The sequence below is a fragment of the Nicotiana sylvestris genome, chromosome 5 (genome assembly GCF_000393655.2).
Source record: "Nicotiana sylvestris chromosome 5, ASM39365v2, whole genome shotgun sequence".
Classification (NCBI taxonomy): domain Eukaryota; kingdom Viridiplantae; phylum Streptophyta; class Magnoliopsida; order Solanales; family Solanaceae; genus Nicotiana; species Nicotiana sylvestris.
The window spans coordinates 141,978,588-142,122,766 of record NC_091061.1 but is presented as its reverse complement, the minus strand read 5'-3'; the positions used below and the strand labels follow the sequence as shown (position 1 = coordinate 142,122,766).

General features: G+C 39.5%; 4 protein-coding genes and 1 pseudogene across 10 annotated transcripts in view; 4 read left to right on the top strand and 1 right to left on the bottom strand.

Moving 5' to 3' along the window:
- The first annotated feature begins 61,128 nt into the window (after positions 1-61,128).
- Positions 61,129-113,503, top strand: LOC104239178 (uncharacterized). 2 transcript variants are annotated; one of them, XM_009793738.2, is made up of 27 exons: positions 62,545-63,942; positions 64,418-64,595; positions 65,959-66,140; positions 66,219-68,399; positions 70,178-70,253; positions 72,177-72,299; positions 73,429-73,642; positions 73,728-74,207; positions 74,279-74,464; positions 74,560-74,850; positions 77,130-77,777; positions 79,455-79,848; positions 80,006-80,148; positions 80,372-80,521; positions 100,004-100,216; positions 101,902-102,462; positions 102,542-102,601; positions 102,742-103,070; positions 103,178-103,601; positions 105,090-105,554; positions 109,261-109,377; positions 109,605-109,726; positions 109,807-110,539; positions 111,073-111,327; positions 111,558-111,740; positions 111,940-112,281; positions 112,437-113,503. In XM_009793738.2, exons 3-27 carry the CDS (start codon positions 65,966-65,968, stop codon positions 113,184-113,186), a joined length of 9,615 nt encoding a protein of 3,204 aa, XP_009792040.1. In that variant the 5' UTR covers positions 62,545-63,942; positions 64,418-64,595; positions 65,959-65,965; the 3' UTR covers positions 113,187-113,503. The 2 variants fall into 2 exon arrangements, with proteins under 2 accessions (XP_009792039.1, XP_009792040.1); XM_009793737.2 differs by lacking the exons at positions 62,545-63,942; positions 64,418-64,595 and adding an exon at positions 61,129-61,261.
- LOC138891288 (DNA (cytosine-5)-methyltransferase CMT3-like) lies at positions 94,628-97,171 on the top strand (annotated as a pseudogene).
- Positions 113,504-114,506: 1,003 nt separating the features above from the next.
- On the bottom strand, positions 114,507-122,205 carry LOC104239179 (S-adenosylmethionine carrier 1, chloroplastic/mitochondrial). Of its 2 annotated transcripts, none has more exons than XM_070174663.1 (13): positions 122,051-122,205; positions 121,834-121,907; positions 120,181-120,288; positions 119,156-119,242; positions 118,573-118,645; positions 118,283-118,373; positions 117,621-117,674; positions 117,388-117,483; positions 117,109-117,198; positions 116,623-116,674; positions 115,798-115,859; positions 115,563-115,643; positions 114,507-114,959 (listed from the first exon to the last, which is right to left on the bottom strand). In XM_070174663.1, the coding sequence occupies exons 2-13, from the start codon at positions 121,883-121,885 to the stop codon at positions 114,837-114,839; spliced, it is 969 nt and encodes a 322-aa protein (XP_070030764.1). In that variant the 5' UTR covers positions 121,886-121,907; positions 122,051-122,205; the 3' UTR covers positions 114,507-114,836. The 2 variants fall into 2 exon arrangements, with proteins under 2 accessions (XP_070030764.1, XP_070030765.1); XM_070174664.1 differs by having other exon boundaries at positions 120,193-120,288.
- Positions 122,206-122,973: 768 nt separating this feature from the next.
- On the top strand, positions 122,974-126,140 carry LOC104239180 (glucan endo-1,3-beta-glucosidase 8-like). The gene is made up of 3 exons (XM_009793743.2): positions 122,974-123,458; positions 124,067-124,857; positions 125,626-126,140. The coding sequence occupies exons 1-3, from the start codon at positions 123,127-123,129 to the stop codon at positions 125,934-125,936; spliced, it is 1,434 nt and encodes a 477-aa protein (XP_009792045.1). The 5' UTR covers positions 122,974-123,126; the 3' UTR covers positions 125,937-126,140.
- A 14,590-nt stretch (positions 126,141-140,730) lies between these two features.
- Positions 140,731-144,179, top strand: part of LOC104239181 (tRNA(His) guanylyltransferase 1-like) — a 12,179-nt gene continuing 8,730 nt past the window's right edge. Inside the window, exons 1-4 of one of the 5 annotated variants that reach the window (XM_009793748.2) lie at positions 140,731-140,922; positions 141,840-141,955; positions 142,248-142,379; positions 142,468-142,512. In XM_009793748.2, the coding sequence (XP_009792050.1) occupies positions 141,852-141,955; positions 142,248-142,379; positions 142,468-142,512 (281 nt within the window). In that variant the 5' untranslated portion in view covers positions 140,731-140,922; positions 141,840-141,851. The other 4 variants (XM_009793744.2, XM_009793746.2, XM_009793747.2 and 1 more) reach the window with 4 other exon arrangements.

The window sequence follows — 144,179 nt, the reverse complement described above, 5'->3', positions numbered from 1 at the left end:
GAGGCCTTTGGACGGCCTAGAGATAAATGATGCTTTTTTGGATGAACAACTCCTCTCGGTCTCAATGCTAGACATGCCATGGTTTGCCGACATTGCCAATTATCTTGTTACCGGTGTGATTCCGTATGAGCTCTCTTCTAACCAAAGGAAGAAGCTCAAGCGGGATTGTTTGGACTACTATTGGGATGAGCCGTATCTTTTCAAAATTTGCACCGATGGTGTAATTCGCCGGTGTGTTCCCGAAGAAGAGCAATTGAGTATTGTGGAAGCTTGTCACTCTTCGCCCTATGGTGGCCATCATGGCGGGGCGAGGACGGCGTCTAAAGTGTTGAGTTGTGGTTTCTATTGGCCTTCTTTGTTCAAGGATGCCGGTGACTTTGTGAAAAGATGTGATGAATGCCAACGTGCCGAAGGGATTTCGAAGAAAGATGAGATGCCCCTTAACACGATTCTAGAGGTTGACATTTTTTATGTTTGGGGGATAGACTTTATGGGACCATTCGTAAGTTCTTGTGGCAACACCTACATCTTGGTAGCGGTTGATTATGTGTTGAAATGGGTTGAGGCCATAGCTTTTCCAAATAATGAAGCTCGAAGTGTGGTGGCGTTCTTGAAAAGGAGTATCTTCACGAGGTTTGGCACTCCACGTGCCATCATCAGTGATGGGGGTTCTCATTTTTGCAACCGGGCTTTTGACTCTTTGCTAGCCAAGTATGGGGTAAATCACAAGGTGACCACTCCTTATCATCCTCAAGCGAGTGGTCAAGTTGAGGTGTCCAACCGTGAGATCAAGAGTATTTTGTCCAAGACTGTCAATGCAAATAGGACCGACTGGTCGAAGAAATTGGATGATGCTCTTTGGGCTTATCATACAGCTTTCAAGACTCCGATTGGTATGCCACCGTATCGGTTGGTGTTTGGGAAGGCTTGTCATCTTCCGGTAGAATTGGAACATAAGGCTATGTGGGCCCTGAAAAAGTTGAACTTAGAATGGGATGTCGCGGCAAATCTCCGGGTTGAGCAATTGAATGAACTTGATGAATTTAGGTTTCATGCTTACTACAGCTCATCCTTGTATAAGGACAAGATGAAGTACCTTCATGACAAGTATGCCCGAGGGAAGGAATTCAAAGTTGGTGACATAGTTCTTCTTTTCAACTCCCGGTTGAGGTTATTTCCGGGCAAGCTGAAGTCTAAGTGGAGCGGCCCATTTGAAGTGGTTGGTGTTACTCCCTTTGGTGCCATTGATCTCAAAAATAAGAATGGTGAAGTTTTCCGGGTCAATGGGCATCGTGTCAAGCACTATTTAGGAAAGATTGATGACAACCACGTGGTGGCACTCATTCATTTGAAATGACTGTGATGGTAACACGCGTTGTGCCGCGACGTTAAATCAGGCGCTTCTTGGGAGGCAACCCGTGTCTTTTTTCTTTTTCTTTGTTTTTCTGTTGAAGAGTAGGATTTTTGAGCTGATAATTTGTGAAGTGTTGCAGGGATAATGTTGAACCAGTGCAGGGCAAATTTGCAAAAAAATGGTCAGTCTCTGAATATGGCCTACGCGGCCGCGCAGCAAAACAGTGCGGTCCGCGTAGGTGTGAGCAGCTGAAAGGCTGAGACCTAGAAGACCCAGCGCGGCCGCGTGACATTTCTGTGCGGTCCGCGCTGGAGGACCAAGAAGTACCAAGTCTCTGACAAAGTCCCACGCGGCCGCACACCAAAACAGTGCGGTCCGCGTGGATTGAACAACTAAAGTGAAAGATGCAAAATCCAGCGCGGTCCGCGTCCATCTCTGTGCGGCCACGCTGGTAGGTGGGTACTGGGTCCCAGGGTTTTTCTATAAATAGAGGCCTTGGGCCTCATTTTAACCTTTTCGCCAATTTTACACCTGAGATATAATTTTCATTGTTCATCAACATTAAGTGTGCACATCGTTGAAATCTCGTTAATCCCCGGTAACAACTCTCATTCATTTTAATCATAGTCTAATTTTTGTCTTGTTTAATTGTTATCCACTAGTGTAACTTCTTACTTTCGTCTTTTTCTTCTTAGTTTAACTGTTAGATTAGATTTTTGTGTGTTTTTTTTAATCATGGGCATGAAATCTTGTTAAATAACTGAGTAGGGACATTTAGGACCCAAGAAGGTGAACAAAAATTGGATTTATTTGAACAAACACCCGGCTCAGTTAAATTAGCCCTACGCGGCCGCGCAGCATTTGTGCGCGGTCCGCGTGACTCTGGTAAAGAGATGATGAACCTCTCTGAGCGGACCGCGTACCATTTTTGTGCGGTCCGCGTGAGCCCAGCGTGGCCGCGGTCCAAAACAGTGCGGTCCGCGTGTGTAGAGTTCAGAGAGGTTAACATTTTGGTATTTCACCTGCGCAGACCGCGTACCATTTTTGTGCGGTCCGCACTGAACCAACGCAACCGCGTACCATTTCTGTGCGGACCGCGTCAGTTTATTTAGAGAGGTATGTGTTGGTGTCAGTATACTGCGCAGACCGCGTGCCTTTTGGTGTGGTCCGCACCCCTCTGCCTGTGTAACTGTGTTTGCACTCTTTTCATTTAACTGAACTGTCCACTTAACCTTATGTGCTTCTACTAACAATGTTAGACATGTATTCCTTGCAGACAATGGTTCAAAAACGAGTGGCTAAAAAAACAAGCGGGCAAATAAATACAACCCGGGAGAGGTGGTTCCTCCCGAGGAGGGAAAGCAGGCGAATTGTGAAACTCACTCCTCAAACCAGGGAACTGATAAAGAAAACCCGGAAGATAATCCGGGAAGCTGATAGAGCTGCATCTCATTCCACAGGGAGTGAGTATGCACCTTCACGGAGCATTACCTCGGAGTCTTCCCCCACCCACATGTCCACTTCATTTCAACTCCGTGATTCTCCTTCCCCGGATCATGATAATGTAGCCTCCTCCAAGAAGCTGGTTAATGTCATCTCGGACTCGTCTGATGAGTCTGTAGCAAGAGAAGAAGATCAATACTCCACATCTCCCACAACTTCATTATTAGGGGAGAGTGGAGGATATGCTGAGGGAGGTGAGCCACAGGTCGGGGGATTGAGCGTACTAGAAAACCGGAGGCATGGGCAGACAGGTTTGTTAGTGAGGTTGCTTTCCACAGATTCCGGGAGTGGTGGCCAAAAAGGAAACTGATTCCGGAGAGGAAGTTCATAGATGCCGATCTTGTCCCTCTCAACCCTCATGTGCAAGCACAATTCCACACTAGAGAGGGTTGGGGCTTCTTCAAAGAACGTGTTGAAATGGCGAATGAGCATATGGTGAAAGAGTTCTACAGCAATGTTCACCATATAGTTCGGGACTCAAAAGTAACTAAAGTGAGGGACAAGATATTGGTGTTTGATGGCAAATCGTTGAATGAATTCCTGGGGTTCGGAGAAGAGGATGAATCGCAATATTTAGAAAAGCTAGCAATGAAAGAGGAGGTTCGTCCTTGGTTGGCCGAGCACTTGGCAGCCCCGGGTACAGTCCCAGTCTGGTTGAAAGCACAAGAAAAGATCTTTCGGAACACCCTAAACTTTGAAGCCAAAGGGTGGTTGACTTTCGTGTGTAGTCGACTTGACCCGTTTACACATGATCACTCCATTCCCCTCCCTCATGCTGTCTTGGTAGCATCTATCATGGCGGGCTTCCCTCTGAATGTGGGTAATATTACATCGAGAGTGATTTCTACAGTGGGTAATGAGACCCAAACAAACTACCCCTTCCCGAATACACTCTCTTTGTACTTCGGAGAATTGAAGGTGAAGTAAAAGAAATATGATGTCAAGGTACCTCCGGTGGCCCCGTACTCATGGTATAGTCAGTTGGGTCCGGACAACCCAAAGAGAGGCAAGAAAAATGTGGCATCCACTTCCACCGCACCTGACCAGTCTGAGGAGCCAGCGGTCATTGAGCAGCCTAGTGAGCCTTCCACCATTCCTGCTACGGATGAGGCATTACCTCCAGGTCTGTCGTCAGCCGCTAGTCCTTCTATTGCAGCTGACCCGGTAGTTCCTTCATCAAAGACTCACCGGTTCACCGCAAACCAGCTCACCCATTACCTTGCCAGTTTGAACAACTGGATGTCAGTTGCGACATCCAAGTTGTCTACATTGACCACTGTTGTACAGGCACAGGGAGCGCCAGCTACTGTTGAGATTCCTTCCTCCATTGAGGATGCAGGGAAGAAGATCCTGCCTAATCAGGAAAAGATGATGGCGACGCAGGATGCCTTGACTAAGGCGGTTGGGGCACATGGCAAAGCATTGGAGAAATTGGCTAGAGAGCACAAGAAGCTGAGGAAGCAGAAGGCTTCCAAGGAGTCAGTGACACAATTGAGAGGGGATGTGGACAAGCTCATGGCAGATCAGTTGCCACTTGATTTACTATTTGGGGACCCGGCTATAGAGCCAGCAGCTGCACAGGTACAGGAGGAGGAGCAGAGGCCGAGGAAGAAGAGGAAACTCCCTAGCACTAAGGGAGTTGTGATTGAGGTAGCACCAGTTCAGGAGAGTCCCTCCACTGCCCCACTAGTTGATAAATCTGTTCTTGAGCAGGCATCTGTCCCAGCAGCACAGCAGCAGTAGCCCGGAGACCAGTCTGAGGTCCCCGCCAGTACAGAGGACTTAGGAGCCACTGACCAACACAGGGTGACGGATGAGGCTTGAGGGGCCTTTCTATATCCTTTCTTTCATTTTTGTGCTTATCTTGATAGTTAGCATTGGGGACAATGCTAGCTTTTATTCGTGGGGGTGTGGCCCTACTATTTGGATTGACTGTTGGATTACTGTATATATTCTTTTACTTTATGCACATTCGTAGTTGTAGTTGGCTTGTATATAACTGTTCATTCCAGATGCTCTCAAACTCTATGTATATATTCATTCCCCCTGGTTGTATATTCTACTCCCCTTTTGTACATATTCATTTGGTTTTCATTTTGGTTTTCTATTTTTTGTTAAAATTTTTTGTTTTAGTTGCAAAGTTAGGCTCGTAGCCTTTTTGTTTTGTTTTGGCATTTGTAATAAGCCCTTGGTTTTCTTAATGCCACGGTTCTTTCCAAGGGTAGAGTGTTGTGCGAACCGTGTGGCTCTTCCCAATGATAGATGGCATGACAACCTTCTTAAGGGTTTGAGTCCATTTTTTATTTTTCTTTTTGATTTTCAAGTTTTTGTAGTTAAGGGTACCTCATGCAAAGCTTCACTTGGGCCTAGCACATTTGCCTTTGATCCTATGGTCAAAGACATTATATTGTGTGTAGGATGGTGAAAGTTGTGGCCTTGAGACTCTTGTGTTGACCAAACAATCATCATGTGGTCATTTTGGGCCATTGTGCTCTTGAATCATATCTAAGGTCGTTGTGGGCCCTCGACTCCGTCTTAGGCAATCCTTGAGTGTGTGTAGTGAGAATTTGAATCGTGAGCCCAAGTACCGAGCCGATGGTCTAGAACTTGCCCTGAATGTTTGTTGAGGCGAAATCATAGGTGGAACTTGCCTTGAGACGTGATTATAGGCTCTCCTTGATCCAAAATGCAAAATTTGAACAATTTCCATGACCTACCAATGAAATAATCCCTAGTTCAACCCTTTTGAGCCTTAAACCTTTTTCGTTCATGAACCAAGCTACAAGCCTATACCCGTTCTTAACGAAACCCTCTCTTGGCACCCAAATCTTCCCTTGAGTAAATGGCAAATGTCTAAGTTTGGGGGGAGAGACAAGAAAGACATCAATATGGTAAAAAGGCGCAAAAGCAAAAAGAAAAGGAAGGCAATGAAAAAAAAGACAAAAAGACAAAAAGAAAGACAAAAATGAATAAGAACCAAAAAGGGAATCCAAGGACAACAAAAAAGTGAAAAAGGTGTGGAAAAGTGATAAAAAGGAGAAAGGGTTTGAATTGCAAAAGAAAGAGTGACAACGTGTCTCTCTAACCCCTTGAAGGAAGTGAATTACTCAATTGAGTCAAGAAAGTGTGCCAAAATAAATCAAAAGAAGTGTTTGAGGGAAGATCGAACCCATTTGAACAAAAATACGTCCTACCTTTACCCAAAGCCTTCACAATAACTCCTCAAAATCCCTATATGATCTTGAGTTGAGGGAAGTCTACATTAGTGGATACTTACATAAGGGGCAAGCATATGGTACTTAGAGCCAGACTTAGGGCATTTTCTTTGTGAGAGATGAGAGAGAAGTCCATTCACCTCAATTTGTGTGCAAATACTCTAAAAGGTGAGGTTTACTCAGGGAAAGTCGAGGATGTGTGAGTTTGGGTTCCACAATGACCAAAGAAATTGAGAAAGGTTCCTTGATGAAATGTTTCAACTCTTGATGCTCTTGTGTCGCACTTGATCCACAAATTTTCAAAGTTTAAATGTGTTAATGATGCATTCGCATTGAGGGCAATTGTTAGTCCCAATTGATGCTTGTTGAGGTTACTTTAGGATAAACATGAATTACTTGGGTGTTATCCATTGAGGGGTAGGTCTTATTTCATTTGTGCGCGGTCCGTGTCAGACCCTCAGGGGTATTTTTGTCCGGTTTTTCCTGTGTAGTATAAATAGAACATTTTACTTTTTAGGAGCAGTTTTTTTTAGTTCTGTTTTTGGGTGGATTGCAGCTGAGCTCGTGAGACTCATATTTTAGCCTATCTTGGGCATTTTTAGCTTAGTTTTCATCATAGATTATTGTAGTTTAACATTAGCAATTAATTAATATGGTTGTTTCATCTTCTATTTCTTCAATTTCTGTTTCTATTATGGCTAGCTAAACCCATTAGCTAGAGTTGTGGCTCAACCCTACTGTGGGTAATTAATGGTTGTGATTGTTTAGTGCATGAATGATGTTGGGCATTTGTTATTTGGATTAATCTTATGTTTTCATTAAGATTTGGTGGTTGCAAACACTAAGTCTAGCTTACTGAGTCTTGACTCTTCTTGGGAAAGAGAGTCTATGACCTCAAGATTAATTCCAACAAGGAATTGGGATGGACCCATGAGAATGGTAGCCCCAATTAACGGGTTAAACCTCGAGAGAGTAATTACCCAACTTGAACCATGAGTTGCTTGGGCAAATTGGCCTACCCAATTGGTCTCGAGAGAGTCGATTGGGCAAAATCACTCTCTCTACCGAGAGGTGTGAGAGTGGGTGCAAAAGTGCAACAGTTATAGCATAAGTCCCATATTCATCATTCTTGCATTAGGAATCTCTACCCGTTAGTTGACCACCTAGATGTATGCCACGACCCTAGTGCCTTTCTCTATATTGCATACAACTTAGAATCAATATCTTAGCCTAACTTAGCTTTAAATTTGTAGTTGCTATATTGTAGTTGATAATTAAAAGAAAACTAAAAATGTAGAAGATCAATTAGGAGCTAAAACATAGTCCTAGACCATACAAACACTCCACTTCAAATTGAAGCTCTCTGTGGAAAATTGACCCTGATACCGCTATTGGGTAAAAGTATTAGCGCCCACTCTTCCTTAGGTTGAGTCCGCTGCGGTCAAGGAGCACAGACTCCTGCTACCCACACTCTAGAGTAGATAGCTCCCCACTTTCAGACACCAGCAGCCTGGCTAGATGGGGTAGTTCAACCGATTGTTGTGGCACAGGCCGGTGACAGGCCCGCCATATCTTCTAAGGGCTTATTGAGATTGGACAAGTTCACCAAGCTCTTCCCAATTCACTTCAGTGGTGCACCTTCTGAGGACCCACATGATTATCTTGACCGATGCCATGAGGTATTGTGGAACATGGGGATAGTTGAGACCAATAGGGTTGATTTTGCTGTGTTTCAGATGACGGGTTTCGCCGAGAGATGGTGGAGAGATTATACGTTGACCAGACCAGCTAGATTTCCTGCTATTACTTAGGACCAGTTCTCTCAACTCTTCCTATAGAAGGTCCTCCCTATCACATTGAGAGAGGACTATTGCCGGCAGTTCGAGCATCTCAAACGGGAGTATGATCATTACTCAGTACGAGACTCATTTTATGGATCTAGCCCGTTATGCCCTTCTTTTGCTTCCTACATAGAGAAAGTGGGTAAGGAGGTTTATTGATGGACTCACTTACCCTATCGGGCTTCAGATGTCCAAGGAGACTGGGGGTGAGATTTCTTTTCAAGCGGTTGCTAATGTCACCAGGTGGATCGAGGTGGTTCTTGCACAGGAGAGGGGGCAGGGGATTGATAAGAGGCCTCGCCATTCCGGTAGTTTCAGTGGCGCCTCGTCTGGAGGCAGGGGTAGTTTTGGTAGAGGCCATCCTCCCAGGCTATTTCATTCAGCACTACAGGCATCCCTTGGTGCTTCATGTGGTCGTGACCCTCATATGTCTTACTCCTACCATCTAGCCTACAATGCACCACCAGCTCCTATTAGTGCACCTCCGCTCCAGAGTTATCAAAGTGGTTACTCATGGCGACAGGGTCAGTTTCAGGGCCAGCAGTCACAGTTGCCGAGGCCTTGTTATACTTATGGGTGACCCAAGGCACATTGCTAGATTTTACCTTCGGGCATCGGGCGACTCTTAGCAGTAGGGTTCTCGCACCATGGTCCTGGCACTGTGTGCTTCACCGCCCGCTCAGCCAACTAGAGGTAGGAGTCAGGCAACAAGAGGTGGAGGTCAGGCCGCTAGAGGTGGAGGCCAGGCCATTAGAGGCGGAGGTCAGCCAGTTATAGGCCGTCCCAATGACGTGGTTCAGAGTGGTAGGGCCCAGCCCCGATGTTATTCTTTCCCAGCCAGGCCTGAGGCTGAGTCATCTAACACTGTTATCACATGTATTGTTTTAGTTTTCCATAAAGATGCTTCAGATCTATTTGATTCGAGCTTTACTTATTCCTATGTATCATCATATTTTGCTTCATATCTGGTTATGTCTCATTATTCCTTGAGTGCTCCTGTGCATGTGTCCATACCTGTGGGAGATTCTATTGTTTTAGATCGTGTGTGGTTACTATTGGGAGTCTCGAGACTAGCATAGATCTCCTACTGCTCGATATTGTTGATTTTGATGTCATCTTAGGTATGAATTGGATGTCACCTTATAATTCTATATTTGATTGTCACGCCAAAACGGTGACCTTAGCCTTGTCGGTGTTGCCTCGATTAGAGTGGAGAGGGTCTCCTGGCCATTCTACCAGCAGAGTTATCTCTTATGTGAAGGCTCAGCATATGGTCAAGAAGGGGTGTCTAGCTTATTTGGCTTATGTTCGCGATTCTAGTGCAGAGGTTACTTCTATGAATTCAGTACCAGTTGTTCGTGAGTTTCTATAGGTGTTTCCTGCAGATCTGCCGGGGATGCCACCCGACAGAGATATTGATTTCTGTATTGATTTGGCTCAGGGCACGTAGCCCATTTCTATTCCGCCATACCATATGGCCCCGCCAGAGTTGAAAGAATTGAAGGAGCAACAACAAGATTTGCTTGATAAGGGCTTCATTAGACCTAGTATCTCGCCATAGGGTGCGCCTGTGTTGTTTGAGAATAAAAGGATGGATTAATGAGGATGTGCATAGATTACCGACAGTTGAACAAAGTCACCATCAAGAACAAGTATCTATTGCCGATGATTGATGACTTATTTGATCATCTTCAAGGTGCCAAGGTGTTTTCGAAGATTGATTTGAGGTCTGCCTACCATCAGTTGAAGATTAGGGCATCAGATTTCCCTAAGACAACTTTTTAGACTCGGTACGGGCATTATGAGTTCCTAGTGATGTCATTTGGGTTGACAAATGCCCCAACGACATTTATGGACTTGTTGAACCGGGTGTTCAAACCCTACCTGGATTATTTTGTGATTGTATTTATTAATGATATCTTGATCTACTCCCGCATTCAAGAGGAGCATAAGTAGCATCTTCGGATTGTACTTCAGACTCTGAGAGATAGCCATCTATATGCTAAGTTTTTAAAGTGCGAGTTTTGGTTGGACGCAATCGCTTTCTAGGGGCACGTCTTATCGGCAGAGGGCATTCAGGTATCCTAAGAAGATTAAGGCAGTTCAGAACTGGCCTAGACCCACTTCAGCCACAGAGATCCGAAGTTTCTTGGGTTTAGCCGGTTACTACCATCGGTTTGTAGAGAGGTTCTCATCTATAGCAGCCCCATTGACCAGGTTGACCCAAAAGGGTACCCATTCAGATGGTCAGACGAGTACAAGGCGAGCTTTCAGAAGCTCAAGACTGACTTGACTATGGTGTCGGTGTTGGTATTGCCCACAGTTTCAGGATCTTATACGGTGTATTATGATGCATCTCGTGTTGAGCTCAGAGCAGTATTGATGCAGGATGGCAGGGTGATCGCATATGTGTTGCGGCAGTTGAAGGTCCATGAGAAAAACTACCCTATTCACGATCTAGAGTTGGCAGCCATTATTCATACGCTGAAGATCTGGAGGCATTATCTTTACGGCGTGTCATGCGAGGTCTTCACGGATCATAGGATTCTTCAGTATTTGTTCAAACAAAAGGATCTCAATTTGAGGCAGAGGAGGTGGTTGGAGTTGTTGAAACATTATGATATCACCATCTTTCATCATCCCGCGAAGGCCAATGTGGTGGTTGATGCCTTGAGTAGAAAGTCAGCGAGTATTGCTAGCCTTGCGTACATTCCTGTCGGTGAGAGACCGCTTGCAACAGATGTTCAAACTTTGGCCAATCAGTTCGTGGGGTTGGATTTTTCATAGCCCAGTCGTGTTCTAGCTTGTACAATCGCTCGGTCTTCTTTGTTTGAGTGCATCAAGGAGCAGCAGTATGATGACTCTCATTTGTTTGTCCTTAGAGACAAAGAACGACACGGTGGTGCCAAACAAATTACTGTTGGAGATGATGGGGTTTTGAGGATGTAGGGTCGTGTTTATGTGCCCAATATGGATGGACTTCGTGAGTTGATTCTTGGGGAGTTCCACAGTTCCTGGTATTCTACTTATCTGGGTGCCGCCAAGATGTATCAGGACTTGCGACACCATTACTGATGGAGAAGTATAAAGAAGGATATAGTTGCATATGTGGCTCGATGTCTAATTTGTTAACAAGTAAAGTGTGAGTATCAGAGACCTGGTGGTTTGCTTTAGAAGTTAGAGATTCCTGAGTGGAAGTGAGAGCGTATCACTATGGATTTTAATGTTAGACTCCCACAGACTCAGAGGAAGTTCGATGCGGTTTGGGTAATTGTGGACAGGCTGACCAAGTTAGTGCATTTCATTCCTGTGGGTGTTACCTATTATTCAGAGCGATTAGCTGAGATATACATCCGCGAGGTCATCCGTCTTCACGGTGTACTCGTGTATATCATTTTTGATCGAGCTACGCAGTTTACCTTGCACTTTTGGAGAGCAGTACAACGTGAGTTAGGCACGCATGTTAAGTTGAGCACAACATTTCATCCTCAGACTAACGGTTAGTTCGAGCGTACGATTCAGATATTAGAGGATATGCTCTGTGCTTTTGTTATAGATTTCGGAGGTTCGTGGGATTTGTGAGCACGTGATTTTTGCTTCACGAAAACTACTCCAAAATAAATCGAAAAATAAAACAAATTGCCTTTGGGTACAATTTTGAGAATTTTGGCGTGACATTTTGGATAATTATTTTTGTCTGTGAATGTTTACCTTGTTTTAATTAATTGAAAAATACCAAAATACATGTTGCATGCATATTTAGAATTTAATTATGCATTTTGGAATTAACTAAACCATGTCCTATTTTAAAGAATGAAAATCACAAAATATGAATTTTGGTAGCTTTGTCATTTTTATTGTTTAATTATGTGATTTTTATTTTAATCAATATTTGATCTTGTGTGTTAATTATTGTTAAGGGTTAATTAATATCTTTTTTAAATAATCTTGGTTTTACTATTTAATTTAGGAATTTTGGTTTTTAGGAATTAAAAAGAAAATAGAAGAAAAAGAAGAAAACAAGAGAAGAAAATCGGAATGGGCAAATTTTAAAAGAAAGTTTAGGCCCAGTCCAAATACCCTTTTACCCGGTCCAATCCAACCAGTCTTGGAGACAGGTGGAACGACGCCGTTCGGGCATGAAGAATCTGGGTCGTTGATACGACTTGATCCAACGGTCCAGATCACCCCATCCTTACCCATCCCCTGGCCCGACCCGTTACCCGGTTCAAACCGACCCCTACTTAAACCAAACGACGTCGTATGGGTTAATCTCCTTGATCCTGGCCGTTGATCGTAATTGATCTAACGGTCGGGATTAAATTCCCCACATGGTATATATTCCTAATCCTACCCCGCCCCCCTAAACCAAACCCCCCCTCACCTCTTCGTCTCTGACCTTCAGAGATCAAACAAACCCTCCGCCTTCAACCACCGTACTCCGCCCACCGGAAATCGCCTCACGGCGGTTCCGGTGGTCCAAACGACCCCATCTTTTCACCACTGATTCCCCTTGACCTCCCTATTTCGAATCCCTAACTCTTATCCCTTGAATCCTGGTTGTGTGCTTCGAATGTTAGATCGAAAATCAGGCCGGAACCCTATTTCGTCCAATAGCCTCCAAATTCACACCACAGCTTCACCAAGACTTCCTCGTTCCAGTCCCACGCTCAGTTTTCTTCGAATCACCCCCGAGCTCCTCGAATCTTAGATCAAAGGAATCGACCCAAACCCTAATCCGTTCAAATGCCACCAAACTCACACCATGTGATCTCCTGGACCCCCTCACCATGAATCCCTGATCGACTATTTTCAAATCATCGTGGGGTAGCTAGGATTCCAGATCGAAGTTAGGCAGGCCAGGTTCCATGAATTTTGAGCCAGAGACTGACTTTAGCCATGCTGTTTTCCTTCGAAAACACATGGTTAAAGTCCGTCTCGGCTTGAAAATGGGAAGAGCCTCGAGTTTTTTTTATCGAGTTGTGATTCGGGTAAGTCTTTTACATCCAGTTTGATTGTTCACTCTTGCAATTCCGTTTGTTTACTTTGTCCTTTCCCCTTCTATAAATTGGCATGAATTTCCCGTTTGAATTATGATCAGTAGTCTAAGGTCCAAACTTGGGCCAGTTTGCGAGTTTGTGTCTGTTTAGTTTCATTAGTCTAAGGTCCAAACTGGTTGAATTTGTGTCTGTTTAGTTTGTTCAAGTTTAGGTTACCAATTATGTTGTCATGGTGATCCCTTAATCAACAATGTTAGCATGTACAATAGACATAATGCTTAGGAAATGGTTCATGATTGTCTGAGCCTAGACTCGTGTTATTAATCAGGTTTCATTTCATGACACTTGCTTTGCCTCATCTCTAATTGCAGTCACATGTTGATAGTAGTTGGGTTTAGCCAAATTGTTGTGAATTAAAACTTATTCTATAGTGTGTGATTCCCTTTGCTTGCATTTCATGCTGTTGATTACTTGTCTAGTTGGTTATCAGGGAGTCTATTGGTTTTTCAAATCTGATGTTTTGTAATCTGTCCAGTTGAGTTAGGAGTCAGTTGTTAGGAATTTGATAGTTTGAATTGGTTATAGCTATTTGGGGTTGTTACCAATTGAAGGGATTGGGTAGGACAGTAATTTCAGGGGCTTTAGGAGGGTAATTTGGGAATTGAAAAGTTTAAAAATGGCTAGTGTAAGTGGGCTGTCAGTAAAACACTTAATTAACATTAAACTAATGCATTTGTTTAGTGCTAATGGGGAACAAAACATGATAGTGTGGAAGGTCTAAAGGAAATGGATTAAGAAATAGGTGCTCATACCTGTTTGAACAATTAAATAAGGAAAAGACAAGGGTAGTGGGGAACAAGTGAATTAAAAAGAGAACAAAACATGTAGTAGTGGTGGAGGAATATCATGGGCAGAAAATCTGATAAGGCAAAGGGGGCAGGTCTGTTTTGGTGATAAATAGGTTCACTTAAGACCAGAAAAAGTGTTGGGTTTTTTTTGGAGCAGAAAATCAGTTCTCTTTGGATTTTTTTTGAGTCTGGGCTTGGATCTCTCTGGGTCTGGTCTGGCTTTTCTTTTAGGCAGACTTTAGAAGAGAAAGTAATCTGAAAAGGGAGAGAAAGGAGTTCAAAGTTTAAATAGGTTTTGAGATGGTTTAAGATGAGTTTGGGTGTAGTGTTGCAGTAGTGTGTTTTTTCTGATTTCCTTTCTGAGGTCGTTTGAGCTGTTGAAGTTTGAGTGTTCTGGTTTTTACTGGTTTCAAATCCACTTGGGTCTGCTGCATATGCCACTAGCTGTTGGTACCTGCTGTTTGGTATTTGCAGTGGTTGTTTGTTGTTCTGTTGTATTGTATTGGAACTGCTGCTGCTGATCCTCTTCTTCCTCTTCTTGTATTGTCAATACCATGTACACATTTGTATATCCTTGGCTATTGGAATGAAATGAAGCATGATCCGAGTCTCTGTGATGCCTAGTTACTGCCTAGTCGTTATTTCTGATGGTTTTGAGTTGTATTGGATAGGGATTTGTTTAGTTAGAATTATCTTCAGTTAATGTAAACTGTTGCCTGAAAATTGAACTGATAAACCCTACGCCTAGTTTGTTCATGTGCTTGTTAGTTGAGTGTTAGTGTATTTATATTCCTGTGCGTGATGGAAACGGTGAACTATTAGTTGGATATAAAAGCTGGGCCATTATACGCATATAATTAATTATGACTTTTCTTTATCTTTAGAAAAAAAATAGAAAAATCATAGTCACCTTAGGATCGTCCTTTTAAAATAAATGAGATGAGCCTCGCCAAATAAAACGCACAGATTGCGGGGCCCTCGATAATTGTATATTTTAAAATGCTCGGATTTCGGGACGGGCCTTTTAGCGAATTGCACAGCCACTTCCCAAAATAACCCCGCGTTAGTCTCCTTAGGCGCGTACTTTAAATAACATTACCTCCTTAAACCCGGGTGCACATTTATGTGACCCAAATCCAAATCCCAACGGAGTCGAAATGTGTCGCTAATCACGGGTACATTGATTGTGACATGGTTCGAGATGCATTTCCATGATGTTGCAATTCTTTTTTTTTTTAAATAATGAATGAGACGAGCCTCGACAAACAAAAATACATAAGTTGCGGGGCCTTCTATAAGTGTTTTTAAAATCCCTTAGACTTCGGGATGGGCCGTTTAGCAAAAGTTCACGGCCCTCCCCAAAATGATAATACGCTAGTCGCTTTAATAATTTACTTTCTTAAACTCGGGTGCACATTTATGTGACCCAAATCCAAATCTCAACGGAGTCGAAATGTGTCGATAACCACGGGTACATTGGTGTGACGTGGTTCGAAATACGTTTTCACAACGTTGCAATTCTCTGTTAAAATAATAATGATAATAATAAAAGCGGTTAAAAGTTAAAATTTGCACATAGGTTCATAATTGTATAAAATCAGATAATTAAGTCGAATATGACAGTTGAGCGACCGTGCTAGAACCACAGAACTCGGGAATGCCTAACACCTTCTCACGGGTTAACAAAATTCCTTATCCGAATTTCTGGTTCGCAGACTGTAATACAGAGTCATTCTTTTCCTCGATTCGGGATTAAATCGGTAACTTGGGACACCACAAATCTCCCAAGTGGCGACTCTGATCCTTTAATAATAAATCCCGTTTCGATTGTGCTTTAATTGGAAAAACTCCTCTGCGCCCCTGCGTGTGCGGATGAAAAAGGAGGTGCGACAGCTCTGGCTACTCTGCTGGGGAGATAACCCAGAATCTCTGGTTCAGGGTTCGAGAATTTGAGCTTGGAATAATTGTTATAATTGGCTTTGTTTATTATCTGATTTTTACATGTTTGGGCCTAATGTGCTAAATGCTGCTTTTACCGCTTTGATATTATCTTAACTGTATATAAACTATGCCGAAACCCTTCTCTTCTTACCTCCGGGAATGTGCTTGCTGGGAGAGACTCCCTATTCTGTTAGTGTCATACCTTGGAATAAGAAAGAGGTCGGACAACTTACAAAACCGGACGATCCCGCGGGTCCCCGGTATGTAGCCCCCTCCTCGACTCGAGTTGTCCGCTCGGGTACACAGTCTAGAACAAATACCCAGGTTACGAACCTAGAATAACTCAGCTTCATGCCGGATCCCTAGTAGGAACGTTTGTTTGCATCATGTGCATTTGACTTTGGAGGCTCAACACAGGGGTTGGGTCTGTCTAGGACAGGTGTACCAAAACGACAAAAGACCATCCTGATGCATCCAACTTGCTACCTGTGCATTTGTTTGCTTCGGACTTGCATGCTGACCGGCTTTTGAATACTTTGAGGAAAGAGAGATAGAGGTAGTTAATCGCCTGTTTTGAAAAAAAATCAATGTCCAAATAGCATCGAAACTCTGTCAAATTTTTGAGAAAATGAAAAAAAAAGGGTTTTGTTTATGAAAAATGGTTTTTATTTGCCATTAAAAAGAGTCTTGTTTTCAAAAGAAGTTCGTTTTATCTACCCGAACTACGCCGGTTTGATTCTCACAGGGTGCGGGATACGTAGGCAACCCTCATCGGGTCCAACCTCCCCTTTTACAAAAATAGCCAAAAAATGTCAAATTTTAATTGTCAACATAAATAAGTCGGGTGATGCCATTTTTGGCGCCGAATGTTACCGAAAGGGACGCCGGAAGGCTGACTTTGCATAAACGGCCACCTTTAGTCATTTTTGGATTTTTGACCTGTTGACTCACCCAGCTTTAAAATCTTCGTTCCCGAAGTGCTGAAAAGCCGTATGCAGAGCCGGATTTTTATTTTAGTCTGTGAAAAATTTAAAAATAGCCAATTGGTTGAGTCAAATAAATTTTATTTTTTGCTCAAATCACCTTAATAAATGTGCAGGATGAGCACGATGCAAAATGAACCTTTTTCAATAAGGACTAAAATCCCTTTCAAGTTGCGACTATGGTGGGATGATTTAGGTGGTGAATGACAAGATGAGGTCAAGAAATATCTACAAGATCTTACGGGTGTATTGGAAATCCAGCCTCAGGGGGATATCATAAGAGCTTTGGTCACCTGCTGGGATCCGGCACACAATGTCTTCCACTTCTTCGATTTTGAACTCACCCTGACTTTGGAGGAAATAGTCGGGTACATCGTAAATGCTGAAGTTCCGTTGAGGCAAAAATACCTGGTTGCTCAGAGAGCAGTCACTGTGCATCAATTTTTAGATTCGTTAAAGATACCCAGGATGGTCCATAACCCAGATCTAACCGCAGGGTTTTGTAATTCGCGCTTCATATACGACAGATACGGTCATGTCGGAGGATTCAATAACCTGGGTAACAAGTTATGCAGCAAAAGTAACCATCAGAAATGGGACGAGCATAGACGAGTGGATTTTATGATAACCTTTTTGGGCCTTTTGGTATTTCCAAGGAGAGACAGAAACATTGATCTGAAAATAGTCGGGGTCGTCAGTACCTTGCTCATTCAAGATAAAAGCACTCGTGCGCCTATGATAGTATCTGATATCTTCCGAGCTCTCACAGCCTGCAAAGCCAGAGGGAACGTTTTCGAGGGGTGTAACTTGTTGTTACAAATATGGATAACTGAGCATCTCTGCCACCGTTCCCAGCTTTTGAGGTATGGTTCCTCGAAGAAAACTTGCATAGAAGAGTTCTACACAAGAATCAAGGGGTCAGTCTACCCGAGGGAGTTACGGCGTGGACATCATTCTTTCGGACCCTCATCGCCAGCCAAATACAGTGGACAGTAGGATGGTTGCCCGTTGACGAGGTCATCCATATGCCGGCAGCTAGGACCTACTTTCTATTGATGGGGCTCAAGAGCATTCAGCCTTACGCGCCATATCAGGTTTTGAGACAACTCGGAAGATGCCAAACAGTGCCATAGGAGGAAGATCTTATGCTCAAGTAATTGAGATTAGCCCTGACAGACAGTTCCTTGAAGCAAGAGTCCGTCAGATCTGGAGTGAATGCCAATATTTAAAAGCATATACTTGCGTGCAGGATCAGGCCAAAGGCGAAGTGGTGCCAAGATACCTTGCATGGTACTTGAGAGAACTTGAGCACGAAAGGCCGGCTAAAAGACCCCATCTCCAGGAATTCGTCAAGGCATCGTAAGAATAGTGGGATTGGTTAGCTAAAGAGCACGAGTACAGGGTTGCAATAGGCAAGTTGGAGAAGCAAGTTATAGATTTGAAATTTGAGAAAGATTTGCATATCGCTGCAGATGAGGGAGAAAAGAGAAAACTAGCTCGGAAAACGAGGTCCTCAAAGCTCAAATCCAGGAAATGAAAATAGCTACCAGAAACCCAAAGAGAAGTCGGGCCGATGAAAGGCTCGTAAACGGTCTAAAGAGGAAAGTCCTCGAGTATCAAGAAGATCTAGAAAAATCCAAAGCTGGTCTAGCGGGAATCCAGGTGAAATGGATAAAGAAGGCAGAAGAGCGAGCACGGTCTATGCAACAAATGAAGGGGGACTACGAAAGGAACATCGCTACATTGAGAGAAACAATATCCACTCTCAAAGAGCGGATCTTCAGACAAGCCCGAGATGCCAGAGCAGATAGGAAGCGCTACTATGATCTAATGGCCCGAATGGAGAAACAGATGAATGAGTTTCAGGATCAACTCCTTTACAACGCGCAAATGCTGGGGACGCGGAATCAACAAATAGAGCGATTGCTTATGGAAAGGGACAGAATCAAGGGAAGAATCGACGATATCGGGCACTACATCACCATAAAGTGCCTAGCTTGTGAGGATATGTCCCGTACCACCTTCTTTGCTTCAATAATGATTTATGTCCACCAGATCATGGAAGATTTGAAAGATCTGCAAAGGGGCCTTGCACCAAAGCCCGCGGCGAGGCCGAACGACGCCCCGCGTGCGCCAAAATTCAAAACTCTGAAACATTCATAGTTTGAGTCTGTATTTTCCTTGTCTTCAGAGTCTGTTGTTCGTCGGAGTTTGTATTTCCCTTTTTGGCATAAAGTTTGTAGTCTGTATCAAGTCTGTCAATTTCCTTTCAAAAATGTTTTGCCTTGTAATAAAACGTTTTGCTAGTAAAGGTTGAAAACTCCAAAAATGGTGTCTTTATTTTCCGCACTTGTGGCAGAACTACGCCCGGTCTGATTCATGCGGGGACATGATACGTAGACAATCCACATAAGATTCGACCACCACTAAAAAGAAAAAGAGAAAAGGCAAAGTGAATAAAAGAAAGGAAAAGAAAGAAAAAAAGAGAGATAAAGAAAGTTTCGGAAACACTTAAACAAGGCACAAAGAAAGTAAGCCGGAATGATGCATGCGGTCGAAGCAAAGACATGTTAGAAATGGTTAAACTGCCTAGGAACATTGCATCCCCCAACGTGAAATTGCAATATGTGTTAAACTTTAACGCTAACAAGTTTGTTGTATTACTAGAGATTTCGAACCAGTTAGTTTGTTAGAACGTTCTGGCAGATTACCATTACCAAACAAGATCCAAAGGGCCCGTACTAAAAAAAGCATTACTAGTTCAGAACAAAGTGTCGAGGATGAAAGGACGGAGAATCAAATGTTGAAGGAGGAAATGGATAAGATGAGACAGGAGATGAAAGAAATGCAGTTGGCCTTAGCTAGGGTACAAAAAGTGCCTGGCCCTCCCGTTATTCCCACTCTCCCACCAGGACACACACCGGAATACCCTCCCCCGGCCCTTCGACAAGCTTCCCCAGTCACCAATACTATCAGGGAAGAAATGCCTATGATCCCCAAGCTTCACAACCCAATCAGAACCCTCATCCACCAAATGTTCCTATTTTCGTGGCACCCCCACCAGCCACGCTGCAAAGATCATCTAGCGAGCCGTTGTTTCAGGCTCACGATAACCAATATTACCCTCTGAACCAACCTTCAAAGCACCCGAGCCTCATACTTATAATACTCACTTCGAGATCCCGGTAGAGACTGAAAAGCCGGCTAAGAGCCCAGAGCAAGACGAAGTGCTTCGAAAGTTTAAAAGCCTGGAGCAGTCCTTCAGGAATATCCATGGGTTAGGCAACCAAGTTAGTGTGGCCTACAAAGATCTGTGCCCATTCCCAGACATTCAATTGTCGGCAGGGTTCAAGATGCTAAAGTTTGATCTATATGAGGGGCACGGTGATCCAATAGCACATCTGCGAGGGTTTTGCAGTAAGATGAGAGGGGCCAGAGAAAAAGACGAGCTGCTGATAACTTACTTTGGTCAGAGTCTGAGCGGTTCTGCACTGGAATGGTACACAAGACAGGATCCGAGCAGGTGGTACACCTGGGACGATTTAGCACAAGCATTTGCAGGTCACTTTCAGTATAACCTTGAGATCGTCCCTGACCGTCTCACACTGCTGAAACTTGAGAAGAAGCCTGGGGAAAGCTTCCGAGAATTTGGGTTCCGCTGGAGAGATCAGGCGGCAAGAGTTGATCCTCCGACGAGAGATGGGGAGATGGTGGACTTCTTTCTGCAGACTCTGGAGCCAACTTACTTCGGTCACCTGGTGACGTCAGTTGGCAAATCGTTCAACGAAGTAGTGAAAATGGGTGGTATGATTGAAGAGGGACTTAAGTCCAACAAAATCCTGAGCTATTCGGCGATTAAAGCAACCACTCAGGCCATCCAGAGCGGCACGGGAGGTGCGCTCGGAAAGAAGAAAAGGGAAGATGTCGCAACAGTCGAGACAGGTACTTGGTCCAGATCCGGAGGTCCCCTCCTCACTACCAACTTAGACCCTATCACTCAAATTACCCACACATTCCATACGGCCCTCCACAGCCCTACTACCCACCACAAGAGCCACATTTCTCTGTCCATCATGCCCAAACTTACACCCAGCCTCCGGCTCACCCGCAATGGCGTGCGCTGGCTCCCCAAAATACATATCCACCTCCACAAAATACATATCCACCTCCACAAAACATATATCCACCTCCACAAAACACATATCCACCACCAAGGGCCTACAGGAATCCTTCGGGACCAGGTTTCCGTGGGAATCAGACTTTCAGGAATGAAAGGGTGCAGAGGCAGAGAACATTCACTCCGCTGGGAGAAACCTATACTACTCTGTTCCACAAATTGAAGCAGTTAGGCCTATTGAGTCCTGTGGGGCCCAAATTGCCAAATCCCCTTCCCAAAAATCTGGACCACTCGGTAAGCTGTGAATATTGTTCGGGGGCTCCCGGGCATGATACTGAGAAGTGTTGGAAGTTGAAGACTGTTGTACAAGATATTATTGACACAAATAGGATCGAAGTTCAGGAGCCAGAGGCACCCAACATCAATCAGAACCCGTTGCCGGCACACCATGAAGCCCACATGATCGAACTAGTGCACAAAGGAGGGAAGCTCAAGAAGCCCTCACAAATGGTAATGATGATCCGTGCGAGTCCGAAAGAAAAGTCGATCAATGGAGAAGCGGTAGTACAGTCGGAAAGGGTAGAAGACAAGCCAGTGGTGGCGATGGGGAAGAGTTCGTCTGATGTTGCCAAGAATCAAGAGCCGGTCAAAGTAATGGTGCAAGGGATATCAAGCAAGCCAGTAGCCGTGAAGGGGGCATGCATAGGACCAGTTGTTATCAGGCCAGTAATGCAGTTGCCGATAATCAGCGAGAAAGCTGTGCCGTGGAGCTACAGTTAAGTAATGGTAATGCATAAGGGGAAGGAGGTTGTGGAAGAAATATGTGAGGCATATGGGTTAACTCGTTCCGGAAGATGTTTTGCTCCCGCAGAGTTAAGAAGGGCCAATCCAGTAGCAACAAAGAATCCAGTTACCGAGGAAGAGGCGGAAGAATTTTTAAAGAAAATGAAGGCGTAAGATTACTCCATTGTGGAGCAGTTGAGGAAGACCCGGCACAGATCTCATTGTTATCGTTGTTGATTCATTCAGATGAGCATCGCCAGGTATTGATGAAAATTTTGAACGAAGCCCATATTCCGGATAAGATCTCTGTGAACCATCTGGAGAAAATAGCAAACAAGATTTTCGAGGTCAACAGGGTCACTTTTTCAGACGACGAGTTGCCCGTGGAGGGTACAGAACATAATAGAGCCCTTTATTTGACCGTGAAGTGCGAAGACTCGGTAGTCACTCGAGTACTGATTGATAATGGGTCCAGTGCCAATATCTGTCCTTTGGCCACATTGAACAAACTGAAGGTCGATGGTGATAGGATTCACAAGAATAGCATCTATGTTCGAGGGTTTGACGGTGGTGGTACAGACGCAGTAGGTGATATCATACTGGGATTGACCATTGGTCCAGTCGAGTTCACCATGGAGTTTCAAGTGTTAGACGTGGCAGTGTCATATAATCTTCTATTGGGGCGACCCTAGATCCACGCCGCCAAATCAGTGCCTTCTACACTACATCAGATGGTCAAATTCGAGTGGGATAGGCAAGAGATCGTAGTACATGGGGAAGACAATTCAAGCGCCGTAAGTAATGCCATCGTACCCTTCATAGAGACTGATGATGATAAGGGGTCGTGGGTTTACCAAGTTTTCGATACGGTTTCAGTGGACAAAGTTCCCGAAGGTGAAAGCATCCTACTTCCCAAAATAGCGACTGCAACTGTCATGGTAGCTTCGGAGATGTTGAAGAATGGGTTTGTGCCAGGCAAAGGTTTAGGGGCTGATCTTCAGGGTATTGTTCAGCCGGTTTCTTTGCCCAAAAATCTGGATACCTTTGGGTTGGGGTTCAAGCCTACAATGGCAGATGTAAGACGGGCCCGCAAGTTGAAAAAAAGAGTCTGGGTCTTTTCCAAGCCAATCTCGCGCCTATCCAGATCATTTGTCAGAGCAGGTATCAGAAAGTTGTCGGTCCCGAAAGTTCTCGGACCACTGATTGGGCCAGATGGAGATTTGAATGAGATCTTTGAAAGGTTGTTCACCGATGTCAACATGATAGAAGCTGGAGAAGGGTCCAGAAGATTAGATGTACAGTTTGTGGGGCCTAGGGCAAATATCAACAATTGGATGGCTACTCCCCTTTTTACCCGGAGGGAGTCTTGGTAGTGGGCTCTGATTTTTCTTTCTTGTCTTTTTGGATTATTCCAGGGTTGTAATCCAGTTTTGTTTTGTATTCGGCAAAGTGTGAAGAGAAATCCAAGCCCAACTTAAATGACACAGAAGCAATCAACTTAGGGGATGTAGTTGATATCAGGGAAACTAAAATAAGCATCCACATTGCACCGAATATCAGGGAAGAACTAATCAAAGCACTTATTGAGTTCAAAGACGTTTTTGCATGGTCGTATGATGACATGCCGGGGTTAAGCACGGATTTAGTGGTTCACAAATTGCCCATTAACCCGGCATGCCCTCCCGTCAAGCAGAAATTGAGGAAGTTCAAAACAGACATGAGTGTGAAGATTAAAGAGGAAGTAACCAAGTAGCTGCAAGCAAAGGTTATTCGGGTCACTCGATATCCTGATTGGTTGGCTAATGTGGTGCCAGTGCCGAAGAAAGATGGGAAGATCAGGGTGTGTGTCGATTACCGCAAACTAAACAGGGCAAACCCAAAGGATAACTTTCCATTACCCAACATCCATATCTTGATCGATAATTGTACCGGACGTGAGATCGGGTCTTTTGTGGATTGCTATGCTGGGTATCATCAGATTCTGATGGATGAAGAAGATGCGGAAAAGACGGCTTTCATTACGCCGTGGGGGACTTATTGCTACCGGGTAATGCCATTTGGTTTGAAGAATGTTGGGGAAACGTACATGAGAGCAATGACTATTGTGTTTCATGACATGATACACAAATAGATTGAGGTATACGTGGACGATGTGATCATAAAATCCAAGCATTAGGAAGACCACGTAGCAGACCTAAGGAAGTTTTTCCAGAGACTTCGAAGGTACGATATTAAGCTCAACCCGGCCAAATGTGCATTTGGTGTTCCATCTGGAAAGCTGTTGGGATTCATCGTCAGTCGGTGAGGTATTGAGTTGGACTCGTCAAAGATCAAATCCATCCAAGATTTTCCACCGCCGAAGAACAAGACAGAAGTAATGAGTCTGTTAGGAAGGTTGAATTATATCAGCAAGTTTATTGCTCAATTCACAGCAACTTGTGAACCCATTTTTCGGCTACTGAAGAAAGATGTTGTGGTAGAATGGACGGCAGAATGTCAGGAAGAATTTGACCAAATCAAAGGATATTTATCAAATCCACCTTTGTTGGTTCCACCTGAGCCGGGAAGGCCATTAATTCTTTATCTAACGGTCATGGAGAATTCGTTTGGCTGCGTACTGGGGCAGCACGACATTACGGGAAGGAAGGAGCAAGCCATCTATTATCTCAGCAAGAAGTTTACAGGCTGTGAGGTTAAGTACACTCAACTCGAGAAGACATGTTGCGCCCTAACATGGGTGGCCCAGAAATTGAAGCATTATCTGTCATCATATACTACTTATCTCATTTCACGCTTGGATCCACTGAAGTATATTTTCCAGAAGCCTATGCCCACAGGGAGATTGGCGAAATGGCAGATATTACTCACAGAATTCGACATCGTCTATGTGACAAGGCCATGAAGGCCCAAGCATTGGCTGATCTCTTGGCCGAGAATCCTGTTGATGAAGAATACGAGCCCTTGAGGACGTATTTTCCTGATGAAGAAGTGATGCATATAGATGAGTTGGAAATGACCAAGGAACCAGGATGGAAGCTTTTTTCGATGGAGCCGCAAATGCGAAGGGAGTTGGAATAGGAGCGGTACTTATTTCTAATACAGGACATCATTATCCTGTTATGGCACAGCTACGTTTCTATTGTACCAATAACATGGCTGAATATGAGGCATGCATTTTGGGCTTACGGTTAGCTGCAGACATGGATGTCCAGGACGTCTTGGTCTTGGGAGACTCGGACCTCCTGGTGCATCAGATTCAGGGTGAATGGGAAATGAGGGATTTGAAGCTCATACCATATAGACAATGTTTGCACGATCTGAGCAAGAGATTTCGATCAGTGGAGTTCAGACACATCCCAAGAGTTCATAATGAGATTGCCGATGCTTTGGCCACCTTAGCATCAATATTGCACCACCCAGATAAAATTCATGTTGACCCATTGCATATCTAGGTTCGTGATCAGCATGCTTATTGCAACATAATAGAGGAAGAAATGGATGGCGAGCCATGGTTTTATGATGTCAAGAAATACCTCAGAATGGGGATATACCCGGAGCAGGCCACCAGATATCAAAAGAGAGCCATTCGGCGATGTCAAATGGATTTTTCCTCAGTGGAGGAGTGTTGTACAAAAGAACACCAGATTTGGGATTGTTGAGATGTATAGATGCTGGTCAAGCTGCGACAGTTATGACAGAGGTATATGCTGGAGTTTGTGGGCCACATATGAGTGGATATGTATTGGCAAAAAAGATTCTTCGACTAGGGTACTATTGGCTCACTATGGAGCGTGATTGTATCAGTTTCGTGCGGAAATGCCATCAGTGTCAGATACACGGAGATCTGATTCATTCTCCGCCGACAGAATTGCATACAATGTCAGCACCATGGCCATTTGTTGCCTGGGGCATGGATGTCATTGGACCTATTGAGCCGGCAGCTACCAACGGTCATAGGTTCATTCTGGTGACCATCGATTATTTCACTAAGTGGGTTGAAGCTAAAACTTTCAAGTCGGTAACCAAGAAGGCAGTGGTAGATTTTGTTCATTCCCATATCATCTGTAGATTTGGGATCCCAAAAGTGATCATCACAGACAATGGTGCTAATCTTAACAGCGGTTTGATGAAAGAAGTATGTCAACAGTTCAAGATTACACACCGCAATTCCACCCCATATCGTCCCAAGGCGAATGGAGCGGTTGAGGCAGCCAACAAGAACATAAAGAAGATATTGAGGAAGATGGTAGAAGGGTCCAGGCAATGGCACGAAAAGTTGCCATTTGCATTGTTGGGATATCGCACTACTGTCCGCACATCAGTAGGTGCAACTCCTTATTTATTGGTATACAGAACTGAAGCAGTAATACCGGCGGAAGTTGAAATTCCATCCCTTCGGATTGTCGCTGAAGCTGAGATTGATGATGACGAGTGGGTCAAAGCCCGATTGGAGCAGTTGAACTTGATTGATGAAAAGAGATTGACAGTAGTATGCCATGGCCAATTGTATCAAAGGAGAATGGCACGAGCCAATAAGAAGGTGCACCCCAGAAAATTTGAAGTGGGGCAGCAGGTGTTGAAACGAATCCTGCCACATCAGGCCGAAGCAAAAGGCAAGTTCGCCCCAAATTGGCAAGGGTCATTCATTGTAACCAGAGTGTTGTCCAATGGCGCTCTGTGTTTAACAGATATCGAAGGGAAATGCGTCGACATGGCTATCAATTCTGACGCAGTTAAGAGATATTATGTATGATTTCTTTTGATTGTAATTGTTGTTTGTTTGCACTTGGCATGGTTTCAGAGAATGAAATGACGGAGGCGATTTGTTCTTCCATCCAAACACTTCAACCTTTGCTTCCCCTTTTGAGCCTTATTTATTTTTTCATACCCCTCTTTTAGAATCAGTAATGAAAATGAGAGGAAAAGAGAGGAGAAAAATAATGATAATAAAGACAAAAGAAAGTCACAAGAATAACAAAGAAATTGGGAACTACGTTTGACCTGATTCCTCAAAGAAGGATACGTAGGCGCCTCACGGCTCGGTCATAGTGTAACAAAAAAATAAAAATCCCCAAGCAAGAAAAACTGGGGCAGAAGTTTGTGTTTGTAATATTGGGAAGAAAGTTCGATTCCAAGCGTTGTAATGTTTTACCCATCAAAATGATTTTGAACCCTTTTGATACCCCTTTTCTTTTAGCCATACACAAAAACCCATATTGATGTCCAAAAAAGACCTCCCGATCAGTATTCAAACGGAAGTCGGGAATAACACTCTGATCCCCAGTAGAGAAGAGGATCATAAGCTGGAAATGAATTGATAGCCGAAAGAATCCCCAGCAGAGAGAGTCATATTGGTAACACTCCAATCCCCAGATGGAAAAAATAAAATAAAATGAGAGAGTCTTATCGGTGAAAACCTCCACAGGCACCACAAGGCGACATAAGTTGAGAGAAATAAAACGAGAGAGTCTTATCGGTGAAAACCTTCACAGGCACCATAAGGCGATGAGAGTTGAGAGAAATGAGAGAGTCTTATTAGTGAAAACCCCTCGGAGGGCACAAGGAGGTGACAAGACAAGATTGGCGGAAAGGATCCGCATTTGGCAAAAAGTGAAGTGCCTGTTTATCCCCGGCAGGATGAGGCCGCCCGAAAGATTGATTGATACAAATAGACTGTGTTGATTAATCCGGAATGCACGACATGATCGTTGGGATCGGTTATATCATTCAGATAAGATCTTTTCTTTCTTTTTCCCCAGCATTTGTTCAGAAAGACTTCTTCTTTTTCTATCTTTTAAAATCATCATTTTTTTTCATTTCTTGGTCTAAAGATTTTATCTCCCCAACAGTTTGTTTTTGAAAAGGATTTTCAAAGCTTATTACCAGTTGCCAAGATGGGGCAAAAACATAATATGGATAGGACGGGCCAAATATAAGGCGACAAAGCTAAAAGAAGTTTGTCGCAAGACCAAATGATGAATGGGTCTAGATTCCAAGAGGACCGAATTTCCAGGGGAAGTTGGAGAAAAATAGAAAAAACAACAGTTGAAAAGTTATGGATCAAATTCCAAGAGGATCCCCAGCAGATTTGCGAGATGCAGGAACAACTCTAACAGATTATCGACCAAGTTCCGCGATGGTCGGACAACACAGAGCGGGGAAGGAAGAGAAAAGAAAACCATCCCCAGCAAGAATATCATCCCCAACAAATAATATCATCCCCTGCAAGTTTTGTAATAAAACGCAAAGCCGGGAAAGGAGAAAGAGAAAACCATCCCCAGCAGGAGTGGCACGACCATTCGCCACATTTTAAACTAACAAAATTTTTCTTTGATTTGAATCAGGGACAGGAAATGTTATAGATGATGAAAAGACATCATGATACAAGAAAGATTGTCAAACTGGGGCAGAAAATTTTCTTTCATTTTGAAAATTTTCCGGAAGTCCGATACCTACTTGGGGAAGAAGCAAGATAACACGAGTTTGGGGAAAAATGGTATCCCCAGTAGTGTTCGGAAGAAGGCCAAACAAGTCTTAAGGGAAGTAGTTCCAGTGGAAGGAAAGCACCAGCTTTAAGGGAAGTAGTCTTTGAAGGAGGAAAATAACATATTTTTGAATAAAACATTGGTGTTATCCCCAGCAGTTTTAAGAGGAATGAAACACCAGTTTTGAGGGAAACAGTTCTGAAAGAAGATAATTTCAAGTTAGAAGGAAAATGGTCCAGGAGGCAGGAAGGAGCAACAACAATAGAACGCATTTTTTTAAGAAGTTGTTGAAGTCAGGAGCCCGCCTGGAGAATGGAGGTATTATCTTTGAGTTGTTTACTGAAGTCAGGAGCCCGCCCAGAAAAATGGAGGTGTTATATTATTGAGGAAGTTGAAGTCTGGAGCCCGCCTGGAGAATGGAAGTATTCTATTTTTAAGAAGAAGTCGAAGTTAGGATCCCGCCTGGCGAATGGAGGTACTATATTATTAAAGAAGTTGTTGAAGTCAGGAGCCCGCCTGGAGAACGGGGGTATTATATTTTTAAGAAATAGTTGAAATCAGGAGCCCGCCTGGAGAATGGAGGTATTACATTGTAAAAAGTAGTTGAAATCAGGATCCCCCTTGAAAAATAGAGGTATTATATTTTTAAGAAGTTGTTGAAGTCAGGAGCCCGCCTGGAGAATGGAGGTATTCTATTTTTAAGAAAAAGTCGAAGTCAGGAGCCCGCCTGGAGAATGGAGGTACTATATTATTAAGAAGTTGTTGAAGTCAGGAGCCCGCCTGGAGAATGGAGGTATTCTATTTTTAAGAAGTAGTTGAAATCAGGAGCCCGCCTAGAGAATGGAGGTATTACATTATAAAAAGTTGTTGAAATCAGTAGCCCGCTTGAAAAATAGAGGTGTTATATGTTTAAGAAGCTGTTGAAGTCAGGATCCCGCCTGAAAAATAGAGGTGTTATATTTTAAGAAGTTATTACAGTCAGGAGCCCGCCTGTAGAACGAAGTTTGTTATTTTAAGTTGAAGAAGTCAGGAGCCCGCCTGCAGAACGGAGTTTGTTATTTTAAGTTGAAGAAATCAGGAGCCCGCCTGTAGAACGGAGGTTGTTATATTTTAAGTTGAAGAAGTCAGGAGCCCGCCTGATAGAACGGAGGTTGTTATATTTGAAGTTGATGAAGTCAGGAGCCCGCCTGGAGAATGGAGGTGTTATATTCTAAGGTTTATTGAAGTCAGGAGTCCGCCTGGAGAATGGAGGTATTATATTTTACGAAATAGTTGAAGTCAGGAGCCCGCCTGGAGAATGGAGGTTGTTGTCATTTCACGTTGAAGTTGAAGTCAGGAACCCGCCTGGAGAATGGAGGTATTACATTTTGAGTTGTAGTTGAAGTCAGGAGCCCGCCTGGAGAATGAAGGTTGTTATATTTAAAGTTGATGAAGTCAGGAGCCCGCCTGCAGAACAGAGGAATACATTTCAAGATGAAGTCAGAAGTCAGTAATGCGGAGGGTCACAACAAAAATACCCCCCAGCATGAATCCTATCACAGAAATCAGAAGGAAGACTACAAGAGCAAGTTGAAAATAGATAAGATGTTGTAATCCCCAGTTTAGTCTAGCTTCTTGTTTTCTTTTGGCCCGGTGTAATAAGGAGGTCGGAAAGCAGTAGTAACAGCATGCAACAGCAGTAACAACAACATTGCAGTCTCATGGTAGTCCCAGCTACAAAAACTTTCCGAACTACATTAACATGATTCCCTTCTAGCCAGGGATATGTAGAAAACCTTTGAATCAAAGGTTCGGTTAAATCTTTTCAAAAATGCTTCACACGGAGTATTCCAACGGGCAAAAATCGCTCGTATCCACTCACTTTATCTTTGCACGAAAACTCTTTGTGTTTTCGGACAAAGAGGGGCAGCTGTGAGCACGTGATTTTTGCTTCACGAAAACTACTCTAAAAGAAATTGAAAAATAAAACAAATTGCCTTAGGGTACAATTTTGAGAATTTTGGCGTGACATTTTGGATAATTATTTTTGTCTGTGAATGTTTACCTTATTTTAATTAAGTGAAAAATACCAAAATACATGTTGCATGCATATTTAGAATTTAATTATGCATTTTGGAATTAATTAAACTATGTCCTATTTTAAAGAATGAAGATCACAAAATATGAATTTTGGTAGCTTTGTCATTTTTATTGTTTAATTGTGTGATTTTTATTTTAATCAATATTTGATCTTGTGTGTTAATTATTGTTAAGGGTTAATTAATATCTTTTTAAAATAATCTTGGTTTTACCATTTAATTTAGGAATTTTGGTTTTTAGGAATTAAAAAGAAAATAGAAGAAAAAGAAGAAAACAAGAGAAGAAAATCGGACTGGGCCAATTTTAAAAGAAAGTTCAGGCCCAGTCCAAATACCCTTTTACCCGATCCAATCCAACCAGTCTTGGAGACAGGTGGAACGACGCCATTCGGGCATGAAGAATCTGGGCCGTTGATACGACTTGATCCAACGGTCCAGATCACCCCATCCTTTCCCATCCCCTGGCCCGACCCGTTACCCGGTTCAAACCGACCCCCTACTTAAACCAAACGATGTTGTATGGGTTAATCTCCTTGATCCTGGCCGTTAATCTTAATTGATCTAACGGCCGGGATTAAATTCCCCACATGGTATATATTCCTAAATCCTACCCCGCCCCCTAAACCAAACCCCCCTCACCTCTTCGTCTCTGAGCTTCAGAGATCAAACAAACCCTCCGCCTTCAACCACCATGCTCCGCCTACTGGAAATCGCCTCACGGTGGTTCCGGTGGTCCAAACGACCCCATCTTTTCACCACTAATTCCCCTCGACCTCCCTATTCCGAATCACTAACTCTTATCCCTCGAATTCCGGTTGTGTGCTTCGAATGTTAGATCGAAAATCAGGCCGGAACCCTATCTCGTCCAATAGCCTCCAAATTCACAACACAGCTTCGCCAAGACTTCCTCGTTCCAGTCCCACGCTCAGTTTTCTTCGAATCACCCCCGAGCTCCTTGAATCTTAGATCAAAGGAATCGACCCAAATCCTAATCCGTTCAAATGCCACCAAACTCACACCCTGTGATCTCCTGGACCCCCTCACCATGAATCCCTAATCGACTCTTTTCAAATCATCGTGGGGTAGCTCGGATTCCAGATCGAAGTTAGGCAGGTCAGGTTCTATGAATTTTGAGCCAGAGACTGACTTTAGCCATGTTGTTTTCCTTCGAAAACACATGGTTAAAGTCCGTCTCGGCTTGAAAATGGGAAGAGCCTCGAGTTTTTTTTATCGAGTTGTGATTCGGGTAAGTCTTTTACATCCAGTTTGATTGTTCACTCTTGCAGTTCCGTTTGTTTACTTTGTCCCTTCCCCTTCTATAAATTGGCATGAATTTCCCGTTTGAATTATGATCAGTAGTCTGAGGTCCAAACTTGGGCCAGTTTGCGAGTTTGTGTCTGTTTAGTTTCATTAGTCTAAGGTCCAAATTGGTTGAATTTGTGTCTGTTTAGTTTGTTCAAGTTTAGGTTACCAATTATGTTGTCATGGTGATCCCTTAATCAACAATGTTAGCCTGTACAATAGACCTAATGCTTAGGAAATGGTTCATGATTGTCTGAGCCTAGACTCGTGTTATTTATCAGGTTTCATTTCATGACACTTGCTTTGCCTCATCTCTAATTGCAGTCACATGTTGATAGTAGTTGGGTTTAGCCAAATTGTTGTGAATTAAAACTTATTCTATAGTGTGTGATTCCCTTTGCTTGCAATTCATGTTGTTGATTACTTGTCTAGTTGGTTATCAGGGAGTCTATTGGTTTTTCAAATCTGAAGTTTTGTAATCTGTCCAGTTGAGTTAGGAGTCATTTGTTAGGAATTTGATAGTTTGAATTGGTTATAGCTGTTTGGGGTTATTACCAATTGAAGGGATTGGGTAGGACAGTAATTTTAGGGGATTTAGGAGGGTAATTTGGGAATTGAAAAGTTTAAAAATGGCAAGTTTAAGTGGGCTGTCAGTAAAACACTTAATTAACATTAAACTAATACGTTTGTTTAGTGCTAATGGGGAACAAAACATGATGGTGTGGAAGGTCTAAAGGAAATGGATTAAGAAATAGGTGCTCATACCTGTTTGAACAATTAAATAAGGAAAAGACAAGGGTAGTGGGGAACAAGTGAATTAAAAAGAAAACAAAACATGTAGTAGTGGTGGAGGAATATCATGGGCAGAAAATCTGATAAGGCAGAGGGGGCAGGTCTGTTTTGGTGATAAATAGGGTCACTCAAGACCAGAAAAGGGACTGTTTTTTTTTTGGAGCAGAAAATAAGTTCTCTTTGGATTTATTTTCGAGTCTGGGCTTGGATCTCTCTGGGTCTGGTCTGACTTTTCTTTTAGGCAGACTTTAGAAGAGAAAGTAATCTGAAAAGGGAGAGAAAGGAGTTCAAAGTTTAAATAGGTTTTGAGATGGTTTAAGATGAGTTTGGGTGTAGTGTTGCAGTAGTGTGTTTTTTCTGATTTCCTTTCTGAGGTCGTTTGAGCTGTTGAAGTTTGAGTGTTCTGGTTTTAACTGGTTTCAAATCCACTTGGGTCTGCTGCATATGACACTAGCTGTTGGTACCTGTTGTTTGGTATTTGCAGTGGCTGTTTGCTGTTCTGCTGTATTGTATTGCTACTGCTGCTGCTGATCCTCTTCTTCCTCTTCTTGTATTGTCATTACCAGGTACATATTTGTATATCCTTGGCTATTGGAATGAAATGAAGCATGATCTGAGTCTCTGTGCTGCTTAGTTACTGCCTAGTCATTATTTCTGATGGTTTTGAGTTGTATTGGATAGGGATTTGTTTAGTTAGAATTATCTTCAGTTAATGTAAACTGTTGCCTGAAAATTGAATTGATAAACCTTATGCCTAGTTTGTTCATGTGCTTATTAGTTGAGTGTTAGTGTATTTATATTCCTGTGCGTGATGGAAACGGTGAACTATTAGTTGGATATTTGCCCTTTAGCCAGGCTATAGTATAATCTCAATTGACATAGTTTATTTTTTGAAAAATAGAATTGAAGTAGAATAGGGAAGTAGATTTAGAGTACTGGAAATATCTGATAAATGTTAGAGCCTTGAGCTGTTAGTTGTCAACTTAATTTCTCATGTATATCAATCCGAATCAACTTCAATTTACTGCAGTTTACTTCAGTCTACCATACACGCCTAAGTTTGCATTTAGTAGAATTGAACAACTTGAATGGAATTCAATTGAATAGTATCTTCTCGTTTGGTATAGCCGCGGAAATTGCTAAGTTGTTGGAGCAAATAATAAAAGCTGGGCCGTTATACGCATATAATTAATTATGACTTTTCTTTATCTTTAGAAAAAAAATAGAAAAATCTTAGTCACCTTAGGATCGTCCTTTTAAAATAAACGAGATGAGCCTCGCCAAATAAAACGCACAGATTATGGGGCCCTCGATAAATGTATATATTAAAATGCTCGGATTTCGGGACGGACCTTCTGGCGAATTGCACAGCCACTTTCCAAAATAACCCCGCGTTAGTCTCTTTAGGCGCGTACTTTAAATAACATTACCTCCTTAAACCCGGGTGCACATTTATGTGACCCAAATTCAAATCCCAACGGAGTCGAAATGTGTCGCTAATCACGGGTACATTGATTGTGACGTGGTTCGAGATGCATTTCCATGATGTAGCAATTCTTCTTTCTTTTTAAATAATGAATGAGACGAGCCTCGACAAACAAAAATACATAAGCTGTGGGGCCTTCTATAAGTGTTTGTAAAATCCCTTAGACTTCGGGATGGGCCGTTTAGCAAAAGTTCACGGCCTTCCCCAAAATGATAATATGCTAGTCGCTTTAGGCGCGCCATTAATAATTTACTTTGTTAAACTCGGGTGCACATTTATGTGACCCAAATCCAAATCTCAACGGAGTCGAAATGTGTCGATAACCACGGGTACATTGATATCATGTGATTCGAGATACGTTTTCACAACGTTGCAATTCTCTGTTAAAATAATAATGATAATAATAAAAGCGGTTAAAAGTTAAAATTTGCACATAGGTTCATAATTGTATAAAATTAGATAATTAAGCCGAATATGACAGTTGATCGACCGTGCTAGAACCACGGAACTCGGGAATGCCTAACACCTTCTCACGGGTTAACAGAATTCCTTATCCGGATTTCTGGTTCGCAGATTGTAATACAGAGTCATTCTTTTCCTCGATCGGGATTAAATCGGTGACTTGGGACACCACAAATCTCCCAAGTGGCGACTTTGATCCTTTAATAATAAATCCCGTTTCGATTATCATTTAATTGGAAAAACTCCTCTGCGCCCCTACGTGTGCAGATGAAAAAGGAGGTGTGACAGCTCTGGCGACTCTGCTGGGGAGATAACCCAGAATCTCTGGTTCAGGGTTCGAGAATTTGAGTTTGGAATAATGGTTATAATTGGCTTTGTTTATTATCTGATTTTTACATGTTTGGGCCTAATGTGCTAAATGCTGCTTTTACCGCTTTGATATTATCTGAACTGTATATAAACTATGCCGAAACCCTTCTCTTCTTACCTCCGGGGATGTGCTTGCTGTGCGAGACTCCCTATTCTGTTAGTGTCATACCTTGGAATAAGAAAAAGGCCGGACAAGTTACAAAGCCGGATGATCCCGCGGGTCCCCGTTACGTTGCCCCCTCCTCGACTCGAGTTGTCCGCTCGGGTACACAGTCTAGAAAAAATACCCAGGTTACGAACCTAGAATAACTCAGCTTCATGCCGAATCCCTAGTAGGAACGTTTGTTTTGCATCATGTGCATTTGACTTTGGAGGCTCAACACAAGGGGTGGGTCTGTCTAGGACAGGTGTACCAAAATGACAAAAGAACATCCTGATGCATCCAACTTGCTACCTGTGCATTTGTTTGCTTCGGACTTGCATGCTGACCGACTTTTGAATACTTTGAGGAAAGAGAGATAGAGGTAGTTAATCGCCTGTTTTGAAAAAAATCAATGTCCAAATAGTATCGAAACTCTGTCAAATTTTTGAGAAAATGAAAAAAAAAGGGTTTTGTTTATGAAAAATGATTTTTATTTGCCATTGAAAAGAGTCTTGTTTTCAAAAGAAATTCGTTTTATCTACCTGAACTACGCCGGTTTGATTCTCACAGGGTGCGGGATACGTAGGCAACCCTCATCGGGTCCAACCTCCCCTTTTACAAAAATAGCCAAAAAATGTCAAATTTTAATTGTCAACATAAATAAGTCAGGTGATGCCATTTTTGGCAAGAATAGCCGAATGTTTCCGAAAGGGATGCCGGAAGGCTGACTTTGCATAAACGACCACTTTTAATCATTTTTGGATTTTTGACCGGTTGACTCACCCAACTTTAAAATCTTCGTTCCCGAAGTGATGAAAAGTCGTGTGCAGAGCCGGATCTTTCTTTTAATCTGTGAAAAATTACAAAATAGGCAATTGGTTGAGTCAAATAAATTTTATTTTTTGCTCAAATCACCTTAATAAATGTGCAGGATGAGCACGATGCAAAATGAACTTTTTTCAATAATGACTAAAATACCTTTCAAGTTGCGACTATGGTGGGATGATTTAGGTGGTGAATGGCAAGATGAGGTCAAGAAATATCTAAAAGATCTTACGAGTTTATTGGAAATCCAGCCTCGGGGGGATATCATAAGAGCTTTGGTCACCTGCTGGGACCCGACACACAATGTCTTCCACTTCTCTGATTTTGAACTCACCCCGACTTTGGAGGAAATAGCCGGGTACATCGGAAATGCTGAAGTTCCGTTGAGGCAAATAAACCTGGTTGCTCCAAGAGTTGTCACTGTGCATCGGTTTTTAGATTCGTTAAAGATACCCAGGACGGACCATAACCCATATCTGACCGCATGGTTTTGTAATTCGCTCTTCATATACGATAGATACGGTCATTTTGGAGGATTCAATAACCCGGGTAACAAGTTATGCAACAAAAGTAACCGTCAGAAATGGGACGAGTATAGACGAGTGGATTTTATGATAACCTTTTTGGGCCTTTTGGTATTTCCAAGGAGAGACAGAAACATTGATCTGAAAAATAGTCGGGGTCGTCAGTACCTTGCTCATTCAAGATAAAAGCACTCTTGCACCTATGATAGTTTCTGATATCTTCCGAGCTCTCACATCCTGCAAAGCCAGAGGGAACTTTTTCGAGGGGTGTAACTTGTTGTTACAAATATGGATGACTGAGCATCTCTGCCACCGTTCCCAGCTCTTGAGGTATGGTTCCTCGAAGAAAACTTGTATAGAAGAGTTCTACACAAGAATCAAGGGGGTCAGTCTACCCGAGGGAGTTACGGTGTGGACATCATTCTTTCGGACCCTCACAGCCAGCCAAATACAATGGACCCTAGGATGGTTGCCCGTTGACGAGGTCATCCATATGCCGGCAGCTAGGACCCACTTTCTATTTATGGGGCTCAAGAGCATTCAGCCTTACGCGCCATATCGGGTTTTGAGACAACTCGGGAGATGCCAAACAGTGCCACATGAGGAAGATCTTAGTGCTCAAGTAATTGAGATTAGCCCTGACGGACAGTTCCCTGAAGCAAGAGTCCGTCAGATCTGGAGTGAATACCAATATTTAAAAGCAGATACTTGCGTGCAGGATCAGGCCAAAGGCGAAGTGGCGCCAAGATACCTTGCATGGTACATGAGAGAACTTGAACACGAAAGGCCGGCTAAAAGACCCCATCTCAAGGAATTCGTCAAGGCGTCGCAAGAACAGTGGGATTGGTTAGCTAAAGAGCACGAGTACAGGGTTGCAATAGGCAAGTTGGAGAATCAAGTTATAGATTTGAAATTTCAGAAACATTTGCATATCGCTGCAGATGAGGGAGAAAAGAGAAAACTAGCTCAGGAAAACGAGATCCTCAAAGCTCAAATCCAGGAAATGAAAATAGCTACTAGAAACCCGAAGAGAAGCTGGGCCGATGAAAGGCTCGTAAACGGTCTAAAGAGGAAAGTCCTCGAGTATCAAGAAATCTAGAAAAATCCAAAGCTGGTCTAGCGAGAATCCAGGTGAAATGGATAAAGAAGTCAGAAGAGCGAGCACGGTCTATGCAACAAATGAAGGGGGACTACGAAAGGAACATCGCTACATTGAGAGACAATATCCACTCTCAAAGAGCGGATCTTCAGACAAGCCCGAGATGCCAGAGCAGATAGGAAGCGCTACTATGATCTAATGGCCCGAATGGAGAAACAGATGAATGAGTTTCAGGATCAACTCCTTTACAACGCGCAAATACTGGGGACGCGAAATCAACAAATAGAGCGATTGCTTATGGAAAGGGACAGAATCAAGGGAAGAATCGACGATATCGGGCACTACATCACCATAAAGTGCCTAGCTTGTGAGGATATGTCCCGTACCACCTTCTTTGCTTCAATAATGATTTATGTCCACCAGATCATGGAAGATTTGAAAGATCTGCAAAGGGGCCTTGCACCAAAACCTGCGACGAGGTCGAACAAACGACGCCCCGCGGGCGCCAAAATTCAAAACTCTGAAACATTCATAGTTTGAGTCTGTATTTTCATTGTCTTCAGAGTCTGTTGTCCGTCAGAGTTTGTATTTCCCTTTTTTGGCATAAAGTCTGTAGTCTGTATCAAGTTTGTCAATTTCCTTTCAAAAATGTTTTGCCTTGTAATAAAACGTTTTGGTAGTAAAGGTTGAAAACTCCAAAAATGGTGTCTTTATTTTCCGCACTTGTGGCAGAACTACGCCCGGTCTGATTCATGTGGGGACATGATACGTAGGAAATCCACATAAGATTCGACCACCACTAAAAAGAAAAAGAGAAAAGGCAAGTGAATAAAAGAAAGGAAAAGAAAGAAAAAAAGAGAGATAAAGAAAGTTTCGGAAATACTTAAACAAGGCACAAAGAAAGTAAGCCGGAATGACGCATGCGGTCGAAGCAAAGACATGTTAGAAATGGTTAAACTGCCTAGGAACATTGCATCCCCCAACGTGAAATTGCAATATGTGTTAAACTCTAATGCTAACAAGTTTGTTGTATTACCAGAGATTTCGAACTAGTTAGTTTGTGAGAACGTTCTGGCAGATTACCATTACCAAACAAGATCCAACGGGCCCGTACTAAAAAGCATGACTAGTTCAGACCAAAGTGTCGAGGATGAAAGGACGGAGAATCAAATGCTGAAGGAGGAAATGGATAAGATGAGACAGGAGATGAAAGAAATGCAGTTGGCCTTAGCTAGGGTACAAAAAGTGCCTGGCCCTCCCGTTATTCCCACTCTCCCACCAGGACACACACCGGAATACCCTCCCCCGGCCCTTCGACAAGCTTCCCCAGTCACCAATACTATCAGGGAAGAAATGCCTATGATCCCCAAGCTTCACAACCCAATCAGAACCCTCCTCCACCAAATGTTCCTGTTTTCGTGGCACCCCCACCAGCCACGCTGCAAAGATCATCTAGCGAGCCGTTGTTTCAGGCTCACGATAACCAATATTACCCCCTGAACCAACCTTCAAAGCACCCGAGCCTCATACTTATAATACTCACTTCGAGATCCCGGTAGAGACTGAAAAGCCGGCTAAGAGCCCAGAGCAAGACGAAGTGCTTTGAAAGTTTAAAAGCCTGGAGCAGTCCTTCAGGAATATCCATGGGTTAGGCAACCAAGTTAGTGTGGCCTACAAAGATCTGTGCCCATTCCCAGACATTTAATTGTCGGCAGGGTTCAAGATGATAAAGTTTGATCTATATGGGGGGCACGGTGATCCAATGGCACATCTGCGAGGGTTTTGCAGTAAGATGAGAGGGGTCGGGGGAAAAGACGAGCTGCTGATAGCTTACTTTGGTCAGAGTCTGAGCGGTTCTACACTGGAATGGTACACAAGACAGGATCCGATAGGTGGTACACCTGGGACGATTTAGCACAAGCATTTGCAGGTCACTTTCAGTACAACCTTGAGATCGTCCCTGACCGTCTCACATTGCTAAAACTTGAGAAGAAGCCTGGGGAAAGCTTCCGAGAATTTGGGTTCCGCTGGAGAGAGCAGGCGGCAAAAGTTGATCCTCCGATGAGAGAGTGGGAGATAGTGGACTACTTTCTGCAGACTCTGGAGCCAACTTACTTTGGTCACCTGGTGACGTCAGTTGGCAAATCTTTCAACGAAGTAGTGAAAATGGGCGGTATGATTGAAGAGGGACTTAATTCCAACAAAATCCTGAGCTATTCGGCGATTCAGGCCATCTAGAGCGGCACGGGAGGTGCGCTCAGAAAGAAGAAAGGGGAAGATGTCGCAATAGTCGAGACAGGTACTTGGTCCAGATCTAGAGGTCCCCCACACTACCAACCTAGACCCCATCACTCAAATTACCCACACATTCCATACGACCCTCCACAGCCCTACTACCCACCACAAGAGCCACATTTATCTGTCCATCTCGCCCAAACTTACACCCAGCCTCCGGCTCACCCGCAATGGCGTGTGCTGGCTCCCCATAATACATATCCACCTCCACAAAATACATATCCACCTCCACAAAATACATATCCACCACCAAGGGCCTACAGGAATCTTTCGGGACCAGGTTTCCGTAGGAATCAAACTTTCAGGAATAAAAGGGTGCAGAGGCAGAGAACATTCACTCCGCTAGGAGAAACCTATACTACTCTGTTCCACAAATTGAGGCAGTTAGGCCTATTGAATCCTGTGGAGCCCAAATTGCCAAATCCCCTTCCCAAAAATCTGGACCACTCGGTAAGCTGTGAATATTGTTTAGGGGCTCCCGGGCATGATACTGAGAAGTGTTGGAAGTTGAAGACTATCGTACAAGATCTTATTGACAAAAATAGGATCGAGGTCTAGGAGCCAGAGGCACCCAACATCAATCAGAACCCGTTGTCGGCACACCATGAAGCCCCATGATCGAACTAGTGCACGAAGGAGGGAAGCTTAAGAAGCCCTCACAAATGGTAATGATGATCCGTGCCAGTCCGAAAGAAAAGTCGATTAGTGGAGAAGCGGTAGTACAGTCGGAAAGGGTAGAAGACAAGCCAATGGTGGCGATGGGGAAGAGTTCGTCTGATGTTGCCAAGAATCCAGAGCCGGTCAAAGTAACGGTGCAAGGGATATCAAGCAAGCCAGTAGCCGTGAAGGGGGCATGCATAGGACCAGTTGTTATCAGGCCAGTAATGCAGTTGCCGATAATCAGCGAGAAAGTCGTGTCGTGGAGCTACAGTCAAGTAATGGTAATGCATAAGGGGAAGGAGGTTGTGGAAGAAATATGTGAGGGACAGGGGTTAACTCATTCCGGAAGGTGTTTTGCTCCCGCAGAGTTAAGAAGGGCCAATCCAGTAGCGACAAAGAATCCAGTTACCAAGGAAGAGGCGGAAGAATTTTTAAAGAAAATGAAGGCGCAAGATTACTCCATTATGGAGCAGCTGAGGAAGACCCCGACACAGATCTCATTGTTATCGTTGTTGATTCATTCAGATGATCATCGCCAGGTATTGATGAAAATTCTGAACGAAGCCCATGTTTCGGATAAGATCTCTGTGAACCATCTGGAGAAAATAGCAAACAAGATTTTCGAGGTCAACAGGGTCACTTTTTCAGACGACGAGTTGCCCATGGAGGGTACAGAACATAATAGAGCCCTTTATTTGACCGTGAAGTGCGAAGACTCGGTAGTCACTCGAGTACTGATTGATAATGGGTCCAGTGCCAATATCTGTCCTTTGACCACATTGAACAAACTGAAGGTTGATGGTGATAAGATTCACAAGAATAGCATCTATGTTCGAGGGTTTGACGGTGTTGGTACAGACACGGTGGGTGATATCATACTGGGATTGACCATTGGTCCAGTCGAGTTCACCATGGAGTTTCAAGTGTTGACGTGGCAGTGTCATATAATCTTCTGTTGGGGCGACCCTGGATCCACGCCGCCAAAGCAGTGCCTTCTACACTACATCAGATGGTCAAATTCAAGTGGGATAGGCAAGAGATCGTAGTACATGGGGAAGACAATGCAAGCGCCGTAAGTAATGCCATCATACCCTTCATAAAGACTGATGATGATAAGGGGCCGTGGGTTTACCAGGTTTTTGATACGGTTTCAGTGGACAAAGTTCCCGAAGGTGAAAGCATCCCACTTCTTAAAATAGCGACTGCAACTGTCATGGTAGCTTCGGAAATGTTGAAGAACGGGTTTGTGCCAGGCAAAGGTTTAGGGGCTGATCTTCAGGGTATTGTTCATCCGGTTTCTTTGCCCAAAAATTTGGATACCTTTGGGTTGGGTTTCAAGCCTACAACGGCGGATGTGAGACGGGCCCGCAAGTTGAAGAAAAGAGTCTGGGTCCTTCCCAAGCCAATCCCGCGCCTATCCATATCATTTGTCAGAGCAGGTATCAGAAAGTTGTCTGTCCCGAAAGTTCTCGGACCACTGATTGGGCCAGATGGAGATTTGAATGAGGGCTTTGAAAGGTTGTTCGCCGATGTCAACATGATAGAAGCTGGAGAGGGGTCCAGTAGATTAGATGTACAGTTTGTGGGGCCTAGGGCAAATATCAACAATTGAATGGCTACTCCCCTTCCTACCCGGAGGGGGTCTTGGTAGTGGGCTTTGATTTTTCTTTCTTGTCTTTTTGGATTATTCCAGGGTTGTAATCCGGTTTTGTTTTGATTTCGGCAAAGTGTGAAACTCTGTTATCCCGTATTTTAATAAAGTGAAAGCTTTTGTTCTTCTTATTTTGTTTTAACTTTGTTTTCTTCTTTTCTCTTTCTGAACAGTTCTCTTTATATTGGTTCTAATGACATGGCATGCACAACGGATCTTCAACCCGGTCTAAAAAATCAATCTGATTCCGAACTAATTATACAAGAGGTCGATTATGATGATGAATCAGAATACGATGAGGATGAAGCTTTAGAAAAGATAAACAGAGAGTTAAGCTAGTTTGAAGAGAAATCCAAGCCCAACTTAAATGACACAGAAGTCATCAACTTAGGGGATGTAGTTGATATCAGGGAAACTAAAATAAGCATCCACATTGCACCGAATATCAGGGAAGAACTAATCAAAGCACTTATTGAGTTCAAAGACGTTTTTGCATGGTCGTATGATGACATGCCGGGGTTAAGCACGGATTTAGTGGTTCACAAATTGCCCATTAACCCGGCATGCCCTCCCGTCAAGCAGAAATTGAGGAAGTTCAAAATAGACATGAGTGTGAAGATTAAAGAGGAAGTAACCAAGTAGCTGCAAACAAAGGTTATTCGGGTCACTCGATATCCTGATTGGTTGGCTAATGTGGTGCCAGTGCCGAAGAAAGATGGGAAGATCAGGGTGTGTGTCGATTACCGCAAACTAAACAGGGCAAACCCAAAGGATAACTTTCCATTACCCAACATCCATATCTTGATCGATAATTGTACCGGACGTGAGATCGGGTCTTTTGTGGATTGTTATGCTGGGTATCATCAGATTCTGATGGATGAAGAAGATGCGGAAAAGACGGCTTTCATTACGCCGTGGGGGACTTATTGCTACCGGGTAATGCTATTTGGTTTGAAGAATGTTGGGGAAACGTACATGAGAGCAATGACTACTGTGTTTCATGACATGATACACAAATAGATTGAGGTATACGTGGACTATGTGATCATAAAATCCAAGCATTAGGAAGACCACATAGCAGACCTAAGGAAGTTTTTCCAGAGACTTCGAAGGTACGATATTAAGCTCAACCCGGCCAAATGTGCATTTGGTGTTCCATCTGGAAAGCTGTTGGGATTCATCGTCAGTCGGTGAGGTATTGAGTTGGACTCGTCAAAGATCAAATCCATCCAAGATTTGCCACCGCCGAAGAACAAGACAGAAGTAATGAGTCTGTTAGGAAGGTTGAATTATATCAGCAAGTTTATTGCTCAATTCACAGCAACTTGTGAACCCATTTTTCGGCTACTGAAGAAAGATGTTGCGGTAGAATGGACGGCAGAATGTCAGGAAGAATTTGACCAAATCAAAGGATATTTATCAAATCCACCTTTGTTGGTTCCACCTGAGCTGGGAAGGCCATTAATTCTTTATCTAACGGTCATGGAGAATTCGTTTGGCTGCGTACTGGGGCAGCACGACATTACAGGAAGGAAGGAGCAAGCCATCTATTATCTCAGCAAGAAGTTTACAGGCTGTGAGGTTAAGTACACTCAACTCGAGAAGACATGTTGCGCCCTAACATGGGTGGCCCAGAAATTGAAGCATTATCTGTCATCATATACTACTTATCTCATTTCACGCTTGGATCCACTGAAGTATATTTTCCAGAAGCCTATGCCCACAGGGAGATTGGCGAAATGGCAGATATTACTCACAGAATTCGACATCGTCTATGTGACAAGGCCATGAAGGCCCAAGCATTGGCTGATCTCTTGGCCGAGAATCCTGTTGATGAAGAATACGAGCCCTTGAGGACGTATTTTCCTGATGAAGAAGTGATGCATATAGATGAGTTGGAAATGACCAAGGAACCAGGATGGAAGCTTTTTTCGATGGAGCCGCAAATGCGAAGGGAGTTGGAATAGGAGCGGTACTTATTTCTGAAACAGGATATCATAATCCTGTTACGACACAGCTACATTTCTATTGTACCAATAATATGGCTAAATATGAGGCATGCATTTTGGGCTTACGGTTAGCTGCAGACATGGATGTCCAGGACGTCTTGGTCTTGGGAGACTCGGACCTCCTGGTGCATCAGATTTAGGGTGAATGGGAAACGAGGGATTTGAAGCTCATACCATATCGACAATGTTTGCACGATCTGAGCAAGCGATTTCGATAAGTGGAGTTCAGACACATCCCAAGAGTTCATAATGAGATTGCCGATGCTTTGGCCACCTTAGCATCAATGTTGCACCACCTAGATAAAATTCATGTTGACCCATTGCATATCCAGGTTCGTGATCAGCATGCTTATTGCAACATGATAGAGGAAGAAATGGATGGTGAGCCATGGTTTTATGATGTCAAGGAATACCTCATAATAGGGATATACCCGGAGCAGGCCACCGGAGATCAAAAGAGAGCCATTCGACGATTGGAAAATGGATTTTTCCTTAGTGGAGGAGTGTTGTACAATCGAACACCAGATTTGGGATTGCTGAGATGTATAGATGTTGGTCAAGCCGTGATAGTTATGACAGAGGTACATGCTGGAGTTTGTGGGCCACATATGAGCGGATATGTATTGGCGAAAAAGATTCTTCGAGCAGGGTACTATTGGCTCACTATGGAGCATGATTGTATCAGTTTCGTGCGGAAATGCCATCAGTGTCAGATACACGGAGATCTGATTCATTCTCCACCGACAGAATTGCATACAATATCAGCACCATGGCCATTTGTCGCCTGGGGCATGGATGTCATTGGACCTATTGAGCCGGCAGCTACCAAACACTTCAACCTTTGCTTCCCCTTTTGAGCCTTATTTATTCTTTCATACCCCTCTTTTGGAATCGGTAATGAAAATGAAAGGAAAAAAGAGGAGAAAAATATTGATAATAAAGACAAAAGAAAGTCACAAGAAAAACAAAGAAATTGGGAACTACGTTTGACCTGATTCCTCAAAGAAGGATACGTAGGCGCCTCACGGCTCGGTCATAGTGTAACAAAAAATAAAAATCCCCAAGCAAGAAAAACTGGGGCAGAAGTTTGTGTTTGTAATATTGGAAAGAAAGTTCGATTCCAAGAGTTGTAATGTTTTACCCATCAAAATGATTTTGAACCCTTTTGATACCCCTTTTATTTTAGCCATACACAAAAACCCATATTGATGTCCAAAAAAGACCTCCCGATCAGTATCCAAACGGAAGTCGGGAATAACATTCTGATCCCCAGCAGAGAAGAGAATCATAAGCTGGAAATGAATTGATAGCCGAAAGAATCCCCAGCAGAGAGAGTCATATCGGTAACACTCCAATCCCTAGCTGAAAAAAATAAAATAAAATGAGAGAGTCTTATCGGTGAAAACCTCCACAGGCACCATAAGGTGACGTAAGTTGAGAGAAATAAAACGAGAGAGTCTTATCGGTGAAAACCTTCACAGGCACCATAAGGCAATGGGAGTTGAGAGAAATGAGAGAGTCTTATTAGTGAAAACCCCTCAGAGGGCACTAGGAGGTGACAAGACAAGATTGGCGGAAAGGATCCGCATTTGGCAAAAAGTGGAGTGCTTGTTTATCCCCGGCAGAATGAGGCCGCCCGAAAGATTGATTGATACAAATAGACTGGGTTGATTAATCCGGAATGCACGACATGATCGTTGGGATCGGTTATATCATTCAGATAAGTTCTTTTCTTTCTTTTTCCCCAGCATTTGTTCAGAAAGACTTCTTCTTTTTCTATCTTTTGAAATCATCATTTTTTTCATTTCTTGGTCTAAAGACTTTATCTCCCCAGCAGTTTGTTTTTGAAAAGGATTTTCAGAGCTTATTACCAGTTGCCAAGATGGTGCAAAAAAGACAATGTGGATAGGACGGGCCAAAGATAAGGCGACAAAGCGAAAAGAAGTTTGTCGCAAGACCAAATGATGAATGGGTCTAGATTCCAAGAGGTCCGAATTTCCAGGGGAAGTTGGAGAAAAACAGAAAAAACAACAGTTGAAAAGTTATGGATCAAATTCTAAGAGGATCCCCAGCAGATTTGCGAGATGCAGGAACAACTCCAACAGATTATTGACCAAGTTCCGCGATGGTCGGACAACACAGAGCGGGGAAGGAAGAGAAAAGAAAACCATCCCCAGCAGGAATATCATCCCCAGCAAATAATATCATCCCCGACAAGTTTTGTAATAAAACGCAAAGCCGGGAAAAGAGAAAGAGAAAACCATCCCCAGTAGGAGTGGCACGACCATTCGCCACGTTTTAAACTAACAAAATGTTTCTTTGATTTGAATCAGGGACAGGAAATGTTATAGATGATGAAAAGACATCATGATACAAGAAAGATTGTCAAACTGGGGCAGAAAATTTTCTTTCATTTTGAAAATTTTCCAGAAGTCCAATACCTACTTGGGGATGAAGCAAGATAACACATGTTTGGGGGAAAATGGTATCCCCAGCAGTGTTCGGAAGAAGTCCAAACAAGTCTTAAGGGAAGTAGTTCCAGTGGAAAGAAAGCACCAGCTTTAAGGGAAGTAGTCTTTGAAGGAGGAAAATAACATATTTTTGAATAAAACATCGATGTTATCCCCAACAATTTTTAGAGGAATGAAACACCAGTAAAGAAGATAATTTCAAGTTAGAAGGAAAATGGTCCAAGAGGCAGGAAGGAGCAACAGCAATAAAACGCATTTTTTTAAGAAGTTGTTGAAGTCAGGAGCCCGCCTGGAGAATGGAGGTATTATCTTTGAGTTGTTTACTGAAGTCAGGATCCCGCCCGGAAAAATGGAGGTGTTATATTCTTGAGGAAGTTGAAGTCAGGAGCCCGCCTGGAGAATGGAGGTATTCTATTTTTAAGAAGAAGCCGAAGTCAGGAGCCCGCCTGGAGAATAGAGGTACTATATTATTAAGAAGTTGTTGAAGTCAGGAGTCTGCCTGGAGAATGGGGGTATTCTATTTTTAAGAAGTAGTTAAAATCAGTAGCCCGCCTGGAGAATGGAGGTATTACATTGTAAAAAGTAGTTGAAATCAGGAGCCCGCCTGAAAAATAGAGGTATTATATTTTTAAGAAGTTGTTGAAGTCAGGAGCCCACCTGGAGAATGGAGGTATTCTATTTTTAAGAAGAAGTCGAAGTCAGGAGCCCGCCTGGAGAATGGAGGTACTATATTATTAAGAAGTTGTTGAAGTCAGGAGCCCGCCTAGAGAATGGAGGTATTCTATTTTTAAGAAGTAGTTGAAATCAGGAGCCCGCCTAGAGAATGGAGGTATTACATTGTAAAAAGTAGTTGAAATCAGGAGCCCGTCTGAAAAATAGAGGTGTTATATGTTTAAGAAGTTGTTGAAGTCTGGAGCCCGCCTGAAAAATAGAGGTGTTATATTTTAAGAAGTTATTGCAGTCAGGAGCCCTCTTGTAGAACGGAGTTTGTTATTTTAAGTTGAAGAAGTCAGGAGCCCGCCTGTAGAACGGAAGTTGTTATATTTTAAGTTGAAGAAGTCAGGAGCCCGCCTGATCGAACGGAGGTTGTTATATTTGAAGTTGATGAAGTCAGGAGCCCGCCTGGAGAATGGAGGTGTTATATTCTAAGGCTTATTGAAGTCAGGAGCCCGCCTGGAGAATGGAGGTATTATATTTTACGAAATAGTTGAAGCCAGGAGCCTGCCTGGAGAATGGAGGTTGTTGTCATATCACGTTGAAGGTGAAGTCAGGAACCAGCCTGGAGAATGGAGGTATTACATTTTGAGTTGTAGTTGAAGTCAGGAGCCCGCCTGGAGAATGAAGGTTGTTATATTTGAAGTTGATGAAGTCAGGAACCCGCCTGCAGAACAAAGGAATACAATTCAAGATGAAGTCAGAAGTCAGTAATGCGGAGGGTCACAACAAAAATACCCCCAACATGAATCCCATCACAAAAATCAGAAGGAAGACTACAAGAGCAAGTTAAAAATAGATAAGATGTTGTAATCCCCAGTTTAGTCTAGCTTCTTGTTTTCTTTTGGCCCGGTGTAATAAGGAGGTCGGAAAGCAGTAGTAACAGCATGCAACAGCATTAACAGCAACATTGCAGTCCCATGGTAGTCCCAACTACCAAAACTTCCCGAACTACATTAACCTGATTCCCTTCTAGCCAAGGATATGTAGGAAACCTTTGAAGCAAAGGTTTGGTTAAATCTTTTCAAAAATGCTTCACACGGAGTATTCCAACGGGCAAAAATAGCTCGTATCCGCTCACTTTATCTTTGCACGAAAACTCTTTGTGTTTTCAGACAAAGAGGGGCAGCTGTGAGCGCGTGATTTTTGCTTCACGAAAACTACTCCAAAAGAAATCGAAAAATAAAACAAATTGTCTTTGGGTACAATTTTGAGAATTTTGGCGTGACATTTTGGATAATTATTTTTGTCTGTGAATGTTTACCTTGTTTTAATTAATTGAAAAATACCAAAATACATGTTGCATGCATATTTAGAATTTAATTATGCATTTTGGAATTAATTAAACTATGTCCTATTTTAAAGAATGAAGATCACAAAATATGAATTTTGGTAGCTTTGTCATTTTTATTGTTTAATTGTGTGATTTTTATTTTAATCAATATTTGATCTTGTGTGTTAATTATTGTTAAGGGTTAATTAATATCTTTTTAAAATAATCTTGGTTTTACCATTTAATTTAGGAATTTTGGTTTTTAGGAATTAAAAAGAAAATAGAAGAAAAAGAAGAAAACAAGAGAAGAAAATCGGACTGGGCCAATTTTAAAAGAAAGTTCAGGCCCAGTACAAATACCCTTTTACCCGGTCCAATCCAACCAGTCTTGGAGACGGGTGGAACGACGTTGTTCGGGCATGAAGAATCTGGGCCGTTGATACGACTTGATCCAACGGTCCACCATCCTTACCCATCCCCTGTCCTGACCCGTTACCCGGTTCAAAACGACCCTCTACTTAAACCAAACGAAGCCGTATGGGTTAATCTCCTTGATCCTGGCCGTTGATCTTAATTGATCTAACGACCGGGATTAAATTCCCCACATGGTATATATTCCTAAATCCTACCCCGCCCCCTAAACCAACCCCTCCCCCTCACCTCTTCGTCTCTGAGCTTCAGAGATCAAACAAACCCTCCGCCTTCAACCACCGTGCTTCGCCCACCGGAAATCGCCTCACGGCGGTTTCGGTGGTCCAAACGACCCCATCTTTTCACCACTGATTCCCCTCGACCTCCCTATTCCGAATCCCTAACTCTTATCCCTCGAATCCCGGCTGTGTGCTTCGAATGTTTGATCGAAAATCAGGCCGGAACCCTATCTCGTCCAATAGCCTCCAAATTCACACCACAACTTCGCCAAGACTTCTTCGTTCCAGTCCCACGCTCAGTTTTCTTCAAATCACCCCCGAGCTCCTTGAATCTTAAATCAAAGGAATCGACCCAAACCCTAATCCGTTCAAATGCCACCAAACTCACACCCTATGATCTCCTGGACCCCCTCACCATGAATCCCTGATCGACTCTTTTCAAATCATTGTGGGGTAGCTCGGATTCCAGATCGAAGTTAGGCAGGCCAGGTTCCATGAATTTTGAGCCAGAGACTGACTTTAGCTATGCTGTTTTCCTTCGAAAACACATGGTTAAAGTCCGTCTCGGCTTGAAAATGGGAAGAGCCTCGAGTTTTTTTTATCGAGTTGTGATTTGGGTAAGTCTTTTACATCCAGTTTGATTGTTCACTCTTGCAGTTCCGTTTGTTTACTTTGTCCCTTCCCCTTCTATAAATTGGCATGAATTTCCGGTTTGAATTATGATCAGTAGCCTAAGGTCCAAACTTGGGCCAGTTTGTGAGTTTGTGTCTGTTTAGTTTCATTAGTCTAAGGTCCAAACTGGTTGAATTTGTGTTTGTTTAGTTTGTTCAAGTTCAGGTTACCAATTATGTTGTCATGGTGATCCCTTAATCAGCAATGTTAGCCTGTACAATAGACCTAATGCTTAGGAAATGGTTCATGATTGTCTGAGCCTAGACTCATGTTATTAATCAGGTTTCATTTCATGACACTTTCTTTGCCTCATCTCTAATTGCAGTCACATGTTGATAGTAGTTGGGTTTAGCCAAATTGTTGTGAATTAAAACTTATTCTATAGTGTGTGATTCCCTTTGCTTGCAATTCATGTTGTTGACTACTTGTCTAGTTGGTTATCATGGAGTCTATTGGTTTTTCAAATCTGAAGTTTTGTAATCTATCCAGTTGAGTTAGGAGTCAGTTGTTAGGAATTTGATAGTTTGAATTGGTTATAGCTGTTTGGGGTTGTTACCAATTGAAGGGATTGGGTAGGACAGTAATTTCAGGGGCTTTAGGAGGGTAATTTCGGAATTGAAAAGTTTAAAAATGGCTAGTTTAAGTGGGTTGTCAGTAAAACACTTAATTAACATTAAACTAATGCATTTGTTTAGTGCTAATAGGGAACAAAACATGATGGTGTGGAAGGTCTAAAGGAAATGGATTAAGAAATAGGTGTCCATACCTGTTTGAACAATTAAATAAGGAAAAGACAAGGGTAGTGGGGAACAAGTGAATTAAAAAGAGAACAAAACATGTAGTAGTGGTGGAGGAATATCATGGGCAGAAAATATGATAAGGCAGAGGGGGCAGGTCTGTTTTGGTGATAAATAGGGTCACTCAAGACCAGAAAAGGGGCTGGTTTTTTTTTTGGAGCAGAAAATCAATTCTCTTTGGATTTTTTTTCGAGTCTGGGTTTGGATCTCTCTGGGTCTGGTCTGGCTTTTCTTTTAGGCAGACTTTAGAAGAGAAAGTAATCTGAAAAGGGAGAGAAAGGAGTTCAAAGTTTAAATAGGTTTTGAGATGGTTTAAGATGAGTTTGGGTGTAGTGTTGCAGTAGTGTGTTTTTTCTGATTTCCTTTCTGAGGTCGTTTGAGCTGTTGAAGTTTGAGTGTTTTGGTTTTAACTGGTTTCAAATCCACTTGGGTCTGCTGCATATGCCACTAGCTGTTGGTACCTGCTGTTTGGTATTTGTAGTGGCTGTTTGTTGTTCTGCTGTATTGTATTGCTACTACTGCTGCTGATCTTCTTCTTCCTCTTCTTGTATTGTCAATACTAGGTACACATTTGTATATCCTTGGCTATTGGAATGAAATGAAGCATGATCTGAGTCTCTGTGCTGCCTAGTTACTGCCTAGTCGTTATTTCTGATGGTTTTGAGTTGTATTGGATAGGGATTTGTTTAGTTAGAATTATCTTCAGTTAATGTAAATTGTTGCCTGAAAATTGAACTGATAAACCCTACGCCTAGTTTGTTCATGTGCTTGTTAGTTGAGTGTTGGTGTATTTATATTCCTGTGCGTGATGGAAACGGTAAACTATTAGTTGGATATTTGCCCTTTAGCCAGGCTATAGTATAATCTCAATTGACATAGTTTATTTTTTGAAAAATAGAATTGAAGTAGAATAGGGAAGTAGATTTAGAGTACTGGAAATGTCTGATAAATGTTAGAGCTTGAGTTGTTAGTTGTCAACTTAATTTCTCATGTATATCAATCCGAATCAACTTCAATTTACTGCAGTTTACTTCAGTCTACCATACACGCCTAAGTTTGCATTTAGTAGAATTGAACAACTTGAATGTAATTCAATTGAACAGTATCTTCTCATTTGGTATAACCGCGGAAATTGCTAAGTTGTTGGAGCAAATAATAAAAGCTGGGCCATTATACGCATATAATTAATTATGACTTTTCTTTATCTTTAGAAAAAAAATAGAAAAATCTTAGTCACCTTAGGATCGTCCTTTTAAAATAAACGAGATGAGCCTCGCCAAATAAAACGCACAGATTGCGGGGCCCTGGATAATTGTATATATTAAAATGCTCGGATTTCGGGACGGGCCTTTTAGCGAATTGCACAGCCACTTCCCAAAATAACCCCGCGTTAGTTTCTTTAGGCGCGTACTTTAAATAACATTACCTCCTTAAACCCGGGTGCACATTTATGTGACCCAAATCCAAATCCCAACGGAGTCGAAATGTGTCGCTAATCACGGGTACATTGATTGTGACGTGGCTCGAGATGCATTTCCATGATGTTACAATTTTTATTTTTTTTTAAATAATGAATGAGACGAGCCTCGACAAACAAAAATACATAAGCTGCTGGGCCTTCTATAAGTGTTTGTAAAATCTCTTAGACTTCGGGATGGGCCGTTTAGCAAAAGTTCACGGCCTTCCCCAAAATGATAATACGCTAGTCGCTTTAGGCGCGCCATTAATAATTTACTTTCTTAAACTCGGGTGCACATTTATGTGACCCAAATCCAAATCTCAACGGAGTCGAAATGTGTCGATAACCACAGGTACATTGATGTCACGTGGTTCGAGATACGTTTTCACAACGTTGCAATTCTCTGTTAAAATAATAATGATAATAATAAAAGCGGTTAAAAGTTAAAATTTGCACATAGGTTCATAATTGTATAAAATCAGATAATTAAGCCAAATATGACAGTTGAGCGACCGTGCTAGAACCACGGAACTCGGGAATGCCTAACACCTTCTCCCGGGTTAACAGAATTCCTTATCCGGATTTCTGGTTCGCAGACTGTAATACAGAGTCATTCTTTTCCTCGATTCGGGATTAAATTGGTGACTTGGGACACCCTAAATCTCCCAAGTGGCGACTCTGATCCTTTAATAATAAATCCTGTTTCGATTGTCCTTTAATTGGAAAAACTCCTCTGCGCCCCTGCGTGCGCGGATGAAAAAGGAGGTGCGGCGGGATCAATTCTTGCCACTTGCGGAGTTTGCCTATAATAACAACTACTAGTCGAGCATTCAGATGGCCACCTATGAGGCATTATACGAGAGGCAGCGTTGTTCGCCAGTTGGATGGTTCGAGTCGGGGGAGGCTCGGTTATTGGGTACAGGTTTAGTACAAGATGCCTTGGATAAGGTCAAGATTATTCAGGACCGACTTCGCACAGCTCAGTCCATGCAGAAGAGTTATGTCGACCATAGAGTTCGTGATGTTGCATTCATGATCGTAGAGAGGGTGTTGCTCCGGGTTTCACCCATGAAGAGCGTGATGAGGTTCAGAAAGACGGGCAAGTTGAGTCCTAGGTACATCGAACCTTTTGAGATTCGTTAGAAAGTGGGTAAGGTGGCTTAGAAGTTCGCATTGCCACCTAGTTTATCAGCAGTTCATCCGGTGTTCCATGTTTCCATGCTCCGACAGTATCACGGTGATACGTCCCATGTGTTAGATTTCAACTCCATCCAATTACACAAGGATTTCTCTTATGATGAGGAGCTGGTGGCTATTTTAGCCCTGCAGGTTCGACAGTTAAGGTCTAAGATTTATCTTTCAACTCGAGTGGAGTGGAAAGGTCAGCCTGTCGAGGTAGCTACTTGGGAGTCCAAGTCGAACATGTGAAGTAGATATCCACACCTTTTCACCAGTCCAAGTACTTTTCTATGTTCGTTCAAGGATGAACGGTTGTTTTAGAGGTGGAGAATGTGATGAACCGATAGGTCATCTAGATTTTTAAACCCTAATTTTGTGTTTTGAAATCTCAAATACCTCATTTTAGCCTTCTTCAATTTGTGTGCGCAGTTGACTTCGTTCAACGTTTTGAGCAAACAGATCCGAATTCGTATTTTGACGGTCCCAGTGGATTCGTATCGTTATTTGGGACTTGGGCGTATGCCCGAAATCGACATCAGAGGTCCCTAGCTCGAGTTTTCGTATTTTGTTGAAAAATTGAAGTTTGAAGGCTTAATGAATCCAAAAGTTTAACCAATGTTTTACTTTATTGATATCGGATCCTTATTTTGATTCCAAAACCTGGTATAGGTCCATTACTATATTTATGACTTGTCTTTCAAATTTGGTGAGAAACGGAGTTGGTTTCACGTGATTCGGACGTTTAAAATAGCAATTTTATTTTCTTGAAAATTCATTTGATTTTGGTGTCCGATTCATAGTGTAGGTATTATTTTGGCAACTTGATCACTCGAGCAGCTTTGTATAACATTTTTAGACTTGTGTGCATATTTGGTTTAGAGCCCCGAGGGCTCAGGTGAGTTTCGGATTGGCTATGGAGTGGATTGGACTTAGAATTCATAATTGCTTCTGGTGTCTGTTGCAGATCTCGCATCGCATTTGTGTGTTTCGCATTTGTGAAGAAACCACCGCATTTGCGTGCATGGGCATGGCTGGGGATCCTCGCATTTGCGAGGTAAAAGTTCGTAATTGCGAACTTGGCATTTTGGCTTTTGCGAAGGTAGAGTCACATTTGCGACTCAACCCCTTTTGTGATGATCTTCGCATTTGCAAAGATGGGTCCGCATTTGCAAGGGAATCAGGGTTCGCATTTGTGAATTGCGACATCCGCAACTGTGTAAAAGTTGAGTTAGACGGGATTTCTCTCATTTCTTCAAATTTTTAAACCTAGAGAACCCTAGAGGCGATTTTCCCAAGAGCACTTCTTTCTCATTGGTAAGTGATTCTAACCTATTTTCTTTCAATCTTTCATTATATTTCAACAGATTTTAACCTAAAATTTATGATTTTCATGGTGGAAATTTGGGGTTTGGGATGAATTAGAGATTTTTGTAAAATTGGAATTTAGACCTCAAATTGAGGTCAGATTTCGAAACAAATTACATAACCGGTCTCTAGGGTGAATGGGTAATCGGGTTTTGGCCAAATTTCGGGTTTGGACCAAGCGTACCTAGGAGTTTACTTTTGTTGACTTTCTCAATAATGACCTAAATTGAATCTTTTTCATTCGTGGGTAGTTCCTAAAGGTTATTTTGAATAGTTTGGTTGATAATTTGCTAGATTTGGTTGGTTCGGAGGCTTGTTCGAAAGGCAAAACCGTGGTTAAGCCTTGAATTGGTCTTTAGAGTGAGGTAAGTATCGGGGTTAACCTTAACTTAAGGGATTAGGACATGTTTGTCTATTTGCTACATGTCTAGTTGTTGCGTACAACATATATGTGAGGTGACGAGTACTTATGCGTTGTTATTGGGTCAAAGCATGCGGGTGGAACTTGTTTCTTGTAGTTTATTTCTTTCTTTGATCATGATATTCATGCTTAGATTAGTTAATTACTAACTTGATCATTCTTTTCGCTTTATGAACTATCTGTGATAATTGATATTGTTTCTGAAGTTGAGGTTGGTATTGTGGAATAATTGTTTGCGTAGGGCCTATTCTTGCTTATTATATCTCCCTTTTTGTTATATGTTCATTGTTACATGGTAAGGAAGAGTGTTAATGCATGAAGGGTGATGTCGTGCCATATGTGATTGCTAATGCATGAAGGGTGATGATGTGCCATATGCGAGTGTTAATGCACGTTGGGTGATGTCGTGCCATATTTGTAAGTTAATGTACGAGGGGTGATGGCGTGTCATATCTATTGATTCGTGATGAAAGTGAGAGTAAAAACACGAAAGGTGATGTCGTGCCGTTGTTATTGTTTCATATTAAGGTTGAAAGTAAAAGCATGAAGGATGATGCCGTGCAGTTTTGTTCATTATGATCTGTTCATCTTGTTGGTTAAAGGTTTATTGATTGTCTCTTATTATCATTTACTGATGTTGTTACCGTATCTTGCACCCCTTATCGCATGTCCCCTCCCAATAGTACTTGTTAATTCTTTATTTGTTGTTATGTTGCTCGTATATATACCTATTCGTACAAGTTTATTTACGTGGGTGTCCTGTCATAGCCTCGTCACCAGCTCGACGAGGTTAGTCTCGACGCTTACGGAGTACATTGGGTCGGTTGTACTCATACTACACTCTACACTTCTTGTGCAGTTTTTTGTACTATTCCCAGCTGTCTGTGAGGCGTATTACCTCGGATTAGCATTCGGAGACTCGAGGTAGATCTGCCGGCGTCCGCAAACCTTGAAGTCCCCTTCCATTTCCCCTATTTTACTGTTCTTTTCGTTCAAGACAGTTGTATTTATTTCAAACCATGTTTGTAGAGATTCTAGAAGCTCGTGAATAGTGACTCCGGATCCTGGTTGTACTTAGATATTACTGGTTTTTATGTTACTTCGCACTCAGTTTTAGTTTCATTTCAGCTTAATTGATTTTACTTATTGAAATTGATTAAAAATTGGCTTAAAGATCCTCTAACGTTGGTTTGTCTAGTAAATAAAATGTTAGGCGCTATCACGAACGTGAAGGTGAAAATTCCGGATCGTGACAATTTTTTGCATAAATACTACTCTTTAGTTTTGTAAATATTTTTCCTCTTATTTTTGTACAGGATCACTTCTTGTATTCTTCTTGTTTTCTGTCCAGTGTCCATTCAAATTTAGGCTAAGTTTACAAATGATATCGAACGGAGCTGATTTGAACTTTGAGGAAAAAACATAACTAGGCAATAATTTAAAATTTTTTACACAGCCTTGGCAGATTATTTAATTTATAATTTTGGCTATCATGTATTTGCATTTCAGTCACTCTATCTATTAAACCGGCATCTCATCACCCCAATCCCCGCAAATATCATGTTTCCCTTAGCTAATTTCATGCTAGATAGACTTTTATCTTTTAGGAGTATTTCTCTTTATTTTATTAGTACTTGGTAATGATGATTTTAATATTTCTCTCAATTCCGATTATGGTGGCTGTAATTAATTATTTGCTATTATACGTGAGATCTTTTTTGCTCATGTTTCAAGTCGTGCTTCTTATGTTTTAGTCCATCATACTTCTCTCCTTTTTCTTTTTAATTATTCGGAGTAGAACTAATATTTTTTTAGAAATAATAAATTTGTGCAATGAGTTGAAAAATTCTTGTATTTTTTGGGTTTGTCAAAAGAATTGTAACTAGTAATAAGTAATAAACCGCTCAATTTTTGGTATTATATGTATATAAACCATATATTTTATATATGTAAAAAAATTATTTACGTGTATTTTTAAATATATACAAAAAATATTATACTTATATAAGCAGTATATTTAATATATATACAGAAAATGCATATGATATATCCTGTATATATTTTATTACATATATACACATCGTATATTTGAAAACTATACATCTCATATATGTTGTATATGCACCTTTTATGAATTAGTACCATTATATATCTTGTATATATTATATGCACAGTGGCAATAAATTATCAAAAAATCACTAGGACTCCTACTTTCACCTCTAATAAGACGAGAGAGAGATTTGAATGCTAAATGAAATTTAGAAAAGAGGAGAAAGAGTATGAAAAAATAAAATAAGGATAAGATCCAATCCCATGATTTGTGCATTATGTTTACTCATTAATTGTGTGCTTAATCTATAAAAAAAATTGCTATTTATGGAATAAACAAAGAATGATGTCATTTTTTAAAATAATTCTGAAGAAATGCTTAACCGTGTAAAAATCTCTTGAACTTTTGCATTTGGGATAGTTTCCTTGATTACTGGGGAAAACTTCAAATTTAATAAGTTTTTACTCATGGCCAGAAATTGGTCAAACTTAAAGGTTTGCCTATTAATTAGATAACCTACTCCAAACGCCAAAAGCTAAAGATTACCCATTATGGTGTACTATTTCTGTCAAGTTCTATTTTAACCAAATTTAACAAGTACTATTTCTGTTCAAATTTCGGAGAACTACATATATAATCTGGCCCAATATATAATCTGTAAATCGGGCCAAGATAAAGGCAAGGGACACAAAAGCCCATGAGAAAGTTTTCATGTGGAAATAACATCAGGTAGCCACTTTTGATCATGTTGTTTACAAATATTCATACTTTACAATGTATTTAAAATTATTCAATTTACTCAAATTTTAGGACACAACGCCATAAAGTTTAAACCTAAAGTTTCAAACTTTTGGACATCATGTCCTAATGTTTGAAAATTGCGTCCAAATTCGAGTCTTAAGTCCTGAATTTTAAATTAGCATTTCAAAAATTCAAGACTAACATAGTTAGTCCTGAATTCAAATTAGCAGTTCAGAAGTTTAGGGTATCTATTCCTAAATTTTAAATTAACAGCTCAAAAATTAAGGATACTAACGAAATTCCAAATTAGCAGCTCAAAAATTTAGGATACAAAAGTTCATGATACTTAGTCTTGAAGTTTGGACAAATTGGTTAATCTTTAAATATATTATAAATTGTGAATATATTTAACTTATTGAAGCTTTAAAGGGAAAAATTCAAAAATAGCCAGATTTATAACTGGTCGTTTAAAAATAGCCCAGTTTCAAAAGTAATCGAAATTTAACCACTTTTTATGTAAAGATAAATCTGAGCGAAACCAATGTTCAAAACCCGAAAAATACGCCAGTATATTATGCTGGAGTTCCGCATAAGTATACTTGAACTCCAGCATATTATTCTGGAGTTCCAGGATAAGTATGCTGGAACTCCAGCATAATATGATGGAGTTCCAGCATAAGTACACTAGAACTCCAGCATAATATATTGGAGTTCCAGCAAGTATACCGGTCCAGCATAATATACTTGAGTTTGGAGCACCGGTGCTCCTGTCTCCAGTATATTATACTGGAGCGAGCAAAGTATATCGGTCCAGCATAATATGCTGGAGTTCATACACAAGTGCACCGAACTCCAGTATATTATGCTGGATCGGTCTCTGTTGCAGCAAAATAGTGGCTATTTTTCATTGACTTGGTAAACGCTGGCTATTTTTGAATGACTAGTCCGAAAACTTGCTATAACGTGCTATTTTTACAGCTTTAAAATGGCTACCTTTTCATTTTTTTAATCCTCTTTAAATAGGGCCCAAGCACAAAATGAAGATTGCCAGTGATGCGAATGGTACTTCACTTTTATATGTTAAACACTTAAAAGTATATAGAAAAGAAACGGCTACAATTAAACATTTATATCGCATGAATCAATTTAGTTTGAAGTATCATTTCATATAAATCATTAATGTAACACTAGTACAATAGATTCAACTTGTTAAAATGTAGATCTCACACCAAATAGCCACGTTTGTGGCATGTATTTCAAATTTACCACCTCTTTACACGGGTTGCAAACCTAGCCAGTATGGTAGCCACACACTGCTTCTTCTCGCTTCTTCTTCTTCTACTCCGTTGCCGCCGCTACTTTCTTCTTCTTGCAAAGGCGTCATTAGCTTTGTTGTCTTCATTGTGTAATGTTAACTAATGTTTTAAAATGAGTGGGCATAAGACGATGCGTTTTACATATGCCTTAACGAGGCGTAAGTCCCGAAGTACAGGGCGTAAGCCCCATGAGTATTTAATTTTTAATATTTCATAAAATAATATAATTACATTAAATATTTATAAATAGGTAAACTTGCACAAAAATTTAGGAAAATAAATTTACGCCGAGAAAATAAAATCAAGACCGAAAGAATATTGCAACAATCGTAGTATTTTATTTCAAACAATATGAGTGTTACAATCTTTACGAATCCTCTGATTCTTCTTTCCAATAGTAAATAATAGAGCATTCGAGCTTAATCTTGAATTTTATTTCATTTTAATCCAAGTGCTTGAGGCCTGATCTTGATCTTGACGTATTTTTAATCCAATGGCTTGGTGCTTGTTCTTGAATCTTCATCTTGATCTTATAATCTTTAGAACACTTGAATGCTTGTAGCTTTTAGAGAAATCGTAGCGTTTGATTCACGAGCTCCCTCTTGATTCTTGTTATAACTTCTGGTGTCTTCTTTGAGTTATGCAGACCCCTATTATAGTTGTGGAAGGGAAGAGTTGTGATGAGAACAAATTCTTTCCGACAAATCAGATTAAAGCGTGACAAGGCCGCATTTGATTGGCCATGATATGTCACTTGTACATATGGCGTGATTTCACTGGCCTTTTAATTTGACTTGGCATGCCTTGTCATTTTGGCATGTGGCACGATCCTATTGGCTTTTCCGTTTGACTTGACGCGCCACGTCATTTGACACGTGGTGCCAAACTGGACCTCTAAGAAGATGTCATCTTGGGCTTAATGAAGTGGACTTATCACTTTAGCCCAATTAAATGGGCTAACCCAATGGATTAAAACTTATTTATTTAGTCTATATATATTGGACTTGTATAATTAATTCAATTATATTAGCCCACAATATTTATTTGGACAAATATATTTAACATATAGTCCAAATTATTTTATTGGATTTAATTCCGATAAAGTTTATATGCCTACAATTTGCTCTAAAACTTAAAGTGTGGCTATGTATTATAATTATTTTAAAGTATATTTATCATAATAAATATAGTGTATAAGTTAGTTATGGGAGTGTAAATTTCCCTTTAATTAATGATCCAGATAAGCTAATTTGGGTCCAGCTTGATTTGGAGTATTAAAGCAATTTATAATTATGTAAGATAGTGATTATTTACTCATTTATTACGATGATAACATTTTGGAGAAATACTTTATTATTAGTACTAATAATGATAATGATTTTGATTTTGTATATTGATTGACTAATCACTTATCACGCTTGAGTTAATTCAATTGAAAGTTTTGATTAAATAAGCCAGAAAGACATGCAAGTGGACATTAGACGGTAAACGGTGTATTAGTAATTGGCAACTGTTGCACTTTTGGTACAATAATAAAATAAATTAATTGGGATGTTGAAAATCATTTTAATAAAGTATAATTAATTTCGAGTAAGATAAAGTAGTGACAATTGAGGGATTAATTAATACCACTTCATTTACTCACTCATAAATGGTTAGCATATGAGCATGCTATTTCGTTTTTCACAAACTTATAAGAAGTAGTACTAGTATTTTCCTAACCATTTTAACTTAAATTTTAAAAAGAAAAAGAAATTTCTCAAGTTTCCTTTATCTTTTTTGGTGAGAGAAATTTCTCAAATTTCAACATCACGCTAAAAGTCAAAAGGTTAAGAAACCAAAGATGGATACTTTCTATACTTTCTGATAAACTTAAATTATATATATTAATAAATAATAACTTTTGTAATATTATTTGTATAATTTAACTTGCCATATTACGTTAGTTTTTAAATAATGTTAAATTTATTTTATTCAATTTTATTTTAAATGATTTTATTATATAAATAAATTTTTTACGTCGTCTCAATATATACATTTTTACAATTTTTTAACTTTTAATCGCTCAATCAAAATTATTTATAATCCCTATATATATTGTACATCTTCGGATTATATTTTGGATGAGTGACAATGTAAGTTAATTTCTCATTATGAAATAATATCAAACTAATGGGTTTTCTTAAAAGAAAAAAAAAAGGAAAGAAAAATCATTACTACAGTAAATTACATAAAATATATTGTGAGATCGTGCAAAAGCCACCATTTCCTTGGTTCGAATTGTCAGACAGAGAAAGAGAGAGGTGACAGCGAAGACTATGAGAAGCAGAGCCTTCAAACAACACAACAGCTGCGAAGAACCGATCGATTAGATTTTTTATCTTTTCAGGTTTTAGCCTTTTCTACTACTACTTATTTTCTCAAGTTATGAGTTGAAAGTTTGACAAAAATTGCTAAAGCTTTATTCGTTGAATTTTTGCATTTATATTTATTTTCCTAGAATTTTGGTAAATCAGACACCCTTTCGGAATCTAGTATCTGGGTCTATCTTAGTTTTTGATTTGGTTTTTGAAATTTTGGGTTGCAGCTGACTAAATTTGATTCATTTTTGAAGAGTTTGAAACAAATTTGCTGGCATTAGAATCTCAATAACACTGGCGATATGATGTGGGGTTGGGGACAATGAGTTGAAGACTTACTATAATGATGGTTTAGGATGGAGGATTACAAATTTTGGAGCAGACTGAGTTTATTTGTTTGACTGGAGCTCTTTTTGTTTGGTTAGAGATTGTATGAGAGAGTAGGGATAGTTGTGAGATTTAGTGAAGCCCTTGTTTTTATGTTTTGTTTTGATGATGGTAGAGATTGAGCCAGTTTGCGCGTACCTCGACTATTTCACTCGATACTTACTACCTCCCGCCAGAACACGTACCGAATAACTTTGCCCGTCCAGGCTTAGGCAGATGTGAAGATGAATTTTGAACTTGAGACTTCAAGGTTCTCCTCCCACTTCATGAACACTAGGCCACACCCTTGGGTGTTGTGAAGCCCTTGTTTTAGAGAACCTCCTTGGACAAATTATTGAGTAGTGGGATGAAGCTGGTGAAATGCAGTTGAATGGATATAGAGGATAAATATAGCCGATCCAAACTATTATGTGGTTAAGGTGTAATGAAGAATCTGAAACTGAGTTGCTGCTTTTGAATTCAATAGTAGTGGTTAGTTGATGTGAGGTTGGGGTCGATGAGATTAGGACTTGGAAGCTTGTTGCATATAACTATAATTAGATAGCCAATGAGGGGATTTCATTGGAAACTAGAAAGAGCAAGGAGAAGATGCAATGGTAGACTTGACTTATTGAAAACAGAAGAATAAGAAGCTTCGGCACACTTAATTGTTTAAGATTTACTGTTAGAATTGACGCTTTGAGGTTTTTGCGAGGTTAAATTAGAATTGATTTCTCTGATTAATATAACTGATTCGTAGTGAACATACTGCTGAAGTTTTCCAAAGGCTTATATCATATGTGTTAAAAAGCTTACCGAAGCTTCAAGTGGCTTTAGCTTATTTCCCTAGATCCAATTATAAAGCCACTATAGACGTACATGCTATCCTCTAAGATTGACTATCAGTCATCTCAAGTCCATTTTTCCTAAAACAATCTTTCAATAGGTATCAAAATCGAGGCCCCCAAGGGTTAGCTCAATTGGAGAAGCACAAATTCGAGCCACTAACTCTAGTATTTGAGGAGAAAGGTAGAGGGGCGGGCTCATCATCCCCAAGTTTCGGAGGCTGGTGTTGGCCAAAAGGTTGGCTCCAGACGGATTTCTCGGTCACAAAAAAAGTATCAAATTCCGATTGAAAAATAATGTGAAAATTGAAAACGAATGGGAAAGATATTAATAAACAACAACAACAATAACTATGACTCAATCCCAAACAAGTTGGGGTCGGCCGTATGAATCCTCACTTTCCACGTTACTCTATTTAAGCTCATCTCATGCCAATTATGTAAATACAGATGAAAAGTATTAGAAGTTTTCTATATTTTCTAAATGTATGAATCTCTAGAAAGCATAAGACCTACAATAAAATTGCTTTGTAACTATTAGGTATTGCCCGTATAAATCTTTTTCTTCTATTGTGCCCTATCTTTGGCTGGAAATTTTAGGTCCTCCGAGACAACTTCCTTCCGTGTAATAGGTCTACCCCGTCCGCTTTAACATCTTCACTCTCCATGGTTTCACACCTACATACCGGTGTAAGGAAAGAACTTAATCATTGTCCAATAAATTTACAGAAAAGAAGATTGCTGCTTGGATATTAAACAAACTTATGAACCATGCAAGTACCTCTGCGACAATAAGAGCAATATTAGGAGACATGAACATATAGATAAATTTTTTCCTGATTGTTTAGTGGTTGCATTATTTACTCCAACTTCAAAGTAACAGTCTCTTAACAGATATGAAACTTTTTGTCTCCATTTACTGGTTGATGGACATATGATATTAGTTCCATAAGCATCTTGACCACAGATTATCATAAACGATGAAATCAGGAAAGAAATGAAAAAATAAAAGAAGACTAAATAATTATACTGGAACTCCAGATATCTCTAAAAATATATTGCAGAATTGAAATACTTTAACACAATTAATATGACATTTCACATTCAAGCATTGGGCATCGGGCTCTTGGGGTTTGAATCAAACTCTATCAGTGTTATAAATGGCACTCGCTACAGCGCTAAAAGCGTGTAGCGACGCGAGGCGAGACAGTGTTGCCATTTCTGGGCTATTGCGTTGCGAAGAAGAAAAGCGAGCGCCTCTGCCTTTGTAGCGAGAGGCGCTGCGATGCGAGAAGCGATTTGAGGCGTCGCTATTTGATAATAACGAAAGAAAAGGCATCGGTTTATGCTAAAACAACAAAATTAGGGCTTGGGTGAAATCACTTCTTACGAGCAGCGACCCCTTCTTCTCCAGTTCTCCTTCAGCGCCAAAATTAGGGCTTGGGTTCACATCTTCTTCTTCTTCCATCGTCAGCCATCAGCGACCCCTTCTTCACCGGGTATGTTTCTTTCTTTTCTTCTTCTTCTCCTTTCTTCTTCTACTTTCTTCTTCTTCTGGTCGACCACCATTGCTGTTCTTCTTTTTTCTTTTTCTTCTTCTTTCTTCAGTGATCGCTGTTTTTCTTCTTCTTTCAGCTCTGTTTTTCTTTCTTCCATCATCTCTTTCAGCTCTGTTTTTCTTCTTCTTTCTTTGCTCTGTTTTTGGGTTCTTTGCTCTGTTTTTTCCATCATCTCTTTCAGCTCTGTTTTTTCAATTTGTTGCTCTGTTTTTCAAAATCGAGCAGAGGCAGTAGCTTTATTTTTTTTTTGTTGCTTTGTTTTTCAAAATCGAGCAGAGGCAGTAGTCTATGACTATCTATTGAGTCTTTAATTTTTGAATGATATATTTATTAATATATTATTGTTATTGAGTTTTTAGTTATATGTATATAATATTTTATGTTTTTGTATAAACTGTCGCTTCACATCAAAAAGGCGAGCGCTTCGCTGCGCGCCTCTCACCTCAGTGAAGCGGCCCTCGTCGCTATTTGTCCGCACGCTATCCAAAACACTGACTCTACCTGGCAATCCCTCTGAGAGCCCTCTTTATGGTGAAATCGTCTCAGTCCAGCTGGATTGATGAATGAGCATCTGTTGCAATAAACCTGTTCAGGTGAAACTTGCCTTTGTTGCCAATCCCAATGATAATGAATTTGTTTGTATATCTGCAGGCTATCTATGGTAATCATTTATTTGTCTGTCTTTCATACCTGGAAGTTTTATTTTCATATTGGGTGATGGTGCAAATTGCTTTGGTATTTATTGATTTCCTCTTTTTCAATCAGTAAGCAGAAGATTTCATTACTATAACTTGCCAAGCACTAAGATAGTGCTAGGCATTAGGAAAAGCAACTGATTCCAAGATTATAATGCCTCATTGCCTGTAAGCTACTGATGAACTCTTATCATTTTCCCCACATCATAAATATTAGACAGATTACATCAGAATGTTATTAGTTTATATAAGCATCTATGTTAAGGCATGCATCGGTGATGCTTTCCCCTCAGAACATCTGGTTCCACTCTTTTCAAATTGTCCAAATACACATGCTATAATTGTTCTCCACATTTTCTTCAAGAGTTCAAGATTGATTGTTTGATAATCCTGGATTCATTATTGCATTCATTCGAATAGAGAGACCTGTCAGTTCTTGATGCTGCTCCTAAATCATCACTTTTTACCCATGAACATGTGCGGAAACAGGTCTGCCTCAAGGTTATGAAAAAGTAGTGCCTTGGATTAGGCTTGAAGTTATTTGCAATTGGTGCCATGTTGATGTGTCACAGAAGGCTAGATGAGAATGCGGCGGCATAATGTTCATTATGGGGTGATCTAGGCTTTGTGCTCCTTAATCGCAATGCATGAGTTTGTATTGGGTAGTCGTGAACATTTCTCTGTGCTTATATTTTTTGATCAGTATACTCTTAGATCTCATTCCACATTCATGTCATAAAATAAGTCAGCATTAGATTAGGAAAAGATGGGGCTTTATTGGATTAAGCTTATTTGCAGTTATAGCCATTTTGTTGTGTCCATAAAGGATAGAAGAGAAAGTAGGAAGGGCGGTGTTCATTGTGGGTCTTTTGTACTTTGCGGTCGTTAAATGAAGCCACTGGACTTGCACTGTGATATTTGGTACTATTACCTTCCAATTTGAATTCCCATTAGGACCTTGTCTGTACTAACTGGTAAAGCATCTGGCATCTGCTATCATCTAATTAGTTCTAACTTTTATGGGCAATTTTTTTTGATATGTAATGTTATGTGTTATTGATATATGTCAATATAAAGAAAATGCTGAGGGTAGTACGCCCAAAACGGGATCATTACGGAATCTTCAGCCTCTAACAAATTTTCATGGGCACTTTTGAACATATTATCGTGTTCTTTCATGAATTCGTTGCTTCCAAGTCCCAATACTTCAATGGCTATCGTTTCTTTTTGGCATTTGCTTAATTTTTTTGTTATCCCTTAGGACTGGCATGGATTTTGCCAATGGTGGCGAAGATCCTGCAATACTGCAGCTGCAGAAATGGGGGTCCTCGCAAGTCCAAGTCAACCTGTCAGACTTCTGTGAAGGTTTTATTTCTCCAAGACGGGAGTTATTAGCTCTGCTTTCATATCATTGTGAAGCTTTACTGCTTCCATTGGGTAAAGGTGAATATTTTTAATTCACCTGTCAGTTCAGCAATAAATATTTTATATTTACCTCTAAAAGGTTCCTGTTTGCTGCAGGTAAAAGTATTAATGATCCACAAATCTCTAAGAATTTTCGGAATGCGGATACTTTGTCTTCCTGCTCAGTGGAGTGCATGGTACTCGGTAAAACAGAGTTAGGGAATGACTGTGAGAGCACTTCTCAGTCAATTGAGAGAAAGCCGTGCAACATAAATACAGCGACAGTGGATTTTGAAAGATCAAACTCTTTCCCTTCTATTTCTGATGTAAAAACTGTGGCTTGGGGTATATGCGAAGATTTATGTAGTCAGCATGACAGTGTTCCTTTCAAAGAACTGCTTTTCGTGTTAGGCCATGAGGGGGTAACTGTCCATGCCTTTTGTCATTCTTATATGACGAGTGAGTCAATAACACCCACAGAACAAGATGATGTAGGTCAAGGGCTATGGGTGGAGTGGGGGCCGTCAACAGCCTCAGCTCAACCAGCTGGAGCTCTGTATGACTCTACCGCCCAGTCCAATGAGTCCCTGGAGGTCAGTGACATGAACGGGTCTAGTCCAACTGGGGAAAGAGCTAATAGCTGTTCTATGGAGGGTAAAAAGGAGGTGTCATCTGAGAGTGCTGGAGTAAAAAGATGGCTGCGTACTTTTTTGACTGAAGTTAAAACAATGAATTCTGATGGAAAAGTGTATACAAAGTTCCCAGATAAATCATCAGTTCCTTCATCTGCTTCAGTTGTCTCATTTAGTAATTTTCTCAGCTGTCCACAGCTTTTGGAATTTTTATTTGATGGTTGTCCTATATCACATGACAAACAGAATGGTAATATCTCAGCCGAAGATCCTACAGAAAGTATATGTACAGATTCCACACAGATGTCCCCTGATGCTCTAGTTGATCAGATGAGCACCTCTTACAAATGTTTCAGTGTGTTCTCTAATGATGCACAATGCTTGATTGGGTTTGCCTTAAATACAAATAAAAATGTTAAAACTAACACAACAAATATAGATGATGGAACGTGCTGTAAAGTTTTAGTTGCAGTGGCCAGGTTAATTGATTGGGGAATGCAGTGGGTTTGCTCGGTGAAAGTGGGCAAATGCCCTGAGGGTAGGTCAGCAATTGAGTGGCCAGAGTTTAGGTTTTCTCATGCTTTTCTTATTTGTCTTAATGTTACTGGCTTAGTCTCCTTTTACGTTGCATTAACCGGTGAACATATAGCATGTATAGATCTGTTAAATGTGTGTGGAGTTTCTCCTTCCTTAGTATCTCAAGAACAAAAGAATTCATCTCTGAAGATTAGAGAAAGTCGTATTGAAGAGAAGAAATGTGGTCAGTTCATCAATCAGGAGGGAGATTATGTTGGTAGAAGAAGGTTCAAAAGGATTTTTGTCATTTCCCATTCCTTGACTTTTTGTGTGATCGATGAATATGGTTTAACATATGTAATAAATGTGGATGACCATATCCCAAAGAAGTACTGTTCACTTGAGAAATTACACCCTCAGTATCAACAGTTGGGTAATGAAATGTTGGCTGCTTGGGAGGTAGGTTCCGCTGAAATTGGCTATCAAAGGGTCTTTTCTGATTTTTTCGGTGGGAAGGAACAAAGTAACTCATCCATTATTAGAGAGTCTTCTTTTACTGCTAATACACACGGGGAAAGGAAGTATGGCTCATATGGGAGTAGCCTATCTGATGCTACCGATGTAAATAAGAATAGGATTTTTGGTAGTAGATCACATTCATGCCATAGCAGAAAAGTTTTCATTGGTATAGATGGATCCAAAGAAGATGCTGTTGTTTGTTTTTCTCCTTTTGGGCTCACTCGGCTAGTGAAGAAAAAATATTCTGAGGGAAATGTCAAGTGTCAACTTGTTCATTCCAGTTTACATGTAAACTTGACTGTAAATGATGACAGCTGCTATAACATTCAAGTTTGGGATGCTATAGTTGACGAAGCTATAGGTTGTAGTTTTCATGGTTCTTTATATTTGGTCACAAAGGACGGTATTGCTGTAGTTCTGCCTCGTCTTTCACTTCCTTCGAATTTCTATCCTGTCGAAGCAATTGGATACCAACAATCTTGTTATAGTGCTGGCTCAAATTATGGGATGCATAAGCTTCATGAATTTGAAAGCACAAAAAGACGTTTTTCTCCATGGAAAGTGGAGGTCTTGGATAAGGCTCTCTTGTATGATGGGCCTGAAGTGGCAGATCAATTATGCTTGGAAAATGGTAATTTGTTGAGCTGAAATACACCCTTTTACCTTCACATTTTTCTCCCCATGAAGTTAAATAATTCCAGATTAAATTATAAATATGTTCTGTTAGAGTTTGTTTGGCCTAATTGTCTGTGTCCTACTTTGTTACTTTGTGCTGCACTGCTGCTTGAGTTTTACAGTTTTTGCACATGCTTTCGTTGTAAATATATGAAGATTATCTTGCTCTTGTTAGCATCTTTCTTTCAGGCACTGGGTTTTTTGTGCTTTGTGACTTTTTGACGGAAGTTTCTTGTTTAAAATTCCTCTAGGAGAAATAATTTAAATGATCTTACTCTTGTTAGATTATTCCTTTTAGTGATGGGCTTTAAAGTTGCTCTAGTAGAAATAATTAAAATTATTTTACTCTTGTTAGATTTTGACAGAAGTTTCTTGTCTAAAATTGCTCTTGTAGTCTAGCTTTCTGTCAGTGGTACTCTTTCTGAAACAACCTTTGGGAGTTGGCAGTTGAGTTATTGCAGAATATGAGATTGTGTTAGTATGATCTAAGCAGTGTTGTTAAAGGCTCACTTGAGTCGTACTTAAACCCTGAAGTTTGGTGCTGCGCGGACTGGCGTTTTGTCTTTGCTTAAACGGTGCTAAAACACAGGCATCAAAGAACTAAGGCATGTGCAACATCTCTCTTGGGCTCCATCATGAAAAGAGCAACACTAAACAACAAAGGCAGTTCATTTATATTGCTTAGCTGTTAAGAAAACCGGGTGAATAAATATTTTAGTGACTAGGCATAGGAAATTAAAAATTTAGTGTTAGAGAAGTCATAACTAAATTCTAATTTCTTTGGTTTAGTTATCTTACTCATCAATTTAATAACTACTGATGTTTCTTTTACTTTAGTTAGCTTTACTGTTTTTACTGTCATTACATTTCTGTTCTATGGTATTTTCATCATAGCTTTTTTACTCTTGTATTTTTCAAACCTGTTTTGAAAAAAACGTTTTTCTTGAGCGTGGGTCTATCGGAAACAAGCTCTCTACTCCACAAAGGTAGGGGTAACGTCTGCGTACACCCGCCCCTCCCCAGACTCCACCCGTGGGATCACACTGGGTGTGTTGTTGAAAATAGTTTTCTAGCACTGATATGTAATAACTTTTTCTCTAAAATGAATGTTGCCTAGTTTTATTGAATTTTAGAAGTTGTTAATCTTGGGAGAGCCTCTCTAAACCTGCCTCAAGACTTCAGGGTGCGGTAGCTGCATTAGAGAAAGCAGGCTTATTGCACTAATTTGTGTGACTTCTCTTGACTAAAAAATCTGAGATATTGAAAGAAAAGATCTAATTTTCAAGATTCCTTCTGGTGCTTCACCTGTGGAAACATTTCATTATTTCAAAAATCTAAGATAGTGAAATTTTTAGAGTACTTGTCTCTACTTCAAGGCAGTAATGCTTTGTGTCAAGGTTTTCTTTCCAGTTTTCGTATTCTTTTCCAAGTTGAAACTACTAGGATATTTTGTGGAGTGTGACTATCGTATTGCAATAATCACTGGATAGCATAGGTCTAGCTCTTTCATCTGCACTTTATGGTGCTAGTGTTTGTTGTCGAATCGAGTTCTTTAATTACCAGAGAATATATTTGTGCATAAGTATTCTAGGAACAATATGTTCTTGTACTGCACAGACTAACTCATGCCCCAACAAAAACCAACTGATTTTGGCTAAGAACCTTTTTCTTTTCCTGGAAAAGAAGAAAAAGTTGATATGCAGGAAGTGTGATGTTCTTTCGCAAATTTTGCAGGATGGGACTTGAGTGTTACGCGGATTCGGCACTTGCAGCTGGCATTGGAATACCTAAAATTCGAGGAGATTGAAAAGTAAGTTTGAGTAGCTTATTGTGAACCTAATTATTACAATGGCTTTAAAAATGATAGACTTAAAGGGGGTTTTCATTGGCTGGGAGGAATCAAATAATGTTAAAAAGAAAGGAAAAAAAAAAATCAAAATTTGACATTTGTCATCTAAATAAGGATTGTAAACGCGCTTATACTTTTTGTTAAGCACGCGCTTGCCACGTTGCAAAAGAAGTGTGTCTTAGACACATTTTAGAAAGGTTGAGTGTGTAAAGTGATTTTCGTCCGCAAAAAGTGTGTAACAAGTATTTGGTTCATAGTTCAGGTGGTACCTAAGGAAAGAGATAAAAGAGATTCCTACAAACCTGCTATCTATATATGGATTATGTACACTATTAAGAAAGAGTCTACGTTCATTATGTAAAGCGTCTAGGTTCATTCAGTAACAGAGATCTTTGTGGAGGTTTTGTTGATGTAATATGTAGTTTGCATGACTTGATGGGAGTCAGAATTATAGTGAGTAAGGGAGAAGGTTTCCTGTTTCAATGGTAGTGAATGATGGGGATATGGAGTTTCATTAGTGGATGTTTCCAGAATTTCGCCGCCTGGAGAATGCTGGGGAAGGATGATCTTGGGGGGGGGGGAGGATAGAAGTTAGTTTAGGAGAGAAGTTGGGGGTGATAGAAGTAAAGGGGGTTTTCATTGGCTGGGATTAATGGATGAATAGCCGCTAACGGCTAAAGTGGATATGGTCGACGGGGGCTCTGAATTGGTGAAGGGAAGAAGGTTTAAAGGGGGATGGGGTGGATGGACGTAAATACCCATGGATCTTGGTTTAGACTCGTACTCTGAAACATAGCTGTATCTCTCTTTTTTGGCATTTTGGTGTAGACTAGAAGATGTCAGCTATGTTGCGCGGACTCTCCAAAATGTTGCCGCACCCGTGTCGGATACTCCAAAAATACACTACTTTTGCAGTATCCGACACGCACCCGGCAATATTTTCGGAGTGTCCGAGCAACATAGGATGTCAGCACACTGGATAGAATGTTAGACTTCCACAGCTTCCCACAGTAATGTAAAGGAACTGAGTTTGTATATAATATTTGGCACTATCTTCCTAATTCTTGTTTAGAGGTTTGCTCTGCTGCCTTTTGGTTTGGCTTCCTCTTTATTTTAATTTTCTTCTGGTTAACTATGATGTGTTTTGCTAATCGGAGAAAACCAGTTACAAGTTGATTGAGTGACAAAGGGGCATCACAAAATTAATTTTACTAATCAATAGAATAGCACTTTAAGAAGGGGAGCCTTGACGTAACTGGTAAAGTTGTTGCGATGTGACCAGGAGGTCACGGGTTCGAGTCGTGGAAACAGCCTCTTGCAGAAATGCAGGATAAGACTGCGTACAATAGACCCTTTTTTGGTCCGGCCTGCACCTCGTACCCCGCGCATAGCGGGAGCTTGGTGCACCGGACTGCCCTAATAGAATAGTACTTTAAATATAAAAAACGTGGGTCTTCGACTATCCTGCTTTATATGCACCTGTTGCTTTACCTGACTTTTCTTTATGATATGTAAGCCAAGAAAAATGGTAATAACAAAAAGGACATATTACTGACTAGGGCACCAAGACCAATAGGTAACGAGAATATTAACTTGGGCACCACTCGTTTGGACCAGCTATACAAGAGAGACAAAGACTGAAAGACACTTAAAGAAAAGCTTAGCTATACTACCTCAAAGTCTAAAGTATTAAGGAACACCAATAATACTGCTTTGTCTCAGATTCGGCTCACAAAATTATTGGATAAACGAAACTGGATGTGAATTGGTTTTTGGTTTAGTAGTTTACTGTCATTTCATCTCTAAAACATCAGTTCCAGGTTTGTGCCTCCGGAGGATTTTTAGAGACATGGCATGTTATAACATCTTATGTTTGTCTATCAGGTCTTTAGAAATGCTTACTCATGTCAATTTGGCTGAAGAAGGCATCTTGAGGATGCTCCTTGCTGTTGTTTATCTGATGTCCTGCAAAGTTGGTAATGATAACGAGGTCTCCGCTGCATCAAGGTATGCAGTCTTCTAGGTGTGTTATTTTATGTAATGTTCTGAAATTCTTCTCCTTGAGTGTTTTTCTATGTTTACTTAATTTGTCATCTGTGATTCTTAAATTCGATAATTATCCTTTCTTTTAAGCTTTGCTAGATGGGCTCTCTGGCCATGTTGTCAAACAGGAAAGCGTTGAAAAGCGTCAAAGTTTGTTTGGGCTTTAAATTCAAATTGCAATTAAACCATGTGCTTTATGAAAAAAGGCTCAAATGGAAAAAATAAATACGTAAAATAACTATAACACAACAGCAATTTATAAACAAAATAATTAGAAAAAAACCTACAATAGACGAAAAGCAAAGAGGTATAAATTATGTCTATCAAAATTAAAGAAGACCTTTTATATTTCTAATTCAGCCCAACTAGCTAGGGGTTGAGGCCTAGTAGTAGTATATTTGCCGCAGTTTTTAATTTGTCATAAATTGTGTGCTTCACTTCAGGGGTGCACTTCTCTTCTCGCTTTTCGTTTCAAGTCCCATGGACCTATTCGCTTTTTTGCACTTTTCGCTTTTCAAACACTAGGCTACTCATGTCATAAATGCACTTTTTTGGTTTTGAAAGTTATTGATTAACTAACGGATACATACGCCCATTAAGGAATCCCAAAGTTAGCAAGTGACGTACTATTGAATTTTACCATATCAATCTAGGATTGCATGGACGACCCCATATATGAATTTAAATTGTTCTATTAGTAAGAGGGGAAAAAGGACTAAACAGGCACGTGCTTGATCTCTGGCCAAGTACGCAGATATATTTCTGTTGACTGTTGCATTGTGATTGTTGCCAATACCTTTGCTTGCTCTGATATCAAGTTAAATTGTGTGAAAGGCTCATCTGGAACTAGCTTAAGCTGTTACTGAGGGAATACAACAGTCACTTCATCATTTCTAATGGTGGTATAGTCATTAGTTGTTATAAAGCTTGGTTGAACTATATTATGGTACTACTGAGATAATATTCTTAGTTATGTATATGTGGTTTGTTTATAATGGTTGAGTAAGATAACTCATTGCTTATTTTTGTGACATCTTTGTTATTTTCTGAGTTCACTTAGAGTTCTCTTTCTTATGCTTAGATCTTGATACAGGCTTCTTGCTTTAGGAACTGGCTTTGCCACCAAGATGATACGGGAATATGGTTTATTGCAGCAAAATTCTTTTCTTTCTTCAGAGTTGATAGATAGTAGACCTGATGAAACAGGAGATCTAGAAAGGCTTCAGAAGATGGCTCACTTTCTGGAGATCATACGGAATCTGCAGTGGCGACTCACGTACAAATGCAAAAGGCTAGGCCAAGAATTGGTATTTTGTCCGGTCCTCCAAAGTTCATTGTAATCAGCTGCTTGATATTGATACGTATTACATCTCCTTTTATTTCATGGTCTAGGTGGATCAAGGTGACGCCGTAGGTGAGACAGATTTGTTGCAGGACGAGTCCAGGATTCTAGATGTTTCTGCTGATGTCTTATCTCTGGAGGCATCAAACCAAAAAGGTCTGATTCCTGCTTCTGAGATGAAGAGAAACAATGGTGAAGCCCTTGCTTTGATGCCCGTGGATGCATTTGATTCCAAAAACATTTCTGCTTTGGACACGTTTGAGGAACCATCTTTAATATCTGAAAGAAATTCTGTGAAGAGAGTTTTTTCCGTAGAAAATCCAAAGGATATGATTGCACGGTGGGAGATTGATAATTTGGATGTGAAAACAGTTGTCAAAGACGCTATACTTTCTGGTCGTCTTCCTCTGGCTGTTCTTAAGCTGCATCTTCATCGTTCAAGAGATTTAATGTCAGATCAGGAAAATCAGGATACATTCAACGAAGTTCGCGAAGTTGGAAGAGCTATTGCTTATGACTTGTTCCTGAAGGTAGGTCTTTTCCTAATGTTCATTTAAAAAAATATTGTATGTCTAATGAGTTAGCTACCGTTCATGATCAGGGTGAGACTGGACTTGCTGTAGCAACACTTCAAAGGCTGGGGGAAGACATTGAAGCCAGCCTTAAACAGTTGGTTTTCGGTACTGTTCGGAGATCTCTACGGATGCGAATTGTTGAAGTCATGAAAGGACTCGGGTATCTTGGACCACATGAGTGGCAAATTTTAGAGAAGATCTCACTTATCGAGGTAGGGGGAATTATTGTTACTAAAGTTCCTGTAATTGTCTCTATGAGTCTAGATTGTAGTAGAATTTTGAGCTGACGGTTTGTTTTTGCACAAAGAGGGTTTATCCTTGCAGCAGTTTCTGGAGTACCTTCTCTTGCCGGCACAAAGAGTTCAAAGGAGTATCAAATGGAAATGCAACAAAAGAAATAAAACTGCACTTATTGGCTCCATTGGGTAGAGACCTAGTTATTGCCTGTGGTGAACTTGATGGAGTTGTGTTGGGTTCATGGATAAATGTCAACGAACAACCAAATGCTCCTGAAGCTGACGATGATAGTACTCATTCTAGCTACTGGAGTGCTGCTGCTGTGTGGTTTGATGCCTGGGATCAGAGAGTTGTTGATTGTGTAAGTAACTTTAATTGTTGCTTCCAGAAAATTGCTGTTTATTGAAAGGGGTGTCAAATGGGCGGGTTGGGTCAAAATTTGGACCACTGAAAGTGGGTTGAGTCATTCATCCTGTCCAAACTATACTTGAGTGAAGATGGGTTGGGTCAACTTGGGCTAAATAATTGGTCATAACCTTAGCTGCCCAACTCAAAACCATCTTCTTTGCTTGTTTATTCGTCTTTTAATTTGTTTAATTACCAAATCAAACTAAAGCATCTTTTCTTTATTGACAGAAAAAGTGGATTAAATTGTAGAGACACTTCTTTTCTACTTTCTACTGAAGCTTTGTTTTGGGTAAATTTGGGCTACCAAGTTGCAAGTTGACCCAAATTTTTAAAGGGATTAATTTGGGTTGTCCCCGAATTGAGTTTCATGAATTCCTGACTCAACCCACCCATGTTTCAGTGGATTGGGCGGGTGTATATTATATAGGTCAAATTTAACACCCCTATTTATGGGACAATAAGTGGGCGTTTGGACATAAGAATTGTAAAATTCCAAAAAAGGGTGAATTTTTTTTTTCAAGTGAATATAATATTTGAAATTTAGAGTTGTGTTTGGACATGAATATAATTTTGGGTTGTTTTTGAAGTTTTGTGAGTGAAAATTTTGAAAAATAGGTTTTTTCCAAACGGGCTCTAATTTTAAATTATCTGCCATAACTCTTCCTCTCTGTGATTGTTATGTTATGATTCACCTCGTGTGAAAGTATAAACATAAGCTGTTAAGAAAAGAATGGAAATATCTAATCTATTAGGTCCTAGAAACTGCCCTTAATGTTAAGGCTAGATTGTTTTGGATGTACCTTGTGCTTAGAATGTGGTAACAATTGGTAATGGTGGGACTTCTATTCAGCACCTTGGCTAGCCCTGTTATCTTGTTAAATTATGTGGCTACACTTTTATTTAAAACCTTAAGTTATTAGTTAATTAGGGAAGAGGGTTTTCATTAATTAGGTTTTCTACGAAATTCTTGAGTATGTGTATATTGCATGTTTTTGTGTGTGTGTGTATATTATATCTTCTTTTTTCTATTTTGAATTTTGGAGAGTGGAAAAAGTTGAGACTTGAGAGGACTTAGGCTACTGGACATGCAATTCTTAAGTTGGATGTTTCCCTTAACTGGTACTTGAATCCGAGCATTGATGCTGAGATTGAAGACCCTTAATTATAGACAATCACTTCTACAGGTTTTCTCGCTGTCCCTGGTGATACTACTCAAAAGTCAGAGCCACAAGCTTGTTTTTCATTGTTATTTATGATCTTTTAGCTATACTCCTTTTCCTCTAAGTCTCTCATTTGCACTTCTCTTTGACTTGATGACAGATCAATGATGTGGATGCCTTTCAATGCTGGCCTTTTACCAGATCATTGCTTGATATATAATCATTTAAGTGACTTGTTTTTACATTCCTCGAAATGTGCACTTGTTAGCAATTTAGTTCACTGGCCAATCTAGGTAGCAGTTCTCCACATTCCAAGTGCTTTCTGCACCTAGCAAAGTCTTGTAATTTAAGTTAATGTACTCCTACTTGTCAAACTAATTAATTAACATGATGATTCATTTATGAGAAAGAAGCTAGATTTGCTACACATAAATATGAAATAGAAAACTTTGGAACAAAGATTGTACTCATACCACGGTCATAGAATTTAAATATTCAGTTTAAGTTTTTGTATAGTTTTAAAAATCTAATACTGCTACCTTGAAACAGAACTCTAATTTGCTCTTTGTGTTTTCCATTTAGCATGTTATTTTCTTTGAAAACACATCTTGATTCAAATGAATTGTCATAATCACGAGTTAGCTACTCTTTACTGGCAGAATTTTGACATTTACTAATTGGATCCTTTCATTCGAAGGACACTGCACCTTTGTCTGTTCGATTAACAGTTTGTCAACTTCTTATTGTTATTTTTAAAGAACGACGAGCATTAAAAAGATGAATCAACTAATCTCAGTCATCCCAAGCACTCTTTGCTGGCCAGGAACCAGAGCCAAAGGGTCCCAACGCAGGAAGCTACTCCTCTTCCGCAGCTCTATCCTTAACGGCTCGGAAAATGAAGCTTGAATATTATAGAATCAGATTGTTTTTCTTTTATTTTGATCATTTCTTTGATCCTGTTGATTGTATCATATCCGTTTTCTATTTTCATTATTCCATCTTGAGTTTAGGTGATCTTAGTGTTCAGTAAAACCTCTTTGCTGGCAATAAAGATAATCTTATTTGCTGACAGATAGTGCTGGATCAACCTTTCCTTATGGGGGTCAATGTTTTATGGGAGTCACAACTTGATTACCACATTCGCCATAGTGACTGGTTGGATGTTTCAAGACTTTTAGAGGTAATTCCATCATATGCATTAACCAGTGGAAGCCTCAGTGTCAGTTTGGATGGTGTACGCTCTTCACCAGTTGACGAATATCTTCAGAAACCTCATGACTGTGGCAGTTACATATATTCTCTTGAAGAGGTGGATGCTGTTTGCATGAATGTACCGAGTGTCCAAATTTTCAGGTTTTCTGCGTACAGCATGTGCTCCACGTGGTTGCTAATGTTTATGGAGCGAGAACTTGCTAAGAAATTTATTTTTCTGAAGGATTACTGGGGAGCTACTGCTGATATTGTAGCTCTTCTGGCACAGTCAGGTTTTATTCGTGATGTGCATAAGTCTTTACCGATGGATGAGCTGGCTGAGAGCTGGTCAGACTCTGTACTAGATATTAGTGATGCTAGAACTCATCCACATTCAATCGAAGCATTTCATAAGGTTATTGTTCACTACTGTTCACAGCACAACTTGCTGAATTTTCTGGATCTTTACCTTGAGCACCACAAATTGGCTTTAAATCATGAATCAGTTTCCTGGATGCAGGATGCAACAGTGAGTAAACTTATCATTGTGTAATAATATTTTGCTTTTGTTTCGGTATCATGTGTGAATTTTCTTTTATGTGAAAACCATGGAGTTTCGATCTTATTATTGGTTGTTACTTAGCCATAATGGAGACCCATGTTCATTGATGGTTTCTGCTTTTGAAAAGCTGAAGTGTCAAAACTGACTGTTGGAACCATGTAATAGGTGATGGTCGCTTCTGTATTTGTATATTTTTATGATAACTGTTGTTAATAGTATTTAGGTTTAGTGCAATTTTAGTTGGAATAATGTCAAAACATAATGTTAATCAAGGCTTTCCTTTATTCGTGGCTGTCAAAAGACTTAATTTTCATCAAGTTACAACAATTGATTAGCCTCCTCATTAATATGATCAAATTCAGGGACTTAGACAGTAAGATAACTGGGAACAAAAAGCTGCTTGTTTTTTATATAAATTGTCATTTCAAAATGTCCACCGAAAACCTGGAAGGGAAAATGCTACTGGTAGATTCTGTAGATTGCTACTGGTATAATTGTCTTCTTTTTGCAAGCAAAGCCAAAATTATTCTTTATTAATCTTGTTTCATTCATGATCATTTTGTCTGAGAAAATGTTTCTTGATACTCCTTCCTTTTAGGTACTTATAATTGATATACTAGCTTGTTAATAGCATGTGTACTTGCTTTCTTCATTTTTAAGATTACAGTCCTTATACAGGTTTTTCGGTGGACATATTGAAATGACAATTTATATATAAGTGTTTACTCCAACCAATTTATATAGTCTCTAAACACTTTATATAAATTGTCATTTCAAAATTGTTCTCTCCAAATCAATAGCTCAAGTGCAGCAGCCACAGTAGGGAAAACTTCAAGGGCACACCCTTAGTGAATTACTCCAGTAAGGGACTCCTGTGGGAGGTGCATGCATCAGAATGTGTCAAATGACAAGCCTTTCTCTTTTATTTTTCCTACCCTGGGAAGCTGGAAGTTTTTGAAAGAAATTTGGGCCTTCAACTTCCCAGCAATCCAGACGGCCTTAGATTCTTCTTTTGTGTAGATCTCATTTTTCATTTCATTAGAGCTCTCGTTTTTGTTTACTTTTTCCTTTGACCTGTTTGTGGATAAGGGAAAATCTGCAGTGGTTAGCCTTTCTCTTTTCTTTTGTTTTTGGTTGACATCTAAGTCTTGATTTTGTCACACACAGTATATCTGAAAATCATTTTGTAGTTCTCCAGCTCTCACAGAAAAACTTGGTTCATTACTCCCAGGTGGCTTTTATTAGGTTAGCTGTATGCTAGTATAAGCCTCCATGGACCTTAGTACAGTCCTTCAGGGTGCAACTGATCAGAGAACTTCATTATTCCCCACTATGTTGTATATAAATTATGTCTATATGAAAATACTAGTGGGAGATCAAACAAGAAATTGGTCTGAAGTTCATTTGACTAGCAGACGCCTAGTTACGTTTCGATGCAACTTGCCTTTGCATCTTGCTCCCCTGAGGCCTTTTATGCCCTTTCATCCCGGAAAGCTTTTTATTATGCATCGTCTCTAGTTGCTGATTTCCTTTAAAAAGATCTATTGGTTTATAGTGCTATATATTTCCTTGTGAACTATCTTTTTGTGCGTTTTGACAGCCCAATTCACTATCCTTTTGGTTTTCCTTCTATATGATCACCAGGGAGATAACCAATGGGCAAAATGGTTGCTCTTACAAAGGGTCAAGGGAAAAGAGTATGAAGCGTCATTCTCTAATGCCCGCGCTGTTGTATCCCATAATTTGGTTGCTGGTAACAGTTTCAGCACTATGGAGATAGAAGACATAATACATACTGTTGATGACATTGCGGAAGGAGCAGGAGAAATGACAGCTTTAGCCACATTGATGTATGCTCCAATTCCGATTCAAGATTGCTTGAGCAGTGGTAGTGTTAACAGGCTCTATAGTTCTGCACAGTGTACATTGGAGAATCTTAGGCCATTCCTCCAGCGCTTCCCTACTTTGTGGCGTGCTCTAACTGCGGCATGTTTTGGACAAGATCCAACTTGCAGCATTATAAGTCCTAAACCGAAATGTGAGTAGCTACTTCACTCCTAAATCTGCTGGCCGCCTGGAAGGACCTCAAACAGTTCTCCAATGATGGCAGTTTAAGTGTTATCACATAGGCCTAACCAAAGTTGCGCCTTTTTCTGATTATCACCTTTTCCTTGTTAACTATGTGTCTTCTGCAGTATTTGGGTATTCTGATTTATTAGACTATTTGAATTGGCGCGAGAGTGTGTTCTTCTCTTCGGCACATGATACTTCACTCTCACAGATGCTTCCGTGCTGGTTCCCTAAGACTGTCCGGAGATTAATTCAGCTTTATGTACAGGTTGCCTATGATCATTCAATCGTGGTTTAACTTAATTCCTTGCTCTTTCTTAAGATTTCATGGGATGGAAATTGCACTGTAGGATCTCCAACGACTTTACACTATGGAGATACTAGTCTATCTTTGGCAGTTACTAAGTTAACTATAACCAACTCTAACGATCAAATTCTTAATGTGTGTCCATTCATGCGTGGTTGTGATCATGTTCTTTCTGTATTGGCAGGGCCCACTTGGTTGGCAATCAATTGCAGATTTGCCGGTGGGTGATCCCTCTCTTCTGAGGGACATTGTTCCTTCGGACATCAGCCCCTTGTCCTGGGAAGTTGCCATCCAGAAACACATTGAGGAGGAGCTGTATGATTCTTCATTAAAGGTAAGCAATGATTCTGTGATCATTTACTAATGTCAAGCTTTGAGATACTGTCTTTTCACGTCTCGTTTCCTTATCTAAAATTGCGGTTGTTGAAGACATAATTAAGTAAATAAAAGTGTGCTTTCTCTAATAGCTTAAGCTTTTAGTTGAGATGATCCCATTCTTCAACATGATACTAGATCAGGTAGAATTCATGGATTTAAGTCTCGCAGCCACCTATATTCAAAAAGAATTTTCACGTGCTTGGTCCGTAAAAAAAAATCAGGCCTGCATGCAAGGAGATGCGTGGAAGAGATAATTAAGTAAATATAAGTATGCTTGCTCTAACAGCTTAAGCTTTCAGATGAAATGGTCACACTCAAAGGCCTGTTTGAGGCATGCTTAATCCTTGATGCAACTCAAGCTAGTTGTTGTGTGTCGCTTAACGGCCATTTAGTGCGGGCACTACGCTCACCTCAATGTCTACGGGCTCTATCTTAAAGGGAGACAACGCTAAACAATAAAGATAGAAAACAAATCGATTTATTAATTTATGAGGAAACTTTATGGATGAATTTAGTAGTAATTATGGTGTGAAATTTGAATTTTGTAAAAATTAATCACTAATCTGAGTTAGAAATTTAAAATAGTTTTTTCTTTATCAAGAAATTTAAAATGGGTTTTGAACTTGCCGATATGGTTATTATTTATGTTGTAATTAATTTCGATGCTTTAAAGCTTTGTCCATGTGAGAAACTCGGAAAATTATATTATTGATATTAATTGTAATACAATGAACCGTATTTATAAGTACACATAATATATAACCTACTCCTATTACATACGGGACTTGGTATATTCACAAAGCTATTCTAACACTCCCCTCAAGCTGGTGCATTCAAATCATATGTACCGAGCTTGTTACATATATAACTAATACGAGGACTGGTGAGGGATTTGGTGAAAATATCTGCAAGCTGATCATTCGACTTCACAAACTTTGTAGTAATATCTCCTGAGAGTATCTTTTCTCTGACGAAGTGATAGTCAATCTCAATATGTTTAGTTCTCTCATGTAACACCGGATTCAATGCAATATGAAGAGCAGCTTGATTATCACATACAAGTTTCATTTGGCTGATCTCACCAAATTTCAACTCTTTGAGCAACTGTTTGATCCAAACTAGCTCACATGTTGCTATAGCCATTGCTCGATATTCTGCTTCTGCACTAGACCGAGCAACGACATTCTGTTTCTTGCTCTTCCAAGGCACCAAGTTACCTTCTACTAAAACACAATATCCAGACGTAGAACGTCTATCAGAAGGTGATCCTGCCCAATCAACATCTGAGTATCCACGATCTGCTCATGGCCTCGATCCTCAAATAGTAGTCCTTTGTCTGGAGCTGATTTTATATACCGAAGAATGCGAACAACTGTATCCCAATGACTATCACAGGGAGAATCCATAAACTGACTTACAACACTCACAGGAAAGGAAATGTAAGGTCTAGTCACTGTGAGGTAATTTTATTTACCAACCAGCTACCTATATCTTGCAGGATCGCTAAGCGGCTCCCCCTGCGCTGGCAGAAGTTCAGAATTCGGATCCATAGGAGTGTCAACAGGTCTACAGCCTATCATTCCTGTCTCTTCAAGAATGTCTAAGGCATACTTCCGTTGTGAGATCACAATACCTGAGCTAGGCTGAGCGACCTCAATACCTAAAAAATACTTTAATTTGCCCAGATCCTTAGTCTGAAAGTGCTGAAAGAGATGTTGCTTCAACTTAGTAATACCATCCTGATCATTGTCGGTGATAACAATATCATCAACATAAACCACCAGATAAATACAGAGATTTGAAGCAGAATGCAGATAAAACATAGAGTGATCAACTTCACTACGAGTCATGCTAACCTTCTGAATAACTGTGCTGAACTTACCAAAGCAAGCTCGAGGAGATTGCTTTAGACCATAGAGGGACCGGCACAACCAACACACAAGGCCACTGGACTCCCCCTGAGCAACAAAACCAGGTGGTTGCTCCATATAAACCTCTTCCTCAAGGTCACCGTAAAGAAAAGCATTCTTAATGTCCAACTGATAGAGAGGCCAATGGCGAACAACAGCCATAGATAGAAAAAGGCAGACTGATGCTATTTTAGCCACAGGAGAGAAAGTATCACTGTAATCAAGCCCAAATATCTGAGTATACCCTTTGGCAACAAGACGAGCCTTAAGTCGATCAACCTGGCCATTTGGACCAACTTTGACTGCATACACTCAGCGACAACTAACAGTCGATTTACCTGAAGGAAGAGGAACAAGCTCCCAAGTACCACTCGTATGTAAAGCAGACATCTCGTCAATCATAGCTTGTCGCCATCCTAGATGAGACAGTGCTTCACCTGTAGACTTAGGGATGAAAATAGAGGACAAAGATGATACAAATGCACAATGGGGTAATGATAGACGATGATATTTTAAACCGACATAATGGGGATTAGGATTAAGTGTAGACCGTATTCCTTTCCGTTGTGCAATCGGTTGACTAAGAGAAGACAAGTCCGCAGTATTAGCAGGGTCAGGTGCAGGACGTGAATCAGATAGGCCTGATGCTGGGCGTGAACGACGATGATAAGTCAGAAGTGGTGGAGCTGCAGAAGGTTGCACTGGGCTAGGTGGTGGAGCTGCAGAAGGTTGAACTGGACTAGGTGGTGGAACTGGAGCTATAGGTGGTGGAGCTGCAACTGGAGCTGTAGGTGGTGGAGCTGGAGTTGTAGAGGAAGATGAATGGGAGATAGTGACTGAATCTCCAAAAGATGGAATTGGTAGCACCTCAGAAACATCTAAGTGATTACCTGGACCTGTGAAGTATGATTGAGTTTCAAAGAAGGTAACATCAGCGGACATAAGGTACCGTTAGAGGTCAGGAGAATAGCATCGATACCCTTTTTGCGTTCTCGAGTAACCCCAGAAATACGCATTTAAGAGCACAAGGAGCTAACTTATCTTTTCTTGGAGTAAGGTTATGAACAAAACACGTGCTCCCAAAGACACGGGGTGGAAGAGAGAACAAAGGTAAGTGGGGAAACATGACAAAGAATGGAACTTGATTCTGGATAGCTGAAGATGGCATACGATTAATAAGATAGCAAGATGTAAGAACTGCATCCCCCCAAAAACGCAACGGAACATGAGACTATATGAGTATGGTACGAGCAGCTTCAATAAGATGTCTATTCTTTCTTTCAGCTACCCCATTTTATTGAGGTGTGTACGGACAAGATGTTTGATGAATAATTCCATGAGAGTTCATAAACTGCTGAAATGAAGAAGACAAATACTCTAGGGCATTATCACTACGAAATGTGCGGATAGAAACCCCAAATTGATTTTGAATCTCAGCGTGGAAGGTCTGGAAAATAGAAAACAACTCAGATCGATTTTTCATCAAAAATATCCAAGTGCACATGGAATAAGCATCAATGAAACTGACAAAGTAGCGGAATCCCAAAGTAGAACTGACCCGACTAGGACCCCAAACATCTGAATGGACAAGTGAGATAAACCAGGTACCATTTTCTGAAGTTTTGACGAACTGGGATGTCCCAACCGTTTATGTAATAAATTCGGTGAATCAGTAACAAGACAAGTTGTTGAAGGAAGACAAGATGTGAGTCCATGTGATTTTGCAAGGATAAGGTAATAAAGTTCATCTGATTCAAGCCTGGTACCAATAATCCGCCTTGTACTACGTTCCTGTATAAAAACAAGGTCATCAAGACATAAAACACAGCATTTAAGTGATTTAGCTAAGCGACTAACAACTATGAGATTAAAGGGACTACCGGGAACATAAAGAACCGAATCTAAAGGTAAGGAAGGTAGTGGACTTGCTTGACCTATTCCAGCTGCCCTGGTTTGAGACCCGTTGGAGAGATTGAGAACATGAAATAGTAGAAAGAGATTTGTTACCAGAAATATGATCAGATGCACTTGAATCAATGACCCAAGACTCAGAGGTGGAAGATTGGGAGACACAAGTCACGCTACTATCTGTTTGAACAACGGAAGCTATCCCTGAAGATGTCTGTTTACTTGCTTTGTATTGAAGGAGCTCAATATAATCCGGTAAAGAAACCATCTGGATTGCATTGGATCCAACAGATTGTGAGTCAAAGGCTTCTGATACGAATGCCATTATAATGTTTACGCCGGAAAAGCAATTTTTTTTTGGGAATTACTGATCACGCCGGAAAAATATAAAAGTGGTCGGAATTTGATTTGAATTAGATGGGTAGGCTCGGAATTGTGAGGAGAGCAGACTGTCCTGAAGAAGTTTTGCGAAAGTGGCCGGAATCTGCAAATAGTCGCTGGAAAATACAAAAAGTTGTCGGAATTTGGTGTAACTTGGACTGATAGGCGCGGAATCACCTCGCGAGCCAACTGTCCAAAAGGAGTTTCGCCAAAAACTGGCCGGAAAAGGGTTCATGCGCCGGCGCGTGTGACTGACGCGTCGCCGGCGCCGGAGGTTCTAGTCGCGCATGACGGCACGTTATAGGTCTTCTGCCGGTTTGGTTTCTTGGGCTTTGGTCGCCGGAGCCTTCCGAGTATGTTAGTGGTGTTGGTTTTAGCACAATACACACCAACGAGGAGGTGACACGATCAGATCTGGAAAAAAGTCGTCGGAAGTTGATGCACGACTACTGTCCGACCTTTCCGGAATTTTTCACGGGTGCTCTGATATCATGTGAGAATTAATAACTCGGAAAATTATATTATTGATATTAATTGTAATACAATGAACCCTATTTATAATTACACATAATATATAACCTAATCCTATTACATACAGAACTTGAACTAATTACATATATATTCACAAGGCTATTCTAACAGTCCATATAATTATTGTTAGTTTTGGGAATATTATGTATGTATATTGTTTAGAATCAACAACGGAGATATTGTTGTATAAGAACAAAGATGATATCCAGAATTGTAACAACTATAGGAGTATCAAGTTGCTTAGCCATACTATGAAAGTGTGGGAGAGAGTGGTGGAAGTGAGGGTGTGGAAGTTAGTGTCTATATCTGAGAACTAATTCGGATTCATGCTAGGTCGTTATCCATCTTATTAGGAGGTTGGTGGAAGAGTACAAGGATATGAGGAAGGATTTGTACATGGTGTTTATTAACCTAGAGAAAGCGTATGACAAGGTCCCTAGGGAGATTTTTTTGGAGATGCTTGGAGGTAAAAGGTGTTCTGGTAGTATACATTAGGGTGATTAAAGACATGTAAGATGGAGCTAAGACTCGGGTTAGGACAATGGGAGAAGACTCATAGCATTTTTCGGTGGTTCTGGGGTTACACCAAGGATCTGCGCCCAGCCTGTTCTTATTTGCATTGACCATAGACGCACTGACACACCATATTCAAGGGGAGGTATCGTGGTGTATGTTATTTGCTGATGATATAGTTCTGATTGATGAGATGTGAGGCGGTGTTGATGAGAGGTTGGAGGTTTGGAGACAGACCCTTGAGAAGATTTCAAGTTGAGTAGGACAAAGACATAATACTTAGGGTGCAAGTTCAGCGATGCAACGGGGGGAGTGGACATGGACGTAAGGCATGATTCACGAGTTATCCCCAACATAGGAAGTTTCAAGTATCTTGGTTCAGTTATCCAGAGGAATGGGGGGATCGACGAGGATGTCACACATCGTTTATGGCAAAGTGGATAAAGTGGAGGTTAGCATCTGGCGTCTTGTGTGACAAGAAGGTGTCACCGGAACTTAAAGGTAAGTTTTATAGAGTTATGGTTAGACCAGCCATGTTGTATGGGGCAGAGTGGTAGCCAGTCAAGAATCCCATATACAGAAGATGAAGTAGCAGAAATGAGGATGTTGAGATGGATGTGCGGGCACACTAGGTTGGATAAGATTAAGAATGAAGATATTTGGGCGAAGGTGGGCATAGCTCCCTTGAAAGACAAAATGCGGGAAGTGAGGCTTAAATGGTTCGGGCACGTGCAAAGAAGAAGCCTAGATGCCCCGGTTAGGAGGTGCGATCAGTTGGCCTTGGTGAGTATGAGGAGAGGTAGAGGGCGGCCTAAGAAGTATTGGAGAGAGGTGATCAGGCGGGACATGACGCGACTCCAACTACTAAGGACATGTCCCTTGATAGGACCCTGTGGAGGTCGAGCATTAGGGTTGTAGGTTAGGAGGTAGTTGAGCGTTTTTCTTCTCCGTACGGGGTATAAGACTAGTTTGTTAGTGTCTTGTTTTCGTATGCTAGTGATACGTGTTGTGTTCTTACTATTTTTTCGCTCCAGTTTTCTAGTACTTTTCCATTTATTTTTCTGATTCTATTGTCTCTTTTCATCTTCTTGTTCTGAGGGTCTATCAGAAACAACCTTTATACCCCACAGGGTAGGAGTAAGGTCTGCATGCACACTACCTTTCCCAGACCCCACTTATGGAATTATATTGGGTTGTTATTTGTTGTTTGTTGTTGTTGGTCTTTATTTACCCATGAGAAAAAAGAAAATTATGCAGTCTTGATTTCTTTACTAGTTTAGAATAGGTTTATGTACTATTTAAACAACCCATATATAGCTTAGGGAGAATCATTGTGAAACTTCTCATTTGTTTCTCTCGTGTATTTATTTCTCTCATGGTACCAGAGCATATCATGAGAAAATAGTCATTGTGTAGACCAGCGACATAACAGGAGAGAACTCCCGTTACCGAGCCCTTTCCAGCAACTACATATACTGCTCTGAGGTGTTGTTGCTTTCCGGAGGCACTACACATATAACAGTGCCACCGGTAAGGTCGAAACCTCGTGCGATCCTAGCGTAGAAATTTCTGCTGCCGTAGGGTCATCCACATACCTCCACTCGCTACCCGCAATTCTATTTTTCCAGCGTCACCCACTGATGCATGCGGGCATTTTTAGCCATTTTTAGCCATTTTTCGGCCATTGTTTTAGTTGCTTGCCTCTTGATTCCGATTTTACCCATCCATCAAGTTTTGCAAACTATACCCTTTTCCGACAAAGATTTGATAAGACTCCAGGAAAGGTGTCGCTGGCCAGGCCATTTTCCATCTCTGAAGGTCGACCAGCTTTCTGGCGAATTGACAATTCCAACATATCAAAGGACAACTTTATTCCTAGTTTAGTCTAGTGACTATCATATTATCTTCGCTATAAGATATTCTTGACACATTCTGAAATTATTATTTTTGAGAACATATGTTCATTTATGTTGACAAGAATTGAAAACCGTGGCCGCATAAGTATAAAGTCTCGTGATTTGAACTGTTAGAAGGTTCCTTCATCTTAATCAGGTAATATAGTGAGTTTTTTAAGTACAAGGAGGTACGTAAGTAGGCATTTTTACAAAAAGTATATGTTTTCCAAGTTGGTAATCGTGTATCTTAACTTTCCTTTCTTAGGCCTCATTTGTTTGCACTTAATAGAGGTCTGAATCTTAATCATTTAGATTTCAGATATTAATTCCGTTTGTTTTTTAAGTATGAATCTTAATTATTCAGATCTTAATCATTAAATGTGTTTGTTTTTTTATTTCGCAACCACTTAACGGGTTTGAATAGGTCTGAGTGATTAAAATCTATAAGAAAGACATAATTTCATCAAGATGCTATCATTCATATTCACTACTAACCTCCGCCATCACCCACCATTATTACCTGCCACCGTGCACTACACCACCACCATCGACCACCACCATACTCATACGCCACCACCATCCTTAACCATAGCCGTCACCACTATCATTATTGACTACCATCACCCACAAACCCACCATTATCGACTACCACCACCCGCCACTCCCACTATTATCAACTAACCCCACCACTATCATCCTCAACCACAACCACCCATCCACCCACCTTAACACCATCATGACACATAGCCGCTAATGTCCACTATTATAAATTACCACCAACTTCCTCAACCACAACTACCACTACCAATCACCATGAGCTACTACCCAAAACCACCACTATTAACCAAAATCGCCACCAACCACCGCCTCCCGTCGGCATCCATAAGCGCCACCGTTAGCCATCACCACCACCACTAATTACCATGTTATTTTAAAAAAATATTTGTTAATAGAATATTAAATTAATTAGTATTTTATTGGAATTTTCTATTTATTAAATTTTAACTAAGAATTAATTTATTCATTCAGATGTTAAAAAAATACACAGTCTTAATCATTTAGTATTCAGATATTAATACACATCTTAAATATTCAAATCTGTATTCAGATTCAGACGTTTTAATTTTAATACACATCTTAATATCCAGATGTGCATACTGACTCAGACGTGTTAATCTTTTAAAAAAAACAAATGAGGCCTTAATCTTCCATTATTAGACCTTGGATCATTGACTCAGAAGCCTTATATCATATTTCTGGCAACTATTATTTTTCCTTTTTTAGTTCTTATTCTTAGTCTACTGTTTCATCAACCATTAATGAATCCGATACCATGGCAACCGATGTAGGTCAAGCTAGATTCCTTCTTTTGACTTTAAACTCAGATCTTTATGTTCTTGGTTTTACCTTTTAATCTAATATCCATTAGTCGTTTGTCGCAGTCTCTTAATTTTTCAATTATCTTTCTCAATAACTTTGTTGGAATACAATATCACACTACGACATGGATCATTGGTACTAAACGTGAGTCATATGGTCTTCACTGGTACTACCTTAATCTTCCAAGATCACTCCAGTTACAGACTCTCCTGAGTTACTTCATAGACAATTCAGACATTCCAGTTTGTCTAAACTTAAAAAATGGTTCCTATTTGTCTCACGTATCTACCTTAAAATATGAGTTATGTTAATTTGGTATGCATACTCGTTCTTCCTCCCTTCGTCATTCTATTCTTTCTCGTGTCTCCGGGAGCACATGTTATGTTCATAACCTAATTATTGGTAAAGGTAAATTAGCCCCTCCTACTTTCCAATGTGTGCTCCTTGGTAAATTCGAGTTCAGAAGAGATATCTGTGAACAAAATAGAAAGAATAACCTGTGTTTTCATTCCAAGAGGTGAGCAATATAAATACATGTACATCAGATGCTAACTAAGAAAAGAAATAAAAGACATTCCTACAAATCTGCTATTTATGTACAAGAAAGAATCTACATTCATTCTATAATAAGTGTCTAGATTCATTCTATAACACTCCCCCTCAAGATGGAGCATATATGTTGATCATGCCCAACTTGTTACAAAGGTAACCAATTCGAGTACCATTCAATGCTTTAGTGAACAAATCAGCTAGTTGCTCTCCTGTCTTCACGTAGGCAGTGGAAATCAAGTTCTCTTGAATTTTCTCACGAATAAAATGACAATCAACTTCAATATGCTTGGTTCTTTCATGATACACTGGATTTGAGGCAATATGGAGCGCAACTTGATTGTCACGCTAGAGCTTTGATGGAGTAGGATGCTTCAACCCTATTTCAGTTAAAAGATGGTGTATCCACATTATCTCACATGTTGATTGTGCCATAGCTCTATACTCTGATTGTGCACTGGACCGAGATACAACATTCTGTTTCTTACTTCTCCATGATATCAAGTTTCCACCAACAAATACACAGTAGCCAGTAGTAGATCTTCTGTCAATCTTGGATCCAGCCCAATCTGCATCTGCAAAACAATCAATGCAGGAATGCCCGTGGTTGCTATATAATATGCCAAGTCCAGGAGCTCTTTTTAAGTAACATAGGATCTGCTCCAAAGCCTCCCAATGTTTGATTGTGGGCGCGGACATGAATTGGCTAACCATACTTACTGCAAAAGCAATATCTGGACGAGTCACAGTGAGATAGTTTAATCTCCCAACTAACCTCCTGTATCTATCCGGATCATTAAATGGCTCGCCATCATCTTTCATAAGATGCAAATTAGGAACCACTGGAGTACTGCAAGGCTTGGCAGCCAACTTACCAGTTTCTGCCAGTAAGTCAAGAATATACTTTCGTTGAGATAGAAAAATTCCCTTCTTGCTTCTAGTTACTTCTACTCCCAAGAAATATTTCAATTGTCCCAAGTCTTTTGTATGAAACTTAGTGTGCAAGAAAGACTTGAGAGAAAAATTCATGCAGTCACTTCCTGTAATCACAATGTCATCAACATATACAACAAGGAAAATAGATCCAGCTGTTGATTGCCCGTAGAAGACTGAATGATCACATTTGCTCTTTTTTAGCCCAAATTCTTGAACTACCTCACTAAATTTACCAAACCAAGCCCGGGGACTCTGCTTCAAGCCATATAAGGACTTCTTTAAATGACAGACCTTTCCATACTCCCCCTGAGCAACAAAACCAGGTGGTTGCTCCATATACACCTCTTCATGAAGATCACCATGAAGAAATGTGTTCTTAATATCCAATTGATGCAAAGGCCAATTCTCTGAAGCTGCTAGAGAAATGAACAAGCGGACAGAAGTAAGTTTGGCAACCGGAGAGAATGTGTCTGAATAATCCACTCCATAAGTCTGAGCATACCCTTTGGCCACAAGTCTGGCCTTAAGTCTTGCCACAGAAGCCATCTGGATTAACTTTGACCGTGAAGACCCATTTGCATCCCACTGCTTTCTTTCCACTAGGTAAATTCGCTAAATCCCAAGTATGGTTTTCCTCTAAGGCATGTATTTCCTCAAGCATTGCTTCAGACCATCCAGGATGATTCAAAGCCTCTTTCACCGTTTTGGGTATAGATATAGAGTTCAGAGACGCAATCAAAGATCTAGACGCGGGGGATAAGTGGTTGTAGGAAACAAAATTAGCAATAGAATGTGTGGATTTGCAAGTACGTGTACCTTTGCGTAAAGCAATGGGAAGGTTAAGGTCTTCTGGAGGATCAGGCGGAAGAGGAACAGATGACAAAGGAACTGGTGCAGGTGACGTATCATTTGTCTCTCGCCTGCGCGAGTAAACTTGAACAATTGGTGGTCTTGCTAACACGATTGGAGCAGGTGTTGAAAGCACAATAGTCGGTTGGTGCTCGATAGAAGAGCTAGGAGATGAAGGAACATCATCTGATTGCTCTGTCAAAGTACGAGTAACCTGATATACTAGCCACTCATCTTCCCCCCGACTTGTAGAGATGGGAGGTGCATAGAAGAATGGTATAGTCTCTGAAAACACCACATCAATTGACACCATATATTTGCCAAGTTCAGTAGAATAACATCGATACCCCTTCTGAAGGCGAGAATAACCAAGAAAAACACACTTCAATGCCTTGGGATCCAACTTGGTAACAGATGGTCGAACATCTCGAACATAACATGTGCTTCCAAACACCTTAGGTTCCACAGGAAATGACTTATTTGGAAAAAGAATACTGTAAGGCATATTACCTCCAAGCACAATAGATGGCATGCGATTAATCAAAAAACAAGCCGTGGAGACCGCATCAGCCCAGAACTGTTTAGGAACTTTCATTTGGAACAGAAGTGCCCGAGCTGTCTCAAGTAGATGCCTATTCTTCCTTTCAGCAACTCCGTTTTGAGAGGGTGTATCAACACATGAAGACTGATGTAGTACACCATGTTGTCTCATGTAGGACTGAAATAACTCTGACATGTATTCTTTAGCATTATCACTCCTTAGAATACGGACCGAAGCATTGAATTGAGTTTTGACTTCAGCACAAAAGGCAGAAAAGTGAGTAAACACTTCAGAGCGACTCTTCATAAAGTAAATCCAAGTCATTCGGGAAAAATCATCTACAAAAGTGACAAAATACTTATGTTCAGTTTTAGAAACAACAGGACATGGTCCCCAAACATCAGAATGAACTAACTCAAAAGATGACTCAGCTCGCTTGTTAACCCTTGGACCTAACGAGATGCGATGATGTTTTGCAAATCGACATGACTCACAATCCAATGAAGAAATATTCTGAAACTGAGGACAGAGCTTCTTCAACAAAAGCAAAGAAGGATGCCCCAATCGACAATGTGCTTCAAAAGGAGACACGATACTAGAGCATGCAATAGACTGTGGCTCCCATTCATCAAGGATATAGAGATCACCAAATAAATACCCTTTACCAATAATTTGCTTCGTCGTAAGATCAAGAAACAAACAATGATTGGGAAAGAACGCTACACAGAAATTAAGGTCTCTGGTGATTTTACTAACAGAAATCAAATTAAAGGCCAAGTTTGGTAGACTTAATACAGATGGCAGGGTAATAGAGGAAGTCGGTTTAACAGTTCCAGATCCAACACTGCTACATGTTGTTCCATCAGCTACAGTATTTGAAGAGGGTGCTTTGTGTGATTGAAAGCTAGAAAAAATATTTGGATTACCTGTCATGTGTTTTGTGGCACCTGAATCAATCACCCATTTATTTGAAGAGGTGATAAGACATGTCTTATCTGGCCCGGCAAAAGCAGTAACTGGAGAAGATTCCTTAATTGATTTATGATATTGAAGGAACTCAAGAAACTCATTCGAAACTAGGATTGTTGGACTAGAAGTTGTATCACTATTTCCTCCTTGCTTAATATTTATGGTCATCTTTCCAAAAATCCCCAAAGTATCAATATAAATGTCAGAAAAGCCAATAAAGTTCAAAAGTTCTCCATTAGAATAACACTATCCAACGAAATAGCGAAGGAAAGACACCCAATGAAACAAAGAAACAGAACTCCAATAGAGCCAATCTAACCAATCAAAAGTCCGGCCAATAGTGCAAGAATCAGTAACCAAGAATCACTAACCAACAGATTAATCTCAAAGCTTTAAAAAAGAGGGCCAAAGTTTTGCACACAAAGTTGGTTCACTACTAAGGATCAGGCAATCACAGAAGGAAACAAAATTTGAACACAACAGAGAAAAGGTGACAAAACCTTGACACGATGAACCGAACCTGGGACGGTCAGAGATTTTCCCAGCCGAGGTTTCCTGGATAAACAAACACCATAAGCTGGACGAAAATGTAAAGTCGATGTCGGAGAGATGGTTAAACTTCAAATTCCAAACCCTTCAAAAGTATTCTGACCCTAACTGACAGTTCCGGTAAGTTCTCTATCTAACTCCGGTAAAGCCGGAGAACCCGCTCTGATACCATGTGAACAAAATAGAAAGAATAACTTGTGTTTTCATTCCAAGAGGTGAGCAATATAAATACATGTACATCAGATGCTAACTAAGGAAAGAAATACAAGAGATTCCTACAAATCTGCTATTTATGTACAAGAAAGAGTCTACATTCATTTTATAATAAGTGTCTAGATTCATTCTATAATAATATCGTTGTTACTCACCTGACCTAGGTCATTACTTTATGTCAGCTAATGTCACTTTCTTTGAAGGTCAACCTTCTTTTACATCTTCTCGTTCTGACTATCTTGACATCTTTTAAGCTTTACCAGAACCATCTCTCAGAGATTCTATCTAAATCTCTCATGCTCCCACTAATAGCCTTACCCATATCACCTTTTGGTTTTCTTATTAGTACCCCACCTTTGTTAGCAAACAGATGTTGTATTTTTCTTCGTACCAGAGTTGTATTCTTATTCTTAGTCGCTCATGACTTGTACTACCCGTCATTGGGATAGTTGTATTAATTTTCACATTCTTATATTGATATTTATTTGATGATTTCCGTTTAGATTGTGTATTTGTTAGTTGGCTTACTTAGCAGGTTAGGTTAGGTGTCATTACGACTTGGTGGGATTTGGGTTGTGACAAGTACCTTTGAGTACCTCTGTTTCATATCCTCTACCAGCTTCTCCACCTCAACTAGCTCTTCCAACCCCATCTCTCCTGACTTATCATCGTAGCAAGCCCTCTACATCAAATCTAGATGATACACAACTTGCATCAAATTCCTTGCCTATTGCGGACGTGTCTCTTCCTAGTTCTCCAATTGCTCTCTGAATAAGTATTTGTTCCTCTATCCTAATCCCAATTATGTATCTTTGAATTATCATCGTCTTTCGTCACTCCATTATGCCTTTATGTCATCCTTGTCCTTTATTAGTATTCATAAATGTATAGGTGAAACTCTCTCTTATTCAAGGTAGCGATAGGTTACGATTGATCATATGTCTGCTTTATACTTTAGTGGTACTGCCGTACTGGAGAACTTGTTCTCTACTCCAGGTAAACCTCTTGTTGGTTGCGGCGGATTGATGCAATCAAAGTTAGTTTGGAAGGTTAAAAAATTAATCTACTAAAGGCACGTCTCGTCACCAAAGACTGTGCTCAAATTTTTGGGCTTGATTATGGTAATACGTTTTCTTCCGTAGCTAAAATTACATGTGTCTGTCTTTTCCTATCTATGGTTATTATTCGTCATTAGCCTCTTTATCAATTAGATATCAAGAATGCTTCTCTCCATGGCGATATTGAAGATGAAAAATATATGGAGCAACCACTTGGTTTTGTTGCAGAGGGGGAGTTAAGGTCTTGTATGCCGGTTATATCCCTATATTATTAGTCTCGAGCAATTTCCTCTTCATCCTCCCCCAGATACCTCAACGCGCTACGCACCGCGTCTATTGCACAATGCCTAGCAAATGAAAGACTTCTACAGCGGCGACAAAGTCAAAGCGATATGCATTGGAAAAGTCAGATCCAGTTGTGGAAGTGGCTTCGTAGAAGATGGAGAGGTTGAGAAAACTGTTTGCAATAGCTCGAAGGAATTACATTCTGCTCAAAAGAAGGTGAGAAGAGCTGCATAGGTGAATGGCAAGAGTGTTTTCTAGTGATACTATTCCGGATGCGGAATCTGGATAACAGTGGCCTTAGCGTTATATTGGCAAGGAGCTAATGGTGGGCCTATGAGCTTAAATGGTCAAGGTGATTCCATCACTTAATCTAGGTTAAGTGCTTTTTTTACCCAGCCAGTGATTCACAAATAGATATATAATCTTAGGGATGATGATATGTAAAGGTTGGAGATGGTGAAGATCATTATATATACAAGATTGTTGAATTTTTTTAAGTTGTCGGTTGCATACAGTATTTTACTGCTCAATGTTTTACAATTCCAAGGATACTATACTTAAAGCTTATGACCAGCTTGTCGACAAAAAGCGTGTGTTCTTCTTGGAAATTGAAGATTACAATCTTCTTGATTGCCATGTAAAGAAAATCAAGATTGTTCTTATACCCGCACCACACTCGTTGTTGAAAGTAAGAGACGGGGATGATGACTATGACAATGATGGTGGAGATGAGAATGAGAGATCTAGTGATGACGAAGAAGGTGAAAATTTTGAGGTGGAAGAGCTATTAGAAGTTCGCTATGGAGACCGAAAGGAAATAAAGAAGCTTAGCCTTTACTTTAAGGTACGTTTGAAGGGTTATGGCCTAGATGAAAACACTTGGGAGCTTATAGATTGCTTAGAATGGATGCAAAAAGAAAATAAAGTACTTTGTGACCAAGGGCTTCAAAGCAAGTATTTTGCCATTTCTTGGGGATGTAGACGTTATTTGTGGGGCCTTCCTTGCCAAGGCATACTTGGATCTAATCGTTTTAAGAATAAAGAGAATCCATTACAAGATTTGAAAAATAAACAACTTGAAATATTCATAGATATCGTGGAGTTCTTAAAACCAAGGTTTGTGTTAATGGAGGTCAAGTTTGCACACAGTTTCCTAAGAAAATCTGCATTGAGCTGACTTGTTAGGATGAAAGACAAAGCACGAATGGGATTGATGGTGGCTGGGGCTTATGGACTTCCACAATTTTGTATGCGCGTGTCTTCATGTAGGGTGCTCTTCCTTCAGAGAAATTGTCACAATATCCATTGCCCACGCAGTTGTGAGGGGTGGTATTCCTACAAATTTGAGTTAAATGTAGTAGCATATGAGAGGGCCTGAAATCAAGTTAAAGAGAACTTTTTAAGGATGCATTTTCAAATCTTTCTCCCGAGGAAAATGATGAGCCAAGGGATGAAATGCTTTATACCGATGAGCGCAAATCTACTTTCCAATGCTTCATAACATTAAGGAGGGATGGGACATTGGGTACTGTTTTGTATGATCATCAGCCGCTTTAGATAAATGAAGATGACTATCGACTTGTATATCAAATTCCCAAACGAAAAGGTGCGAACTTCAGGAACTTGCTCGGCGTTCGTGCTCGTGCTGACAATACTGTTGAATCGTATCCAAATGCTAAAAACAATCTCAAATGTGATCAGTTTCGGTATGTAAATCAAATAATATAATACAAGCAAAATTTATGCTTTTGAAAAGCCTTTGGTCCATGAAAATGTGATGAGTTTTCTTCGTGGTACTTCCCCAAATCCATTTGATCGTGTATGGTGGGATGTAATTGTTCCAATAGTTGTTACAAGAGCAGAACCCACAATCAGGTCATATTATATCCGGAACAGGACATAATGCTTGCTATCCGTGACAATGCACAACTGTAAAGTTTCTCTAATTACTACAAATTGACAAGACCAATAAAAGAAAGGTACATATAAGTAGGAAATGCAGTTGCAGTACTAGTGGCTAGGGCTTTAGGGTGTTCTTTGGCGGTGGCATTGAAAAGATTGTCGAGAGAAAAACTCTTACTGTCATTGCCCCCTAATTTTTTATGTCTAGAGGAATTGGGTTCTGATGAGAATCTCTAAGTTAAAAGTAATCATCTGACCATCACACAAGCTATTCACTTCTTGGAGGAATTTGAGATTGATCATTCCAATTGCAATCTTTCATTAGTTTACTCAAGCAGTATTTGCAACGCAAGTTTTGTGTCAAATTATGTTTTTGTTACTTGTAAAATTAGGCTAATGGAGACGGTGGAAAAGACATCGAGTTTTTGTATGTTTCATTTAGTGTCATATTAAGATTGACAGCTTAGCTGCTTTGGCATGAATGAATATAAATTGTATGTAGCGGTTAATCATTTTGATTAATTTCTTATTAAAAGAAAAGGTCTCCTCGAGCATGGTTTGGTAAGTTCAACACGATATTTAGGAGTTTGATACGACTTGTAGTAATGCTAATCATTCTATATTCAGTCTACATGCTGCTCCAAATCTGTTTATTTGTTAGTAGTTTATACCAATGGTATATTCATAACGGCAACGATCAGGATGGTATTCTCGAGTTGAAGCCGCATCTCTTTCCGCACTTCTTGACTAAGGGTCTAGGCAGATTGTAGTATCTCCTAAGCACTGCAGTTGCTCAGCCAAATTAGGAATTGTCGCCACATAACATAAATACACTTTAGACATTCTTAAAGAGACAAAATGATATATTGTAGACCCATTAATACTCTCATGGATTCGAATGTTAAGCTTTTGTAAGGACACAGGAGCCCCTTAATAATCTTGGAAGGTATATGTGGTCGGTTGGTATGTTATCACTTTGACTTGACTGGACATCGCCTTTTGGGTATGTGTCGTGAGTACGCTCTCTATGTGATAATCACCGGGATGCAGTTGTTCGTTTCCTTAAATATATATAAATCAGCCTCGGGGGAAGGATTACTCTTCGAGGATTGAAGCCATGAGCAAATTTTTGTATACACTGATGCAGATTGGGCAAGAGCATCTTCTGATAGACTGCTTCTGAATATTGTATTCTCGTTGCAGGTAATTTAGTATCTTGGAAAAGTAAGAAACAAAGTGTGGCTTCTCGATCTAGTGTAGAAGCAGAATATCGTACAATGGTTGTGGCAACTTGCAAACTAGTTTGGACCAAAAAGTTGCTCAAAGAGATGAAGTTTAGACAAATTTCAGTGAGAATTTGTATGTGATAATCAAGCCGCTCTTAGGGTTTCATGTGAGAACTAAACACTTACATATCAACGATTACTTTGTCAAAGAGAAGATGCCCTTGGGTGATATTGTCACAAATTTCATGAAGTCAAATGATCAACTTACCCTTGAACTTGTTATATTTTTAACAAGCTTGGTACACGCGACTTGTATGCACCAGCCTGAGGGGGGAGGGGGGTAAGGGGGGTGTTGAGAATGGTGTATATTATGTGTAGAATCAGTTAGGGAGATGTTGTTTATTTGTAATTACGTAGTCTTGATTTTTTCCCTTGTTTATAATAGGTAGATATGCTATTTAAACACCCAATAGCTTAGGAGAATCATATGAGATACACTTCTCGCTCTTTCTCCCATGTTATTTTCATTTCTCACCGTTAGTAAACATAGTTATTTTTCTTAAATTACATGCTTGTTATTATTTTTTTCCTCATCTGGGCCTTTCTTCACTGAAACCCCCACTTTATTTCAGATTCGTGCTTAAAGCTCAACAGACATTTGGCTTTTTTTGAAGCCTTTCAGCTTTGGTGGAACTTTCTAATGTTCACTTTGGTAGTTTATTTTATAGTGACGAGTTTTATGACATGTTGCATGCTGACCACCTTGCACATTCATAGGACAAATGTCACATGCAATACAAATGAAATAGTCATCATACTATTCCTGATAGACATGGCAATGATATCTATGACCCAAATACTTGCTAATGTATGTTTGGATAATATTAATTAATCAGAGACAACAGAGGTTCACTTGAGAAGATTCACACACAACTTTTATTATGGACATGTTTATTAGGTATTATTATTGATCATTAGTGGCATGCGAAAAGGGCCAGAACAAAATGTTTAAACTTCTCCTCATCTGAAGTTTTTCTATTCTTTAGAAATGTATATCAATATATTGTGTCATCTTCCAACATTTTTATTCATCTAAGTGTCCAGTCTTTATAATTGCTTTTTCTGTAAAAGCAAAGTGAGATTTCCAAAGGAAAGACATGGATCCTCCATCTAATTAGTATATGTGGATGCTCTTTGTTAGAAGCAAAAGTAAACTATGCATAGAAGATGAAGAAAAAAGATGTATTCAGAGAAAAGTTCAATCTTTTATCTACTAAATGATACATAGTAATTCTCATTGCATAGAACATGTATTTCCAAAGGAAAGACATGGATCCTCCATCTAATTAGTATATGCGGATGCTCTTTGTTAGAAGCAAAAGTAAACTATGCATAGAAGATGAAGAAAAAAGATGTATTCAGAGAAAAGTTCAATCTTTTATCTACTAAATGATACATAGTAATTCTCATTGCATAGAACATACTATATTCTGTGGTGAGAGCAAACTGAGAATTGTTTTCTCTTTTCCTGTGATGTCAAACTCAAAATAGGTTTATCATGCGATGTGTTTTTGTTTCTTGGTGACTCCGTATGTCATTCATTGTTGTTTCCTGAGTGGGGGCAAGTGGACAAACACTTGAAGAATCTGCATATAACTAGGTTTTATTGCTCTTGTATTTTAATGTCACCCAAATGGGTATATTCAGAATTCATTGGTTGGGAATATATTTGATGCAATTTGAAAGTTACTTAAGGTGCTCACAATTTGCCTTTCATGTAGCCTGGTTCCATTTTTAATTTTAACTGTTTTCGTCCCTAATCCATGTTACTTTCTGGCTCTAGGAATCTAGAGTTGGAATTGAGCACCATTTACATCGTGGACGTGCATTGGCAGCTTTTAATCAGCTGCTTTCAAATAGAGTTCAAAAGTTGAAGTCAGAAAGTTCACGTAGAGGGCAGCACGGTACTTCAGTGCAAGGACAAACAAACATCCAGTCAGACGTGCAGATGCTTCTTTCACCTATAACACAGAGCGAACAGTTGTTTCTTTCATCCGTAAGGATCACTTTCTTTTGAATCCATTACCAAACTGGCATTCATCTTTTTCTAATTTTAGTTGTATCAACCCTATATGTCATCTTTTGTCCCTTTATAGTCATCTCTGTGGAAATATCAGTTTTTAAAAAGGCGGGGCATGAGACGAGGCATTTCGCTTAATGCAGAGAAAGACGTAAGCCCAGAGACATGGGGCGTAAGCCCCATGGATCTTTAAATTTTTTAGTTTATAAATTAAATAAAATAGCTTAATAACATTAAAAAATATGAAAAATAAATTAAATGTTCAAGAAAAAATTAAAAGGATTAGAGAAGCCCATTGAAAACAAAAAGTCTAGTACACGTATTTGAGTATAAATAATGCAGTGGTGTTAAAGTTATTATGAGACGAAAATAAACTACAATATCTTAACTTTCAAACAATTAAAAATCACAATTTCTTAAAAATGCTATAATACTACACATTTTACCTCCCTAAAGGTAAATAATCAATAAATTTTATCACTACTATAACTTAAATTAATACTCCTTCACGAATAAATACAAATTGATTTTAAATAGCATAGTAATACAAATTTGATCATTTTGAGAGACAAAGAATTAAGACATGAATACAGATGGCGAAGTAATAAACTCAGGCTGTCTATTTATAGGAAATGTTCAAATGATGTTCACCTTTACTATGTTCTCAATCATAGAATATTCAATACTATGACTCATTATTTGAGTTACTCTAAATTAATCCTCATATATCTTTAGGTTCATAGATCAGTCATATATGAAAGAATTTGATGGTCAACGATGTAGGTATTTGACAACGGTGTATGGATTTTTGAGACATGATTTGTGTTGGGATTGCTGGGCGAGCTCTGAGCCCTGAGCGTTAGGCGTGCTTAGGGCGTACAGTCGGGCGCTTGGGGCGTAAGCCTTACAGAACTAAGTTCCACTCGTGTGCCTCAGAGCGTTTTGCAAGTGCCCCGCCCAGGGGCGAGCCCCGGGAGTATGCCAAAAAGGCCTTTTAAAACACTGTTAGTATACAAGCAAAATTTCTCTTTTAACTACAGCTCTTGAAGTGTCCTTTTGCTCTTTCAGCATCACAACTGATTGTAAAGCTTTAAGGAACCAATTGTCAAATGGAACGAATTTTGAGAAAAGCTCATGCGAATGACATCAAGATGCTTTACCTACTGCACCTCTGTCACATAGCATGTTAGTCAAACTACCTGATATTAACAGTTGGTGGTTTTATTTGAATTAAATCACAGAGTCAAATAGTTCCAGTCTGTGTATCTTCTGTCTTAGGTCTTAATTTTATTAGAGCTTCTTATAAAGTGTTCTATTTATGCTTGAAGTTTGTAAAAAAGGAACAAAAATTTACTTTATGAGAGCTATCCTAAATATATCATCTGAGAGATAAATGTACGTTGAAAGAATATAAACATTTAAAAGATGCACCTTCTCTATACCATGCTCTTTGGTTGGAGTGCAGTTGAAGACCACTCTCTCTTGTGATGGAGTATGACTCACTGAAAGTAAAAGAGTGCTGTGATGAAATAGTCCATTTATGTGTCAGATACTTCTATAAAACAAGCTGAAGTGTACATGCACGAAATCTCAGAGCTTCACATTCTGATGATAGCATATTGATATATTGTCCTCTTAGCATTTGTTGTTTTTATATTTAGGTCGTGCCCCTTGCTATTGTGCATTTTGCTGATTCAGTGTTGGTGGCATCTTGTGCTTTTCTGTTGGAGTTGTGCGGTTTATCTCCCGGTACCCTCCAAATTGATGTTGCGGCTTTGAGAAGAATAGCATCCTTTAATAAATCCGGCCCTTGTTCCAATCACTTTAAGCAACCTTCCCCCAGGAGTTCTTCATTTCATTCAAATACTTATGACAATAATATTACTGAATCTTTAGCACGAGGATTGGCAGATGATTATTGCCAGAATGATTGGTTCAATCAAGCTAATCAAAAAAGTGATCAGTTCACAACCTGTGGTAGACAGCCATCTCGAGCTCTCATGCTTGTCCTGCAACACTTGGAAACAGCAAGTCTTCCGTCATCAGCTGATGGAGTTACGTGTGGCTCTTGGTTGTTAACTGGTAATGGTGATGGAGTTGAATTGAGGTCTCAGCAAAAAGCTGCAAGCGAACACTGGAATTTGGTGACAACATTTTGTCAGGCGCATCAAATTCCTGTGAGCACGAGATATCTTGCTATATTAGCAAGAGACAATGACTGGGTATGAGCTAATTAAACATCATTGCTGAACTTAATGGTTTTCTTGGTATGAAAATTGTGTTCTTTTTTTTTTTTGCCAGGTTGGCTTTCTCTCAGAAGCTCAAATTGGAGGCTACCCCTTGGAGACAGTGATGCAAGTTGTAAGCTATCTATTCTCATCACATCTTCCCTTGATGAATCTTTGCTGCTACATATATCTCCTTTTAGTTTTATCATAGAAAAAGGAGAAGACTTGCTAACTCATGATTTTGTCTCACTTGCTTTATCTGCTATGTGTCAGGCATCAAAGGAGTTTGGTGATGCACGTCTGAAAACCCACATACTAACACTTCTGAAGAGTATGCAATCAAGGAAGAAATTTAGCTCTTCTTCAAGTTCAGATACAGGAGAAAAGAAGAATGGGACATCATTTCCAGATGAAAATATGTATACACCGGCCGAACTATTTGGAATAATCGCTGAGTGCGAGAGGCAACCAAGGCCTGGACAAGCTCTTCTCCTGCAAGCAAAGAATTTATGCTGGTCACTTTTGGCTGCAATTGCGTCCTGTTTTCCAGATGTCTCTCCGTTATCTTGCCTGACAGTTTGGCTAGAAATAACTGCAGCAAGGTTGCCATCATAATCCCTGTTTTTTCCCCCATTAATTAATAAAATTCTACCTTCTTCCAGTTACATGGACTGTTTTTCAAAGTAATTTCCTATTTTATCCTTTTCAGGGAAACATCAGCCATCAAAGTTAATAATGCTGCTTCCCAGATTGCAAACAATGTCGTGGCAGCTGTGGAAGCAACTAATTCCCTACCTGCATCTGCCAAAGCACATACAGTGCATTATAATCGCAAAATCCCAAAGCGTAGACGGCTCATGGAGCCTGTGTCAGTGCATTCCTTAGCTTTCACAATGCCTGATGCACAAAAGGCAGATGGAAATGTGAGAATTCAAGACATGACTGCTGAAGAGGAATGTGAAAAGCAAGTTGATCAGGACGAGAAACTTTCAAATGACTCCGATGAAGTGGCTGGTTCTCTGTCTAGAATGGTTGCTGTGCTTTGTGAACAGCATTTATTCCTTCCTTTGCTCAGAGCTTTTGAAATGTTTCTTCCTTCTTGTTCCCTCTTACCTTTTATCCGAGCTCTTCAGGTATGTTAAATCGTTGCTATCAATTATATGTTACATTTTTTAAATGAAGAGGCATTACTCAGAAACTTCTCAGTGCTGAAAATTCTCTTAGCTTCAGACTGACTGGCTGTTAAACGTTTCATCGCTGTTCTTGCTGTCTTTCATTGTTTATTCACAGCTTTTCAAACTGCTATCCAGCTGATTGGTCACATGACATAATCATCTCTCTATTTCAATGTTATGTCTTTAGTAGTCTACTCTTGTCCCCTCATGGTCTATCATTTTACATGGTGCAACATTCACTTGCCTCATTATGACAAAGTTCTGGCCTCTGGGGAAGAGGCTCAAGTTAGTTCTTTGAATTGCAACTCTTCAGCTAATACTCATCAATAATAGTGTTGCTAGATGTATATGCAGGATCGCTTTCACTGTTTGGACAAAAAAATTATGTAACCAATACTTATAAGCTAATGACCTATATATTCAGTAGCATATTTTCTTTGGGTTTTGGGGTTGGGTTGACTTGATATGTATTATTTGTCAATTCATGTTATACTTTTTGTTTGCTTGTGCCTGCAACAAAGTTTGCCATATTGGTCAAGTTATCCCTGATTGTTGTAGATATGGTTAATCAACTCCCTGCCTTCTCTTAGTTCCCCTTAATTTTTGCAATTTGGTGCTATAACACTGTGTAGTGAGATTCTCTCGTAGTCTCCCATTTCCTTTTTCTTTAAGGCTTATAATGCTTCCTTGAAAGTTGACACTGTATCCTTATTATTTCTCCATGCTGATCTGCTAACTGGCATGGACTTGGAAGGAGAGAGATTTTTGGAGGACATGGCATGAATAGTTCATTGGATAGTTTCTCATGTATTGTATATGTAGTCTTAACTGACAAAAAACACTAATAACTGCAAGAAATAGGACATACTAAACCCAAAGAACCTCTTCTTCTCCTTGGCCAGTAACTAGCAGCGAGTAACACTCTTTTGTTTCTTTGAAGTTGCGAAACAAGCGAAACCTTCTCTGACTAACCTGAAAGCTGTTAAGTCCTCATCTTCTTTTTTCAATTTCTACCTTTTTATGCAAAGAGAAATCTGTATGCTATGTCAAGCAGGGGTCAAGGGCTTTGTTTTTTTAGTATTATATAAAGGATTCCCTTTATTCTTTAAAGTTATTATCTCTTGTAACTCCAGATGATCCCTTTTGGAAAAAGACGAAAACTAAATATTGGGATACAATCTCATTGGCGTCTGGCAGGCATCTAAATAATTAACAGTATTAAATCAGAGTGAAAGTGATGCTGTTTCCTTGAGTGTATAACATTCTGATTGGTTTCTGGCAGACATCTAAATAAACAATAATACTATATCAGAATGAAATGAGGTTGTTCCTAGCTTGTGTAACATTACGTGTGACTGAGTGTTCTCGTTTTATAGGACACATGTCGTGAATATAACAACAGTTGTCTAATTCCATATATCACAAATTTTGCTGTTTCGTTTCCAGGCATTTTCTCAAATGCGCCTTTCTGAAGCTTCAGCTCATCTCGGATCCTTTTCTGCTAGAATTAAGGAAGAACCTCACGTACCCACACAAGTTGGAAAAGAAGGGAAAATTGGTAGTTTATGGATAAGTTCTACTGCTGTGAAAGCTGCTGATGCTATGCTCTCAAGATGTCCTTCACCTTATGAAAAAAGATCCTTATTACAACTCCTTGCTGCCACTGATTTTGGTGATGGAGGTTCTGCTGCAACATATTATCAACGGCTCTACTGGAAAGTAAATTTAGCGGAACCTTCTCTTCGCAAAAATGATGGCCTACATCTTGGGAACGAGCCACTAGATGATGCTTCACTTTTGACAGCATTAGAGGAACATGGACATTGGGAACAGGCACGCAATTGGGCTAAGCATTTAGAGGCCAGTGGTGGATCTTGGAAATCTGCAACGCACCATGTTACTGAAACACAGGTATTCCTTTTACTATTTAGGACTCTTCTTCCTCATGCCAGTTTTTATCATTCAGACATCATTTTTTTAGAGCTGTTGCTTATATATTAAGTGTGAATTAGGAATTTCTTTATGGTTGAGCTTTCTTTTTTAAGAGTCATTTTTACTTTCGCAATACAAAATTAGCTAGGCGTCTTGCTGGAAATCTTTATTCTGTTTATTTCCAGATCAGATAGCAGCTTTGGGTGTCATTTTCTCTAATTTTCTCTTCTGAGTTACTTAGGTGAACTATATAGGCTTTCAATTCATAGATTGTACCAATAAAATAAGGTCATATTCGAGTTATCACTTACCTTTCAGGATTAGTAACTCAACATGTCGATTTATTCTCATATTTCTTGCCAAATAGTGTTCTAGAGAAGATCAATTCTTAGCGCTTTGCTATTTTTAGTAACAAAGAACAGTTACGTGAATCAAATGTACATTGGTCATACTTCTGATTCTTCCCTCTAGAATCAACCGATTACTGAACTTTTTATGAAACAGGTATTGTAACTTCTTGTAGCATTGCTTTCTTGATGTAGTTTGACCAGTCGTTTTGTCCCTCGTTATCCATCTGAAAACATCCAGGGTTTACGGAAGCATTGGTCCCACTGTTAAAGTGAGGACTGTAAAGCTGGACTGCACCATCTAACTTAAAGATCCTCAATAACATAACTCCTCTAGCTTGTTATAACAATAGAAGAGATCAAGATTGCTTGTATTTGCCAACGTAGTTAGTAAATTGCATTGCGCCTTCTCTTAAATAATATTATGCCGTTTTATCTACAAATCACTTGAAGAGTGGAAAGGGACTTAATTCACTATGAACAATGAGAAAAGGGAAATGAAAGCCTGATATGCTGGTATAGATTTAAGAAGTTGACACTTGCTGAAAAGATTAGTTTTATGTAGTACTTGATTATTTATTTTACTGGCTGGAGTTCATTCAGGTGTTATTTGGTTTCTGTATAAGGATAAAATAATCTCAGCATAAAATTCTGCAAAACTAATATGATATTCAGTTTTTAGCATAAATTCTACATTACTAATGCAAACTTTGCATACGTTAAACGACTTTGGGTTTCAGGTGTAAACTCTACATATATTTCCAACCCTCTTTTCAATTTTGTGGTATTCAATTTCTACACAACTTTCACTTCTTTCAAGAATAACATATATTAGCTATTCAGCTTTTAAACTTTGTGTTGTCTTTGTCAACTCGCTTTTCAACCATTACTTTAGCATTATTCTTTCACCATCACTGATATAATATATAAGTCAAACTCATATCTTAAAACTCTGACCTAATCAACTACCAAAATATAAATGAAATTGAGGGAGTGAAAATTTATTTTCTGATATAAAACTCTGTATTACTAATATCAGCATAACATATGCAACAATCTATTTATTATTTTATGCAGGACATAATGTGGATTAAGAATGTGTGTACTAATAATACCTGGATAACCTCTACCATATGATTGTGGCCTGTGGAGTATTATGAATGAGAAGACTTTAGCCGTTGTATTATAGGGTGGAAGGCATGGGATGTTGCCCCGTTAGCTCTTACGTGGGTTTATGGAAGGAGGATAATAGGAGAGCGTCTGAAGAGATAGAAAATGATTTTGTAAATTTAAGGAATAGCCTTCTATGTTTAGTCACTTTTTGGTATATACCCCTGAGGTATAGATGGTTGGGTGTCTTTTGCAGAGAATCATATTTTTGTGTAGATTATCTTCTTTTGTAAATACGACTTGTATAAATTTCCACTGATTAATAAATTATTTATCTTACCCAAGGAAAAAATACCTGGATTATGCGAAGATAAAAATACCTCAAAGGCAGGCCATCCTCGCAACAATCCTTGTAGTATTATTTACCATTCTTGTATTATTGTTCACCTAATAACAATCTCTCTATTGTAATCCCCTCATATTTAGTCCATGGTCCAAACTACCCCTTGGTGTCCTATAGCATAGGAACTGATTCTTCCCTTCTCTAATACGGTGTGGGGGGCCAGGTGTTGGTTTGGCTGAAACATAAGGGATAAGTCACCTCACACTTTGTGCAATCCATGAATGACATAGGAATTCATTTTTCAAGTGTTTTCGCTATTGAGTCAGAAATGGTTTACAAGTACTGATGCTGAATAGTCTTAAATAGTGTCATTTATCAAATAAAATGTGTCACATAGTATCAGAAGCAGATTTTTCTGTGGTAAATTGATTCAAGATGAAAGGAGCAATTTCCAGCTAAGAAGGATATTGCCAATCCTATGCTTGCTTCTCTTGACTGGGCAGGAATATAGTAAAGCCTACTGATTTGATTTCTCAATTAACTGATAAAGAAGAGATGGATGCATTCAGGTGTGTGGAATTTTTGAAAAATTTAACCTAGTGAAATGTGTTATAAATAAGCTTTTGACGCTTTTAATTGTGGGGAAAATAAGAGAAGGGACATGACTACTCACAGGAATCATTCCTAAAATGCCTTGGCCTTTACAGAGAGGGGTGCATCTCCCTAATAGCCATTTCCTTGTTAATTTAAGCATAACAAATTGTTGTTTCTAGACTTCAAAGGTCTCCTATACGAACTAGGAAGAAGCATCAAACTCTATGTTCCAAAGTCTTAGTTGACGTAGAAAGTCGAATGAGACTTTTGTTAAAGATATTCATAATGGCATTAACATATGGAAGAACTGCCAACAGAAAAATATGACTTTATGAAAACTTAAAATACTTGTATCAAATGCTTCTAAAAAAACACTTGTATCAAATATTTGTTTGATCATAGTTCAGTATGCTTCTCAAAGCCAGGCTAAGTCAACATCTTTGGGGTGGAGGGCAATTAGAAAAGCACTTTCTCGACTGTGAAGATCACTTATTTGTTTTAAGCTGAATTGTTTTTTTAGTTCTGGTGTAAAGAGAACTACATAGATGACGCAGAATGACTTGTAGATTTTTTTGATTCCTTGTAAGATACAAGGTCCCTGTAATCTGTACATATTTTGATTGCCAGTACCAACTTGGTGCTGATGAATACAATGTTACCCGACCCCAAAAAAATCACTTATTTCTTATTTTAACAAACTTGATTAAGCCCTAATGTTAAATGCAACATTTTCTTACCACATGTGGAATTTGGAAGTTAAAATTGATGCTGATACCAAATAAATGCAATTGTAATACTAGAATGCTGGATCGACCACTTAAACAGGAAAGGAGACTCGTAAAGCAATAATCAGTCAAATTCTTGGAGAAGTATATTGAACCTGTGTATGAGATCATATATGTTCCAGAATTCCTACTTTCCAAATATCTCTTTTGCCCATTGTTCTTAATTTCCATGGCCTTCAACGTTGATATTAAGATATTTGAACTATAATCTATTTGGAGATAGTGTTGATCTCCATCTAGACAGTTGTCATGTGATCTATGCTGTCTTGGACGTAATTGTTTGTCCCTTTGGTGTGTCCTTTTTTTGTTTGTGATTTATGTTATGTTATGCATTTACCCATCTTGCAATCTGTTGTTCTCCTCATCTAAGGATTTAACCATCTTGCTATTCTCCTTTATTTTTTTGCATACTTCTTTTCATTGTTATTGACTCATGACTGCAGATTTTTGATCAATCTGATCCTCTTAATCTCTCCTCTCTTTGTGTTTTTCATTCATGTATGAAGGCTGAGTCCATGGTTGCAGAGTGGAAGGAATTCCTTTGGGATGTTCCAGAAGAAAGGGTTGCTTTATGGGGTCACTGCCAGACTCTCTTTCTTAGATATTCCTTCCCACCATTACAGGTACTTTAGTTACATTATGAAATAGATGTGATGTCAGCCTACACTGCTGCTCATTTTACTTTCAAACATGGAAATTTTGTTCTTTATTTCTCTTGCTGTTAGTTGAGGATGGGTTGGGAGGAGGGGAAGTTTAATGCAGAACTGGACTGTCTGGACGCCTTTTCATCTGATGATTGTTTTTATGACTTATTTTATTTACTTATCTCGGTTGCTAACCTTTTCTATAGGCAGGATTATTTTTCCTCAAGCATGCAGAGGCAGCGGAAAAAGATCTCCCGGCTAGAGAGCTTCATGAACTATTGTTGCTTTCTCTGCAGTGGTTGAGTGGGACGATTACTCAATGCAACCCGTAAGTGTTTTACTGAGGTCTCCTATTTAACATATTCACTTCTAATACCTCTTGATATGACTCTTGGATAAATGTATCAGAGTTTGTCCTTTGAATCTTTTGAGAGAAATTGAAACTAGAGCATGGCTACTGGCGGTTGAATCAGAGACTCAAGTGAAAAGCGAAGGAGAGTTTACCCTCTCTGGTCGTGAACCTGCAAGTGGCAAGGGCTCAAGCATTATTGACCGAACTGCAAGCATTATTACTAAAATGGATAACCACATTAATTCAGTGAGAATCAAGTCTGGGGAGAGGAATGATACAAAGGAAAGTAACCAGTCACATCTCAAGACCACTCAGATGTCAGATTCTAGCTCTTCAGTTGCCATATTGGGCGGTGCAAAAGTGAAAAGGAGAGCCAAAGGTTTTGTACCCTCAAGAAAGTCTTTAGCTGATCCAGTGGACAGAAGTAACGGGCCTGAAACTAGCTCCATTAATTTTAATTTAAAGGAGGATTCACAGATACCAGATGAAAACCTTAAAATAGAAGCAAATTTTTCGAAGTGGGAGGAAAGAGTTGGACCCGCGGAGCTAGAACGAGCTGTTCTTTCACTGCTGGAATTTGGACAAATTGCGGCTTCCCGACAGCTTCAACATAAATTATCTCCAGGCTGCATACCATTTGAATTCAAACTTGTGGATGCTGCCCTAAAGCTTGCTGCAATTGCCACCCCAAACAACAAAGTATCGATATTGGTGCTCGATGGAGAACTTCGTTCTATTATGCAGTCATACCATCTTTTCCCTAATCAACACGTGATTGATGCTCTCCAGGTAGTCAGCTGGTTTTATCTCCTATTTTTCTTTTGGTCTAGCCCTCTTTAGGTTGACACAAAAATGTTTGACTGTCCTTCATATCCCTCTTTCCTGAATCATTTCTGCATTTACCGTTCTGACTATTATCCGGCACTTCGGCATTTAGTTTCCTGCGTTAGCTTTTGGACAAATTGCTCTGAAGTTCCAGAGCTGGAAGTGCATTTATTTCCAATGAGAGAACTGCGGGCTCAGTGGATGGAAGCATAAGGAGGTGGGTGGAATGAGAAAAGGGAAAAGAGGAGGATAGAGGAAGATCATGTGGTCGTCAACTTTATATCTTCTTACAATTAGTAACGTTATATAAGACATTCTGTCAACTGGTGCTCTACCAACATGAAAGATGTCTAGACTTGGCTTGTGTTGCTATTTATGATCAAGACTCTTCCACTTTTGACACTTCCAATTTAGCTTTCATCATTTGATTTGTCACTTGTACCCATGATTCTTTGCAAGAAAAGAATGAAAAGAATTAATATCTTGTTTAACTTCAGGTACTGGAGAGTTTAGCAATTCTCCTAACTGAAGGTAGGGGACGCGGCCTTTGCATGCGAATAATATCAGTTGTGAAGACTGCAAATGTTTTGGGTATTCCATTTTCAGAAGCATTTGAAAAGCATCCTATTGAACTCTTACAATTGCTATCTCTAAAAGCGCAAGACTCTTTTGAAGAAGCAAAGCTCTTAGTTCAATCACATTATATGCCTGCAGCTAGTATCGCTCAAATTCTTGCTGAGTCGTTTTTGAAGGTACTTTTTCTTTTGAACTTGATTCCTCTGGGAGTATGGGCACTAACTCAAAATAAAAATGCCAGAATATTATTATGACATCAAATTTGAGCTTTTGTAGAAATTTGCTTAGTTTTTTTACGACTTGATCTAGTAACAAAACACAAAGTACCAAAGTTGTCTATGTAAAAAGTATGCAGTTCAGTCTGTCTATAATGTTCTCTTTATTTATAAATGTTATCTCATCACAGGGTTTGCTAGCAGCACATCGTGGAGGTTACATGGAATCTCAAAAAGAGGAGGGGCCTGCTCCTTTATTGTGGAGATTTTCTGATTTCTTGAAGTGGGCTGAGCTTTGCCCCTCTGAACCAGAAATTGGCCATGCTTTACTGCGTTTAGTTGCCACTTGTCAAGGAATACCACATGCCTGTGAAGTAAGTGTATTGTCCTTTAGGTCTTCACCCATTTGTCAACATCATGAAAGCCCTGTTCTGTAAATCATGGACTTACTGAGTTAGTGTGCATGTTCAATAAAAAAGGTGGTAACGCTATGTGAGAGCTTTTGCTCTTTGGTTTTTAATTATTACGGCCTAATTGAAGTCACGTGCTCTCTTTGCAAAATTTGTTCTTCAGGTTGAGCTTCTCATTTTGTCCCACCACTTCTACAAGTCCTCAGCATGCCTTGATGGAGTTGATGTTCTTGTAGATCTTGCATTCAAAAAGGTGGAGGCTTATGTATCTGAGGGTGATTTTCCATGTTTAGCTCGCCTGATAACCGGAGTGGGGAACTTCCATGCACTTAATTTCATTCTTGGTATCCTTATTGAGAATGGTCAGCTCGATCTTCTTCTTCAGAAGTTTTCAGCTGCTATCGATGCCAACGCTGGCACTGCCGAGGCAGTAAGAGGATTCAGAATGGCTGTTCTCACATTACTCAAGCAATTTAATCCCAATGATCTTGATGCTTTTGCCATGGTTAGTACTTTTTCATTTTCATGTCAAATAGATGCTTCATCCTCCCACTTTAACCCATTCTGCTTTCTCTCCCAAAAACTGTTTTCATTTCCTCAAAGCAGAAATATATGCCTCTTTTAGAGAGTAAATAATGTGCATCTCTCTATTTCCCATAGGTTTATAGCCATTTTGATATGAAGCATGAGACGGCTTCTCTTTTGGAGTCACGAGCAGAGCAATCAAGTAAGGAGTGCTCCCTCCGATCTGACAAGGATCAGACTGATGAGCTCTTGGCTTCCATGCGGTACTTCATTGAAGCTGCTGAAGTTTACTCATCAATTGATGCTGGCAACAAAACACGCCAAGCTTGTGCACAGGCATCACTTCTCTCTCTGCAGATTCGGATGCCAGACTTACACTTTCTCAATCTGTCTGAAACTAATGCAAGGCGGGCACTGGTCGAACAATCCCGTTTCCAAGAAGCACTAATTGTTGCTGAAGCTTATGGCCTTAACCAGCCAGGTGAATGGGCCCTGGTACTTTGGAATCAAATGCTCAGACCAGAGCTCGTTGAACAGTTTGTGGCTGAATTTGTTGCTGTGCTCCCCCTTCAACCGTCGATGCTTCTCGAACTTGCTAGATTTTATAGGGCTGAAGTCGCTGCAAGAGGAGATCAATCCCAGTTTTCCGTGTGGTTGACAGGGGGAGGGCTCCCAGCTGAATGGGCAAAGTATCTCGGGAGATCATTTAGATGTTTGTTGAGAAGAACTAGGGACTTGAGGTTGCGATACCAACTGGCTACCATCGCAACTGGTTTTGTCGATGTGGTTGATGCATGCAATAGAGCATTCGATAAAATCCCTGAAAATGCTGGACCTCTTGTCCTGAGGAAAGGTCATGGTGGAGGTTACCTTCCACTGATGTAAGCTTCGAACATGAAACCTCCTACAGATACAGTTGTATGCTATATCAGTTTTGAATTTTTGTGCCCCAAATTTAGCTTTAGTAGGAAGCAGCGTAAATTCTTGAAGACACAGTATAGATGGTTAGGTCTGATGAGTTGATGATCTGCAATTTTTGGCATCATTTTATTTGTTCATTTACCCATATTCTTTCCAACTGAACCGAGGACGGGTGAACAGAGTGCAGTTTTGTTGTTTAAGGAATGTATATTAGAGTACATGTATATTGTTGTACGATATTCTTTTGTGGATATGCAATGTAAGTGGGTGGAATTTCTTTATTTTGTGCTCTATATTTGTGAGTTGGAAAGAGTTCATACTAATACCTCCTGAATCTTATATCAGGAATTGTTAAATCTTTTTGGGGTTTTATTTGCTGGTTGCCTTTTTCATCACGTGACCAATTAGTTTATGGCTAGGTTCATATGTATATTTGATTAGTTGAAGTGCTCTCCTTCTAGTTTACTTGACCTAGAAGAATTTATAACCACTTTTACTAAACCGTTCAGGGAGAAAAAATATATTTGTATGTACACTCGCACATGCATATATAAACGTATGAGAAGAAATTATTTTTGTATGTGACTTTTCTTTTTGGGTTCTAAATGGAGGATTAAGGTAAAAATAGCACGGTATAGCCAGTTTTCGGACTGGTCATTCAAAAATAACTAGCGTTTACGAAGTCAATGAAAAATAGCCACTATTTTGCTGCAACAGAGACCGGTCCAGCATAATATACTGGAGTTCGGTGCACTTGTGTATGAACTCCAGCATATTATGCTGGACTGGTATAATTTGCGGACTCCAGTATATTATACTGGACAATTGTACTTGTTGGAACTCCAATATATTATGCTGGAGTTCTAGTGTACTTATGCTGAAACTCCATCATATTATGCTGGAGTTCCAGCATACTTGTGCTGGAACTCCAGTATAATATGCTGGTGTATTTTTCGGATTTTGAACAATGTTTTCGCTCAGATTTATCTTTACATGAAAAGTGGCTAAATTTCAATTACTTTTGAAACTGGACTATTTTTGAACGACCAGTTGTAAATCTAGCTATTTTTTAATTTCTCCCGGGATTAAGAGGATCCACAGTATTGAGTTACAGCAGAAAAGGCTTTAAAGCTAGTTTGAATCTTACATCAATAAGTGCTTTGTGGTATTGGGGAAAAAGGAAAAAGAAGAAAAAAAGATGAGCAATAATAGAATAATGCGAAAGAAGCAAATATGTCAATTAGACATTAATTTTAACCAACAAAAAAAAAAATGAGCAGCCAATATTGTGTTTAAAAAAACACAACAGAAATTCTCACCCAAATAACATAAAAGAATAATTGGCTTGTTTCACTGATTTGCATGATTTTAACACATTAAGACCTGAAGATAATAATTAAAAATCTTCCGAGTAACAAAATCTCACTTGGGCACATTCTGACAAAAGATGCTACTTCTTGTTGCTAATTTGTATAGTAATTCCATGGACAGCTTAGCTCTTTACCTCTATGAATATTTTCTAGCAGAGTCAACATTCTGCAGACCGCCATTAGTGAGTAGTAACTAAATTCTATATATCCATAACATGCAGCTAGTTGCAAGAAAGTATAGAAGCTAATCCTGCTTTGAGGCTGCATTATCAGGACGATTTTGTGCAAGGTATCGCTTTGTCCTCTCAAGAACACCAAAGAATATTGATCCGCCAATGCCTATCCACAGCACTCTTGGCCCGATGCCCTATAATAAAATTGAATTCCAAACAAACAGAGGTCAACAATTATGTGTCAGATATCAACTAATGAGTTTAGATCAAAACGTACACATTCATAGTTATTGCACGTCACAAAACAAAGAAACTCAATACACTTGGGAGAAATGTGGGAAGTTCCTTGTGTCGGTCCTTAGCAGCTTCTATTTGATGGAATATTTAGGATGATGCATCTAAAATATAATGTTAAGAGAAGATGGACAAAAGTACATAATTTTTATTTATATGCAGGGAACAATGAGGAAAATGCGTGGTATCAGCTTACGACTATATTAAGGTCCCATCAAAATTAAGACTGGTTATGCAGCATGGAGCAATCAAACCAACTAGTAATCAGGAAAGTAAAGGACAAGAAGTCAGTGATCTCTTTTAAGTTTTTATACCCCTCGTAGTCCCGAGAAAGAAAATGGGGAAAAGGGGCGGCAGGGATGCTAAGCTCTTTCATCATCCATTTGATTTTTCCATAAAGGAGACAAATCAACAAACCAAGAAAATAAGCAGTCTCCAGGATAAAAGAACCCAGATTTGGGTCCTAGTACTGCAGTCTAAAAGGAATTGTGGGATCCCTCTACCTTTAGAAGTGCTGGAGCTCCTTCTTCTGCAACAATAGTCCTCACACAATCAACGATGCCTTTGTATTGGTTGGCAGAACCCTGCACAGGAACAAGACTAGAGTTTTCACATTACCTATATTAAATGGAAAGTAATCTTGCAATTCATGGAAGTCTCATTTTATTATAGCCATGCATGCATGGGATGAAGAAATTAGGAGACACAGATTGTTTGACTACCACGTGAAGAAAGTACCTGAACCATTAATCTCGTCTTAATGACATCAAGAGGGGTAGTTATAGCTCCAGTTAGAGCACCTGCAAAAAGTAGAGGTAACATGAGAAGTTATAATCGTAGACGGGCTAAACCTAAACATTAGGAATTTCAGTTATTCACATTCCTTAAACAACAGTAACTTAGTCATATAATCATGCCAAATTATCGCTCAGTACTGCATATTCATTCACTGAAATGGCGATTTTACAATATTTTCTTCATGACTTAAAAAACACTTTGCTGCATAAGTTTTAAGAGGTTTCATAAATGGCAATTATTTTTTATAAGTAATGAGAAGATTTCATTGATGTGTTCCAGCAATATTGCTGGTAGGGCAATGTATTATTGCAAGATCTTTTGAGGAGATTTGAGATTGGCCCAAAAGATTTTCAAATTGCTGGTTCATTCTACCGACTCTTCAAGAGTAAGATTGAGAACCCTGCAATTCAGTTTTCTACTTTTCACAATTCATAGGACCTGAATTTACAGAACTTCAAGCCAAAGGCAAAAGCACCAATTTATTAACCCAAATTAGGAATAGTCAAAATCATAGGGATCATTTTGTGGTCCAGTCAGTTATGGGTGAACTTTGACTCACACAAAAACCAATGCAATTGTGCAATGTAAAAATTTGTCTGCCTAAGCCTACATTTCTTGATACTGCAGGCTTACAGGAAAGAGCCAGTGACACTCTCTACACAGCAGCTGAATCCTCAACTTAAATATTATAAATGAAAGCCAACATGCCATAATCAGAGAACTACAAATGAATGGACATGTAATAGGGCTTTGAAGGTGGATTACCAGCAAAGGCACCAATAACAGCATTCTCTGGATCATTCAAGTCCCTTTTTGCCTGGTACGAAGCACATAAAGCAGCTTTGATATTAGTAGTAATTTCAGAGACTAGTGCTGTATCTTTCTCCATCAAACAGAAAATACTTAATCGTCTCCATCTTTGATGGCAAGTCGAAAAGCAAAATCAGCAATGTAACGTTCCTCATGTTTCTTAGTTCAAGAATATTCCGTGAACTTTTGATGCTAATGAGTGAGAAGTCAAGCAAGCAAGGAGAAAGACAAGAAGAAACGAGCTCATAGAATTTCTACTTAAATTTTGAATACACCAGTTTAAGCAAAATCTTTTCTTATTCTCTTTAGCTAGTACATCAAAATTTAGACTACATGCAACTGAAGCTCTATCACACATATGTAGCCAACAGCGAAATGGGTAAGTTTTCTATGATATTAATGAGAAGTTGCACTCAACATCTTGGAAAGCAGGATACTTACTGCCAGCTTATAACCTATCCGCAGCTGCTCATAGATACAAAACTGGATGGCGTCAAATGGCAAATCTCGAAGTAGAAATGACCCATATCCCTACAAAAGTCCCCACATTACGATGAAATAAACCAAAATTATATCTATCACGTTGCTGGACCCAACTATCATTTGCAAAAAAAAAAAAAAAAACTGAACCAGTTCTACCCGAAAACTGTTTTGAAATACAATGGACAAATAGTGCTGAAATTATGGACAAGATATGTGACATTTAAAGAACTAGCGTACCGCATAAAGACCTTTAAAACCTTCCTTAGAAACAATTAGGCGAACAGCATCAGGAGCCGAAGCAAATTGCCTAGTCTGCATCCGCTGTTTAATGACCTGTAGTCTCAAGAAACCAAATGCAATCAATAGATTTACAAAGGGGGTATCCTAAACGAGCAAAATCAAAAAAAAAAGATAAGAAAAGGAGAATCCTGATATTCAGGAAAGTGAGAATCTCAAAACTATTCATTCACCTCAGTTGGAACACGAACGAAAGAAGCAGCAATGCCTCCTAAAGCACCAGCAGTCTGCATGAAGTTTGGCAGATTTTATTAAGAAACAGAAACCACATGTTGCAAGAGTAAAATGCATGCTTCAGATGTCAACCACTGAGATATAAAAGCAACTCTGTTTTTTTTCCTTTTTGTGAAAACTTATATTCAAAATACTAAGAGAATGTATAGGCATAACTTGAAGAATAGTGACCTGAGAAAAATAACTTCGTGAGGATTCCAGATAGAGTTATCATATTTTATGAGGTGAGCATGTAATCAGTAACCAGGACTAGTGTGTGCTTGACAGACTGCAAGATTTGCATCATGTTAATTTTTCTTATTTCAATGTTCTACGTTTCTGCTAGCCAGTTACCTGAGTGTCATAATGTATCATCTCGTCTAATATACCGATATTTTGTTCCTTTTAAGTCATCAAAATCTTCTCCATGTGGCACCTCTTTCCTTTTCCGTGGGGAACAAATGACCAGGGAATAGCATATGCCATCAAACACTCTCTAGAAAAGTTTTAAAAATGACTTCTAGTCACAGAAGTTCTATTAATGAATTTGGTGTATGTCATGTCACAAACTAGAAAACAAGACCAAATGCAATCATGACAGTTGGAGGATAAATATTCTCACAAGATGGGCCACAGCACTAAGATTTTCGGGAAGCATCTTCAATAACTTTTGCTTTGCCGGTTCATATACACCAACAAAAATGGCAGAAGCCCTGCATAAGAGAACAGGATCAATAGAGATCACTACTAAATGTCCTCAGGTAAGAAACCATACAAGAAAATAGGACTGTTCACCTCAGGAAATGAAAGCAAGTTAGGTTTGGAAAAAGGAATTTCATTTGCATCAGGCTGACAGCAGTTCAGGTGTAAACAGTTCTATGCTATTACACGGTATTTCTTTAGTAAACTTACGGTAGGACTCCAGCAAGATTTCCAGCAAGCCCAGAATACAACCCTTTCAAGGCTATTTGTCCTCCACCACGAGCTGCCTGCACAGGGAGACAGCTTAATAACAGTTTTAGTCAAATCCGAGACACCCTATCTAGTAAACATATCACTTGTTTCCTTGAGCTGGATATCTAAAATACCTGCTGTTCTAGATGACATGCAAATGCTAGAACTGAAGAAAGAATTCAAGATGAACCAGAGATAATGTAAATTAAAATGAAAAAAAGGCCTGCATAGTGACTATTTTAATAGCAGAAAACCTGAATACGAGTAAGAACAAACCATGAAAAGCAGTGCTCAGCTGTATAAAAATGCTACGTCAGGGAGACCATGCAACAGAACATGACTATGAATACTTCAAAAGTTTATTCTGTCAAAATTATCTATCTACTTCTCTTTTATCCAGCCTGTCAACATAAGGAGCTAATAGTCTCGACAATCTTAAAGCTAATTATGAAGCTACTAAGGACACCATTCTAGCATAGTAGCATTGCATACATAATTGACATTGACTTGTGATTATAAACAGGGATATTTAATAGATGACTTTCCTGCAGTCGTGTTTTTATTGTATCAATGGGATATAAAACTGTTTCAACGACAACGCCTGCTGTCCCTCCTGCTATGACACCCTCTGCACAAAAATGACCAAGATTAGAAGCGCCAACCCTCAACCAAAAAACAAAACAAAAAAGATTTTTGTCCTATAATAGTTTTGATTACTAGAAAATAGAAATTTCTTCTTGTTAGAAGTTAGGGACTCTATTTCTTTACTTTTCATACCCACACCCCAGGAAGAGTATTACTAGTCTGAAATAATGATGATGCATCATAAGTTTGTGAGCACCAAGTTGCTCCAGAGACTTATTCTGTATTTTGATAGGTTTATAACTTGAACCTTTCTTGATTGGTGGGTTTATCACTTGAATTTTCAGATGAAATCAAGAACATCTCTTTCGAGTGATTAAACAATTACATTTCAAATAACTTTTAAGGTGTGACTGTTCAATTCCCTGAACCTCAAGTATTGAAGCAACTTTTGGTAAAGAAGAATCAAAGCACAAATGAAGGGACAGTTGAGAAAGCAGGATGATGTAATTCCTATGTTGTACCGTGAAAGAAATGGTCTTTATGTGTCTTCCTTCATTCCTTCTCTTTTTCCCTCGTTGTTAGGGTGTGTTTTGTTGGGTTTGGAAGTTGTTTGTGGCAATTTGGGTGTAGTCGTTAATTTGGTAACGTTTAAAAGAATATACTCAGCTTTAGAACATGTAACAACATATATCCTTTAAGCATTTGTACTTGATAAATTTTTACTGCTTGAGTGTCCTAAACGCTTTTTGGTTATTCTTTTGAAAATACAATCTTTCATCTTTCATTTGTAACACAGAACAAAGGCAAGATTCCAGAACTCCATCTATACATATACTTTTAACACTTCCTCATAAATATCGAATGTCACTATTGCTTTACTAGTTCACATTCAATTGGGGGAAAAAAGACAGAGAGAGTGATATTATATGACAAGCGTGCAACAATTTCGTCATGTTATTACTATAATTTCAGCAGACATGCCAAATAGTATACGTAAGAAATCAAATGGTTTCTCTTCTCCGCTGTTGACTGATGCGAAGAAATTTTTTGGTACCATCTGAAGGTTATCCATTTTTCTACCAGATGCATCTGCAAAATCAGACCACCTCATCAAGAAAGAACAGGGAAACATACAAGATAAATAATCAATATAAATCTACATCCTAATATGACGTAATGCATGGGTAATCTTTTCTCTCTTTTTGAATAACAATCTTCATATCACTAAGATAAACCATATTTGATTGAGAAACCTTTAGCTTCTTCTTAAGTATATCATGTCGAAGAGACAAGAACATTCTAATAACTGAATAGGTGACATGCCAAACCATCTTGCTACCTCTCCATTTCATGCTTGTTTTGTGCAGATTGGTATCCAAGACATCAGCTAAAGAATAGTTAGCTAATCTCATTCGACAATTATAGTTGAATGTACTCGATATTGATGAAAAGAAACATTTGTTATTTCAAAAAGGAACACTGCTAAATCTATTGAGCGTTAATGCTTTGAGCCAAAAAGCTAAACCTATCATTACGCTAAAAGAATTGCTTAATTAAATGTATTTCCTGAAGGAAAAAGTTTTCCTTGATGTAACTAACAGAAATATTTCACAATTATCACTAGTAGCCTTTTTCAGTTCGGAACCAACACGTAGTAGCACATATTGGTGATCAGATATGTATGTTGAAATACTTGCACTTATTAAAATTGTCAAATTAAAATATCAACAGTTTTTTCATCAAAAAAAAATATCAACAGTTATCCAACTTCAAGTCATATTAGTACGAAAATCACCAACTCCAGTAAATATTAAATCCAGTAATTGAGAGTGTTTAGTAACCTTAGTCTAAGTATCCAGATCTCCTATATTCAAGAACTAGAATCCCCTAAAAACATATGAACTTCATTCATCACTCTTTGCCACAAAGGGTACCAGCGTAAACCCTACACCCCCATATCTTCGGGCGGATATGTTGATTCGCTTATATTAGTTCTTTTATTTTATTTAATGATGGTAGTGTCTGGGCATCTTGTGCGCACTTCGATTATTTCACTGGATACCCGGTACCTCCCACCAACATAGGTACCAGATATCTCTGCTTACACCAAGGCTTAGGCAAAGGATAAGAACAAGGATTTGAAACTGATACCTCATGGGTCTCCTTCCACTTTGTTGACCACTAGGCCAATTAACTTATATCAGTTACTATTTCGATTTCCAAACATGAGTATACCTGCACCCACACTAATACCAATGCATCCTCTTCTCCAGAAGTAAAATCTGCTTCCATCATCACTCAAAGTCTCAAACCAAAAATATATCATCACATTAATCCAAGCATTAAATTGGAATTCATTATAACCCCACCCCCCCCCACCCCCACCCCCACACACACACAGAGACACACCCAACACCAAATTAACATATATATCATAAAATGCCAGTTTATAAAGGATTCAACACCATTTCCATTAGTAAACACAATTAGACTGCCATTACTACTACATTGAATCACAGTCCACTGTGTTAAGTTCCATACATAATAACAGCCCAAGAAAAATGGGCAAAATCAGAAAGAGTGAAAGATGCAAATTTTACAACTTTCAGTAAAAACTGGAGAGTTGTGAATTACCTGAGGCTGCAAAAGAATTCTTTGTATCCAAAGCTAATGCAAAAGGTCCCATTTTGAAGCTTTAATTCTTCCCTCTTCTCCCATACACATAAACAACAGAAATTTGAGAACTTTTATCATACAATTTTCAAAATTTGGGGGGGGGGGGGGGGGGAGACCACAAAAAGAAAAATAGTCGAGAAATTCAAAAATATTAATGGGGTTGGGTTAAAATTACCAGTTCTTGGGAAGTTGGAAGTGAGAGGCAGCAGAGAGTTAGCTTCTGCTTCTTGAAAACCGTTGCTATCTATATTACATGTCAGAACTCACCGAAGTACAGACGTTTCTGCATGTGGGTACAATATCTACGAAGCAATATCGTTAATTCTCTTTAAGAAAAATGCTGTTTGGTTTTCACAAGCAAACTTTGTATGTGTTACCATTTAAGACTAACGTTACGTATTGCAATAAATAAATAGGAGTGTAACTATGTATTAATTTCTTTTTTCATAAAAAAAATAAAAAATAAAAAAGGGTGAAATTTTTGGCCATGTGCTTCGTTTAATAGTTTTCTCTAACTTACAAAGTTGTGGTAGAACGGATAGGATTCTTTCCTCCTTAATCAGGTTCGATTGAAAAAAATTATTTTAATGGATCTTACGTCGCGCGAATTCGGATTAATCAAGCCTCTCAGATACGTGGTGAAAACAAAAAATAAAGATAATTTTTGGACGAATTTTCAAAAATTTGGAGAAAGAAAAATAAAGCTTTTAAAAAACATGAAAACAGCTTGTAGATAAAATATTTGTCTTGCAAATAAGTTGAAGGTCTTTTTTCACATCAGATAATAAAATACATGAAAATAAGTATTTTTAGCCTTCATTTTCCTTTTTATCCCTTAAAAAATAAATGCATAAAAAAAGCAACAATTTTTGTCTTGCTAAAAAAGAAATACAATACAGAGAAATTAAATTCTAACGAACAAAATCATAAACTCCTCTCTTCCATAATTTCAAAAGTTGTAGGAAACCAAAGAAAAAGAAAAGAAATAAAAAGTAATGCTTGTCCGCTTTACTCTCTCCTTGATATTAGCTCATGCATCCATATTTTCTCTTATCTTCAAAGCTTTGAATAAAACTATCTCAACTTTATTCATTCTCATTTCTCCCTTCAAACCATCTCCTTCCCATTTCATCATTTTCTTAACATCCCCTATACTTTAATTATTTTTTTATATAACTATTTGGTGCATAATTATATCAGAATTATAAGCACTGAATATAATCTACCTATAGCGGCTAGTCAGCACTAGCAATGGCTCATATTAAGATGTTGATATGGGTATGTTGCTTGGCGCTATCGACTAGTTTTGCCAATGGTCTTGGTGTCAATTGGGGTACACAAGCTGCACAAACTTTGCACCCTACAACAATTGTACAAATGCTCAAGGATAATAAGATTGATAAGATCAAATTATTTGATTCTGATCATTGGACTGTTAAGTACTTTGCTGGTACTGGTATTGAGGTTATGCTTGGAATTCCAAATAATCAGTTGGGAAAATTTGCGGATGATTATGACTTTGCCAAGGATTGGGTGAAAAATAATGTCAGCATACATTTGTATGATGGAGGTGTTAATATTAAGTAAGAACCCTTTTTCTATCTTTTCATTCTTCTTTTATCTCATTATTCACGAAAAATATTAAAATAACTCTATGCTCCTTGTTATTTGTTGTTTAAAATTCAATACCAACATTAATTATAAGGGTTATTTGACTAAATTACTTATTATCTCTTCTCAAATAGTTTTTGCTGAACATTACTAAGACGCTTTACTAAATTATATAGATCATTTACTCGAGCAAGGGTCTTTATTTCCTAAAGCGACAATTATATTTTGGACCAAATTTGTTTAGCTAAGACAGAAAATATTAAGGTTTCCATTATCGGAAATGAACTATTTTATTGTAGAGTTTAACTTCTAAATGCTGGTAAAAGAATTTTTACCCGATCAAATCTCTTAAAAGATAACTACATGTAATTAATTGTTCATAATAAGTTGGATTAGTAACAAAAAAAATGGGTTAGGTAACCTAACAACAAATTAAAATACGCTGATAAAGTAGAGAAAGATTTTTGCATTATTAATGTGTGTAAGTTAAATCCTTTATTGTACTGTTATTTTATAGCAATTACTTTGAATAATGAATATTATTTATATGGATTGACTATAACTTGTTAATGTTTCAAAGGTACGTTGCTGTTGGAAATGAACCATTCTTGAAATCATACAATAGTTCATTCATGAAATCAACATTTCCAGCGTTACAAAATGTTCAAAAAGCTCTCAATTCTGCTGGACTTGGAGACAAAATCAAAGCTACAATCCCACAAAATGCCGATGTTTATGAATCTGGTAATTCAGGTCCATCACAGGGCGATTTTCGATCAGATATTAGAGACTTAATGCAGAAAATCTGTCGATTTTTCAAGGACAACAATGCTCCGTTCCTCGTAAATATATACCCTTTTCTTAGTCTTCACGAGAACAAAAATTTCCCTATAGAATTTGCATTTTTCGATGATAAAGCCAAGCTTGTACGTGACAATGGAATATCGTACACTAACATGTTTGATGCCAATTTAGATACTTTAGTTGTATCATTAAAAAAAGCTGGTTCTCCGGGTGTAAAGGTGATTATTGGAGAAATTGGTTGGCCAACAGATGGAGATTTATATGCAAATGTTACATTGGCCAAAAAATTCTATAGTGGATTTTTCAAGAAAATGGCTTCAAAGAAAGGAACTCCACTTTACCCTGGATATATTGAGTATTATCTCTTTAGTTTAACAGATGAGAATCAAAAGAGTATTGCACCTGGAAGTTTTGAACGACATTGGGGTGTTTTTAAATATGATGGACAACCTAAGTTTCCAATGGATTTCACAGGACAAGGACATGAGTCAATGCCTGTTGGTGCAAAGAACATCAAATATTTGGAGAACAAATGGTGTGTTTTGAACAAATATGCTGAAGATATAGGTAAACTTTGAACTTCTAGTACTTTCTTTTTTGCTTAAATTTTATTTTATATGATATTCGATTAAGATGAGCTTAAATGAAGCGACATGAGCAATGCTTATAATTAATATAACTAGGCAAAAATGGGCTAGATTGGTCGAGTAACGATATTAGAGCATGATGAACTTAAACGAAGCAACATGAGTAGTGATGAATGGGGAATCTTAGCAGCTCAGTTGGTTGTCTACCTGAACTTTCACCTTGTTGGTTAGGGTTCGATTCCCCATCTTATAATCCCCTACCCCATTATAAAAAATACAAAAAGATTAGAGATGGCAAATGAACAGGTTGAGTCAAACTTAGACAGCCCAACTCACTTGATCAAGATGTGTCAAATAATATATCATAACATAACATGTCCAACATAACTCAACCTTCCTTCCTTTTCTATTTTTCTTTTGCACCAAGAAAAATGAAAGCTAGTATTTTTCTTAAAATATTAGCTAAGTTCTTTCCAAATTTACATAATTTTCAACCTCCAAATTTGTTTTGGTATGTTTGGTGTATGAATTGTATTTTGATACATCAGGTTATACTATTGACACTTTTGATCCAATAATTTGATGGATCATTTTAGGTTCAATCTGTTGGATCGAGTCAACAAACGGATAATAATTCAGTTTGTTAAATTTGGCGGGTTAGGAAGGGTACCAAGAAATAGATTAACTTTGTCACTTTTAAGTATAACCGACTCTTATATATTGAGGCGTCGTTGTTATTATTGATCAGGTAAACTACCTTCGAGCGTACAATATGCTTGCTCTAGGTCTGATTGCACGGCATTGTCTTATGGAGGATCATGCAACAAGTTGGATGCAGATGGAAATGTTTCTTATGCATTCAACATGTATTATCAAATGAACAACCAAGATGTGGAATCTTGTGTATTTGATGGATTGGCACAGATTGTAGAGAAAAATGCTTCAACTGGTTCATGCCTATTCCCAATTGGTTTAGAGAGTGCTGGAGTTAGAATTGGTTTGGATGCAATGCTTCACATTCTTGCTGGTTTCTTCATCTTTTTGGCAATTCTAGTCTAGGCTAGAAAATTAATTGACAAGTTAATTTGCTTTTGAATTTCATGTATATATCAGCCACACATGTTTGGTTGAATAAATAACAGAAGTACTAATTAATATTTACTCTGTTGAAACTTAGATGTCTCATTTTGTATGGATACAAATTGTTATAAGATAATGAAGTTTTGCTGTACAGAATGAAAAAAGAAGTTTTGCAGTATTTTAGATGAGGAGTTCAACTTTTACTCTGTTAATATTGCTAAAAGTTTGCATATTACTAAATTACCTAAAATATAATTGTTGATCCGTAAAAAGAGTGACTAATAACTTGAAAACAAAGCAAATTATATAATATGTAATAACTAGAGATGTACATTGATCGAGTTGGTTCAATTTTTATTAAAACCAAACCAAATCAACTATATCGATTTTGGATTGGTTCGATTTTATCGGGTTTTTCAGGTTTTTTTCGTTACATGAATATTATTTCATTATTACTTTGTTAAAGTTATAGATAAAGTATTGATAAGTGAATATATGTTTAGTAAAAATTTAAAAACTAACAAACACGTGATCTATTAAAATATTCTTATGGGGATTTTTTTTGTAACACATGATAGTTATTTTCTTAGTCATCTAACAATAATTTTTCATTGATGTACGCTTTCAAAGTTAAACGAATTTAATAATTAAACACAAAAACGATATGATACCTAAATAATGAGATGTTCTATTTAATTATAAATCATCGAAATATCATTTTAAATTCAAAAAAGATATAAAAATTTAATAAATCTTGACATATGAATATGGAAGAATAAAGAGATTGATGCATTTTAATAACACTTGATAAGAAAGTGATGGTACAATCCATTATTTAAAATAAATAAAAATGAATATACTACATAGTTCTATTAAATATTACATCCCATTAGAGGATTCCAAATAGTTCTAGATATTTTTTAAAGAAAATTCTATATAAAATCTTAAAGTATATTTAAAAATTATATATTTATATATTTGTTTACCTCTAAAATCTGAGTAACAATTAAATTTATATTGGGGTCTTAAAGATATGTGATTTAGTTCAATACTAACTGATAATCAAGAAATCAAACGTATAAATCAAAGAAGTAAGTTTAATCAAACCAGTGTGCAAGCAAGTCTTGACTTCAAGCTAAGGTGACCTCGAGGTAGGTCAGTAAGAACAGTAAAGTTAAAGGACAATTCTGATGAGTAATGAGCAAGAGAGTAAAAAAAATGCATATTCGTTTTCCAATGATTGATGGTCTTACAAATGAATGGGCTCTCCTTTATATAATAAGGGAGTCCTTTATAAGGTACATTTCCATTTTTAGTAAGGAATCTTATAGGGACAACTATCTAACCGCCTAGTACAAATTCGTACAAACTCGTACAAACCTATTCCAGAATTTACATCGTGATCTTAGGGACGTTGCGGGAATCTTGCTCTATTTGTTACAAACCCATAATAACATCATCTCGGGGTTGGTCATACTCGGCCTCGGTGCTTATCTTGTACTTCGACCTTCGAGTCTTGTACTCTGTCATCGGGCTTGAACTCGGGCTCGAAGGGACTCTTCGAGCCCATGAAATCGGGCATACCTGATTTCGACCGTATACAGATAGTCCCCGCGTTTCTTAAAGTAAGATGATAAGAAACGATTTGATCCTCGATCCTTCGATGCCTCAATCATGATGTCAATCTCGTGGCGTCAGCGACTGAAGTGATTGAAAGGTCGCGTCTGTATAGTTTCCAAGGCCATTAATTGAGGGCGACTGATAGTCGGCCATTGGCTTCCCCAAACCGTTAAAGCGACCACTATAAATAGGTCAATTTCACAACTTTTACAATCTTTACTTCTCAAAACCTCACTAGCTTCTTCATCTTCTCTAAGTTCATCCTTTCTTCAACTTGTTCTCGCTACAACATCAACTTCCTCTCTTCTTTTAAATTTCTAAACAGCAATGGCTAAAACATCTAAAACCGTTCCTCGGAAAGAAAAAGCCTCCTAGTCATCGCGGTCGGCCGGTGGTAGAACGACGGCGCCACCTCGTATCGAGGAATGCATTCCTGGGCCATGCGAGCTATCTTCCAATTTCAAAATCGATAAGCCTCCATCAGTTCTAGGTTGATGTAAGCCTATGTCCCGATACATCTTCTCGATATCTAAAGTCGATCTCAAGAGGTGAAAGAGGACTGCAATTTGGATAACAAGGAAGTGGTGATTCCTTCCCCAGAGGAGGACATCACTACCCTTGTGAAAGGATACCTAAGTGTGTATACTTATCCTTTTACACTAGGTCCCGTAGATCTGGCACTAGGTCCTGTAGATCCAATCATTCTCGATTTTTGTCACCAGTATCGAGTGACCCTTGGCCAGATCTACCCTTCTTTCTAGCGCATCGTCAATTTGCTTAGGTACTTCTCGGGCAAGGTCAAGGGGATGTCTTTTACACTCGACCACCTGATCAGGCTATACAGCCCTCGCCTCTATCGAGGTGATTTGATAAATCTCCAGCATCGATCCTCGAAGGCGCTATTCTCTAGTATCGATGAGGACAAGGACTGGGGATGGATGAGCCGGTTTGTCCGAATCAAGACCTCCGACTTAATTTCTGCCGAAAGGATGCCATTCCCCTAGGGATGGAACATGAAACGTATGTACAACCCTATCGATGATGTTTTTTACTCTGCCTTCCCTGTTCTTCTTCGATCTAATTCCTTTTCAATGGTGCAACTTCCCCTTGGTTTCCCGGTCCGATTTTGGACCTCGCAGTTTGGGTTCGACAACTGGCCTCCACTTCTTCACACACAGAATGTTGTTGGCGTGATTTGGCCAAGGGTCAGTAGGAAGCTAAAAATCATGGTGAGTTCCCTTGTTCATATATTGACGTTTCTCTGTAAAATACTTATTTTCCCTTTACACAAGCCTCGGAGACACTATTATGAGGTCGCCTCCTCCCGGTGAAGAGGAAATCCCGAAGCCAACCAAGGAGAAGAAAAGGAAAAGGGCTTCGCCAGCAAGTTCTCCGAAGCCCAAGAAAAATAAGGCTCGAAAGCCTAGGGCTGATCCTGCAGCCCTATCTGCAAAAGCGTTCCAACACCTTCGGGATGACGACGAAGAGGGAGAAGATGTCGACTGCTTGTTGGTAGCTTGGAAGAGAGGGAGCACTGAGGCTTCGAAGGTTGACGAACCAACAGTGGCTGGTGCGGTTCAATCTCGAATCGAAGAAATCTTGGAGGGGAGCTCAAGCAGAGTCCCCGAGCTATTGGGTGGTAAAAGCGCTCCTCGCCTTGGAGGACATCTGGCAGGCGAGCCCGAGAAACCTAATTTTGAGGCCCCCCAAAGAGAAGAGAATCTCCCAAGTGAATCACTTGGGATAATTAACATAGATGAATCCCCGCCTGGCCCTGTGTTTTCTAAAGGACAGTTCCGAGATGTTCGGGCCATGAAGACTCCCGACGTGGGGACGACCCATGAAGGGAATGATATTTTTCGGGAATGCTTTGCGGGGGTCGAAGATGGTCCCGACCCATATGCTTCGTTTATCTTTGACGAGGCCAAGCGGCTTCTAAAACAAGTAAGTTTCTGCCCTCAAAATTATGCTTGAGTTTTATTCTTGTTGTTCCAAGTCTAACTTTTTCCTTTTGTGTGAAAGGTTGTAACGCGCTATCGAGAAGCATTTTCCAAATATCGAGCCAAGCTTACTCGATGTGAGGCCGAACTCAAGAAGCTCGTGGAAGAGAGGGACAACCTTAAGATCCTCTATGTTCAAAAAGAGGGGGAGATCAGGGATTTTCGAGCTGAACTGGAGAGGGCTCATCAGGAACAGACTGAGCTCATTAAGCAGGTAATGCAACTTTTGGGAGTTTGTTACGTGTTCATTTGATTTAGTGATTAACACTTTCGACTTTGCAGGCCCAGTAGAAGGGCGAGCTGGTGGAGCAGCTTCGAGAAGAGGTCAAGACAAAAAAGGTCGATACCCTGGGGTGGAAGTAGCATATGGGTCGTCTTGCCTTGGAGAAAGACACGCTTCGGGCCCAGTTGGCTTCGATCAAATGCTAGCTTCAAAATGCAAAGGGGAAAATTTGGCCCGGAGCCGAAAGATTGAGGAGCTCGAAGTTAAATCGGTCGCCGAGCTTGCGAAGGCCAAATCTGAGGCGTAGGCATTTGTGGCCTCTTATCAAGTTGATGCCGAGGCTGCTAACATTCGAGCATAGGAGATCTCCATCGTTGCTGAAGTCAAGGTGATAATCCCAGAGAGAAACTCTTGAGGAAGTGCACGTTCGTGGCTTTGACCACTCAGCTGATATTGAAAAGGCAAAAAACTTTGGAGGATGAGGCTATCGCTTTACTCTCTGATGATGAAGACTCTGCTAGTGGTTCCGAGAGTGGAGGAGATGAGGATGAAGTCCCTGAGGAGGAGGTTCCCGAAGATGCGGCTTCCGGGGATGCGGTTCCCCAAGTAGAATGGCTCTTAGGATTTTGTTTTTTGTTTTTTGTTTTTTGTGTAAGGCCCCTTGGGGGCACTGTAAATACCTTTTATGAATATAAGGAATTACCTTTCTTTTCGTTCCATCTCTGATTTATTTCGAAGTCTGCTTCATTTTTATTTTGTGAAAATTTTTGATGTTATAACTTCAACAATCGAGTGGGCACTAGCTCGAACTCAGAGTAGAACAAACCCTTAGTTTTTTTTAGTAATCAGTGGGCAATCTTTGAACTTATAATAGAATACTTCTTAAGGGTTTTTGATGAATCCTTGAGCTATGCTCAAGTCGATTTGATGCGAGCTTGGGATGATGGGACCCTTAGGTCCGAGTTGAGTGAGAACAAGGTCTCGAACTCTACATGTTTTAGCCCTTAGGTTCTTTTAGGTTGGGCTGATATGGCCTTTGAAAGATGGATATTATTAAAGACTTAGTAAAAATTTCTTTATGCCTTGGCATGCATTTTTTACCCATTGGGTTTTTTGAGGGTTTAGTCTCGATCGGAACCCTTTTGTTTTTTATGCCTTAGTATAAGTTTGTATTTGAATAATTCGATACCCCGTAAGGTTTTTCAAGTGCTGATTTTATCGAAGCCCTTTGATCATTTTGCTGAGGGTAGCCTTTATTAACCGTTTTTCATAGAATTCGAAGGCCTATTTTTATTGCAGGATTCGGACATCTCCGCGCCGCGTTATTTCGGCCGTAGCCTTTAATATGGCCGTAGCCTTCGGGGTGTGTCACTTGGACTTGTTTCCCGATAGCATTTCGAACTTGTTCGAAATATTAGTCCCCGAGTATGATGGTCTTGGCCTGTATGTCGAGGGATGCCTCTTTGAGGTCTTATGAATTCGAGTTTAGACAACACGAATGTGTTGACTATCGATGACAATCCCCGAGTATTCGAGTTGTATTTGTGTTTTGGCCCTTGAGCCGTTTCTCGCTGAATACATAGTAGTAAACTTCCTTGAAACACAAAGTGTTTGATATAGAAAGAATGCTTCTTTGAATAATTCATACATGCGTACATGTTTTTCCATCGGGGCTCGACTATTCTATATGGACACAGACAGTTTAGCCCATTACAAAGTTTTCCTATCGAGGCCCTCTTTGGCATGAAGTATTTTTCTCAAAAATATAGCCTCCGAGGGTGATGCCTTCCAGTATTCGAGGTTGATTGAAAAGAAGCCTTGGATACTGTTGAATTTTTCGTAGGTAGCACATAGTTGTTGCCTCGTTAAAAACCTCGTCGTAAAAACCCATTAGGGATAAAAATCGGACTAAGGGAAAAAAATAGTGAAACGCGTGCTTTAAAACCAAAGATCTTCATGTTAAATAGTTTCCTCGACGCCTCGATCGAACACCTGTAATAAGTTAGTATCGAACACAAATGGAAAAGGGAAAAAAATCATACCTCGGCAATAATATCATTTGAGTAGTGACACGTTCCAATTGTTAGGCAATTGTTATCCTTTCATCATGCCGAGTTTGTAAGATCCCTTTCCGATAATACTAATGACTCGATACGGTCCTTCCCAATTCGGGCCTAGTTTTTCTTCATTTGGGTCTCGAGTATTTAGGGTGACTTTCCTTAGAACTAAGTCCCCGATTCTGAAATGGCAAAGGTTGGCCCTTCTATTGTAATATCTCTCGATTCTTTGCTTCTGTTCGGCCATTCGGACAAGCGCAACTTCTCATTTTTCATCCAATAGCTCGAGGCTAGTGCTCATAGCCTCGTGATTTGATTCCTCTGTTGAATGTCGAAATATGGTGCTAGGTTTGCCGACCTCGACCGATATTAAGGCTTCGGAGCCATATACCAAGGAGAACGGGGTTGCCCCCGTGCTGGACTTTGATGTCGTTCGGTATGCCCAAATGACCTCAGGTAGAACCTCTCTCCATTTCCCCCTAAGCATCACTCAACCTTTTCTTTTAGTTTTGGATAATAGTCTTGTTCATAGATTCGGCCTGTCCGTTTGCGCTCGGGTAATATGGCGTTGATAAGACCTTTTTATTTTATGTTCTTCAAGGAACTTTGTTACCTTGTTGCCGATGAATTGCTTCCCATTGTCGCATACAATTTCAGCAAGTATCTCGAATTGACATGATGTGATCCCATATGAAATCTATGACTTCTTTTTCTCTGACCTTATCGAAGGCCTGTTCTTCCATCCATTTAGAAAAGTAGTCAGTCATAAACAAGATGAATTTAGTTTTAACTGGTGCCATTGGCAAAGGGCCGACGATGTCCATCCCCCATTTTATGAATGGCCACGAGGATAGGACTGAGTGAAGTTGTTCTCCGGGTTGATGGATCATCGGTGCAAACCTTTGACATTTATCACATTTTCGAATAAACTCTTTAGAGTCTTTTTCCATGCTATCCCAGTAGTACCCTACTCTAATGATTTTGTGAATCAAAGAATTAGCGCCGGAGTGGTTCCTACAAGTGCCTTCGTGGACCTCTCATAAAACACAATCGGTGTCCTCGGGCCCTAAGCATACCGCCAATGGTCCATCGAAGGTCCTCCTATATGACGTTCCATCGTCATCTAATGTGAATCAGGCTACTTTAGCTCGTAGGGCTCTTGACTCTTTAGGGTCCCATGGGAGCTTTCCGTGTTTCAAATATTCAACATATTTATTTCTCCAATCCCAAGTCAAGCTTGTAGAGTTTATCTCGGCGTGACCTTCCTCGACCACAGATCTCGGCAATTTGATGACAGTCCCCGGGACAATATCATCTTCTTCAACCGATGACCCCAAATTTGCAATTGCATCGGCCTCACTATTTTGTTCTCGTGGTACGTGGTCTAGAGTCCACTCCTTGAAGTGGTGCAGTGTCACCAGTAACTTGTCCAAATACCTTTACATTCTATCCTCTCGTACTTTGAAACTTTTATTTACTTGGTTCACCCCCAACAAAGAGTCGCACTTGGCTTCAATAACTTCTGCCCCCAAACTTTTAGCTAGCTCGAGACCAGCAATCATGGCCTCATACTTTGCCTCATTGTTAGTTCACCTAGAAGTTTTGATAGATTGCCTGATAGTGCTTCCGGTGGGTGGCTTCAAAACAATGCCGAGCCCAGACCCTTTCACATTCGAGGCACCGTCCGTGAAAAGGGTCCATACCCCCGATGTTGTACTTGATTTCAGTAGAAGTTTCTTTTCTACTTCGGGTACGAGGGTTGGCGTAAAATCAGCCACGAAGTCTGCTAAAATTTGAGACTTAATAGTCGTTTGGGGTTGATATTCAATATCGTACCCACCAAGTTCGATGGACCATTTGTCCAATCGGCCTGACAACTAGGGCTTGTGCAAAACATTTCAGAGTGGATAAGTGGTTAACACACATATGGGGTGACACTGGAAATATGGCTTTAATTTTCTAGATGCACTTAGTAATGCAAGTGTCAATTTCTCTAAGTGTGGATATCTAGTTTCAGCATCTCCTAGGGTCCGACTTACTTAATAAATAGGGAACTTCATACCTTGCTCTTCTCGAACTAGTACACCACTTACCGCTACTTCGGACACTGCCAAGTATAAGTACAGCTTCTCATTTGCCTTCGGAGTATGGAGAAGAGGTGGGATCGATAAGTATCACTTCAATTCCTCCAATGCTTGCTAGCATTCTGGGGTCCATGCGAAATCATTTTTCTTTTTAAGTAAGGAAAAGAACTTGTGGCTTCGATCTGACGACCTCGTAACAAATCGACCCAAGGCAACTATCCTTCCGGTTAGCCTTTGCACGACTTTTACACTGTCCACTACGGTGATATCTTTGATGGACTTGATTTTGTCGGGATTGATCTCGATCCCTATATTTGAAACCATGAAGCCCAAGAACTTGCCCGAGCTGACTCCGAAAGCACATTTCTCGAGGTTGAGTTTCATGTTGTATTTCCTTAAAATCTCGAACGTTGCCTGCAAATGAGCCAAATGGTCCTTTGCGCGTAGGGACTTAACTAGCATGTCATCAATGTAAACTTTCATTGACTTACCTATTTGTTCTTCGAACATCTTATTTACTAGGCGTTGGTAAGTAGGTTCGAATGGCATTACATTGTAACAATATGTTCCATACTTGGTGATAAATGAGGTCTTTTCCTGGTCTTCTGGGTTCATCTGAATTTGATTATACCCAGAATAAGTATCGAGAAAGGTAAGGATCTCGTGGTCGGTCGCGGCATCGATCATACGATCGATGTTAGGCAGTGGAAAAGAGTCTTTAGGGCATGCATTGTTCAAATCCTTGTAATTCACACACATTCTAAGTTTGTTCCCCTTTTAGGGACTATGACTACATTGGCTAACCATTCGGTATATTTTACCTCCCTAATGGACCCTATTTTGAGAAGTTTAGTTACCTTGTCCTTTATGCATGTTTTACCTCGGACTGGAGCCTTCTCTTTTGTTTCACTGGTTTGAACCTAGGGTCGAAGCTTAGCCGATGTGTTTTTATCTCCGGCGGGATCCCTGTCATGTCTAAATAGGACCAAGCAAAACAATCTATATTATCGATAAGAAATTGAATGAGTTTTTTCCTGAGTTCGGGGGTTAATCCCGTTCCCAGGTATACCTTTCACTCGGGCAGATGCTCGATCAGTATCACCTGTTCCAGCTTCTCGACCGTTGACTTGGTTGCATCTGATTCCTCGGGAATAATGAAAGTTCGAGAAGTAAGGAAATCCTCTTCTTCTTCATCTTCTTCTTCGATTACCTGTTCCTCTGACTCGATCGAGGCTGGGGATGGTGATTGTTATTTGGCCATCTGCTTGTCTTTGATGTTTAATTTTTCTAAGGTCGAAGGTGCTGGTATCGGTGCCACCTCGTTGACTGCAAACATTTATCATGTTGTGGATCCATGGCCTTCCGAGCAGTGCATTATATCTCATGTCACCTTTGATGACATGGAATTTTGTATCTTGGATGGTCCCGGCCACGTTTACTGGTAGGATTATCTCCCCCTTCGTTGTTTGCTTGCCATGTTGAATCCGTTTAGGACCCGAGATGTAGGCACAATTTGCTCCTGCAGGCCGAGCTGCTCTACGACCCTCAATCTGATTATGTTTGCTGAGCTACCTGGATCCACTAGAACACGTTTAACTTGAATTTTATTTAACAAAATAGAAATTACCAGGGCGTCATTGTGCGGCTGAGAAATGTCCTCCGTTTCTTCATCGTTGAATGATAGGATGCCTTCGGGCACATAACTCCGAGTCCGCTTTTCTCTGGTGATCGACACCTTGGTACGTTTGAATATAGGCCCTTGTGGAACATCGACCCCGCCAACGATCATGTGAATTACATGATGTGGTTCTTCCTGCTCATTCTTTCTATTGGTGTCTCTTTCTCTGAAGTGATTCTTAGCTCGAATCACTAAGAAACTCCCGAACATGGCCCTCGTTGAACAATCGAGCCACCTCCTCCCTCAGCTGTCTGCAGTCTTCGGTCCTATGTCCATGTGTACCATGATATTTACACATCAAGTTTGGGTTTATCTGAGAAGGATCAATTTGTATAGGCCTAGGCCACCTGTGTCTTTGATCCTCCCGATAGCTGATACAATCCCCGATGCATCGACACTAGAATTGTACTCCGATAATCGAGGTGCTTCTGCGGGATCAGTATGTTTATCAAAACCATTCTTACTCACAAGTCCCTAAGAGTTTTGCCCTCAATCATTTCTTCGCTCATTCCGAGAAGGATTGCGCCCCGAACTATTATTTCTTCAATCTGTGACATATGGCTAATACCGCACTCTGTTTGACCTCTGTTCCCTATCAGTATCCCTCGAGGCTTTAACTGCCAATCTATTTGGATGAACTGAACCCTATGGGGCTCCCAACTGGTCGTCCTCGACTCTGATCTTCAATTGATAATGATTATGCACATCTGCCCCAAGTTACAACTGGATACTCAATCAGATTTTGCTTCAACTATCGTGACGCTATCGAACTCCGCTTGTTTAACCCTTGGGTGAAAGCTTGAACGGCCCAATCATCGGAGACCGGTGGTAAATCCATACGTTCCATTTGAAATTGGGACACGAATCTCTCAACATTTTGTTATCCCTTTGTCTTATCTTGAAAACGTTCGATCTCCTCGTTACCTTTATGGCCCCGGCGTGTGCCTTCACAAAAGAATCTGCTAACATGACAAATGAATCAATGGAATTCAGTGGCAAGTTGTGATACCAAATCATTGCTCCCTTCAACAGGGTTTCTCCAAATGTTTTCTACAAAACGGACTCGATCTCATCATCTTCTAAGTCGTTTCCCTTTATCTCGCAAGTGTACGTAGTGATATGCTCATTAGGATCGGTGGTCCCATTGTATTTAGGTATATCCGGCATACATATTTTTTTTGGAATGGGCTTCGGGGCCGCACTCTGAGGAAAAGATTTCTGCACAAACTTTTTTGAATCCAAACCTTTTAAGACCGGGGGTGCCCCCGATATTTGATCAACTCGGGAGTTATATGTCTCCACTTTCTTGTCATTATCTTCAATCTTTTTCTCTCCCGATTCAATTCTTTTTGTGAGCTCCTCGAGCCTCTTCATAATCGTGGGATCAGTCCCCAATCCATTACCGTTTGATATTTCTGGCACTAGCTTAGTTCGGCAAGTAATTTCTGGTTTGACCACACTTGGAGTTTTATGTTGACTTTGAAGCTGAGCGATAGCAACCTGTTGAGCCTGTAGCATCTCGAATATTACCTGGAGACTAACTCCCCCGTCTTTTGAGCCCTGAGTTCCTTGGCCACCAGTTCGACCTTCCTTGCACACACTTCCTCCGTGGTTTGCACCTAAGTCCGCTTTCAGAACAAAGTGCAAATTGAAATCGACGGGGTCACCAGCATGCACTTCCTCGATGTTAATCGGTGGCACACCGACTACTGGAGCAATTACGTTGTCGTTTTCCCTATGAAATCCAAGATCGTCATCACCATGTACGGGCGCGTTCTGTGAGTTTCATGTTCTAACATGAGAACAAAGAATCTTTGACAAGAACAAATGTAAAAATAACATGCGTTATCAAAATCAGCACTGAAACAATCACTATTTTCTTTAGCTCCACGGTGGACGCCAAACAATTTACCCTAAAATTCGAGTAACAATTAAATTTGTATTGAGGTCTTAAAGATATGTGATTTAGTTCAATATTAACTGATAATAAAAAAATCAAACGTATTAAATTAAAGAAGTAAGTTTAATCAAACCAGTGTGCGAGCAAGTCTTGACCTCGAGCTAGGTCAGTAAGAACAATAAAGTTAAAGGACAATTGATGAGTAATGAGCAAGAAAGTAAAGAATGTATATTCCTTTTCCAATGATTGATGGTCTTACAAATGAATGAGCCCCCCTTTATATAATAGGAGAGTCCTTTACAAGGTATATTTCCATTTTTAGTAGGAAATCTTATTGGGACAGCCTAGTACAAATCCGTACATGCTCGTACAAATCTATTCCAGAATTTACGTCGTGATCTTAGGGACGTTGCAGGAATCTTGCTCTTTCTGTTACAAACTCATAACGACATCATCTCGGGGTTGGTCATACTCGGCCTCGGTGCTCATCGCGTACTTTGATCTTCGAGCCTTGTACTTTGTCATTGGGCTTGAGCTCGGTCCATCAGGCTCGAACTCGGTCCATTCTGAACTCGGGCTCGAAGGGACTCTTCGAGCCCATGAAATCGGGCATACCTGATTTCGACTGTATACAATATCAATTTGGTTTGTTTCTTTTTAAACTCAGTACCAAACCAAATCAGACCTAACATAATCGGGTTTTTAATCGGTTTTGTCTGACTGTTCGGTTTGATGCTATTTTCCGGTTCAGTTTGAACACCCCTAGCTATAACACATTGATGGTGTTAAAGTTCTTTAAGGAGAGCTTGGCTAGCTTTCCTACTCTAGCAGCATCTCTGAAAGGCAGATAACCCACAACTGTCATAATAAAGAAATAAATCTATTAAGCGGGAAAAAGCCCTCGAAGGAAGCCTATAGGCAAAGGTATGCCTTTTTTTTATGTCTAAAATTATGCCTTTTTTTTTTTTACAAATAAAAATACAATTCTCCTCACATATGAATCAAATAGTTTCGAAGGAGACTTCATATCCGAAACACAGGAACAAAGGAATGTCAATTTGGCGAACAACTTAAAACATAAGGCATGCTACATTATATAATAAGTTAAAAAAATATTCATAAGATAAAATTCTTCACATTAGTGTCAAATGCATAAATCCTTAAGTGAAAGTGGGTCCAAAGTCCAAACATGTATAAATTTCAATTTTTTTTTTGGTTGAAAATTTTGAACCCTTTTATAGTATAATATGGGTCTATGTTTAATCAAGAGAAAATCTCACTTTATACCCATTAAATTCAAATTATTTACCCTTAAATATTCATACCTAAACTATTTATTACTCCTACCTATGGGGCCCAAATTATTTACCCGCTTCCTCCCGCTGAATATGGAACTTTTCAAGCACTTACCAGTTACCCACCACATCAACCTGTGATTGGTTTTCCTCAGCCAGTTCCTCTACCTGGCGTCACCGCATCATCACCTAATATTATGCTCATGGTTATCAGGTTGTTCCAAGTTATTCTACTACCCTCTGCTCCTATACTATGTTCATGATTTTAATAGTTACTGCAATTAATTATTCAGATGCCGAAAAAAATCACCTGATATTCATGATTTTCGTGAATTGTTGTTGCGTTTTTCAGTGATTATGGGTGGGTTGACTTTATTGTATAAAAATTCAAATCCACCATTGAAGGACCTTGAAGCTTGAAACTCATAACTTGGTTTGTTTGAGTTTTTAATTATTTTGATCCGATCCTATATGAGTTTATTTGGAAAGTTGATTAGAGGTTGTATCTAAAGTTTTAGTCAATTTGGTGGAGATTTTGTAGTAAATTTTAGAAGTTTGGGTTGAAATATAGTTGAACAAGAGAAGAAGACGAATTTGTATTGTATACTCAAATAGTATACAAATATACCATTTTGGTATGTAATTCATTCCAACTATATACCCTATTAGTATAACTATATAGTATATTGGTATCATATGCTAGTTGAATCATTTTTTGGTTGTATTAGATGCATTTATTAGTACAATATTTGATTTTCTTTTAATAATAGTAATATAGTTCAATATCTTGAAATACTTTATTACATTAATATGTGGTACATTTTTTTTAATTTTTCTCTTTACGCATGTGTGTTATGTAATAGTAGTATAGTCATATAGTTGTCAGGAATTAACCAGTAAAACTGTATACCATGTTGGTATAGTTATATGCCATATTGGTATCTTATGGTAGTTTGAACATTTTTTTTGGGTTGTTTTGGCTGTATTTTTGAGTGAATTCTATTCTAAAATTATTTATATGAACGTGATTTGCAGTGCTGGAAATTTTTTGTGCTGATTGCAATGCGAGCATGTAATTTTCTCATACTTTTATTGTATCCTTTAATGTTTTGGTACAGTAGTATAGTCACAGATAGTTGTAGCAATATTCTAGAGCAATCATATACTCTGTTGGTATACATATACCATATTGGTATCATGTGGTACTAGAGGTCTTTTTTTCTACTTATATTTTTATTGTATTTTCCAATATTTTATTATCATTTCTATTCTAACTAGTATATATGGAGATTTAGTGGCCGCAGATTATATTGTCTTGCTCCATCACTGGTTGGTGTTACTGCTGATGGTAAAGTATGTATTAATATTTGTAGGGAAGCAGATCAAGGTTTGCATGGCAATCACGTGGAATTAAAAAAGGAACAAGAAATAAAGAAAAAAATAAAAATAAAAAAATAAAGAAGGAGTCAAATTAGAGTGTGAAATAAGTTATGGTAAAAATAACAATAATACGGTTTGGGTAAAAATAAATGAATAAAAGAGAAAAAATAAAAAAAAATAGGAAGAAAATGAGAAAAAAGAAAAGGATAAAAGAAAAGAAAAAAGGAAAAAAGAAAAGAAACATAGAAATAAAAAAGAATTGGAGAATAAAGAAAAAATTCCGCTGCTATAGGTAGGAAATATAATTAGTTTATGGATAAAAAATAAATGGGTAAACAAGGGTAAATAATTTTATTTGTGTGAGTAACTGTGTCAAAACCCCATATAAATACACCAAAAGGAATAAAACATGAATATGGCTTTGAGATTATTTTCAAACTAGCAGGTTAAATTATATCCTCTTTATATACAGTAGCATATATTATTTTAATAAATGCCCGTGTTTAACAAATCATTTTAAAAGTTAAAATCCCAATAATTTAGGATTAAATCCCCCTTTCGCTCCCCCCTCAACCTACGCGCCCAAAGCCTTCTCTTCCTCTTCCTCTTCCTCTTCCTCTTTCCATTGCCCTTGGCACCACCCATTCACCCCTGTAGTGCATAAATCAACTACTTAAAGTTATCAACCGCCATCCGCCGTCCGCCGTCCGCCGGCGAAGTAGTGTCAGGTTCTGGCAGTATTTCTTTTTAATTTTTATATCTAAATTCAAATGTAATACAGGTTCAATTTTTTCTCTTTTTTTCCTGGGTATTGGTTCCCAGAGACTATGTTTACTTTTTGTTGTATTTGGTATATTAAAAACATCAGCTAAAGTGTGTGTGTGTGTTAAAGTTTTCATCTTTGAGAAGTACTTTTTGCTGTAGTATCTCTGGAAGTAATTAATTTGCACTCAGATGCTAATGTTTATTTCATTACTTCATTGATAATGTAATTTTGTTGTTTACTTACAATGCCAAAGAAAAACCTTGATATCTATGTGTGCCTCTGATGGTTATGACCTTAGTTCGCTAACTGCTATTCATTTTTTACTGCTCTATGGGCAATTTGATTGTTTTGCATAAAAGAATTCATGTGTATCTACCTTGTTTTGAAAATTGTAGACTGATAAATTTGGTTTTGAATGGCTTTGTAGAATTTTCAGTGGCCTTTGTGTGGGTGATAGAAGAGGGCATGGTTTTCCAAGAGAATGATAGATAAATTTCTATGTGATTGTGAATGATTACTTTTTTTGAACAGTGATTGATTAGTCTACTTTATTTGTTTTCTTGGTGGAGAGCATTTTGACTGTTGACCTCCAAATGCAAATCGTCGCCTATTTATGCTTTCCAGAATTCTCTATAACTTGGTGTGATTTTAAAGGACTTGTTAATATAGTTTTAAATTTGAAATAGCTCTTGGACTCGAGCTTGTCAAACTCAATAGACAATGTGTTAACTTTTAAAAAACAGAGGTCACTGAATGGGTTGATAGGTTCTGGCAAACTAGGTTCGCCACATAGGTTTGTTGAAATTCAAATGAGAAAAACTAAGTTTTCTGTGACATTTATAACTTAAAATAAATCTTATTCTTTCAATCCAATTGTAGCGGCATCTGGGAATGGCGAACAGCAAGTATGAATACGTAAAGTGTTTTGAGGCAGGAGATGAAGTAATGTACCCAAATATCATTGTTGTTCAAATTGATGGCCGCGATTTTGGCAGGTAATATAATATTTGTGGTGTGCAAGTGCCTTGTTATGTTCTCTTCTTCTTGATATATGAAGCCTTAACTTAGTGATTAAGGCAAAGGTGTTGAAATCAAGAGATCTACAGTTAAAATTCTATTGAAGTATTGGTCGGTGTTCAAGTTAAATGCTGATGCGGAATTAGAGTGGTGGTTCTTGTGAATTGGTCTTGTAGATATTGTGAATAAACTCTTACTGATAGAGAAAAAGTATTCCTTTTTGGGTTTCGGGGGTTGTTTGATTTGCTAATTTGCATTGTATACGGCTAGTTTCTCGGAGAAGCAGGGATTTGAGAAGCCGAATGATGAAAAAGCCTTGAACTTGATGAATGCTTGTGCTATTAAGGTATTAGAGAACTTCTCTGATGTTATATTTGCATATGGATTTAGTGATGAGTACAGGTATGATGTGTTTATTACTATTAGACAATTATGCGAATTTTCTTTTGCCGTTGAAAAGCATGACAATGTGGTACAATAATTTATGCAGTTTCGTGTTGAAGAAGGAAACCACCTTTTACGAGAGGCGAGCAAGGTATGTAACCTATTTCATTGCCCAAGAATTTGTGTTATCTGTGTTTATCAATTTTTTTTTTTTTGAATTGGTAACTATTGTAAATATTATAAATATCAGTACATAGGTTGCACTGAAAACCAAATTTACATTGAGAGAATTTGTAGATGTTCTAATTTGGGACCTAGCAAGATCCTAGTATGTCTATGATTGTCAATGTATCTTCTGTGTACATCTGTTTGCACCAAAAACAAAAAAGAAGAATACAATTGAGTTTGATCTTCTGCACATGATTGCTTCTGTCTTCAAAACATCTAGTGTTCCTTTCCCTCCAGACTGTCCACCAAATACAAGCCGGAACAGTCCTCCATCTATCTCTGCTAGTTGCTTCAGCTCCAGCTTCTTCCCAGCTATAAAGGACATCTTTAATCCTGTATGACATTGACCATGAAATACCCCTAAGACTAATAAAGATTTTCCATAGTTGGTCTGTAATCTTGCAATGAAGAAACAAATGGTTGACAGTTTCTGCATTTTCCCCACACAGAAAACATCTTGAACTTAGAGAAATTCCCCTTTTTATGAGATTATCCTGGGTTAAGACCTCCTCCTTCGCTAGTAGCCATGTGAAGCAAGCTACCTTGTATGGAATCTTTGTTTTCCATATATGTTTCCAAGGCCATGTGTCTACCTGTTGATTATTATGATTCAAAATCTTGTATGCATCCTTCACTCGGAAAACCCCTATGTTGTGCCTCTTCCACCATATTGAATCCAACCTTCCTGTAATCCTGTAAATGCCTCCAGCTCTTTGTAAAGGTCAGCTAATCTTGTTATCTCCCAGTCATTCAGCTGTCTTCTTATAGCTATTTCCCATCCTTGACGACTCCTCATATCAGCTACTGTCCTATGCTGATTTTGTGCTAAACCGAACATATCTGGGTATCTTTCCTTTAAGCTTCCAATTCCTAACCAATTATCATTCCAAAATGATGTGTTCCTTCCGTTGTTCACTCTTACGGAGGAGTGATTCTCCATTATAGGCCAAAGTTCTCTGATGGATTTCTACACACTTACTCTATATGATGTACTGACTTTTTTTGACACCCAGTTGTTTTCTTCACCATACTTTGCTTTGATCACTTTGCCCCATAAAGATTGGGGTTCTTTAGAGTACTTCCATAACCATTTAATTCTAAGAGCCTTGCTTTGGTTCTTCAAATTCCTTATCCCCAATCCACCTTGTTTTTTATCCATTGTTAGTGTCTTCCATTTGACTAAATGGAAGACCTTTAGAGTGAGTGATTTGAATGATGCACTTTGTCTTGTTTGCGTTCATATATCGCGTGCATAGTACACCGTTGCTCTTGTTTGAGTAGCAATATAGCTGTACTTGTTTACTTTCATATATCGTGTCAGCATGCTCTTTTCTTTTTTTCCCCGAAATATACCAACAACCTGTCATTATCTCAAAATTAGTTGACACATTTGACAGGGCACTGAGGAACTGTTATAGAGTTATTATATAACCAGTCTCTAGAAGTGAAGGTAATTCAATTATGCTTATGGGTTCTGTTGGATAATCCAACCTTTCTTTGACTTGAAAGTACCATGAGGCATTTACGGGTGAATTTTAGAATCTGCTAGCTATCCATTACCTATATTCCTCTTATCTTTTATTGATTTCC

Coding starts and splice junctions, on each gene's coding strand:
- LOC104239178 (XM_009793737.2), top strand. CDS start 65,966: ATGGATTTTGCCAATGGTGGCGAAGATCCTGCAATACTGCAGCTGCAG. Junction 70,254..72,176: donor AAATTCGAGGAGATTGAAAA/GTAAGTTTGAGT, acceptor TTTGTCTATCAG/GTCTTTAGAAATGCTTACTC. Junction 72,300..73,428: donor GAGGTCTCCGCTGCATCAAG/GTATGCAGTCTT, acceptor ATCTTGATACAG/GCTTCTTGCTTTAGGAACTG.
- LOC104239180 (XM_009793743.2), top strand. CDS start 123,127: ATGGCTCATATTAAGATGTTGATATGGGTATGTTGCTTGGCGCTATCG. Junction 123,459..124,066: donor GATGGAGGTGTTAATATTAA/GTAAGAACCCTT, acceptor AATGTTTCAAAG/GTACGTTGCTGTTGGAAATG. Junction 124,858..125,625: donor CAAATATGCTGAAGATATAG/GTAAACTTTGAA, acceptor ATTATTGATCAG/GTAAACTACCTTCGAGCGTA.
- LOC104239179 (XM_070174663.1), bottom strand. CDS start 121,885: ATGGGACCTTTTGCATTAGCTTTGGATACAAAGAATTCTTTTGCAGCC. Junction 117,199..117,387: donor GTTTTAAAGGTCTTTATGCG/GTACGCTAGTTC, acceptor GGACTTTTGTAG/GGATATGGGTCATTTCTACT. Junction 115,644..115,797: donor AGACGAGATTAATGGTTCAG/GTACTTTCTTCA, acceptor GTTCCTGTGCAG/GGTTCTGCCAACCAATACAA.